Source organism: Anabrus simplex, chromosome 1, assembly GCF_040414725.1.
Source record: "Anabrus simplex isolate iqAnaSimp1 chromosome 1, ASM4041472v1, whole genome shotgun sequence".
Lineage (NCBI taxonomy): Eukaryota > Metazoa > Arthropoda > Insecta > Orthoptera > Tettigoniidae > Anabrus > Anabrus simplex.
Genome location: NC_090265.1, coordinates 1,792,290,308 through 1,792,434,486, shown reverse-complemented (window position 1 = coordinate 1,792,434,486; position 144,179 = coordinate 1,792,290,308).

Below are 144,179 nucleotides of genomic sequence, written 5' to 3'. Positions count from 1 at the left end.
TACCCTGCAAGACTGTTTTCACATAATTACATACATAAGTACCCTTTCTTCTACTGTGTACACGTGGAGGCATTCCCCTGCTGTCGCTGCACTGTGTGATGGGAAGTGATGAGACAACGGAAGGCAAATAAGCTGGACCAACCAATGAGAGAAACAGAACATGGCAAGTAATAAGCTTAAACAATTAGATTATGGTGAGATAATTTTTGTTTGCCAATTGCTGGCCAAAAAAGGTGGAGTAGGGATTTGTTTCTTAAACAACTTCCTTTCCGTCACACTGACACAGACAGATCTTATGTCAATGACAAAATAGGAAAGGTCTAGGAATAGGACGAAGGCACCTCTGGCCTTGACTAAGGCACAGCCACATCATTTGCCTTGTGTGAAAATAAAAACCAGGGAAAACCTTCTTCAGGGCTGCTGACAGTGGGGTTCAAACCCAAACTCACTGCTACTTGCTTGGTGAACTAACTGTCATTGAAACTTTTTTTTTTTTTGCTATTTGCTTTACGTCGCACCGACACAGATATGTCTTATGGCGACGATGGGATAGGAAAGGCCTAGGAGTTGGAAGGAAGCGGCCATGGCCTTAATTAAGGTACAGCCCCAACATTTGCCTGGTGTGAAGATGGGAAACCACGGAAAACCATCTTCAGGGCTGCCGACAGTGGGGCTCGGACCCACTATCTCTCAATTACTGGATACTGGCCGTACTTAAGCGACTGCAGCTATCGAGCTCGGTGTCATTGAAACAAAGACACTGAGATGGTCAGCTGGTATCACCAAACTGGATAGTGCTTCCAACATAGACATCTAGGGTTGAACCTATCCAAGAGATAATGGGTGAAAGTTTGGACATTTGCTGTGAACACAAGCAAATATAACTCTAAAAATGGGTTTCTTGCTGGAAGTCAATGGATACAGACTCAAGGGACAACTAATGAGCTGAAACAACATGAAGAGAGTAAGGCCCTTCATCCACCGGTGCAACGCAATGCAACCAAACTTAAACCCAACTTGTTTAGGACAATTGTACGAGAGTTGCATTGCATGTTCAACATCCACAGACGCAACTCTCCTCTGACGCCCAAATCAAAGGTTTGTCAGTTTGGTACAGGAGTCTACAGTCCTTCTCTCATACACAAATTCAGCGGCAGTTGGGATCTGTTGTTATTACTCTGATTGCTCTGGTTAAGACACAGCAGGTCGTTATGCTACTTTGGTTCCAAAATGGGTTTTAAAAAAAGTAAATAAATGTAATGTCAATTTTAATCTTATATCAGTTGCATAGTATTATTTAAGTAATAATAATAATAACTTAAATGTTTCCACCTTTTCAATACAATATATTCACAAGATTACAAAATTATACGGTACTAGTTTCGACCCATCTAGGGGTCATCATCAGCCGTATTGGAGCAAAGATCATTTGTGGCGAAATCCTAAGACAATATTATTTTAAAGAATAACAAGTGAAATGAGATGTTATGGTAATAGTTAATAATACAAGGAATATACATAATAAGAGGTTTTTAACAAAGAATAAAGTATAAATGGAGTGTTGTAAAAATTATAATCATGGAAATCAGTAAGTTCTTGTATTGAAATGAAATATGGCTTAGGAAGAGGGCTTAAGGTGGGGCTGAAGGGTGCGGGAGAAAGTGTAATTGTCTTGGAAAAGTACCTTTGATTAAATTTAGGATTGAGTTTAGGTTGGCTGCATTATTGTTTCTGAGGAAAGTGATAAATAGATCGAAGAGTGTGTTGGGTTTCTCTGAGATTTCATTGAGATTGTGACTGGCATTAAAGTATTGGTCTAGGTGTATGTAGTAATTTTCCATTATGTTCAGTAAAGGGCCCTTGTTTGCTAATACGAGGATGTCCATGTCTTGTTCAATATTGGTGAAATTATGGTTATAATCTTGCATGTGTTGGCCGATGGCTGAAAACTTGTTGTATTTTATTGCGTTAGTGTGCTCGTGGTATCTGATAATGAAGTTTCTCCCGGTTTGCCCGATGTAAGTTTTTTTACAGGTGGTACATTTGATCCTATAAACTCCTGATTTTAAAAAACTGCTGGTCTTGTTGATGTGTGAAGTATTGTATAAAACATTCATGTTCTTATTGTTGGTTTTGAAGGCTATTTTAACGCCTTGTTTCTTAAAGATGTTGGTTAACTTGTAGATATCATTGTTGAACGTGAAGGTGGAAAATGTTAGAGGTTTGGTTATTTCTTTTTTGAGGGTAGTTTTTGGGCGATGTTTGTGTTTATTGATTATCCTTTCTATAAAATGATTGCTGAAGCCGTTGAATTTTGCGATTCCGCGGATTGTGTTGAGTTCGTTTTTTAGATCTGTATTGGACATAGGTATGCTGAAGGCTCGGTGAACTAGGCTGTTGTATGTGGCTCGTTTGTGGGACTGGGGGTGCACTGAATCTTGGCGAATGGTGGAGGCTGTTTGAGTGGGTTTTCTGAAAATTTTATAACTGAAAGAATCTGAGTTTCTAGTGATGGTTAAATCTAGAAAGTTGATTTTTTGATTTGATTCAGATTCTAGTGTGAATTTGATATGAGGATCAATATTGTTGAGTCTTAAGAGGGTGGTGGGTGCATTAATTGATTTCTCATTCATGATTACAAAGACATCGTCGACATATCTGGCCCAAAAGAGAATGTTTTCGAATTCGTTGTCAATTTTGGTGTATTCGAGGAAGTCCAGGTATATTTCTGCTAAGATAATTAATGCACCCACCACCCTCTTAAGACTCAACAATATTGATCCTCATATCAAATTCACACTAGAATCTGAATCAAATCAAAAAATCAACTTTCTAGATTTAACCATCACTAGAAACTCAGATTCTTTCAGTTATAAAATTTTCAGAAAACCCACTCAAACAGCCTCCACCATTCGCCAAGATTCAGTGCACCCCCAGTCCCACAAACGAGCCACATACAACAGCCTAGTTCACCGAGCCTTCAGCATACCTATGTCCAATACAGATCTAAAAAACGAACTCAACACAATCCGCGGAATCGCAAAATTCAACGGCTTCAGCAATCATTTTATAGAAAAGATAATCAATAAACACAAACATCGCCCAAAAACTACCCTCAAAAAAGAAATAACCAAACCTCTAACATTTTCCACCTTCACGTTCAACAATGATATCTACAAGTTAACCAACATCTTTAAGAAACAAGGCGTTAAAATAGCCTTCAAAACCAACAATAAGAACATGAATGTTTTATACAATACTTCACACATCAACAAGACCAGCAGTTTTTTAAAATCAGGAGTTTATAGGATCAAATGTACCACCTGTAAAAAAACCTACATCGGGCAAACCGGGAGAAACTTCATTATCAGATACCACGAGCACACTAACGCAATAAAATACAACAAGTTTTCAGCCATCGGCCAACACATGCAAGATTATAACCATAATTTCACCAATATTGAACAAGACATGGACATCCTCGTATTAGCAAACAAGGGCCCTTTACTGAACATAATGGAAAATTACTACATACACCTAGACCAATACTTTAATGCCAGTCACAATCTCAATGAAATCTCAGAGAAACCCAACATACTCTTCGATCTATTTATCACTTTCCTCAGAAACAATAATGCAGCCAACCTAAACTCAATCCTAAATTTAATCAAAGGTACTTTTCCAAGACAATTACACTTTCTCCCGCACCCTTCAGCCCCACCTTAAGCCCTCTTCCTAAGCCATATTTCATTTCAATACAAGAACTTACTGATTTCCATGATTATAATTTTTACAACACTCCATTTATACTTTATTCTTTGTTAAAAACCTCTTATTATGTATATTCCTTGTATTATTAACTATTACCATAACATCTCATTTCACTTGTTATTCTTTAAAATAATATTGTCTTAGGATTTCGCCACAAATGATCTTTGCTCCAATACGGCTGATGATGACCCCTAGATGGGTCGAAACTAGTACCGTATAATTTTGTAATCTTGTGAATATATTGTATTGAAAAGGTGGAAACATTTAAGTTATTATTATTATTACTTATATATTGTTCAATACGGACCAAAAACATGAAATTCATAACCATCAATAGTATTATTTGACGTAATTCCACATACTGTATATGAGTTGACTATGTTTGTAAGTATAGGAGATATTATAAGTAGAATTTTGTAAACAATATAAATTTATTAAGGATGATCTGTTTGTTTAATATAAAAATTTGTAATTTTTGTAATTTTTTTTTCTTAATTTAAAATTTAGTGCTTGACAATAATGTATTTTAGTGTACCATTTGCCACCGAAGTAGACACCTCATTTGCAAATAAAGAGATTTTGATTTGATTTGATTTGATTTGATTTGATTTGATTTGATTTGATTTGATTTGATTTGATTTGATTTGATTTGATTTGATTTGATTTGATTTGATTTGATTTGATTTGATTTGATTTGATTTGTTTTGATTTGATTTGATTTGATTTGATTTGATTTGATTTGATTTGATTTGATTTGATTTGATTTGATTTGATTTGATTTGATTTGATTTGATTTGATTTGATTTGATTTGATTTGATTTGATTTGAAATTAGCTGGGAACTATGGCATAGATCACCTTTCTTTCTGATATAAACGACTTTAGTAAATTGATAAATTTTCATATGTTTCTTTTGTATACAGAGGAGATAAATCATATGGGCGGAAAGTGGATTATCTATAACTTTTATTATATTATATTTATCGATAGGGCCACTAATAATATAGATGTATGAGAAATAAATTTTTAGGCTCTCCCTTAAACTACCATTTCACCGATACTGGTACGCAAATACCAATCTTATTAAAATCTGAGCAGTGTTAAACACAAAATGCTTACTTTATATACACTGAGTGGCCAAAATTCATAGGAAGTGGTGTTCCCTCGGAAAATGTGCAGTGTATGACCCCTGAGCATTGCGGCTAGCTGCGGCGTACGTGAGCAGTCTGTCACGAACAACAGTGTCGTGAAGGTGGCAACACATCACAACTCTGAACATGGTATGATCATCGGCGCACGGTGCATGGGTCATAGCATTGACGAGATTACATGCAAATTTGGGTTTCCAAGATCAACAGTGTCGAGGGTGGATCTTCAATATCGCTGACCGAATGTTACCACCCGCATAAATTACTGCACGGGAAGACCACAGGTATTTAATGAACGGACATCATGTCACCTCCGCAGAACCATACTGGGCGCTCAGCCCGCCCAGTTGATTGTTGGGAATCAGGAACACATTTCTGCTGGAACTGTAAGGGGGCACCTGCACTGCACTGTCGTAATGGTCCACCTTTTCAATACTATAATATGCAATATTTTTTAATTACATAACTAAATGAGGGACTAGTTTCAGTCTTGGCTGGCCATCTTCAGTCTTAATGCAATACATCTAATAACTAAACAAATGTACAAACACACAATTGACATAAAAATCTGGGATGAACTATGTGTAAAATTTGAAAAATAAATATATTAGGCTCTAAATTCTTAGCCTCTGGAGTATGCTCATCATCCAGACTCTTTCTTGCATTAATATTCATAGAGTTGTTAGTTCCATCGCTGCTAATCATTACAATTTCAATTGCAAAATGGGAACTGGTAAATGTTGATTCTGTAGTAGATCAATCACCAAATATACTTGAGTGGTGTTAGTAGTATGCAAGCCACTGGATGCCACTGTAAATAATCACCAGCTGATGCAGAACTGCTAGATGGTGTTTCCACACCAACCAACATGAATAAAATGAAATGTTCATGTAGTGCTTGTTAAAATCATGCTGAAATGCTGTTGGACATTGTCAGGATGGCACGTGAAGATATCGTTAAACTGACATTTCTTAATTTGGGGCTGGTATAAATTCGCAATTCATTGCAGTGTCCACGAAGTTAACCTGAATAAATGATAGATAAAATTAGATAAAATTAATGAATTGAAAGAGAGAGCGTGTTAGTCAAATGGCATAGGTTATATGAGACTTACCTCTCGTTGCGGCTTGTGGTGCGTGGCCTATTGTTGTGTGTGTCATACTGATGGTTGTGAGATACAAAGGAAAAAGAAGGGGCAGGGCAAGGAGAGAAAGGCGGTTCAAGGGAAGAGGAGTGGGGCAAGGGGAGAGATCAGAGAAAGGTGGAGGGGAGGGGGAATTAAGGTGGGGCCAAAGGATGTGGGAAAAGAGATGGCTGCTGAGGAAAGATGCTGTGAATATTATGAAAAACTGAATTATGACTTGTTGGTTTGATGTTTCTAAAAATGGGAATTAGAAGATCAAATAGGATATTTGGCTTTTCTGAAATGTTATTAAGATTATGATTCAGGTTAAAATATTGATCTATGTGTATGAAGCAGCTTTCAGTAATATTAAAGAGGGGTCCTTTGTTTATGATTTTGAGAAATTTCATATCTTGTTTAATGTCTGTGGATTTGTGATTATAGTCATGCATCTGCTGTCCTACAGCTGAAAATTTATTGTACTTCAGGGCATTTTTCCGTATTGAACCAAGAATTACAATAAATAAACTTGATATTTCCACCTATTCAATACAATTTTAATGCTGTCATTCAATTACAACATATTAAATTTCACAGGACTAGTTTCGACACGGACTTGCGTCATCTTCAGCTTTACATGTAATAAAAATCATTTTTGGTCCGTATTGATGATATTAGATTGAAATAATAACATTATACTGTTATTATTTCAATCTTCAGCTTTTTCGGAAAATAGGCAATCACTTTATCATTTTGCTGATTAGAGCCACAACACATTTAGCACAGGACCGTTAACCATGTTTTAATATATTTACAGGTTCCGCATTGAACCAGGAAACATTGGTTTCACAAACATCACAAGAAACTACGTTAATGTTTCCACCTCATAGGCCTAAGACATAGAAGATTTTATGCAGAAAATTCCATATGACCAACCTTCATGTTTTTCGAGATGGTTCAGCAGTATACAAGTTGTAGTGAAATGGAACACAACATTTTATCTATCGCTCAATAAATTTAAGGACTCCACAACTGCTTGATCTTAAGAATATCATTTAACCAATGAACTTTTATCATACGACTGACTAGCAAGTCTTTTACTTGTCATAATAGTTTTTAATGAGTTAAGATTTTAATTATAGATTTAACTGGATTTCATGCCAAACATTTTAAGACATGTCATGAATTTTAAGGTTGCCTATTTTCCGAAAAAGCTGAAGATGACGCAAGTCTGCGTCGAAACTAGTCCTGTGAAATTTAATATGTTGTAATTGAATAACAGCATTAAAATTGTATTGAATAGGTTGAAATATCAAGTTTATTTATTGTACTTCAGGGCACTGACGTGTTCCGAGTACCTTATATTAAAATTCCTCCTGGTCTGTCCAACATAAGAAAAATTACAACTGTTGCAAATAATCCTGTATGAAAAACTATTGAACTTATTTATGGTTGTGGCATTATGTAAGACTTGTGCATTCCTATTGTTGGTTTTAAAAGCTACTTTTACATCATGCTTTTTAAAGATGTTGGTGACTTTGTAAATTTGTTCGTTGAATGTTAAGATAGAAAGGGAGGAGTTGTTTTGTTTATCTTTCTTCAAAGTGGTAGAGGGGCAATATTTATATTTATTATTTTTTCAGTAAAGAAACTGTTGTATCCATTAGATTTACCTATATTACGAATGGTGTTCAACTCATTTTTGAGGTCTCTTTTAGACATTGGAACATTAGAGGCTCAGTACACCATGTTGTTTTGCGTGCTCCTTTGTGAATTTGGGGATGTGAAGAATTGACGGATTGTAGTGACTGTTAGGGTGGATTTTCTGAAAATCTTATATCATGAAGTTTATATTCTAGGACTCACCAACCAATGACCAACTCATGTCCCTTTGCTGACACATCAACACAGAGCTCAACGACGTGCAAGGACCAATGAACAACGGCAATGGACCATGGAACAGTGACGGCGTGTGGTATGGTCCGATGAATCCCAGTTCCAGTTGTATCGAGCTGATGGGCGCTTGAAGTACCGTATATTTCATGAAACTATGGATCCTGCGTGTCAACAAGATTGTATCCAGGAGGGAGGCAGGCAGATCAGTTCTGGTCTGGCCGGTGTTCTCATGGTCGGAATTAAGCCCCATTGTCCGGCTGCAGGGAGCACTGACAGGTGCACATTATATGGACATTCTTTCAGACCATCTGCATCCCTTTCTGGCCCTAAAATACCCTGATGGGGATGCCATGTTTCAACAGGACAAAGCAGCATGTCACCACTCTGTGGTGGCACGCAGGTGGTTGGCAGTGAAGTGATGACCATGGATTGGTCCTCCAGAACATCCAATTTTAATTCAGTCAAGCATTTAAGGGATGGTGTCGATGCTGGTGTATGATCCATGAACCCTGCACCCAATTGTGGGTAGCAGTGCAAGATGCGTTGGTCCAGATCCCTCCAGAATGATTCCAACACCTTGTAGAGTCAATGCTGCACCATATTGCTGCCATCTTGAGGACTCAGTGTGTATAGATAAGCTATACGATGGTGAAGGATATTAAACACTTGCATTTGCACTGACCACTCACATCAGCTTCTTCGACTAGAGCTTCCCGTGCCTTTTCCTGAGCGTTCTTGTTCGAGTATTGAGGCAAACTATAGTTGAATATACAAGGGTGCTCTTCCACTGCCTGTATGAGTTGTACACTCAACTCCTGATCATGATCTGGCATAATACAATTGAATTATATGAGTGGCAAATTAAGAAAAGGAGCATGAGCGTCTGAGACGAGTCGGACCACGAACTGACAAGCCAGTGGTTCGTGAGTTGATCGACGAGTGTGTTGCAGTTGCGCAGGTGGACAAGAACCGTGCAATTAACAGGGGTCTGAACTGTCCAATGGTCATGCGACTTTCTTGAGTCGGATCGCGGTGAATGAAGGGCCTAAATCTACATCCCGACATGGCCCAGAACCAAATGGAATGGAGAAGCAGAGTGGCATAGCAGACCCTACCACTAGGGGGACGAACACTGAGGAACATAATGTTTTGAAAGTTAAATTTGACTTAATTTAATTAATTCTAGTGGTACTTACATCTTGAGGACCACACAGAACACCACCTGAAACAAAGGAGAATAGTACGGCATAAGGCATTCACGTATCATACATAATATCAAAGATAAAGCCGAGAAAAATTGAACATCTTTATTAAGGGGATGCTTGTACCAAGATGGGTACCTACCCATACAGGGCATATCATAACGATGCCGACAAAAATTTCAGGGATGCTTTTCATGTTATGTTAAGGACAATGGTGTAATCAGACTGACAAACTTGGCGTATTTGCTATGCCAGAGAGCCACCTGCTGCTGTTGTCATGCGTCAGAGGAGGGAAGAGAAGAGAGGGAGACAGAGGTAATGCTCGGTACGAATATACAAGTTTCTCGTTTATTTTGCATGGTCGCTTCTCAGCCGCAGTAGGAAGTTTGTTCAGCATGAATTGACTACTATGCAAATATTGTATCTTGACCAGGAGAGAAATATGTCTGGTCACCTGTTCGTAGCACCCAGGGGTCACATGGAGGCTCTCAAAATCCACCAGTAAGAACTGCGATAGAATTGAAGAATACCAGCTTCAGTATAACTAAAGAATGGCACAGAAGACAAGATAAGTTACTAGGCCTGCGTCAACTCTGCCACAAATTGGTTCGTCGCTGCCACTTGAATTTGAGCTTCCTCGTAAAACCGGGTCTACTCTTAAGTGGATACAATCGAGCCATGGTAACTGCGCAGATATCCACTACAAATGGAAAAGAATTCCTAAGCCTAACTCTGACTACGGTGCCTCTTAGCAGACCATCCAGCGTATTCTCACTGAATCTCCAAAAAGAAAGTATAGTGGTGGTGACTTCAGTGATTTTGCTTCTGCATTTCCAGAGACAATTAACTACCTAAACAACCTGGACATAAAGATATACTTTGCTTTCCATAATCATGTATGTATGTATTGAACCTGTAAAGCCATGCGCTAAATAAATAACTATGCGAATCCCCCAGAGAGAGAGAGAGAAGATGAACTTGTACCCAGAACAAGTCATTTTTCTAAGTCATTCATACGCGACACACCACACATCCTGAACAGAGTCCAAAGGTCACTACTGTACCGTTGTGAACTGTGCACCGAAGTACTGAACGCTTACTTTAATCAAACCATTGGGCGTATTGTTTCCTTTGTTCAGTATTTCATTCCATTTACAATATTGTGAGTGAAGGGGAGGCAGCGCTGCATCTTCGAGCATGCCAAATAACTGTGACCAACTGATGGGAGGAAAAATGATCTGGTGCATTCCTTGACTGACAAGTGTGTACTTGTACTGTGTGTGCAGTTTCATCTATTTAATAAATGAACTGTGGATATTGCCTGTAAGAGACAAGAGAAATCCTGTGTGAGTTGAGCGAGGAAACTTGTGCATACACGTGGAGCATTCATTAACTCTGTCTCCATCGTACACCCCACTTATCCTTTCCCTTCCCTTCCCTGAAGCATGGTAGCGGTTTGTGCTCTGACATAGCAAATACTGCAAGTTCGTCAATTTGAATCCTAATAATGTAAGCTCATTTTCTCCACTAATCCGACTGCACTGTCATTCTTAACATAACACGAAGAGCATCACTGATTTTTTTGTTGGGATAATTCTGATACACCCAGTGTAAAGAGCCATAATATATGAAACTAAAACAGTGAGCTAATTAAATTTGAATAATCTTAAAAACCAAGCAAAACCCCATGGCACAACAGCCCTGAAGGGCCATGGTCTACCATAGCCTGCTCAGCTCGAAGGCCTGCAGATTATGAGGTGTCACGTGGTCAGCACAACGAATCCTCTCGGCCCTTATTTTTGGCTTTGTAGACCGGGGCTGCCATCCCACCATCAGATAGCTCCTCAATTGTAATCACATAGGCTGAGTGGACCTCAAACCAGCCCTCATGTCCAGGTAAAAATCGCTGACTTGGTCAATAATCAAACCCAGGGTGTTGGGGTAAGAGGCAGGCAGGCTATACCTACACTGTGAGGCCTGCATAAGCTAAAGATGGAACAAATAAATGAATTAATTTTTATCTTAAAGGGCATCTACACCTTTAAAGGTTAAGAAATCATTTTTTATTTTATCTTATTTTCTTGAAGGAAACATTTTCTCTACAAATGATTCCAAATACGTTTTTGATTACAATGGTATTTTCAGTATCATGATACAAACTTACAGGAAAATTTTATAACATTTTAAATACAATCGAACCTGCACCTTTATTCAGCAGACACCTCCCTATATGGACATTTTTCCATGGAACTGCTTTTATTCCACATAAGACATATGTTAAATAAGCCTCTTTTATGTGGGCACCTCGAATTCTGGACAGCGGATATCGGGATATTGCCATGAGTCTCGTCCACTGGTTTTGAGCGGACACTTACACTTTCTTTATACAGGGCTATGTCATTCTTTCTCTTATCGTTCTGCAGATATACAGGAATTCTTTTTTAATATTTGCTTGCAGCAAGGAAGAACCCTGTTCCGTAATCCATTTTTTATAGTCTGAGGGTGTACCAGGTGCAGAATTCACAAAAGACTTACAGCACAATACGGGGACAATGTTTTGCCACAGCAAAGTGTTTACCAGTGGATTGAACAGTTCACACGAGCGTAAACGATGAGGAAAGATCTGGGTGTCCATCTGCAACCGTAACTGATGCCAATATTGAACAAGTGTGTGATATGATCTTAATAACAGACGAGTGACTGTTGATGACATGGCAAACTATATGCACATTAGCCATGGTTCTGCATATGAAATCATGCATAACAGGCTTCACTTTCACAAAGTCTGTTAGAGATGGGTTCCAAAACAACTCAATGAAGAGCAGAAGCTCAATCGTGTGAGAACCAGTTAGCACATACTGGACCCTCATGCTAACAAAGTTGAAACGGTTCATCACTGGAGATGAAACACCGGTTCACCACTTTGAACCAGAGAGCAAACGTCAGAGCATGGAACGGAAGCATCCTCGTATTTCGTGTCCAAGAAAAACAGAAAGCTCCCTCAAGGTCATCCACACGTTCCCTCTTGTCCATTCCCATTCACCACAGTAACTCGTACAACAACTCATTCATACCTGCTACCATACGTTCCTGGAACTCAATCCCAGCTGAAATTAGAGGCATAGGCAATCGGAAGTTATTTAAAAGGAAATGTTTAATGTGGTACACAAATATGTAAAAAGTAGATTTTACTAAGGTAAGAATTTAATAATTAGCTCTTAATTATCAATAAGGATACAAAATTATAGAGGTTAAGTAAATTAATATTAGTGATTTTTAGAAAAATATGTAAAAATGATTTTATGTACATTATTCTGTAAATTGTATAAAGCTGTTGTATAATATGGTTTGGCATAATAGCAGGCTTCATAGCCTGAGCCCCGCCATGTAAGAAAGGCAATAAACTAAACTAAACTAGGAATGCTGAAGTAGCCAATTGTTCTGTACAGGGCTCTTTCCAAGCCTTTTGTTAGGTTGTCTTGTTTTCTAATTAGTGTAGGCCTACATTCTGATAATTCTTGTTGCCTGGGAGTCCTGCCAGTGACTGTTCACTCACAAACTACCGAGGGATTTTTCACCATATCTTGCATCATTTTATTCATAACTAACATTGTAGCTGATAAGTTCAAGGTCGGCTAGTTTAGTTAAACTTGACAAGGAAGAGACTTTCATGTGCTGATTGCTGAGGAAGAAATACTATAGCATTTCAATCACCGAGCTCGATAGCTGCAGTCGCTTAAGTACAGCCAGTATCCAGTTCGGGAGATAGTGGATTTGAACCCCACTGTCGGCAGCCCTGAAGATGGTTTTCCACTGTTTCCCACTTTTACACCTTGCAAATGCTGGGGCTGTACCTGAATTAAGGCCACGGCCACTTCCTTCCCACTCCTAGCCCTTCCCTATCCCATCATCACCATAAGATCTATCTGTGTCGCTGCAACGTAAAGCAACTCGTAAAAAAAAAAAAGGAAAAAATTTCAATCGCCCAGTAACATGAGTACGAGGAAAGAGCATGTTTAGACCTCAAAACAAGAAAAAATGTAGTGGGAAAGGACTTTCAGTGAGAAAAAAAACCTGAAAATTAAACTGCGGGAAAACACAATTTTGAAGAATAAAAATGACAATTTAAGTGAGTGGGAGGAAAAATAGGAATCGAAGAATGAAAATATAGTGGGAGTCAGTTTTTGTAAAAGTGGAAATTGCGGTCTATGAGTGGTTCAAATGTGTTTGAGGAAAGAAACTTTGAGTGAGTGAGTCAATGTTACAAGAAAAAGCATGAGAAATCACAAAAGACCTGAAAGTTAAGGTTAATTAAGTAAAGAATTTGTGTCATGCTGGGCCATTATTACCTTTCTGAGACTATCACAGTAAAGAAAAATGTGCTAAATTTGTACACCCAGCTGAATGATTGCATCCCGAGGCTGTAATGAATGTAATGGCTGTACAGTCACTTGTAATATCTCCCAGGTAAATATTTAGTTATTTAGATTAAAGGTGTATGTTTATATTTAAGGTGGAAGTTCTTTGCCGTTAAGGTGTTTGATTACATTTTTCAACCTTGTTTCAGTGGACTCATCTCATAATGGATATTCTTCCACGGAACCGAAGGTGTCCGCTGAAGAGAGGTTCGAATGTATATCAGAAAGTTTATCATGTATTTATTTATCTTGCAAAGCTTTTTCTGTGATTACTCCCCAGATTTTCAAATATTGAAGTAAAGTTGCTGAAGAAAATGAATTCCAGTTCTTACTGGAGGACCCGTACTGCCCTGCAGATAACTCGTCTGGATATGTCTGTCGTAGTCATATTGCTTTGCCTGCTCTTTTCAATTGTTTTATGAACATTTAATGAGAAGAGTGTTATTGCAGGTCACAGTTCGTTAGTCCATTCTGACGTTGCTATGCCATCTGTTTGGTGAAAATCTATCCATATATTCGCTTCTTTATCCTCCACTTCTTGATGTAAAGCTCGGTATTGTGTCGTAGAAGGTAATGGTATTTTTATCGCAGTTCTTCTATACAGAACGGTTGTCTTATGAGTTCATAAGTTAGTCTCAAAGGAGTGTTTTTTTCCAGGCAGAGAACTTTTTTAAGGTACATGGCCTTCACTCTTTCTAGTGTAGCTATGTTATCCTTCGATAAGTGTTCCCGGGTAATGTCTCGGGCATATGTCATGACGAGGTCTGTTCGTACGTACATTTTTCTCTTAGTAGCATCTAAGTTATTAGGAACGCTCTGCCATCTTTTGAATATATTTGAGAGCTGGGAAAGGTTACAGAATCAAAGAGTATCTAGCAAGGAATTGTATTATTCCATGCAGTGGCGGCTCATGAAAAAAACTCCTACGTGCTACAAAAAACAAGCTAAATACACTGTTTTAAATCTGCATATTGCCACTTAACGTGGTCCTTGATGGCCCCAGTGAATTATATATAATAATAATAATAATAATAATAATAATAATAATAATAATAATAATAATAATAATAATAATAACAATAATAATAATAATAATAATAATAATAATAATAATAATAATAATAATACAACTTTTGTCACAATTTATAACTCAGAACAAACATAAAGAACATTAATTTGGAAGCAGATGAATTCTTCGACAACTGTCCACGAGATAAATAATTCATCGAGAAATATTGTTTTCCTAACCTAATTGCGCAACTTACATCAGTGCAAATAGATTCGTGGGAATATAGATCCCCACTAAGAACACTAATTTAATTTCACTTTATATACACTGCAGTGGATAAATAATTTGATAAATCTCCATATAAACTTTAGCACTAACATAATGACAGAAAAAACACGCACCAGTAATATAACCGCGAGATTAAAAACCGCACAAAGCAACTGAAAGAGCTGCCAACTGATTCATTGAGACCTCCCCTATTACCAGAGTAAATGTCCGGCTCCATGGCTAAATGGTTAGCACGCTGGCCTTTGGTCACAGGGATCCCGGGTTCGATTCCCGGCAGGGTCTGGAATTTAAACCATCATTGGGTGTATATGCTGTCTTCATCATCATTTCATCCTCATCACGACTTGCAGGTCGCCTACGGGAGTCAAATCAAAAGACCTGCATCTGGCGAGTCGAACATGTCCTCGGATACTTCGGCACTAAAAGCCATACGCTATTTCATTTCACCAGAGTAAATTACATTGTAATGCGGGATAACATTTAGGGTCAGTCAAAGATTCTTTGACTCACCTACGAATTCCTTATTTTTGACACAAAAGGAAGATGGATATTTTAATAAGCATGTGTGAGATAGATTGCCTCCACTTACGCTTTACTTTCGAGCCCAGACGATGCTACTCTCTAGTGGCAGACTCGCTTACCACATTCAACATCAAGGTAGCAGGAGACATCGAGTACTTCTACCACCTTGCGGGAGAGGAAGTAACTATAGACGGGATCAGTGAAAGTTGATCCCGGTTAATGGTATACTCCGCCGGCTAGGGGGAGTGGTGCAAGCTTGGCTGCGCCTGCGTATTGCTTCCTTCAGGCTACAGACAAGGGCTCATTTCACATGAGCACGAGCCTTGTTCCCCGGGAGAACGGCGCTAGGTGTTCGACAGATCTCGTCTTGATTTTCACAAAACACAAATTCATATCGTACTCAAAACAACGAAAAGGCACCAGGATAATTGTACTGTACATAAATAATATTCCTTACAGTTCCAAGCTACGTGCTGGAGCCCGGTAGCACGTACTGACCGGCCGCCACTGATTCCATGATCAGGTAATAATCAAACACGGCTGCATGCAATGATATTATTAACAATGAAAATCACATATATCAGAACATTAACGAAAGTGTTAGTCACTTAGCAACCTGCAAAGGAGAGAATGTATCGTGGGTTAGGGTAAGCCTCGCCTGTGATTATTGGAGTGATCATTTAATGATTTGATTTAATGATTAGTCAATGTTGGCTGAACTTTGAGACCTATCAATGTCTCATGATTCACTGCCATATAATTACAGAGAGAATGACACAGAAATGAAGCAGATCAGTTAAGAGGAATGGACGGATGGATTTGCCAAAGCTGTTATTAGGAAAATCTTCTAATGTATAGATGTTGGTCTGAAGTGGATGGTGTTGATGACAACTTCACTTACCATGAGTATGATGAAAGTGGAGACTGCGAACACCTCGATCGTGCTAGTTCGGCATTCCAGAGCATTTATCCTCTGAAAACACAAAAATACCGTATCAGTAAAAATATAACAAGAATTTACGTGCAGGCGGGTCATTTTCAACCCATCAAATTTTTCTGCATTATAAAAAATTGTTGCTTTGTAAACTCTAAACAGATTGTTTCAGTGATGAGGAAGATGATGCTTGTTGTTTAACCTCTTAACCGGGGAGTTTCCACTCAGAAACGAACATTAGTAGTGGAGAATATATTTTGACTGAAAGCGAGTTAATTTGTCACGCCCATTATCGTGATGTGGGTAACGAGTTACCTCATCACGCCCATTATGCTTGCGCAAATGGTAAAAGAACTCATTCCGCACATTACGTGTGCATTTCCTTGCGGAAGACGAGATATCGAGACGGCCCGTTTTGACATAAAGACGACTTGTGGCTGGTGGTCACCTGAAAATTTTCATTTGTTTCTGGTATTGCGCTTTTTACCATTTTTCTCTTCACAGTTGTTTTTTACGTCAACTGTTCTAAATAATCTACAAGATCCTAGTTACATACTTCAATTATATTAAATTGTATTTTATATATATAGATATATACATTTTCACAACCGAAACAGTTACGGACTGGATCACTAAACTATTCACCGAGTTCTGTCGGCATTTGAAAGCACAGCGCCGGACATTGAATATGTTGCGCTGATCTTCAGGAGCTAGCAATTTGCTTCAATCAAGCGACTCGTCCTCGACTCCTACACAATTCTGAGACTTCATATTTACTAAATTGTATTGTGACTTTGCGCCTGATAGTATGTGCAGACTGGCTCACTTAACTGTTCTCCGCTTCTCGTAAACATTTTGAGGCACATTGCCGAACTTTGCGTGTGTTGTGCTACTCTTCAGAAGATTGCGCCTTAAGTGACTGACCTTCTACTTCTTCTAGATTTTATGATTTAAAATTGCGCAGTGCTAATCCCCATTATCTTATATTGCTACTTCAACTGTTTTTGTTAAAGACTCATCCTTTAATTTTTTATTTACCTATGCATTGTTTTTGCATTTTATTCGGCTGATGATAACCCAGATTGGGGTCGAAACCGGTACCACTCCTGCTTATAATTAAATAGGAATGTAACACCACATTTCTTATTTGCTTGTACTGAATAGGTTGAACTTCGTTATTTGTTATTTCAATTTAATTGTGACCTGTCTAAGGCATTTGATAGGGGGGATCATGGGAGACTTTGCCCAAAAATTAGTGCAAATGGACTTGACAAAAGAGTGACTGAATGGGGGGCTATGTTTCTAGAAAATAGAACTCAGAGAATTAGAGTAGGCGAAGTCCTATGTGTCCCTGTAATAATTAAGAGGGTAAATCCTCAAGGAAGTATTATTGGACCTTCATGTTTTCTTACATATATATAAACTTATATGTTATGTGTAAAGAAATGGAATCAGAGATAAGACTTTTTTTGGATGATGTTATTCTGTATGGAGTAATATATAAGTTATAAGACTGTGAGCAACTGCAAAATGACCTCGATAATGCTGTGAGTTGGACAGTAGGCAATGGTATGGTGATATACAGGATTAAAGATTAGGCTGTGAGTGTCACATATAGGAAGAGTCCTCTCAGTTTTAATTACTGTGTTGATGGGGTGAAAGTTGCTTTTGGGGATCATTGTAAGTATCTAGGTATTAATATAAGGAAAGATCTTCATTGGGGTAATCACATAAATGGGATTGTAAATAAAGAGTACAGATCTCTGCACATGGTTATGAGGGTGTTTAGGTGTTGTAGTCAGGATGTAAGGGGGAGGGCATATAAGTCTCTGGTAAGACCCCAATTAGAGTATGGTTCCAGTGTATGTGACCCTCATCAGGATTACTTGATTCATGAACTGGAAAAAATCAAATAAAAGCAGCTCGATTTGTTCTGGGTGATTTTCAACAAAAGAGTAGCGTTACAAAAATGTTGCAAAGTTTGGGCTGGGAAGAATTGGGAGAAAGAAGACTAGCATGGAATAATATTAGCAGACGATTAAGTTTGAGTGGCATCTTTGAAAGTAGGAAAGATCACAATATGAAGATAAAGTTGGAATTTGAGAGGAGAAATCGGGGCAAATATTCATTTATAGGAAGGGGAGTTAGGGATTGGAATAACTTACCAAGGGAGATGTTCAATAAATTTCCAGTTTCTTTGAAATCATTTAGGAAAAGGCTAGGAAAACAACAGATAGGGAATCTGCCACTTGGGTGACTGCCCTAAATGCAGATCAGTAGTGATTGAACTAAATACATGGTGACCCAAAAGTCCGTTAACAATACTTCACGGAATAATAGAGAAAGAGAGGTAATAATGGACACGCATGACATGGGGTTTTATTGACACCTACTATGTGAGCTCCATTCAGTTTTAAGAATTCTAGTTCCAAATGACAAAGATTCAGTCTATCCTTGTGATGTAGCTGGTAATGATTTACAGCTGAGAAGAATGTGTCACTATGGCAAATATGCCAATAAAAATTGCAGATCAATATTTATACAAGTTAACCTGGATTTAGGGTGCCTGATCCCCTCATCACAGCTCCCTGTGGTGCCTCTTCCTATTGTATCATACCTGAAGCCTACAAGTTTGTAATAAAACTCTACATTTAGGAATTAACCCGCGAGTGGTCGCTATATGAGATTTTCTCTTACATTATTTCGTATTGAGAGTTTACTTCTCAGCGATGCAAGGGGGGTGACTGTTCCCTCTTCTAGCTGAGTTTATAACTGTTATGTGTAAGGCGATTCACATTTAAAGGGTAAGCATCCGCTCCTCGAGTAGGAACAAAGATTCCTATAGGATAGTGCTCCCTGCATGAGAGGTTCTCTCATTGCGTGACCAGTGGCATTGGTGTTATGTTGAAGTCGAGAGGGAAACTTTCTCCTGTTCTAGGTGTCAGTATTTGATTTAAGTCGTGCGCATAACGTTCTCCACTTGCAATTACTGATAAACGAGTCTTCATAAATTATGATTCAAGGAAGAATGCTGGGTAATAAGTGCTTTTACAAACTCAAATGTTAGAGAGAAGACCTATTGTACTTTATTCTTGCTTTTGTATTGCGAATGTCAGAAAGTTCTGTGTTAATGACAATGTTATTGTTTTACATCCCAATAACTACTTTTTATGGTTTTCGCAGATGCTGAGGTGCCAAAATTCTGTCCTGCAAGAGGTCCTTTATATGCCAGTAAAGCAACGGCTGATGTATCTGAGCACCTTCGAATACCACAGGACTGAACCAGGTTCGAACCTGCCACCTAGGACTCAGAGAGCCAGCCCCTTAACCGTCTGAGCCATTCAGCCGGGCATCTTGTGAATATTACGTACTTACACGTGAATGAACTAATGATTAATTTCCATTAAGGAGTAATTTGTTTCTGTTTATTTATATAAACTGTATAACGCAGTCTTTACGTCTCATTTCTGTAATTCGTTTCGCTCTAATGCACGCACAATTATAGAGGATATATTTATTTTAAATGAAGTTTAATGTGGGAGAAAGTTGCACGTGCGACCACTCACGGGTTAAGAGAAGTTCATTAATGATATACAAAATTAGTCGTTGTGAACTGGTTTTCTCCTTTTTAAATATGTCTTTGGTTTAATAATAAATGATCTTTCCTTGTAAAATTATTAATTATAACTTGAATATTGGAAAAATCCTCTGGGATCTGCATGTGAGGATCATGGGACAGTCTGCAAGAAAATAAGTATTGCCATTTGAAAAGCACTGATGGGCGTCATCACATCGTTTGTCAAATTGGTGAACTATGATGGGGATATACAATCCAAGTCAATGAGTTAGTTCAACAGCAACACTACGGTAAAGAGAAATACGAAAGCAGACTTTAAATACACATACTTAATTTGGCCTTAATGAGACAGCTGCTCGAAAAGAACTGGGAATATGGAAAGGATCTGGTCATGACTTTCATAGATATAGAAAAGGCATGTGATAGTGTACCTAGAGAGAAGATTTGCAAAACTATGGCTAATAATGTCAATAAAAACTGATTGAATTGTTCATTACACTCTTGATCACAAATCGTAATGATTGTTGTTGAGAATAAAAACCTTTGATTTCAAATAATTCATGATAAAAGATCCTTAAGATCTTTGATAGACATTCCTTAATTTGTATTTAAGATTGAACGCTTCAAAATTTCAAGTCAACATGGGGCCAAAACAGTTAAGTTATTTGTAGAACTGAATAATGTTCTGTCTGATATTAAAGTAAAAACTTAAGTATAAGTAAAGATAGATGGAAGATGAAATAATATGATATATGATTTAAATTGTGTTACTTACTTCCTTGACAGAACATTATTCAGTTCTACAAATAACTTTACTGCTTCAGAACCGTGTTGACTTGAAGTACTGAAGCGTTCAATAAGTGCGTTACCGTGTAAACGAAGGACAGATCTCGGACGGAACTGTGAGTTAGTGTGGGTGGAGCTACTCTTACCTCGACGCCCTGTACTTGTGGGATGTTACTACAGACCACCAAACAGCCCATTCTGTGACCTTGAACAGTGCCTGGACTCAGTCATTGCAGCTCTGCCTCATGGTGAAGTAATTTTAATGGGTGACTTTAACCTGTCTATAAAGTGGTCTTCTCCAACTACCGGACTGTCAGCTAACAACTGTGACACATACTTTACAGACAGTTTTATTAATGGTCTCGAACTGAAAAGTTTAATATGTACCCAACCCATGGACCCAACACCCCGGACCTCATGCTCTCCTCATTAGAACTTAAAACAATAACGCCAGGCAGAAACCTTTTCCTCTGCGACCATCAGTCTCTCGACGCTACATTCCTCCTATCCCACCCCTCCTCAAAGCCTCACAGCAGGACATCCTACCGCCCTACCTTGAGAAGGATCACGAAAAAAGAATTGGAATTTCTCCACCTACAGATAGCTCTACAACTTATTCCTCCTCAGTTGAAGCTATAGGTGACAGCAAGGAAGTTCTTGACACACCTATATCCCCCGCTCCTTCACCTCCTCAGGTGCAAGAGCAAGGAAGAACGCATCATCAATATTACACCCGGCGCAAAACTGTGAAAGAATGACAGAAGTTACTGTTCCAAATGAAAGCAGGCTTAATAAGATTTGACAACTAGGAATTAGTTATATTTTCATCTACATTAATATTAAGAGCCACACTGTGATATCAGGATTTCTTCATTTCGATGATTACTTATAAATTGTATAATTTTTAATTTATAAATTGATCTTTTTTCATGAATTATTAAGAAAAGAATATTTATTAGGATAATTTCTCTATGGAATATTGTACAAGTGTTTCCTTGATGACTGCTTTCTATTGTAGAAATAATTTATATATTTTCTCTTGAGTTATTTGTTTGTTTTAATCTTGTCAATCTTATGTTAATTTTAAGGACACTTCCTCTAAAGCATTACTTTTGTCAATTTTATATAGTTTTCATCTAAACAGTGTTATGTGGCTGAAGATGTTGATAATATACGAAACATGTACCACTTTTGACCATTAAAAATTGCCTTAAGCAATCATTGTATCGACTAGGTGGAAAATAAATAAATACTTAATTGTGAATCTGGCCTGCACTGTGTCGTGCCCTGGAATGCATTCCCTGGACTCTGCTCGAAATAGCTGATATCGAATCGGCTCTTGACCTGCCGTACGACTGGCTGCAAGCTGCAATTAAAGACTTTGTACTTGCACAACAGGCTACTACCAGCTAATATCAACACTGGATACCAAAAGAGACCAGACTGATACTATTTAATAAGAAGAGAGCTTGGCGCCTGTGGAAAGACTTTCCTAACCCACACACTCACAACACCTTCGTTAAAATCCACCACCAAGCAAGATTTACGGTCAGAAGAGACTACAAAACACACGTAGACACTGTCTTTGAAAATGTCCACAGCAATCCCAAGTGCTTCTGGAGTCTCACCAACACACGGAGAAGGACGGAGCAGATTCCTGTCAGCGTGAACTACAACGATGCAACACCAGACGGCGCCAATTGCAATGAACTGTTTAACAGGTATTCCTTCTCCAACTTCTCCCCTCCCTTACAAAAGCAACTGCTCCCTCCTGTAGGTACAGTTTCAAATAGAACCGTATCAAGCATAACTACCACACCTAGTGAAGTTCACAATCTTCTTCAAACTCTCCGTACCAACAAAGCTACCGGTGCCGACACTATAGGTCCTCTTTTCCTAAAAAATACTGCCAGCACCCTTTGCGTCCCTCCCTCTAAATGTTTAACAGATGTTTTGCTGTGGACTATTTTCCTACTACCTGGAAACAGGCAAATATTGTTCCACTTCTCAAATTAGGCAACAAATTTAATGTTTCATCTTACCTACCAATTTCTATTCTCCCCACACTATCCATTACCTTTGAAAAAATTATACATCAGGTGGCTCTTGTCTAACAAACCTGGCCACTCTGCATAGCTTTGCATCACATGCCACTGCAGCTAAATCACAGCTGGATATCTGCTACGTAGACATTTTGAAAGCTTTCGATTCTGTAGACCATACTCTGCTGCTCCATAAAATCTCTGAACGATTTAATATACATGGCAGTCTTCTGACCCTTCTTGCTGGCTTCCTACATAACCGTTCGCAGAGAGTGATAATATCAGGCACTTCATCCTCATGGTTACCAGTCACCTCCGGTGTCCCACAAGGCAGTGCTCTTGGCTCCTTGCTGTTTTCCTTGTTTCTGGAAGATCTGCCAGCAAATACCCTACTTTTTTTCTGGTGACTGCAAGATATTTAGGAAAATCAGAAATCCAGCAGATGCAGCTCTGCTACAGTCCTCACTTAACGCTCTTTCGAACTGGTGCCTTACTTGGAAACTTATCCCCAATCCACACAAATGCAGCCACATGACCATAACACTACGTAAATCTCTTCTACCGACATCATACTACCTAGTTTAAGATATTACCAAAATTTATTAGGATCAACCTATTCAATACAATTGAGTTTCCAAAGTTAGGATTTACATCTTATTACACTAAAATTTGAAGGGACATGTTTTGCCCTTTATAAGGGCATCATCAGCCTTTTTACACTCATACCTCAAAGATAAAAATCAGGATCCTGATTGTCATGGTAAAAAAACACAAAAATGAGAATATAAGATTGGAAATGAGTATTATACAATGTGAGAAATTGTTATGAGTTCTTAAATAATAATTTACAATTGAAACTTCATTTAAAATGTTTACGAAGAAAAGGTTGAAGTTGGTATGATATTACACTAGTAATTTAACATATTTTATAAAATAGACAAACTAGTCCTTTCCACATAATAACAAGAAGGTCTATGGCTAAAGTTGCTGTATCAAAGTTTGAGTGAAATTCGGCTAAAAGCAACTTGATTTACATGTCGAAGAGAAGGTTAACTGGACCTTAGTAGCTACTTAAGATGACATTGAAACTTTCTTGTTGAGAACTTGTGATATTAAACTGTAGTATGGCGCTGTGTAGATAATAAAGTTGTTGGATCCATTAATCCATTAATCTTGTTATTTACGAAGTGGTCGACAAGCCCATCACCGTAGTCACGCAACAGTGTGACTTAAGTGTAATATTCGATACAAAATTACAATTTAAGAACCACATAGAAACATATACAACCGAGGCTATAAAATGACTAGGTATTATCTACCGCTTCACAGAAATTTCTGATCCCACTGCTCATCACTTCTTCCTCACGATCATTCAACCTCTCTTGAACTACTGCTCTTCAATTTGGACAACAACCTCCCCCTCCAATATTAACCAGTTAGACAGAGCAGTGTCCTTCTTTGCTGCAATTGTAAGGAACAGAAACCGCAAGCTTAGAAATCTGTCTACACAGCAGGTATTAATGGCAATAAATGTGTCACCACTGCAGATCAGGCAACAGGTAGCTGACCTGAGTTTCCTCCATGGGATCTTAAATGGGCATTACTCTTCAGAACATCTTGCCTCACTCTTCTCTCTCCGTGTTCCTTCCCTCTCCACCAAAACCGAAGACCTTCTCCACATCCCCCACACTCAGCACTCAATACTTCAACAATCTTTGCTAATCTGCCTTCCAACTCTCTGTGACAATATTAATAGCATACAAGAGCTTGATATAGCATCAAGTAAAAGTATATTCGGGAGAGGTGTAAACAGCCTCCTAAGGATAAGCTGATGTGAAGAGGTTATACCGCCATTTTGACCCACGACGACTTGGCTATGAACATGGACGTTCTCATGGTTTTTGATCTGGACAGTTGTTATTAGTAGGCTGTGTACCTGATCTTGTTATCTTTTGTTATGTTTGTTATATTTTATCATGAAAGTTTAGATTGACAGTACAAGTGAAATTCGCACAGAGTAGCTGTATCTTGTATAGCTGTATCTTGTACTTTGTGAATAAATAAATAAATTAATTAATTAATTAAATACAAGTTAAGGAGTGTCTATGAAGGATCCCAAGGATCCTTTATGAAAATAATTTTAAATCAAAGGTTTTTATTCCCAACAAAAATCATTACGATTTTATGAATACAACTGTTAATTCCCACGAACTCTATCATCAAGAGTTTAATGAACAATTCAACCAGTTTTTATTGACATATGACTTGCAAATTTAACAAAGTTACTAATAATTTTTTAAATGTCCTTGCATATAAAAGTGTTTTTAATTTGTCTTTCCAAATGAATAATGTAATTGTTGTATGTTGATATACTCATCATTATCATCATTTTCCCATTTCCAGCTGACACCGGGTGGGAGCAAATATGATTCCTCTCCATTTTGTTCTGTCCTTTCAACATTCTTCTTCCAACACAATGTTCCACCCACTGCATTCTTGGTCTTCCTTGTCCTCTCTTCCCTGGCATCCGTCCTTCCAGTGCTCGTCTTGGTAGTCTTACTTCATTCATCCGTTTGACATGACCGAACCATTTCAATCTGTTTTGCTTCAGCTTGTCCTTTAATTTCTGTACTTCCAGTTCTTTCCGTTTATCTTTGTTTCTTTGTCTCTCTTTGTTTTTTTACCATATTTCTGAGGAATTTAATTTCAGCTGCTTGTACTCTGTTCTCATCCCTCTGAGTCATTGTTCAAGTTTCTGCTGCATACGTCATAATAGGATCATAATAAGCTTTATACATAACTTCTTTAGCCTTCATTGGTATATCCTTGTTCCATACTAGTCCTCTCACCTGTTGATAGAAAGCACACCCCAGTTGTATTCTCCAGTTCATTTCCAAATCTATTCTTCCATCTTCAGACAATACACTTCCCAAGTATTTGAAGTGTTGTACTACTTCCAATTTCTTATCTCCCACTTTGATCATTCCTTTTCCTTCTTTTTTGCCTCTACTCATCACCACTGTTTTACTCTTCTCCACATTTATCTTCAATCTCCATTTTTCAATATTTTTATTTATTGCGTCTAACTGTTCTTCATCCTCACCACATCATCTGCAAACAACATCACCTTCATCTTCTTCCTACTGTAATCTTTCATTGCTGCCTTCATAATGTCATCCATCACCATTAAGAACAGTACGGGTGACAACACACTTCCTTGTTTTAGTCCATCCTCAATTCTAAACCATTCTGATGCCCCAACTGTGCTGTAGCAATCTTTGTGCATTGCATTTATCATGTTTCTCAATTCCTTGTCAATCGCTTTTGTTCTAGGGATGCTATCATAAGCCTTCTCCAAATCGATAAGGTCATTATCATATCCTTCCCATATTCCCAACTTTTTTCCACATTTTGTCTCAGGATGAAAATGGGTTACACTGTTGACCTGGCTCCTCTAAATCCAAATTGTTCTTCTTCTATTTGGCTTTCCACCTTTACTCTAATTCTTTTTTGGTAGTATTCATTCCTTTAGTTTGGCAATGGGTGGAATGATTGTGATTCCTCGGTAGTTACCATATATCTCCCTATCTCCTTTCTTGAACATTGGTAATATTATTCCCTTTTTCCAGTCTTCAGGAACTTTTTTCCCTCTCAACACACATCTGAGAAGTCTGTATCTCCATTGCAGTCCCACTGGTCTAGCTGCTTTGATCATTTCTATTGACACTTCATCTATTCCCACATCTTTTCCCATCTTCATTTTACTAACTGCCCATTCCACTTCAGCCATAGTAATGTCTGATTCTTCTTTTATTTTTTCCTCCTCAATTTTGTTTGCTTATGTAATTTCTCCACTTCTCTGATGTCTCACCTTTCATAACTCTCTGAAATATTCTTTCCATCTGTCCGTTATCTCTGCTGGTTTAGTCAATATTCCTCCTTCTTTGTTTTTTTACGAATCCAGTATTCACTTTGTCATTCCTTCTATTTTTTACAACTCCAAATAATAATTTTTTCCCATAATTTAAATCCTGCCTGATTTCCTGAGTGAATTCTTCCCAGCTTTTCTTCTTTTCCTCTGCAAATACCTTGTTGCAATCTCTTTTTGCTTCTATATATTTTGTTTTACTTTCTTCAGTCTTTTTTGTTTTCCATTCCTTCCAAGTTTTCTTCTTCTCTTTTACCTTTTCCTTCACTCTATCATTCCACCATTTTGTCACCTTTTTCCTTACTTTTCCTGATGGTCCTCCACATGTTTTCTCTGCACTACTTACAAATGCCCTCTTAAAATTTTCCAATTCTTGTTCCACCTCACTGATATCTCTCCTTCCTATCTGTACTCTCAAATCTTTCTTAAACTCTTCTCCAACCTCCTTTTCCTTTAATCTCCAGACCTTAATGTTTCTTTCTTTCTTTCTCTTTTCTCTGGCAGTTTAATGACCTTTCCCACTCTTAATTTTGCCACCGCTGCTTCTCTTTCCGATGTCCTAGTATATAGTCGATCAGAGATTTCGTTCTGCTATGTCCCCATCCATACCTCATTATTTCTGACTATCTTTCTTCCTAAACCAAGTATTCCCTATAATTAATTGGTTCCGCTGACAGAAGTCCATTAAAACATCCCCTTCCAGGTTCTTACTTCCATAACCGTATGATCCCAAGATCTCCTCTCTTCCTTGTCTGTCTCTTCCTACTTGAGCATTTAGGTCTCCCATTATTCCTTATCCTCTATATATTTTTCCACGTCTTCAAGGAATTCTTATTCTAGCTGATGGTGTTGCTTAGGGGATAAAACATGTACTAGATGTAATAAATTATGTATATACTGAATAGGCTGACCACTGAAATGTAATATTTGAGTTATTCTTGAATATTCGCTACTTGATTTTATAGCCAATATGGGTTTTTATCTAAAATGAAGCTGTTAAAGCTTGTTACATGTAATTGATAAATGGTCAAGTGGATTTGAATAAAAAACTAGTAGGTCACAAGATTAATGACACATAAAATGATTTCTAAACTGTACTTTTATCGACGAAAAGATGATGTAAAAAGCCCCTGTCTATTAGTAGTCCCTTCATGGATCATATTTAAATCACCATTACAAGAAAATATCACAATATTGATGAAAATAAAATTGATTAACTGTTGATGTGCCTGTCAACGTCACGTCGCTGAAGGTACTATCTTCTTTTGTTACAATAAATGAAGAATATCCTGGTTTTATGAAAGTAACTCCATCCACCCATAAGGCCGTTAATAGGGGGTAACCTTCGAGGTTGCAGTGGTGCACCCAGCACAACTATCAGTGTCAGTTTCACAAATAGGAAAAGTCCTCTCAGTTTTAATTACTGCGTTGATGGGGTGAAAGTTTATAACATCGAAAATAAGATTGTATGCAGATGACATAATTGTTTATAGGGAAATAAATAACATTGAGGATTGTTCAGAATTACAAAGGGACCTTGACAGTATCCAGGAATGGGTTGAAGAAAATAATATGAAGATTAATGGAGCCAAATCAACTGTTACAACTTTTACAAACAGGAGCTTTAAAACTGAATTTGAATATACTTTGGATGAAGTAGTTATCCCAAAAGATGGCAAGTGCAAATACTTAGGTGTGAGATTTGAAAGTAATTTGCACTGGAAGGGTCATGTTGATGACGTTGTTGGGAAAGCATACAGATCGTTACATGTCATAATGAGGCTACTTAAAGGATGCAACAAAGAATTAAAAGAAAAATGTTACTTAAGTATGGTTCGTCCATTATTGGAATATGCAAACAGTGTTTGGGATCCTCACCAAGAATACCTAATAAAAGAACTAGATGGTGTGCAGAGGAAAGCAGCAAGGTTTGTAACAGGGGATTTCAGGAGAAAGAGTAGTGTATCAGAAATGTTAAAGGAACTTGGGTGGGAAACTTTAAGTAAGAGAAGGGAGAAAAGTAGACTTATAGGATTATATAGAGCCTATACAGGAGAAGAAGCATGGGTAGATATCCGTGAGAGGCTTCGGTTGGAAAATAATTATATTGGTAGAACTGACCACAAGTACAAAATTAGAAGGAATTTTAGCAGAAGCGATTGGGGTAAATTTTCTTTCATTGGGAAGGGTGTGAAGGAGTGGAACAGTTTACCAGGGGTAGTGTTTGATCCTTTTCCAAAATCTGTACAGATATTCAAGAAGAGAATAAACAACAACAGAGATAATAAATTAAATGTTAGAGGGCATTCGACCAGTGCAGGATATTGTAAATAATAAATGTGTGTGATTAAATTAATTCCATCCCCTGGTCTAAGGAGTTTGGACAGCCCAAGTAGGGGACTGCCTGTAGGGGTGAAGTACAGTGGGGACTTCGAGGGCCCTGGGACCGCTACGGTAGCTGTGAAGGCCCTTCAGGAACTCTGAAAAGTGGTGGCAAAAGGGGCTCTGGTTAAGACGCAGCAGGTCGTTATGCTACTTAGGTTCCAAAATGGGTAAAATATAAATATGTAAATAAATGCTATGTAAATTTTAATCTTATACCAGTTGTATAGTATTATTAGAAGTAATTTCACATACCGTACTGTATATGAGTTGACTATGTTTGTAAGATATTATAAGTAGAATTTTGTAAACAATATAAATTTATTAAGGATGATGTGTGTGTTTAATAGAAAAAATTATTAGCGTAAATTGTATAATATTGTATTCTAGGAAAATTTTATTCGTCTCATGTTAATTTAAAATTTAGTGCTTGACAATAATGTATTTTAGTGTACCATTTGCCACCGAGGTAGACACCTCATTTGCAAATAAAGAGATTTTGATTTGATTTGATTTGATTTGATTTGATTTGATTTGATTTGATTTGATTTGAAGTTCCTTTTGGGGATCATTGTAAGTGTCTAGGTATTAATATAAGGAAAGATCTTCATTGGGGTAATCACATAAATGGGATTGTAAATAAAGGGTACAGTTCTCTGCACATGTTATGAGGGTATTTAGGTGTTGAAGTACGGATGTAACCATGGTGTAGGGGTAGCGTGCCTGCATCTCGCCCGGAGGCCCCGGGTTCGATTCCCGGCCAGGTCAAGAATTTTTCTCTCAACCTCAGGGCTGGTCGAGGTCCACTCAGCTTACGTGATTAGAATTGAGGAGCTATCTGACGGTGAGATGGCGGTCCCGGTCTCGGAAGCCCAGAATAACGCCGGAGAGGCTGCGTCGTGCTGACCACACGACCCCTCGTAATATGCAGGCCTTCGGGCTCAACAGCGGTCGCTGGGCAGGCCAAGGCCCTTTCAAGGGCGTGAAGTGCAGTGTTTTTTTTTTTAGTAAGGATGTAAAGGAGAGGGCATATAAGTCTCTGGTAAGACCCCAACTAGAGCATGGTTCCAGTGTACAAGTTATGTGACCCTCACCAGGATTACTTGATTCAAGAACTGGAAAAAATCCAAAGAAAAGCAGCTCAATTTGTTCTGGGTGATTTCCGACAAAAGAGTAGCGTTACAGAAATGTTGCAAAGTTTGTGCTGGGAAGAATTGGGAGAAAGGAGACGAGCTGCTCGACTAAGTGGTATGTTCCGAGCTGTCAGTGGAGAGATGGCGTGGGAGGACATCAGTAGACGAACAAGTTTGAGCGATGTCTTTAAAAGTAAGAAAGATCACAATATGAAGATAATGTTGGAATTCAAGAGGACAAACTGGGGCAAATATTAATTTATAGGAAGGGGAGTTAGGGTTTGGAATAACTTACAAAGGGAGATGTTCAATAAATAAGAAGTGTCAATATTCTTTCACTGCCGGCTTGGTGAGAGAATTGACCTCGGAGTCTGGGCACGAAAGGCTATAGTCAGAAGTTTGCGGCAAACTAAGGACGGAACTCACCACTGGTCGTAAGTGAACGTACAAGCCGCTAAAATAAGAAATGTAGGTACATGGGCCTATTCATCCATTAATTAATTAGTTGATTCATTCATTTGAAACATAGTACTTACTTGGTTTTCTCGGTCTCGAGTGTCATCCAATCGACGTAGCATCCGGAAGTAGAAAGTCCTTGCCAAACTAAGACTCATGAGCGGAGAGCGATCTTGTGGTTCGGAGACGATCACCACAGGTATTTCTTCTATGGTTGTAACTGGGTCGTCCACGTTCTGAGTTTCACCACCGTCAGATGTCGATGTAGGCGAATCGTCAGAAATAGGGGCAGCCGGAACCTCGGCTTTGCCAGCATCTTCCTGAACAGCAGAGGTATTCTTATCTTGATCAGCATCGGTCTGCTCCTGCTTTGGAAGCTGCGCATCAGATCGGAGAGTGGGTGCGTCGTGGTAATCGAACTCAACATCCTCGCGCTCGGGGGCTTCCTTGCTGCGCATGATGAGCTAGACAACAACAAGAAAAAATACAAGAGTAGGGTTGAGCATTAGTTCTGTGTATGGTCAACCCCCCCCACCCGCCACAAGTTAATCAGGTTCTCATTTCTGTTGCAGGCTGACGTGAGTGAACCCCTTCTTCCCCGGCATTGTCCTCTTCAATCAATATTGATCTGCATTTAGGGCAGTCGCCCAGGTGGCAGATTCCCTATCTGTTGCTTTCCTAGCCTTTTCCGAAATGATTTCAAAGAAATTGGAAATTTATTGAACATCTCCCTTGGTAAGTTATTCCAATCCCTAACTCCCCTTCCTATAAATGAATATTTGCCCCAGTTTGTCCTCTTGAATTCCAACTTTATCTTCATATTGTGATCTTTCCTACTTTTATAAACGCCACTCAAACTTATTCGTCTACTAATGTCATTCCACGCCATCTCTCCGCTGACAGCTCGAAACATACCACTTAGTCGAGCAGCTTTTCTTCTTTCTCTCAATTCCTCCCAGCCCAAACTTTGAAACATTTTTGTAACGCTACTCTTTTGTCGGAAATCACCCAGAACAAATCGAGCTGCTTTTCTTTGGATATTTTCCAGTTCTTGAATCAGGTAATCCTGGTGAGGGTCCCATACACTGCAACCATACTCTAGTTGGGGTCTTACCAGAGACTTATATGCCCTCTCCTTTACATCCTTACTACAACCCCTAAACACCCTCATAACCATGTGCAGAGATCTGTACTCTTTATTTACAATCCCATTTATGTGATTACCCCAATGAAGATCCTTCCTTATATTAACACCTAGATATTTACAATGATCCCCAAAAGAATCTTTCACCCCATCAACGCAATAATTAAAACTGAGAGGACTTTACCTATTTGTGAAACTCACAACCTGACTTTTAACCCCGTTAATATCATTGCCTGCTGTCCATCTCACAACATTTTCGAGGTCACGTTGCAGTTGCAGTTGCAGTTGTAACTTATTTATCACTCTATAGAGAATAACATCAGCCGCAAAAAGCCTTACCTCCGATTCCACTCCTTTTTGATCTATTTCCCAACAATGATGGGTGTACCGGAAACCGTTATCATATATTTAAATGGCAAATACTGTTCTGTGACAATTTTTTAAATTCAAATGTGATTTTGTGAATTAATTCTATGATGGCTGTTAGCATATAGCCGCATTATTATCATCCAAAAGTTTTAATTTTTTGCAAGTTGTTTTTCGTCGCACTGACACAGATAGGTCTTATGGCGACGATGGGATAGCAAAGGCCTAGGAATGCGAAGGAAGTGGCCGTGAGCTTAAATAAGGTACAGCCCTAGGACTGCCGATAGTGGGGTTCGAACCCACTATCTCCAGAACGCAAGCTCACAACCGTACAGACAACTCGCCCGCTAAGACTATTATTCTGCAAAGTATAGACGCTATGTGTCCGCCTCTGTGGTGTAGTGGTTAGTGTGATTATCTACCATGCCAGGTAGAAGTGGTAGAAGTCCTGGAACGGGGTCCACTCAGCCAGGGAAGTCAAATGAGTCGAGAGGGGTTCAATTCCCACCTCAGCCATCCTCGAAGTGGTTTTCTGTGGTTTGCCGGTTCTCCTCTAGGCAAATGCCGGGATGGTACCTAACTTAAGGCCACGGCCGCTTCCTTCCCTGTTCCTTGTCTATCCCTTGCAATTTTCCCATCCCCGCACAAGGCTCCTGTTCATCATAGCAGATGAGGCCGCTGGGTGAGTTACTGGCTCTCCTTCCCAGTTGTATTCCCCGACCCAAAGTCTCACGCTCCAGCACTCTGTCCTTGAGGTGGTACAGGTGGGATCCCTCGCTGAGTCCGAGGAAAAATCAACCCTGAATAGTAAACGGATTATGCAAAGAATAAATAAAATTATGTCCATTCAAACAAAGTCCAGTTCGATCCCCTAATTACATCACGATATAGGGAAATAATAATAGCAATGATAATGACTTGGTTTACGGGAGTGAAAGCTGGGTGGGCTCAGAATATATTACTCATAAGTTAGAAGTAACAGACATGACAGTATAAACAGATGGAAACCATGGCAGGAGGGTACTCGGAATGAGGAGATAAAGGCTAAGTTAGGAATGAACTCGATGGATGAAGCTGTACGCATAAACTGGCTTCGGTGATGGGTCATGTGAGGCGAATGGAAGAGGATAGGTTACGCAGGAGAATAATGAACTATATTATGGAGGGTAAGAGAAGTAGAGGTAGACCAAGACGACGTTGGTTACACTCTGTTTCCAACGATTTAAAGATAAGAGGTATAGAACTAAATGAGGCCACAGCACTAGTTGCAAATAGAGGATTGTGGCGACGTTTAGTAAATTCACAGATGCTTGCAGACTGAACGCTGAAAGGCATAACGGTCTATAATGATGATGACGATGAATATACCATTAAGAGAGATGTTCTATCACGGTGAGAGAGAAGGCAGAATGTTCTAATGTCTTTTAGAGGAGATAGGTGCTGAGATATACTTGATAACGTGTTTAGTAATTGCGGTCTTTATATGGCTATATAAAGCGAAAGAGTTACAAATTATGGCCTCTCGAGGTTCGAACACAAATGATATGCTAGGAGGAAGAATCTATTATCTACGATGGGAATCTAAAATGTAAGTCAAATATTGATGGTTGGCTAATGAGTAACTTATTTGTAAATAAATAGGTGTATTTCCTTCTGTTAGTGCAGCGTTGAACCAATAGCCGAAGAGTTAAATGTCTTGGGGAGATATAGAAGGAATCATCAAATATCTCGACAGCTAAAGGGAATTAAAATTGCTGACATACTCCCGTTTCACTTTTGTAATTTAATAAAGATTTGGGTAATTATGAAAGGAAGCGAAATGAATTAGCTAATTTCAATCAGTCACCTACTGCTCCCCCACACTTCGAGTTTCTCAGAATTAGTCTCCTTTTTCTCCCTATTTCCAGCCACAATTGAATTACTGACTGTGTCTTTGTTTGCTATATGTGCAGTAACTAATAGGAGAAACAAGTTGAATATTAAACATTTGGAAAATCTCGCGAGAGTGCCCAATACGCTACATCAGCTGCGTTCATTCTGTACGAGAATCAAACAAAAATCCTCAGTCGTACCCTTCAGACAAGCAACATCCTAGGGACATGAGCTACGAATTTTAGCTAAATAAAATATATTAAAGTATGATAATATACTTTATTTATTCCTAAACATTACAATCATCGTTATCCAGTCGATTTAATTAGTAGTTTGCCTTTTTCTACCACTACAATGCAGGGGCAGAGTTTCACTGAAGCCCTATGACTACATACGGTGTAGAATTTTTCAAAAATAAAAGAAAGCCGTCTGAAGGTATTGAACCAAGGAACACGTTACAGAAAGAATTATGTCAATAAGTGAATTTGGCTAGGATTTGAATCAAAACGAAAGCGAGTAAAAAAACAAGCGATTTAGGCCGGAAGTGATTTTTCTAAATTTATTACTTAGTTGCTAGGACTATCCGAGAAGCACAATTTGAAACGTTTAGCGCTTCAACTTTCGGCAAAATTTAGGAAATTGCTTAATTTTATGTTTTTCGCAGTATTGGGACCCCCACTTTGTCTGCTGAGAAATGTATTCAACAGTAAAATAAGAAAGGATTGGCTTCTTCTGGAAAATATTCGTGATTCATTAAGGAGATGGTGGTGAAGTGCTGTAAGGGGAGACAGGCCATTAACGTACTGCAACCTGATATTTATCACCATTAAAGCATAATTATTTGTTTTAAAGTAGCCTAACATTTTAGAATAACGTGATGTAGACGAACACCTTGTTTGTTTGTCACATTTTAGTTAGTAAATATGATTTACTTTTGTCAATCGAAAGTGTCCTATTTCATTTTTCCAGAATGTATGTATCCTGTTGTAACCCTACTAGGAGTTCGACTGTTCAATTCTAAGCCTGGAGGTCCGTTGTGTCCTCAACAGCTGCACAATAAGCTGTCTTAGATAGCTTAGACATCAGTGAAGAGGTGTACTACTGAGATAATTTCCCATTGCTTTCCTCATCAAGCTAGAAAGTGCTGTTGAATATAAGGTAACCAAGTCCGCTGAAATGCCCTTAATTCTGCACTAATCACCACAGGTAAAGGTGTTACTACTAATACTACACCTTAGTCATTTTCATTTCGTCAAAGCCAAAGACGAGACTGCGAGAGATAAAAATGTGAGAAACGGTAAACTTGATGTAGCCCACACCAGACGACACAGTACACTCTGCATCCCACCAGAGATGGATCTGTGTAGCTACCAGAAGCAAAAAGCAAAGTAATCTCCCTACAGGCCATGAAGGCCCTTGGAACGATGGAAGGTAAAGGCTTCCACTATCCGTAAGCTCGGCACTTTTTGAGGTAGAGTGGTTAGCTCTACGCCCGGCCGCCTCTCCTCCAGGAATTAACCTGCTGTAGACTGAGTGAACATAAGGGCCATATACACCTTCGGAAGTAGAAATCTCATTTCATAAATTTTTCGATATCCTGACGGGGAACGGAACCCACATCCTCCCGGGTGAATTGCCTTGGCCAGACAGCCACTAGCCACAACTAGTAGATCTGAGAGGTTATCAAACCTGAGTTCTTCCTAGTAAACTAAACACGCTGTACCGCCAAAGTCGTGACGCCTGGACTTTAGTGAGTATTTCTTCAGCTAATCCCAGTTATCTCTGGAGTCATCCAGAATCATTTTGGTTTCAGCCGGGGTTTAAGACCGGATGCCCTTCCTAATGCTACGTGATTAATGAGGTGAAACCCTTAACCCAGGATTGATCGGCTTCCGGGCAGGAAGCCAGCAGTTAAGCCACTGAGCTAATCTCGCCCGCTCCGCATCGAACTCAATGCTTTTAATAAAATATCATTTGATGCTGTATCAATAGTGTGCAAGTAGCGACTGCAGTGAGCGACAGATACTCACCTCGCTGTACAAAGTGAGAAGGTGACTAGTCCGCCTCTGTGGTGTAGCAATTAGTGTGATTAGCTGTCACTGCCGGAGTCACGAAATTTTAAAAGTGGTAGGAGGGCTGGAACGGGATCCAGTCTGCCTCGGGAGGTCAACTGAGTAGAGATGGGTTTGATTCTCACCTCAGCCATCCTGGAAGTGGTTTTCCGTGGTTTCCCACTTCTCCAGGCAAATGCAGGGATGGTACCTAACGTAAGGCCACGGCCGCTTCCTTTCCTCTTCCATGTCTACCCCTTCCAATCTTCACATCTCCCCACCAGGCCTCTGTTCAGCATAGCGGCTGAGGACGCCAGGGCGAGGCGTTGGTCCTCCTGCAAAGTTGTATCCCCCGACACAAAGTCTCACGCTCCAGGACACTGCCCTTGAGGTGATAGACGTGGGATCCCTCGCTGATTCTGAGGGAAAAACCAACCCTGAAGGGTAAGCGTCTTTTTGTGATGATAGGATAGGAAAGGGCTAGGGGTGGGAAGACAGCAGCCATGGCCTTATTTGCTTGGTATGAAAATGGGAAACCACGGAAAACCATCCTCAAGGCTGCCGACAGTGGGTTTCGAACACACTATCTCCAGAAAGCAAGCTTACAGCTTCGCGCCCTAAGAGCACGGCCAACTCAGTTGGTACAATGTTATTATAATTTTACGTTTCCCGAACTACCTTTACGGTTTCCAGGGATGTCAAGGTGCCGGAATTTTTTCCTGCAGGAGTTCTTTTATGTACCAGTAAATTAACAGATACGAGGTTGTTCCATATAAGAACTTTCAAATACCAAGGTGCTAAAATACGTCGGCCTTGTGTCGCTAGATTTACTGGCACGTAAAAGAACTTCTGCGGGGAAAAATTCCGGCATATTGGCGTCTCCGAAAACCATCAAAAATAGTTAGTGGGTCGTAAAACACAATGACATTATCAGTAATGACGTCGTGCATTGACCTTAGAGATTACAGTCCTCGCGTTGACATGAAATGGCGTATGGCTTTTAGTGCTGGGTGTGTCCGAGGACACGTTCAGCTTGCCAGATGCAGATCTTTCGATTTGACGCTTTTGGGCGACCTGCGCGCGAGGATGAGGATAAAATGATGATGAAGACGACACATAGGCCTACACCCAGCCCCCGTACCAGCGAAATTAACCAATTATGGTTAAAAGTCTTGACCCTGCCGAGAATCGAACCCGGGACCCCTGTGACCAAAGGCCAGCACGCTGACCATTTAGCCATGGAGCCGGACAATGCTCGCGTTAAAGAAAAATACCGGGTGAGTTGGCCGTGCGGTTAGGAGTGCTCAGCTGTGAGCTCGCATCCGGGAGATAGTGGGTTCGAACCCCACTGTCGGCAGCCCTGAAGGTCGTTTTCCGTGGTTTACCATGTTCACACGAGGCAAATGCTGGGGCTGTGACTTAATTAAGGCCACGGCCGCTTCCTTCCCATTCCTAGGCCTTTCCCATGCCATCGTCCCCATAAGACCTACCTGTGTCGGTAGTTCGTAAAGCAAAAGAAATTAAAGAAACATGATGAAATGAAATGGCGTATGGCTTTTACTGCCGGGAGTATCCGAGGGCATATTCGGCTCTCCAGTTGCAGGTCTTTCGATTTAATGCGCGTCGTGATGAGGATGAAATGATGATGAAGACGACACATGCACCCAGCCCCCGTACCAGCGAAATTAACCAATTTTGGTTAAAATTCTTGACCCTGCCGGGAATCGAACCGGGATCCCTGTGACCAAAGGCCAGCACGCTAACCATTTAGCCATGGAGCCGGACAAGAAGCATGATGAGATACTGTGACGCGTGTGTGAGAAGCGGGCCCGCTAGTGTGTTCCGAGGGAGTGTCTCACGGGCTTGCATAGCACACAGGGGCACAACACGGCAATCAGACTCCAACTGGGGAATATAATCGCTCCTAATTTATCTTAACGGGTAGAATTGAGGTACATTATGTCAATAGCCTATATTCTTTGAAAAATACTTAAAAGGAAGGATAAAGTAAGCGTTTCTCGAGAGGTAAATATATGAACTGCGAGTGGTTGGATTGAGAGTGCTGTAGTTAGAAGGAAACGTGCGTCGAGGTGGTGGTGGTGATTATTGCTTTAAGAGGAAGTATAATTGGACAACCGTACTCTATTAACACTAATCATAGGGAAAATGGAAGGAGTCCTACACTTTGAAAAATGAAGATAACGGCCAAAGAAAGGCAGGCCCACGAAGGGCGTGAAAATGAAAGAGGCGACTACAAGGGGCACAAGTGGCTCTTAATTTGCGAGCGTGGGTTGGTGACCACGGGGCCCTTAGCTGAGTCCTGACATTGCTACCTCTTACTTGTGCGAGGCTCCTCACTATCATCTGTTCTATCCGACATCCCTTGGTCAACTCTTGGCTCTTTCTGACCCCGGCGCTATTAGAACACTCTCTGATTAGTATTATATAGAGGATGATTGCCCAGTTGTACTTCCCCTTAAGACAATAATCACTGCGGCACCTAATACCGTCGTGGTCGGAAAAGAGCAAGAGTTGACCAAGAGAGGTCGGATAGGATAGATGAAAGTGAGGAGCCTGCCACAAGTAAGTGGAAGCGATGCCAGGACTTAAGTAAGGGCTCCGTAGTCGCGAACCCATGTTCCCAAGCTGAGAGCCCCGGGGGGCCCTTTTAGTCGCCTCTTGCCACACGCAGGGGATACCGTGGGTATTATTCTACCGTCCCACACACAGGGATTGGGATAGGCATCGAGGAAGGACTGAGTGGTCTTAGAAGATTGACTGGGGTAGTTAGAATAAGAAGGTAGGTATTACATGTGAGAAGCCCTGGAAGAGGGATGACCGAGCTCGATAGCGGCAGTCGCTTGTGTGCGGCCAGTATCCAGTAATCGGGAGATCATGGGTTCTAACCCCACTCTCGGCAGCCCTGAAGATGGTTTTCCGTGGTTTCCCATTTTCACACCTTAATTAAGGCCACGGCCGCTTCCTTCCAATTCCTAGGCCTTTCCTGTCCCATCGTCGCCATAAGACATATCTGTGTCGGTGCGACGTAAAGCAAATAGCAAATAAATAATAAAAGAAGAGGGATGTTGTGTGGGTAGAATAACAAGGGTACGAGGATACAGCAACAACCAACTGCGGTGCCAAAATGAGGCGCGCTAGGCAAGATAAGGATTGACGTAGTTTGCCATTGCTTTCCTCACTGCGCCAGAAATTGCTATTGCAGCACGAATGAACCTGAACAACACCTTTCATAACAATGAGATGCACTTGTCGTGCTCTGAACGTCATTACCCTACAGCCTCCATATTTTGACAGCCTTGGATGAGACTGAGACTTCGGTGGAAGCTCGACTTTGCTCTCGCGAAGGGCGTCAAAGTGAAACACGCCCTGGGCCTCGCGAACAACATTCAATCAGGATCGGAAGAAAACAAGAGTTGACCAAGACAATTCGAATATGAAATTGAGGAGCCAGCACAAGCAAGTAAATGCAATTAATTAATTAATTAATCAATCACTACTGATCTGCATTTAGGGCGGCCCCCAGGTGGCAGATTCCCAATCTGTTGTTTACCTAGCCTTTTCTCAAAATACTGCAAAGAAATTGGAAATTTATTGAACATCTGCCTTGGAAAGTTATTCCAATCCCTAACTCCCCTTGCTATAAACGAATATTTCCCCCAATTTGTCCTCTTGAATTCCAACTTCATCTTCATTTTGTGATCTTTCCTACTTTTAAAGACACCACTCAAACATATTTCACACCATCTCTCCACTGACAGCTCGAAACCTATCACTCAGTCGAGCAGCTCCTCTCCTTTCTCCCAAGTCTTCCCAGCCCAAACTTTGCAACATTTTTGTAACGCTACTCTTTTGTCGGAAATCACCCAGAACAAATCGAGCTGCTTTTCTTTGGATTTTCTCCAGTTCTCGAATCAAGTAAACCTGTTGAGGGTCCCATACACTGGAACCATACTCTAGTTGGGGCCTTGCCAGAGACTTATATGCCCTCTCCTTTACATCCTTATTACAACCCCTAAACACACTCATAACCATGTGCAGAGATCTGTACCCTTTATTTACAATCCCATTTATGTGATTACCCCAATGAAGATCTTTCCTCATATTAACACCTAGATACTTACAATGATGCCCAAAATGAAGTTTCACCCCCATTAACACAGTAATTAAAAATGAGAGGACTTTTCCTATTTGTGAAACTCACAACCTGACTTTTAACCCCGTTTATCAACATGCCATTGCCTGCTGTCCATCTCACAACATTATCGAGGTCAATTTGCAGTTGCTCACAATCTTGTAACTTATTTATCACTATATAGAGAATGACATCATCCGCAAAAAGCCTTACCTCTGGTTCCACTTCTTTACTCATATCATTCATATATATAAGAAAACATAAAAGTCCAACAATACTGCCTTGAGGATTTTCCCTCTTAATTATTACAGGGTTAGATGAAGCTTGGCCTACTCTAATTCTCTGAGATGTACTTTCTAGAAATATAGCAACCCATTCAGTCACTCTTTCGTCTAGTCCAATTGCCAGTAGTCTCCCATTATCTAACCTGCCCAATGCCTTGGATAAGTCATGCTAAACTCAGCACTGCCAAGTTGAAACACTTGGGGGAGGTAACACTTATCCCTCAGGGGCTAGAGCGTACCTCTATAAGTTTACATATTCTCCACCAAATGTTGTGGAACATTTCGTATTTAACCCGTAGTAGAGCAAACAACTGAGAGCAAGTAAGTAAGAAGGAAGAAATAAAGAAACGAAGAAAGAATTGAATAGAGAAATAAAGAATGGAAGAAGGTGTTTGCAGCCTAGGATCATATTACGTTACGCTTGGTATCATCTTCAGAAACTATGAATATTCAACTTAAACCAAAACGAAATATTACAATTTAACGTGCAACTCTTTGAACAAATGACATTCAAAACTGCCGTCCAGTTTTCTTAAAAGAAGAACCGAAGGGAACACCGAATCCCGAACGACCACTTCTCAACACAAAAACATAACAAGGATCTATTTTCAAGATTCAGAATGCATCAGATTCAGCAGTAATGAAACTGTTTATAAGGTTGATGACAATTCATCCACATCATCAAAAAGAAAACATACACGTTAAAAAACTCCAGCGCTATCAGAGAGTTTTGTAAACAGAAGTTGCGCAATAGGAAATAATTCTTACACAACAGCATACAGAACAATTCATATTCGTATTAACAGAAAATTTTAATGCAAACTAATCGGAAAGAGTTTAAGAGTCTAAAAACTCACCTTCAGCAATCTTTTCATCGAATAATCAGCAGAAATGATTCCCAGATCCAGAAAGCAGCTTCGGTCTGAACACGTCTTTATCTTGACAAGACTACTAGCCGAATGGATCGTCCAGATCCGAGCCCTTCTTATTGGTTCATCCCCACCACCAGGACTGCCGCAGTCCACTATGTCCTGCTAGCAGTGAGTCGCGCGAATTTGAATTCTAATTCATATCTCTTAGTCTTACGATTAAATCTTGCCCGGATCAACAACATTGTTCCTTTCATAGTATTTGTATGGACGGCAGAGAGATAATGGAAACGTATGATTCATAATATTAAAGTATAACAACAATCATTGTTCAGTTTAGGATCTCCAGCAAACATTGTAGCGTACCCGTTGCCTTAGTAACGATATGAAGAACGCCACCTTATAAGTATAATAGCCAACTTTGAAACACAAAAGTATCTCGAACCGACAGTAAATTACCAAATAGATCTCGGTAATAGTAAATTATATCATAAATACGGTGCATATATACACACATGCATACATTGATCCGTATTACGGACTGTTATGGAACGTGTTAGCTGCGCGGTTAAGGCCGTATTAGTTCACATGCTGAAGATGATGGGTTCAAATCCTGCTATCGACAACTCTAAAGTTCTAGGGCTGTACCTTAATTAGGTCACGGTTGCCTCCGTACAGGGTTGGGGCAGTACAATAACATACATGCCTGCCTGTCGTAAGTGGTCACTAAAAGGACCCTCACGAACTCTTAATTTGGGAGTGAGGGTTGGCGACCATGGGGCCGTTAGCTGACTCCAGGCATAGCTGACAGTTACTTGTACCAGGTTCCTCACTTTCATCTATCCTTTCCGACCTCCCTTGGTCAACACGTGTTGTTTGCCGACCCCGACGCTATTACAGCATTGGGCGCCTAGGAAAACTTTCATTTTCACGCCCTTCGTGGCCCTTGTCTTTCTTTGGCCGATACCTTCATTTTTCGAAGTGTCGCATCTTTTCCATTTTACCTTCTGATTAGAGGATGGTTGCCCAGTTGCACTTCCTCTTAAAACAACCACCAAGACCAACACGAAATTCCCAGTGCTAGCCTCCTCCTATCCCAATCCCTGTAAGTGCGGGTGGTAGAATAACACCCACAGTATCCCCTGCCTGTCGTAAGAGGCGACTACAAGGGGCCCCATGGGCTCTTAATTTGGGAATGTGGGGTGGTGACCAGCGGTCCCTTAGCTGAATTCTGGCATGGCTTCCACTTACTTGTGCCAGGCTCCTCATTTCCATCTATCCTATTCGACCTCTCTTGGTCAACTCTTCTTCTTTTCCGACCCCGGCGGTATTAGAGCACTCGAGGCCTAGGGAGTCCTTCATTTTAACGCCCTTCGTGGCGCTTGTCTTTCTTTGGCCGATACCTTCATTTTCCTAGGTGTCGGAACCCTTCAATTTTTTCTCTCTGGTGTTGTATAAAGGATGGTTGCCTAGTTGTACCTCCTCCTAAAGCAATAATCAACAACACCACCACCTTCCTAATACTAGCCTTCTCCTATCCCATTGTTACCAAATAAACAAAGGAAAAAGGACAGATTTGGTGTGAAGTTAAACCAATAGCAAAAACTGTATACAGACTGTTATGCTTTTCAACGTTCATTCCACCGAGCTAGTTAGCCGTGTGCTTAAGGGCGTGCAGCTGAGAGCTTGCATTCGGAAGGTGGTGGGTTGGAACCCCACTGTCGGCAGCCTTAAAGATGGCTTTCATTTTTCCCCATTTTCACACCAGGCAAATGCTGGGGCTGTACCTTAATTAAATCCACGGTCGCTTCCTTCCCACTCCTAGCCCTTTCCTATCCTATCGACGCCGTCAGACCTATTATTATTGTTGTTATAAATCATTCCTCATTTCAAACAGAAAGTTTCTAGAATGGAAGTGTGTGTTGATAATCTTTAGTAGTTGTTGATGAAACATGTGACAAAACTGATAGAATTGTGTATGCTTACAATGGTATTCTGTAACTCAAGTAATTCTACCTGCTTGATACACGTATTTGCGATCAGTTCAGTTGTTGAAAGTGGAATGCGACATATTTTCACATCATTTAATTTCAATATTTATCCTATTTTCCATTAGTTCGTCGTGTATTCAACTATCCGTTGAGCATACGTTGTCATTGAGGGGAACGGTGATGCATTTTTCTTATTATTATTCTACCGGTTTTTCCACACCTGTGGGGTCGCGGGTTCGAACTGTATCACACATGTAGATTTATCCCCGTTTTACAGCCTGATGCCCTTCCTTACACTAACCCTTTGTGTAGTAATGTAATCACTAGTGCGTGTATCTGTGGTGTGCAGTCTGAAAATGAATAGGAAAGTGTTGGGACAAACACAAATATCCAGTCCCCGAGCCAGCAGAATTAATCAGATGCGATTAAAATTCCCGAACCGGCCCGGAATCGAACCAAGGTCCCTCCGAACCAAAGACCTAAAGGTAAATTTGAAATATTTTTAAAAATTGAGCGGAAACAGACAACTGTGAATAAAATTTGATCTCGCTTTGAATGGAAACATCTTCGTAAGTTGTCTGTCTGATGATGGCATATTTTCCTGAGGTTGAGTATTCTGCTTCCTCCACTTAGAGGTGGCAAGTTCATTCGCTCAATTGCAGAATTAGGATGAAGAATTTTGTTTGTTGTCAGACACGTCCTCACTTTTATCTGCAAGTTTACCAAATTTAGTGACACAAAATGAGTAAATGAGAACAGGGATTGTGAAAGAGTATATTACCTTTAATTTGTTTCCTCGGTTTGGGAATGATTTCGGAACGGCTGTGGCTCTTTCAGGAAGAGCAGACATTAGCCTTTCTTTGATGGTTGAGTGCTTTTTCCCTTTAAGTTCATGGAATCCCACGTACTTGTAAAATTCTCCTGGTAGAAGATCTTGCATGACTTCGTTTACAAAGATCCCGACCTTTGATCTGAGATGGACAGCAGGCAATGTTATGGTGATAAACGGGATTAAAAGTCAGGTTGTGAGTTTCACAAATGGGAAAAGTCCTCTCAGTTTTCATTACCGCGTTGATGGGGTGAAAGTTCCTTTTAGGGATCATTGTAAGTATCTAGGTGTTAATGGTATTGTATTGTATTGTATTTTATTTCGTCCAACTGATCATACAGTGATATGGGACACGTCAATAATCATATTTACAGTAACAAAGGATAAAACAGTAATATACATGCCATGATAAATAAAGAGAAATATACAATGTGGTAAAGAGGCACAGATTTTAAAAATAAAGTGATACATAAGTTAATTTTCAAGAGCTAAGTATTCTTCAATAGAATAAAAACAATGGTTAGAAACAAATTTGAATAATTCTTTCTTAAATTTTGAACATGGTTTTATCTGCTTAATGTAGTCTGGTAATTTATTAAATAAATGTACTCCTGCATAACTCAAACTTGATTCATATAGCTTAGTTTTGTGTGGTTCTATGTGCAGACTGTGTTTATTTCTAGTATTATACCTATGTACATCAGAGTTTATGGTGTAGCTGTTTACATTCTCCTTCATATATACAAGTGTATGGAAGATATAAAGGCTAGCCAATGGTAAAATAAAATAAAGTTTAAAGTATTTCTTGCAGCTTGTCCTCCTGCCGACACCGGCCATTCCTCTAATTATTTTCTTTTGTAACTTAAAGATGACTTCGCTATATCGTGAATTCCCCCAGTAAATGATTCCATAGGTCGTATGGGATGGACATATGCAAAATACATAATTTGGCAAGCCTTTAAATTAAAACTATTTTTCAAAGATATTATCATGAAATAAATTCTACTAAGCTTTTTCCCTATAAACTCTGTATGTTTATCCCAGGTTAATGATTCATCCATCCACAAGCCAAGAAACTTTGTTGATGATGAGTACTCAATTATGGTCTCTTCAAATGATATTGGACTAACTTCCATATTGAAATTAATCTTATGGTGAAATCTAATCACAGAAGTTTTCTGTTTACTTAAAATTAATTTATTATCTTCAAGCCAGCTCAGGATATTACTCACTATATTGCCTGCCTTCAATTCTAACCCTTCAGAACTTTCATCAGCTACAAAAACAGTAATATCATCTGCAAACAAAGTTAATTGCACTCCTTGAATATCATCAACAATTTGGACGATATCATTAATAAATACTAAAAATAATAATGGTCCTAAAACTGACCCCTGTGGAACACCATGATCTATGTTTCTGGCACAGGAATACACATTCTTAATTACATTTTTGCTCAAATCAGTACCGGTATATGATATTTCAACAATCTGTCTTCTATCCCCTAAAAATGATTTGCACCAGTCATAAGCCATTCCCCGAACTCCATACATGTATAACTTTTCTAAAAGCAAGCTGTGGTCAATTATATCAAAAGCTTTTGTTAAGTCCAAGAAAATACCTAAACATGCACCCTTCCCATCTAGTGTGTCATATATCCGTTCAATAAAGTTAATGAATGCTGTGGTAGTTGATCTATTTTTACGAAAGCCATTCTGGCAACCAGCTAATATATTATGCTTCTCTAAGAATGATAACAGTCTATCGTACATAATTCTTTCCAGTATTTTGGAGAATACAGAGGGGAGGCAGACAGGCCTATAGTTACCAGCATCTTCTTCACTACCCTTTTTATGTATCGGAACAACTTTGGTTACCTTGAATTTGTCTGGAAATTTACCAGTGGTTAGTGACAAATTTATCAAGTAACAGAGAGGCTTGATTATGTATTGGTAACAGCATTTAATAAGGTAGTTTGAATAACCATCTAATCCAGAAGACTTCTTTGGGGTAATCACATAAATGTGACTGTAAATGAAGGATGCAGATCTCGGCACATGGTTATGAGGGTTTAGTAGTAAGGATAAAAAGTAAGGGCATATGAGTCTCTGGTAAGACCCCAACTAGAGTATGGTTCCAGTGTATGGGACCCTCACCAGGACATTAGTAGACGAGTAAGTTTGAGTGGTGTTTTTAAAAGTAGGAGAGATAACAATATGCAGATAAAGTTGGAATTCAAGAGGACAAATTGGGGAAAATATTCGTTTATAGGAAGGGGAGTTAGGGATTTGGAATAACTTACTAAGGGAGATGTTAAATAAACTTCCAAATTCTTTGCAATGATTGGAGTAAAGTCAACAGATAGAGAATCTGCCACCTGGGCGACTGACCTAAAAACAGATCAGGATTGATTGATTGATTGATTGATTGATTGATTGATTGATTGATTGATTGATTGATTGATTGATTGATTGATTGATTGATTGATTGATTGATTGATTGATTGATTGATTGATTGATTGATTGATATTACATTCTATTACCACAACAGTCCAATATTATTCGTTTATTTCCTCGAGACTTTGCAAGTACATTCGTGGGGACATAAATGAACAACGTGATATGTCGCGGGCGGAGCCCTGAGGGAATTCATGGGCTGGTGGTACCACTATAAGTAAACTCGTGTGCTCATCCGGAGGTGCTGCAGATCTTTGCAGGCACACCCCGTATAGTGTTGAGCTGCATGTACCATTTTAATCACATACCAGCTTCTCTGCCATTCTTAAATTTCTGGCACTACGGGGAATCGAACCCGGGACCCAGAGGATGGCAGCTAATAATGATATGGAGGCGGACACTATTAGCTATGCTGTTCTGAAAAAAGCTTTGTGCGAAATCCGAATTCATAAGAACCTGTGTTACTAGGAAGAGTGCGTCTCTTTTGCTCTGCATTCAAAGAATGGTATTGAAAAACGAAACTAGGAAAAAAGAAAAAACAATAGGAGAAATATTCTCGGAAGGATGAACCTGAGACGGTAACGAAAGTACCCACATTCCAGAGATATCGCCAGTCCTTGGAGCCAGGTCTAGAATTACGGTATGTGTCATATCCTTCAAATGAGACATTCCAGACGTATCGCGCTGACCTGCAATTTTAAACTATTGTTACCAATGTCAAGGTTTCACGGAATGGAAAAATACAAGGAATTTCAGGTTTATACTCTCATCATGTCTTTGTTGCTTCATCTATATGTAAGTATGTTGTATGTATGTATGTATGTATGTACCCTTTTTAGGCAGAGATTAAAGTGAGTGAACCGTACTTGGGCTGGTGACTGTTACAAAAATATGAACAAAATCAAACCAAACCCCATGGTGCAAGAAGCCGAAGTCCTGCAGATTATAAGGTGTCGTGTGGTCAGCACGACGGATCCTCTCGGCCGTTATTCTTGTCTTTCTAGACCGGTGCCGCCATCTCACCGTCAGACAACTCCTCAATTGTAATCACGTAGGCTGAGTGGACCTCGAACCAGTACTCAGATGCAGGTAAAAATCCCTGATCTGGACCCCTATGGGTGGGGGTGGTAGAATAACCCCCACGGTACCCGCTCTCTGTCGTAAGAGTGTACTAAAAGGGGCGCTAGGTGCTGTTAACTTTGGAGCGTGTGGTGGCGATCATGGCCCCCGAGCTGAGTCGTGGCATTGCTATCAGGCCCGTCACTTTCATCTATCCTATCCGACCTCCTTTGGTAACTCTTGTTCTTTTCCGACCCCAACGGTATTAGAGCACTCGAGGCCTAGCGAGTCTTTGATTTTCACACCCTTCGTGGCCCTTCTCTACCTTTGGCGATACCTTCATTTTTCTAAGTGTCGGATCCCTTCCAATTTTTCGCTCTGAGTAGTAAAGGATGGTTGCCTAGTTGTACTTCTTCTTAAAACAGTAATCACCACCACCAGCTGATCTGGCGAACCTCAAGGTAAGAGGCAGGCACGCTACACCATGGGACCGACAATAAAAATATGAACGTTTTAATATCGCAATAGTTTCTGGACAACCTACGTCACGACAAGGGCGTGACGTCATCATGACGTCATCTTGAGGTACAAAAATCGCCGTGCCACGCGGCTACCTCTGGGCTTTAGCGTGGTGTTTCGTCTCAGTGAGGTCTATAAGTATACGTCAGAAAGAAACATACAGCGAATATTTGAGAAAACCGTCAGAGAAGAAGGGAGAGAAACTTCTTTGTTTCGCAATACGTTGCGACTTATGGATGGCTTTGAAATGACCGAAATCTCATTCGAGATGATAGAGCGGCTGGTAAAATTCTAGAACATCCAAAATCCACCTATGACGAGCAATTCGGGACTGGAGAGCAACTGCCCGCGTACTGCGGGCTTGCATTCGGGAGATAGTCGGTTCAAATCCCACTGTCAATTCTTTCCCGTGGTTCCCCATGTTCACACCATGCACATGCTGGGTCTGTAACTTAATTAAGGCCACGATCGCTTCCTAGCTCTTTCCTCTGCCATCATCGCCGTAAGATCTATCTGCGTCGGTGTGACATATCGGGAGCAAGTTGGTCGAGCGTCGCAAAGACACGGCGGAGTGCTGGAACTCGCCCTGCGGCTCTCTGTTCTACAAAATATAGATTCCAATTTAGCCCATGCTTGGAAACACGCAAATTGCGAGCTTCGACACGTAATAACGCGATATGCAACACAAGTTCTGCCAAAATAAGAGATTTCATCACCCAAATGAAAATGGTGTGTATGAATTGTGCAGTGGACACTGTAAAAGATATCATGCAGTAAAAAAACTGGGACTAGAGTAATGTAATGTAGTGTTTGTATTTTGCTCATTGTGCGCATTTTCGTTAATAATAAATTTTGACCATAATTCTGACGTCTATCATGCGACAAATTCCTTGAGGCTTATATCGACTACGACTTAAGATATTCACTTATTTTATATTTTTTTACTTATTAATTTAGTTTCCCTCGGACTCAGCGAGGGATCCCACTTCTACCGCCTCAAGGGCAGTGTCCTGAAGCTTCAGACTCTGGGTCTGGGGATACAACTGGGGAGGATGACAAGTACCTCGCCCAGGCGGACTCACCTGCTATGCTCAACAAGGAGATGGGAAGATCGGAAGGGATAGACAAAGAAGAGGGAAGGAAGCGGCCGTGGCCTAAAGTTTGGTCCCATCCCAGCATTTGGCTGGAGGAGAAGTGGGAGACCACGGAAAAACACTTCCAGAATGACTGAGGTGGGAATCGAACCCACCTCTACTCAGTTGACATCCCGAAGCTGAGTGGACCCCGTTCCAACGCTCATACCACTTTTCAAATTTCGTGGCAGGGCCAGGAATCGAACTCGGGCCTCCGAGGGTGGCAGCTAATCACACTAACCACTACACCACAGAGGCGGACGGCAAGTCATTTTTCTTCAGAAAAAAAAGGCTTCAAGTACTTCACCAACACTCACAATGGTGTAAAATACCCACGAAGTACTTTGAACGTCGTTCAGTGATTCTTTTAAGTAAGGAACAATACGAACAATCTCCGAAATTCGAATCCAACTTCACGTGCATAACAATAATAATTTTTATTTTTTATTTACTTGAGTCAGAAGCGTACAATAGAATTTTTTTGTGTTTTAACATTACAATTTAGTAACAATGAAACAGAAGAAATGTATACACATATATACCAAAAGTGTATTAAATCGAGCAACTACGATTGCATTTTCCTGTGCCATGAGCAAATCCTCCTCACTGCAAGAATCACGGCTACAAGAGCACTGGCACATATGCTTGATAGTCTGCACCTCTCCATATTCACATAGTGGTGACACATCCAAATATCCCCATTTCAGTAAGTTGTCCTTAGACTTTCCAACACCTGTTCTTAACCTGTTCAGTGATCTCCATGTGATCCACTCCAAGTTGTGTCCGATTGGTAAGCATTCAGCTGGTTTTGTCCATGTTTGAAGATGACTTGTTCTGGCTGCCCACAATTTTTCTCTGGCTTTCTTCGGAGATGTATTTAGTGGAGATGTTGACTGTAGTAAGCTCCTACTTGATTACAATATAGGCTTTGTTGGAGTGCGTCTGTGTAGTGGATGTAGCTCATTTTCTTCAACTTTTTTTCCTTTCGGCATTTGCGGCTACTTCCCGGCATATATCAGGAGGAGCAATTCCTGCCATACAATACAGTTTGTCAACTGGAGTTGGCTTCAAACATCCAGTAATAGTCTCGCAGTTTCATTAAAGGCCTCATCTACTTGCTTTGCATGGGCGGATTTATACCACACTGGGCAGGCATGTTTACCTGAGTTTCAGCACCCCATTTACTTCCAACAAGTTTCCGAATGATGTTCATGCGGGCTGATACTTTGTGTTAGGTGTTTAGGCAACGCCGTCGATAGGTGTGTGACCTGTCTAACGTATTTCCAAGGTATTCGGGTGTAAAACTGTGCTCCAATTAGGTGTCTTCCCAAGTTACATTCAGTTTTCTTCCTGCCTGTCTGTTTCAACGGTGGAAAGCACTGACCTGAGTCTTTTGTGGGTTTGGCTTCAGGTGGTTCTTGTTGTAGTAGTCAGGAAAGGTTTCTAGAGCTCCTGTAAGCATCTGTTCTGCTTCTTCAAAATCACGTGTTTTTACCGTTAAAGCAAGGTATTTGTATTAATGATGAAGAGTATTGGTGACAAGCCATTCCTTTGGGTCCTCCAACGGCTCTGACTTTCTTGGAATTCAACCTAGAATCTTCAGTTGTGCAAGAAGGTGGCAATTATTCTAATGAAACCAAAGTCCAGGTCAAGCTGTAGATCATGTGAAGCATTATGCGGTGTTGGACTGCATCAGAAGCTGATGAGAGATCAATAAATGCCACTCCAGTGATCTGGCCCTTCTCAAACCCATCCTCTATGTGTTGTGTTAAGCGAGTCATTTGTGCTGTATAATTTATCTGGGGTCTGAAGCCGGCCTGTTCAAGTATGAGTAAACTGTCAATCTGTGGAGATAGGCGGTTCAATAGCAGCCTTTGAAATATCTTATAAAGATGGCATAATAATGAGATGGGCCGATAACTCTTTCCCAGGTTTCAAGGTATCAATTATCTTAGTTTTCCTCCATATTTTCGGAATCTTTTTCTACCTTAAGCAGTTATTAAAGAGTTTCACAAGCCATTTCAGTGCTGTTGCCCCAAATTTCTTTATATACTCCATTCTTATATCATATAATCCAGCTGTCTTGTCGTTCTTACACTGATGTATGGCCTTTTGCAACTCATTTTGTGAAAATGGCTTTGAGACCTCATTAGTTTCCACATGTTCTTGCCTTTGAATCTTGGGTTCTTTACCTCGTTTGTCTGTTTTACCATTTTTCAAAAGCTGTTGAGCTATTTGATTTGGAGCAATGTTTACATGGGTTTTCCTTTGCGTTGGATCATCACTTAGTCGACGTAGTAACCTACATGCCACAAGGCTGCTTTTGCTCATGTCTAGTCCTCCTATCGTTTCTATCCATCGAGTTTTCTTACCTTCTGCCACAGACTGAGTAAGTTTTATAGCAGCATCTGATGTTTGCTCGCTGAAAGGGTTTCCTTCGAAGAGTTTAATGTCCTCTTATAATAAATGGATGTTTTCTTTACTGAGTCCCGGATTGTAGTTGGTATCCACGTGGGATAGATTTACGAGATGACTCCTGAACGGCTGCTATAAAATCATCATATGCTTCAGGACAAGTCTGTCTAGTGCCTCAGAAAACATTGCTTTCTTGAAACTGTATCGTCTTCTGAATGGAACTGTTTGTGGTCTTACGGCTGCAGGAATCTGACATACAATAGGTCTGTGTTCGGTATTTGGAATTGGGGAACCAATACTCATGTGGCATTGTGAAGCTGTTTCTTCACTGGTAAAATCAGATCAGGATTGTGTCCTCGTTTCCAGCGCCAACTGTTGAAAGATGTTGTAACTTACTGTCATGAATTAAGTGTAAGTTGTTCGATTCAGCCCGCTGCAGTACAGCATCATCCTGGTCATATCACCAAACATTACTATTACTATTGAAATCTCCTAAGATGAACTTAGTTTTCAGATTGCGGATGTTATTTGGCTCATTAGAGATGAATTTTGCATTAGGTGGTTGGTATTCCGAGGTGACTACGCAGTTGTTCAGTTCAACGCAGAGGATTTCAATATTGTCCTTCTCAGTACATTCTATAGAAAGCACCGATAAGCCATGTTTAACAAATACTGCACTATCACATTGCCGATGGGGTCTTTCAATTACAAGGTTCATACCATGTACCTTAGGTCTTCTATGATATGTGTCCCTATGGGTCTCCTGGACACACAATATATCACACTGATATTCTTGACACAGATTATGGAGGAGTTCCTCTTTTGGTCCAGATATTCCTTCTATATTTACTGGTATAATGTTCAAAGTTGGTTTTAAAAAATACCTTTTGTACGAGAATTGATAATCTCTACAAGTGCTTCTCGATTTGAAAGGATCTGCCGTCAGCATATTTCGTGATATAGTCTGACGTTGTCCAGGGTACGCCCGATTGCTATACTCATGGTATTGCAATTGTATAATAGCAGGCCCCTGTCGTGGAATAATAATAATAATAATAATAATAATAATAATGTTATTGATTTTTACGTCCCACTAACTACCTTTGATATTTTTTCGGAGACGCCGAGGAGCAGGAATTTTGTCCCGCGGGAGTTATTTTACGTGCTAGTAAATCTACCGACGCGAGGCTGACGTAGGGCATATTTGAACTTCTCAAATTCCGCCGGACTGAGTCAGGACCGAACCTGCCAAGTAGCGCTCAGGAGGCCAGCGCCTCAACCGTCTGAGCAACTCAGCCTGGCCTTCATGTATGTATGTATGACAACATATGTAGGAAATGCAATGAAGCAGGGAATCAGCAAAACACATACTTGTCGAATGTGAGGCGCTGGGTAGAATCAGACTCTCCACTCTAGGACTACCAGGTGAAGAGAGAGAAAAATTCCAACAAGACCCAATAAGAACAACCTGCAGCTTTGTGAAGGGAGGTGGGAATGAAGGAAAAGCTGGTAGCAAAAGATCTTAGAGGTCGACGCTAATTAGGAACTAATATTTAGAGGCCCCGTGAAAAAATAAGAAGAAAAGATGTATGTATGTATGTATGTATGTATGTATGTATGTATGTATGTATGTATGTATGTATGTATGTATGTATGTATGTATGTATGTATGTATGTATGTATGTATGTATGTATGTATGTATGTATGTATGTATGTATGTATGTATGTATGTATGTATGTATGTATGTATATATGTATGCACACTATGTCGCTGTAAGCTTGCATTCGAGAAATGGAGCATTCGAACCCCACTGTCATCAGCCCTGAAGATGGTTTTCTGTGGTCCCCCCAATTCACACCAGGCAAATGCTGGGGCTGTATTTTAATTAAGTCCACGATCCTTTCCAATCCTAGCCGTGCTCCACCCCATCCTCGCGGTGAGACATTTTTATGTCGGTGGGACGTAAAACGAATATAAACAAACGTAAGTATGTATTATGTATAAATCTGCGTGTGTACGAAAGATAATTAATTATGTGTGTAACATCGCACTCATTATCTTATTGAACAAGAACTTACACGCTTTCGATGACGATGGGTTAGAAAGAATAAGAGCCGTGACCTTAATATCGATCAATCAAAAATTAAATAAATAAATAAATAAATAAATAAATAAATAAATCACCACTGATCTGCATTTAGAGCAGTCACCCAGATGGCAGATTCCCTACCTGTTGTTTACGTATTCTTTTCTTAAATAACTGCGAGAACTTAAAAAAATTTATTGAACATCTCCCTTGGTAAAATATTCCAATCTGTAACTCCTCTTTCTACAAATGCATATTTGCCACAATTTGTCCTCTTGAATTCCAACTTTATCTTCATATTGTGATCTTCCTACTTTTAAAAACACCACTTAAATTTATTGGTCTACTATGTCATTCCACGACAGCTCGGAACATACCACTTAGTCGAGCAGCTCGTCTCCTTTCTCCCCAGTCTTTCCAGCCCAAACTTGGCAACATTTTTGTAACGCTACTCTTTTGTCGGAAATCACCCAGAACAAATCGAGCTGCTTTTCTTTGGATTTTTCCAGTTCTTGAATCAAGTAATCCTGGTGAGGGTCCCATACTCTCGAACCATACTCTAGTTGGGGTCTTACCAGAGACTTATACACCCTCTACTTTACGTCCTTACTACAACCGCTAAATACCCTCACAACCATGTGCAGAGATCTGTACCCTTTATTTACAATACCGTTTATGTGATTACCCCAATGAAGATCTTTCCTTATATTAACACCCACATGCTTACAATGATCCTCACCCCCTGCGGGTGGGGGACGCTCATGCAGAATACATCCGCGGTATCCCCTGCCTGTCGTAAGAGGCGACTAAAAGGGGCCCAAGGGGCTCTCAACTTGGGAGTGTGGATTGGCGACCACGGGGTGCTTAGCTGAGTCTTGACATTGCTTCCACATACTTGTGCCAGGCTCCTCGCTTTCGTCTATCCTGTCCGACCTCCCTTGGTCAACTCTTGTTCTTTTCCGACCCCGACGGTATTAGAGCATTCGAGGCCTCGGGAGTCTTTCATTTTCACGCCCTTCGTGGCCCTTGCCTTTCTTCGTCCGTTACTTCATCTTTCGAAGTGACGGATCCCTTCTTTCTTCTTCTTTTCTCTCTCTCTTTACCCCCTGTGGGTGGGGGACGCAGACGAATAATACACCCACGGTATCCCCTGCCTGTCGTGAGCGGCGACTAAAAGGGGCGACCAAAGGATGCTGGTATTAGAACAATGAAACTACTATTGATTAGTACCATCTCGCGGGGAACACCATGGGTCGCCTCTACTTACGAGTAGTACCACTATATTTGGTACACAATAGGTTTGTGATTAGTAGCAGCAGAGAGTTGGTTCCCCTGGTGGTTTCCAGTATCCGTGCGTCGTACCCATGTGAGCAACACCGCGGGTCTGGGCGTAGCCTGTGAGTTGTACCACTCTATGAGCGACACCGTGGGTCTGCGTTGCCTGTGATTAGTACCCCCTATGTGAGGAACACCACGGGGCCCGTGGGACCGGCACCCGTGACTAGTACACCTAGGTGGGGAAACTCATCGGTTTGCGTTGGCTATGAATGGCGCCATTGTGTGACAAACACCATAGGTCTGCGTTACCTGTACGAAGTACAATACTTGTGATTAGTACCATCTTGTGTGGAACACCGTGAGTCTTCGCTACTTTTAATTAGTACCCCAAAATGACAAATAGCATGGTTCTACTTTACTCGCGACATGTACCATTCTGTGGGGCCTTAGAAGTGGATTTTGCACCCCTTTCGACATCAAGCATCCTCGATTCAGGATTGTGCTTTATGAGTGGTCCCTTGGTCAGTAATAGCGTTATTTATGACCTTTTTTTTGAGTCGGATCCACTATTTTTTGTTTGGTTGTTTCTTGTTTTTTGGGGGGTTCATGTCCATCCATTCATTTTTTAACGAAATTTTTTTACTTTGGTCAGTAGATTTTTGAACTTTTTGTTGTCATTTCATTTCGTACCATTAGGGGCCGATGACCTCGATGTTAGGCCCCTTTAAACAGCAATCATCATCATCATCACAATGATCCCCATAAGTAACTTCATCCCACCAACGCAGTAATTAAATCTGACAGTTTCCTATCATTGAAATTCACAGCCTGAGTTTTAAGGTAGTTCATTATTATACTGTTGCCTGCATTGCGTTGTTGAGCCACTTTGCAGTTGCTCACAATCTTGTAACTTATTTATTACTCAACCATCATCCGCAAAATTCCTTATCTCTGATTCTATTTCTTTACTCATTTCATTTATATACCGCTATATAAGAAAATAATGGTCCAATAATACTGCCTTGAGGAATTCCCCTCTTAATGATTACACGATCATTACCTTTGCAAATTCTTTTAGTTCTATTTTCTAGAAATATAGTCACCCATTGAGTTACTCTTTTGTCTAGTAAATTGCACTTATTTTTGCCAGTAGTCTCCAGTGATCTAACCCGTCAAATGCCGTAGATATTTCAATCGCGATACAGTTCATTTGACTTCCTGAATCCAAGATATCTGCTATGTCTTGCTGGAATCCTAGAAGTTGAGCTTCAGTAGAAGTGCCTTCTATCAAACCACCATTTATCTTTGTCTGATATGAAACGTGAAACTATCTTAACCATCTTCGGAATTGCCGATGGTAGGGTTCGGACATACTATATCTCCTATAGAAGTTTACAATTACACAAACTGATCCGCGTACTCAAATTGCTCGTGCAATAGAGATAGTATATTGTTTATCACATAATATAAGGCGTCTCATACAGAGAATTTGGGAAAAATACACTTTAAGGAGTTCCATACATTAACGAACGTACTTTAGCAGATGACTTCAATGCCTCATCCCGTATAATATTATCAGGAAGTTGACCAGTCAACAGCTGTCCTATTGTCGTTTCCTTGTTATCTCTTTAATTTTATCGCACCTGCGTACACTAGTTTTATCCACCGTCATCAGAGACACATGTTCACCTCAGACCGCACAGTAAACAGCAAGTATCTGCGATGAAGCCGTCAGCGGACACACTGAAAGACTGCGGTACAAAGTGTTTGAATGCAAAAATAAAACAGCAATTTCCACCCTGGAAATGTTGCTCTATTTCTCGTATTATGAATACGTACGCATTTTATTTAGCCTGCCTGGTGGTCATAATCGTTAAGGCGCTGAAGTCTAAACGGTCCATCATCGTGGTTAGCCGGTTCGAGTTCCGTTGGTCGAAAAATTTTCACCATCAGAATGTTGGCCGGCAGGCAGGCAATCACTAGATTGCGTGCCAAAAGCCTGGATTAAATTCCAAACCTCTCCGCAGTGCTCATATGGAATGAAGGCATATGACGCTGTTGATGGTGATTCGTCCGTCGGATGGGGACGTTAAGCCTTGAGCAGACCCCTTGGTGCTATTCGACAGGAGTAGGCTTTGTGCCGGCACCGGGTTTCACCCTCTCCCTACTATCATAAATCACGTCATTCATTTCATCTCATTAACTCCTCTGATGAGGTTGACGTCAGGAAGGGCATCCGGTCATAACAACCCGCCACGACAGATTCATCTCACCTCATACCCGACCCCGTAGGAAAACGGGACAAGGGTTGGACAAGCAACAACACATACGCGTTCTTTCTTAATCTGTTTCCCCTTCAGGGTTGATTTTTCCCTCGGATCCCACCTCTACCGCCTCAAGGGCAGTGTCCTGGAGCGTGAGACATTGGGTCGAGGGATACATGTAGGGAGTGCCTAGCCCAGGTGGCCTCACCTGCTATGCTAAACAGGGGCCTTGGTGGGGGATGGGAAGATTGGAAGGTATAAGGCCTTAAGTTAGGTACCATCCCGGCATTTGCCAGGAAACCACGGAAACCACTTCCAGGATTGCTCAGTTGACCTACCGAGGCTGAGTGGACCCCGTTCCAGCCCTTGTACCACTTTTCAAATTTCGTGGCAGAGCCGGGAATCGAACCCGGACCTTCAGGGGTGGCAGCTAATCACACCAACCACTATACCACAGAGGCGGACGTCATGTTTTCTGAAGTTTATATTAATTAGTGTAGGGTCCCTATTGTTCGTCTTGCATATTCTCCACACTTCAGTATTGTAACCATCACTGATGTTCTGAAGATATACAAACACACCGTTATACACAGTAATGCTATTGGCTTTACGTCCCTCTAACTACAGTTGAGTAAAGTGCTTTATTTTACGTCCTTCGTAGTATGGGGAGCCCCACACTGTCTGCTAAGAGATGTTTTTAACATTAAAATATGAGGAATGACTGCTACATCCAAATGACATTCCTGTCTGGAAATTCGTCAATATTCTCTCAAAAACCTCAGCTTTGAGGTAGTTGCCATGTTTCCATCAGTCTTAAATTTTTCTGTCAGGAGGATATGATTGTTAAAAAGTTCCCAACAATAGACAGTAATCAGGTGGCATACAGGGATGCTGCAGTAGAAAGAGCAATGGAATGCCTAGGAGGGACTGTGTGTAAATATGGGTAACAGTGAAATTTGTTTGAGATGATGAAGTGAGGAGAGCTTGTAAACTTAAAAGGAAGACGTATCAGAAATGGCTCCAAACAAGGGCTGATTCAGACAGGGAATTGTACGTAGATGAAAGAGACAGAGCGAAACAAGAATGCGTGGAAAGATGTCGGTAATAACCTTTCTGGACAGTAATAAGGGATCTTAGAAAGGGAGGGAAGAAGGAAATGAATAGTGTTTTGGGTGGATCAGGTGAACTCATCATAGATCGCAGGGAATCACTGGACAGGTGGAAGGAAAATTTTTGAAAATCTTCTCAACTAAAAGGAAATCTTTCGCGAACATCCGAGCTTATGGGGAGGAAGAAACTGATATTGGAGAAATTACGTAGGAGGAAGTGAAAAGGATGGTAAATAAACTCCATTATCATAAAGCGGCAGAAATAGATGAAATAAGACTGGAAATGGTGAAGTATAGTTGGAAGGCAGGGATGAAATGGGTTCATAGAATAATAATATTAACATGGAGTGTTGGTAAGGTACCTTCTGATTGGACGAAAGCTGTAACTGCTATGGAACAGGAAGGATTGCAACAACTATCGAGGTATATCACTGAACGAGGCAAGGTGTTCACTGGCATCTTGGAAGGGAGGGTGCGATCAGTCGTTGAGAGGAAGTTGGGTAAAAACCAGTGTGGTTTCAGACCATAGAGGGGCTTCAGAATCAGTTTTTTTTGTGTGTGCGCTAGGTAATTTAAAAAATGCTACGAGGGGAAGAGACAGTTATATTTATGTTTCGTAAATCTAGAGAAAGCATATTACAAGATACCGAGGGAAAAGATGTTAGCCGTACTGGGGAACTATGAGATTGAGGGCAGATGTTTAAAGGAATCAAAGGCATTTATTTTGGCAATTAAGCTGCAGTAACAATTGATGGTAGAATGAGTTCTTGGTTCATGGTACTTATAGGGGTTCATGTTCATATTCGTAGTTTACATGGATCAACTGCTGAAAGGTATAAAATGGCAGGGAGGGATTCAGTTAGGTGGAAATGTAGTAAGCAGTCTGGCCTATGTTGACGACTTGGTCTTAATGGCAGATTGTGCCGAAAGCCTGCAGTCTAATATCTTGGAACATGAAAATAGGTGCAATGAGTATGGTATGAAAATTAGCCTCTCGAAGACTAAATTGATGTCAGTAGGTAAGAAATCCAAGAGAATTGAATATCAGATTGGGAATACAAGGCTGGAGCAGGTAGATCACTTCAAGTATTTAGGATGAGAATTCTCCCACGATGGTAATGTAGTAAGTGAGATTGAGTCAAGGTGTAGTAAAGCTAATGCAGTGAGCTCGCAGTTGCGATCAACAGTATTCTGTAAGAAGGAAGTCAGCTGCCAGACGAAACTATCTTTACATCGGTCTGTTTTCAGACCAACTTTGCTTTACGGTAGCGAAAGCTGGGTGGACTCAGGATATCTTATTCATAAGTTAGAAGTAACAGACATGAAAGTAGCAAGAATGATTGCTGGTACAAACAGGTGGGAACAATGGCAGGAGGGTACTCGAAATGTGACGATAAAGGCTAAGTTAGGAATGAGCTTCATGGATGAAGCTGTACGCATAAGCCGGCTTCGGTGGTGGGGTCATGTGAGGCGAATGGAGGAGGATAGGTTACCTAGGAGAATAATGGACTCTGTTATGGAGGGTAAGAGAAGTAGAGGGAGGACAACACGACGATGTTTAGACTCAGTTTCTAACGATTTAATTATTAGAGTTAAACGTAGAGGATTGTGGCGACATTTAGTAAATTCCCTGAGGCTTCCAGACTGAACGCTGAAAATCATGACGGTCTATGCATTTTACGAGTTGTTTTTCGTCACCGAACTGAGTGTCTCAGAAGGTTGAGGTGCTGGCCTTCTTACCCCAACTTGGCAGGTTCGATCCTGGCTCAGTCCGGTGTTATTTGAAGGTGTTCAAATACGTCAGCCTCGTGCAGGTAGATTTGCTGGCACGTAATAGAACTCCCACTGGACTAAATTCCGGCACGTCGGCATCTCCGAAGACCGTAAAAGTAGTTAGTGGTACTTAAAGCCAGTAACATTGTTATTATTATTATTATTATTATTATTATTATTATTATTATTTCACGTCGCACCGACACAGATAGGCCTTATGGCGACGATGCGGTAAGAAAGGACTTGGAGTAGGAAGGAAGCGGCAGTGGCCTTAATTGAGGTACGGCCACAGCATTTGACTGGTGTGAAAACGGTAAACCACGGTAAGCCATCTTCAGGGCTGCCGGGATTCGAACCCACTATATCAAAACTGCAAGTTCACATCTGCGCGCCCCTAACCGCACGGTCAAATGAAGATGGATGTGTGTGCGTGCAATAGGAATGTGTATGGGGAAAATACCTCAAGGTTGTGAACGAAGTAGCACCGTCTTATTTCAATGATACGATCCACACAACTGCCATTTTAACTTGTGTATGACCTGCTGACTTAATTTTTGACCCCATTCATTACGTGCGACAGCAGACTAATAATTATGTTTTATGGCTGTTGATGTTCGCAGCACGAGGAAATGCTGACGGGGCAATGCGGTACAAGAAGGTGCACGCCTGGCGACATGGCACTGCGGGTTAGTATAAACTACAGGGGCTCCGCCGGACAGAAACAGAGACGATTACACGTGAACAGGCAAAATTCTTTCCTCTTTGGCGCATTCCAGTTATGATTATTACTTTATTATTATCCTTTCTTTATTTTCTTTCTTAATCCATTTACCCTCCAGCGTTGGTTCCCCCTCGGACTCAGTGCGAGATCCCACCTCTACCGCCTCGAGGACAGTGTCCTGGAGCGAGATATATTTGGTCGCGGATACAACTGGGGAGGATGACCAGCACCTCTCCCAGATGGCCCCACCTGCTATGCTGAACAGGGGCCTTGAGGGTGGGGGATGGGAAGATTAGAAGGGATGACGAGGAAGAGGGAAGCAAGCGGCCATGGAATTAAGTGAGGTACCATCCCGGCATTTACGTGGAAAGGAAGTGAGAAACCACGGCAAAACCACTTAGAGGACTGCTGAGGAGGAAGTCAACCCCTTCTCTACTCGGTTGACCTCCCGAGGCTGAGTGGACCTCGTTTCAGCCATCGAACCACTTTTCAAATTTCGTGGCGGAGCCGGGAATCAAACCCGGGCCTCCGGAGGTGGCAGCTAATCACACTGACAACTACAGCACAGAGGCGGATATTATTATTACTATTAAGCCTAAGTGGCTCAGACGGCAGCGCGTCGGCCTCTTACCACTGGATGCCGTGGTTCAAATCCCGGTCACTCCATGTGAAATTTGTGCTGGACATAGCTGAGTCAGAACAGGTTTTTCTCCGGGTACTCCGGTTTCCACTGTCATATTTCATTCCAGCTACACTCTCCATTAACATTTCATCTGTCAGTCATTAATCATTGCCCCAGAGGAGTGCGACAGGCCTCGGCAGCCGGCACAATTCCTATCCTCCCTGTCCCGTTCGAATGACTGGAAACAGGCTGTAGATTTTCATCATTATTATTATTATTATTATTATTATTATTATTATTATTATTATTATTATTATTCTCAATTCACATGTCCACCCAAACCAAACCCCATGGCACAACAGCCTCGAAGAGCCTTGGCTTACCAAGCGCCCGCTGCTCAGCCCAATTCCTTTCGGTCGTTATTCTTGGCTTCCTAGACTGGGGCCGCTATCTCACCGTCGGGTACCTCCTTATTTGTAACCGCGCAGGCCGAGTGGACCTTGAAGCAGCCCTCAGATGCAGGTACAAATCCCTGACTTGATCGGGATTCGAACTCGGGGCCTCCGGATAAGAGGCAGGCACACTACCCCTAACCCACCGGGCCAGGTCAACTGCCATTTTAATTTGGCAGCTCCATACAGGTCGTGTGTCGATCGTGATCATGTCCCTGAGTTTAACACCCAGCAATTTGAACAGTACACAGTCTTCTTCGCTTCTTCCCCGATATAAGATATAACAAAATGAATATTCAGTGTTGTCAACCCATAAATCTTTTATCCGCTAAATTTTAGTTGAAAATCCGCTAAAATTCCTCTAAATTTCGAACTGAAATAGCATATGCCAGCTGTTTCAATAAAAGAGACACTCACCAGTTTCAGAGCAGGAGTTCATCATCTTCTCCTCCCCGCACTACATGCTCTGAAGCAGATTTGCTGGGTTGAGGTCCTGTGGTTTCATATCAAGCCACACGGTACTACTCTTTTTCAAAGAATATGCTGGCAGTTCACGGCAGCAAAGCACGTACGGAAATTTTCAAATCTATTTCGAAAGTTATTTCCACTTTCTTTACTGTTTTCATTGTTTTTGATAAGTGAGGAAAGAAATAATGTCAAACAATTTCGCTGCACTGCCAACAGACGCACCTCACTGGGTAGCTCAAACAACTAGTCTTTTAACCACTCTTTACGAAATATCTGACTACTTTTTAACATTTTCTTTCGACATATTGACGTACCAAAAAGAACCCGATGTGAAAAGAAACACGTTATCAAACACGACACCACCCGGCTCATCCAGAGTACAGTAACAGAGGCTGTGGGTCAGAGCGGTAGTAAGGAGCATAAGTTCAATACAACGGGAATAAGTAGACTATTATGCCGTACTAAGTTCTATATTCTTTTTTTTCTCCTGGTGATGAAAGGTGATATTGTAACCACTGAAAATCGCTAAAAAAAGTTCGAAAATCCGTCAAAAATCCGCTATCCGCTAAATGGAAAATTTACCCACTGTTCTATTTAAAAATCAGCCAAATTTGGCGAAAAATCCACTGAGTTGACAACACTGTGAATATTAGAATATTTAAACAGACAGTGGTTTAGTTTACACAGATTTTAGAAAATCATAATAATTGCTAAGAGTACGATATAGAAATGATTATTTCCAAGATTGAAGTGATAACAGTTGGACGATGTGGTGGATATGATTATTGTTTGAAGAGGAACTACAACTGGGCAACCATCCTCTATTAAGACTAATTAGAAGAGTCATGGAAGAAGTGCAATGCTTCGAAAAATGAAGGAAGAAGGGCGGGAAAGTGAGAGACACCCTTCGACTGTACCTGTGCGGTTCGGGAAGCAACAAGAGTTGACCAAGAAAGGTCAGCTCATCTACCGTGGTCGCCCCTGGTTCCCCTTCTAGTCGCCTCTTACGACAGGCAAGAAACCTAAGAGAACTGAGAGAATACGAAACAGGACTCTTCTAGGTTCATGGTACTTACACGAGTTATGTTCGTACTTTACATGGATCATCTGCTGAAAGGTATAAAGTGGCAGGTAGGTGGAAATGTAGTAAGCAGTCTGGCCTATGCTGACGACTTGGTCTTAATGGCAGATCGTGCCGAAAGCCTGCAGTCTAATATCTTGGAATTTGCCTGTTTTCAGACCAACTTTGCTATACGGGAGCGAAAGCTGGGTGGGCTCAGGATATATTATTCATAAGTTAGAAGTAACAGACATGGAAGTAGTGAGAATGATTGCTGGTACAAGCAAGTGGAAACAATGGGAGTAGGATACTCGGAATGAGGAGATAAAGGCTATGTTAGGAATGACCTCGATGGATGGAGATGTACGCATAAACCGGCTTTGGTGGTGGGGTCATGTGAGGCGAATGGAGGACGATAGGTTACCTAGCAGAATAATGGACTCTGTTGAGGAGGACAAGATAAGTAGAGAGAGACCAAGACGACGATAGACTCTGTACCGAGCTCGATAGCTGCAGTCGCTTAGGTGCGGCCAGTATCCAATATTCGGGAGATAGCGGGTTCGAACCCTATTGTCGGCAGCCCTGAAGGTGGTTTCCGGTGGTTTCCCATTTTCACACCAGGCAAATGCTGGGGCTGTACCTTAATTAAGGACAGGGCCAATTCCTTCCCACTCCTAGCCCTTTCGTGTCCCATAGTCGCCATAAGACCTATCAGAGTCGGTGCGACGTAATGCAACTTTTTAAAAATGTTAAAGTCTGTTTCTAACGATTTAAAGATAAGAGGTATAAAACTAAATGAGGCTACAGCAGTAGTTGTGTATAGAGGATTGTGGCGACGTTTAGTAAGTTCACAGAGGCTTGCAGACTGAACGCCCAACGGCATATGGACGCTCCCAGGATTGTAGTATAGAAGGTGAAACACGGTCAAGCAGTCACTTCCACTATGGGGCTGGCGGCAGGAAGAGCATCCGGCCGTAAATTAGTACCACACTCACATGTACGACGCAGTTCGCACTCACTACCCTACAGGTGTGGGAAGAAGAAGAATGTGTATTTCAGTTAAATGTTTGAGAACACTGGAAGTATCGTAAGAGGCAGTTCTTCGATTTGGGAAAGTAAACATATTCTCCACATAATAAAAGAACCGGCACTTCAGAGAAAAGTGTTTCTTGGGATTAGAATGCTGAAAGCGCTCAGCACACTTTGTTCCGAGAATGTCGCAACTTCGAGCGAGTTACGTATTTTTCATCAGTCAGCTATTCGACTTTCATTCTTTTTTCGTTTCTTACAATTCGTGTTACCATGCGTCGCCCATGAGGGGGGAGAGGGGGGAAGTGTCGCTTGAAAGACGACTGTGCTTTAAAAAATCAAATATCTATCGCCTTCACTCACCACAATATTGCCAACCTCGTCGATATGTTACGGGTACCACGACTCCCTGCAGCAGGTGTTGGTGCTGATTACTGTTCAACTGGGCAACCATTCTCTACATATTACTTATCAGAGAGCATTCGATACTTCGAAAAAAGAAGGTATTGGTCAAAGAAAGAAAGGGTCAGTGAAAGACTTCCTAGGCCTCGAAAACCTAATACTGTCGAGCTCGGAAAAGAACAAGAGTTGACCAAGGGAGGTCGGATAGGACAGAGGAAAGTGAGTAGCCTGGCACAAGTAAGTGAAAATAATGCCAGGACTCAGCTAATGGCCCCGTGAGAACCCCTTCTACATCAATACTGATCTGCATTTAGGGCAGCCACCCAGGTGGCAGATTCCCTATCTGTTATTTTCCTAGCCTTTTCTTAAATGACTGCAAAGAAATTTGAAATTTACTGAACATCACCCTTGGTAAGATATTCCAATCCCTAACTCCCCTTCCTATAAACGAAATTATTCCCCAATTTATCCTCTTGAATTCCAACATTACATTTATATTGTGATTATTTCTTTTTTTAAAGAAAACAGCACTCAAACTTAATCGTCTACTGATGTCCTCCCACGCCATCTCTCCTACTCTTTTGTAGGAAATCACCCAGAACAAATCGAGCTGCTTTTCTTTGGATTTTTCCAGTTCTTGAATCAATTAATCCTGGTGAGGGTCCCATACACTGGAACCATACTCTAGTTGGGGTCTTACCAGAGACTTATACACCCTCTCCTTTACGTCCTTACTAAAACCGCTAAACACCCTCACAACCATGTGTAGAGATCTGTACCCATTATTTACAATACCGTTTATGTGATTAGTCGGCTCTTACGACAGACAGGGAATATTCAGACAGTTATTCTACAGCCCCCACCAAGGGGGTTGCCTGCAACAAAGAGCAAAGTGTATTCCTAAAATTTTTGGAACAATACGACTGCATACATGTCTATCATTGCAAAAATCGTTGTTATGTTTTACGTTAAAGAGGAACTAATTTGGGATTATTTTTCGTCTCGTTTCAGTAAGATGTTTCACCTTTTTGCTATTTGAATGTATTCATCAAATGAGAAGTCCTACTTCATGCCTGATGGGTCCTCTAGGTCTCGGGTACAAATCTCAGCTGGAATGGGGGATTTTAATCTCTATTTCCTGGGGGACTGGATGTTTGTGGCGTCCCCAACGTTCCTGCAATTCACATAATATACTCAAAACTATCCTCTAGCCCAATGACACGCAGCTTCTCTTCTTCAGGAGATCCACTTTATAAGGACTACATCAGACTTTTATCACCCATACTAAATTGTATTATTATTACCAAATTATGGAGTTAAGGTGAATACACAACAGTAAATTACTGTCATAAAGGAGAGAGAAAGGATGGCTGTTATTTGACATACCGTAGTTTGCACCCTCTTCTTATCATGTGTCACGTTATCCTGCATTATCAGCTCTCTCCGAAAGGAGTATTTTATTTTGCCCGAAATTATTCTGAAATAAAAATGTTGGTTTGAGAAATGTAAAAAATGTATTAAATATTCTAAACATATCAGTTTAGGAACGGTAGCAAGTTCAGAACAAAATGAATAAAACGAAATGTTGAAACACTTCGTCGTGCGAGAAACAGCAATCCATTCTCCTCGCAGTTATTCACAGGTTCGTAATATTTGCCCTCTAAGTATCTGAAACATGGTTCATGAAGTTTCTTTCTTTTCAGTTTGTACCTCTTTGGACTGTGTATCATCTTTATAAAACCCCACTGTAGGGTATATCTGTCTTACTTTTAACTTGAAATGACCGCTATTGGACGGAAATTACTCTAGAATTTTAGAGACTTTTTTTTACAACGTACTTAATTTATCCTTAAGCGATAGTTCCACCTTCCGTGCAGCCGATTCATTTCATCCATTTTTTAACAAGGTTCATTATTCGGACCCGTCATTCAAGCTAAACTAAATATACTCTAACTTCTACACCTTACATTATAAAATAACTTCATATTCCCGTCATCAAGACTACAAGATGTCTCATTATTATGATTGATACTGAAGCTGCCATCCAGACGAACAATATTTGGAAATACTGTTAGGGAAAAAAAGGAACACAATTTTGTATTTTATGGGAACTGCATGGAGCCTAGACAGTAGGCTGCGTCACTCACACAGTCACAATAACTTATTTTTTTGCTATTTGGTTCACGTCGCACCGACACAGGTAGGTCTTATGGCGACGATGGGACAGAAAAGGCTTAGGAATGGGAAGAAAGCCGCCGTGGCCTTAATTAAGGTACAGCCCAAGCATTTGCCTGGTGTGAAAAGGGGAAACCACGGAAAACCATCTTCAGGACTGCCGACAGTGGGGTTCGAACCCACTATCTCCCGGATGCGAGCTCACAGCTGCGCGCCCTCCCAACGCGCTAGGTGTCACAACAACTGCTAGCCTCTCAAAATGCACGTTTGCTATGATCATTAATGTTTAACTCAAATTATAAGTTAGATTACAAACTAAACTACACTTTCGACAAACTAAGCGATTTGGGTAGTCCGCTACACGGAGTCAGCACATCTATATCGCATACGTTGATACCTAAATGAACAAAATTCATAACTTAACCTCCCATCGTAAGTAGACTTCAAATTCTAACCGAATTTCGTTATTGCAACAACTTTTCTAGCCTGCACCCCTAACTTACCGACAGTCGGAATTATTAACGTTTATCACGCGAGAAGTGAACTCCTCAGACAAACAACTTGAAGATAGACATACTGTTAGCTCTAGCACATATGAAAAGGGTTCATTGTCTTCGTTATTAATGCCTTTCTGCCTGTCTTTAGCAGACTCATATTTCCTTTGATCAACGAATTTCATCCACCGAGAGCATGAATATTATTTCTGTCTTAATCTTTTTACCCTCCAGGGTTGGTTTTCCCTCGGACTCAGCGAGAGATCCAACCTCTACCGCCTCAAGGGCAGTATCCCCGAGCGTGAGAATTTGAGTTGAGGGATACAAGTGGGAGGAGGAGCAGTACCTCACCGAAGGTGCCTCATCTGCTATGCTGAACAGGGGCCTTACGGGAGGATGGGAAGATTGGAAGGGATAGACAAGGAAGAGGGCAGGGATCGGCCGTGGCCTTAAGTTAGGTACCATCCCGGCACTTGACTGGAGAAGTGGGAAACTAAGAAAGAACATTTCGTGGATGGCTAAGGTGGGAATCGAACCCTCGTCTACTCATTTGACCTGCATAGGCTGAGTGGACCTCCTTCAAGCTCCCGTATCACTTTTAAAATTTCTTGGCAGAGTAGAGAATCGAACTCGCGCCTGCGGGAGTGGCAGATAATCACACTAACCACTACACCACAGAAGCGGGTACGTATATTATTATTACTGAACATAATAGACGGCATTACTAATACATATGATTCAGTCTCATAACATTCAACACAACATTACAAGTCGACCATTATATTTTCATTACAGTTCGCTGGAATATGCAGACGATATCGTATTACTTGCCAAAGAGGAGAGAGAGATGAAACAGATGCTAGAAGCATTCACTCTTTATACTGACAAAGAGAACCTTAAACTGAACACCGAAAAATAAAATACACTTGTCTTGAAAGGACGAAGAAGCAGTGCCCAAAATTTGAACAAAACTGCACAGGCAAGCAAGTCAATGTTGAAAACATCCTGGGGATATGAGCTGCGAATTTGGGGAAATAAAATATAATAAAGTAAGAGAATATCTTCTTTATTTATTTCTAAAAATTGCAATCCTTTACTTAATCATCGTTATCCGTTCGATTAGATTAGCAGTTTCTCTTTTGCTACCACCACGAGCGCTAATGTGAGTCAATGCAGAGTTTCACTTAAGCCCTTATAACTAAATTCGGTGTGGACTTTTGCCAAAATGTCCAAAAGTGCCTGAGGGTATTGAACCAAGGAACACATTATATAAATAAGCTAATTTGGCTAGGATTTAAAGAAAACGAGTAAAAAACAAATGAACTGCATTTAGGCCAGGAGTGATTTTCGGAATTTGTTCTCTTAGTTTGATAGAGCTATCTAAGAATCACAATCTGAAAACTTTTCAGGCCCTTTAGCCCGTCAATTGAGGAAATCGCTTAATTTTATGTTTTTCGTAGTGTGGGGACCCTTACTTTGTCTGCTAAGAAATGTTTTGAACATTAAAATATCGGGTAGAAACCAATAGTTTCCTGCCCTTTCCTATCACATCTGTGTGAGTTGGATGTAAAGCCAGTTGTAAAAGTGAAACCACTTTTCGCTTTCCGAAAATCAAATGATCATAAATACGTCTCTCGGTCATGACCATCCGTCAACGGCTGCTAATTTCAGATGGAAACCAGCCATAAGACACAGCCTGCACGGTTGCTAGGTGACAATACCGTACATCACTGGCTGCACGGTTGCTAGGTTACTCTTCCGTCACATATTTTGTGATTCCGTAACGCCAATTTTCAGATGATCCTAGTCATAAGGTATATTTAAATAAAATAAAAAGATCCCCTAGTATCAGAAATATAAGCTGAAATGTACTGATTTTTCAAGAAGAGATTTCTTTTGACAGATTTCGAGAGGGAAGTATTTCGCACCTTTAACATACGATAATGGCGACGGGCATGATAGTAAAGTAGATTTTATCCAATAATTTTCGCACACATACGAGGCTGAGCCCACGCGCTTAAAACAAAAACAAAAGAATAGTCTCAGGAACTCTATGATCAGTTCATTTCTCAGAGGTCGCCACAACTCGCGGTTTAAAGCGCGCTCCGGCGTCATTGGCAGTGCGACTGTGGTCGAGAGAAGACGTTGTGCTTGCTTCGCCACGCCGAGGAACAAATACGGTGAGTTCTCACAAGACTTGCTTCCTTACTGTAGACTGTATTAGATACGATCTCTCTCCTAATCAAAGACTGGGGGAGCAGATCACAGTAACGTTTCACTCCTCATTTGTGTTTAAGAAAAGCGAACTCTTCACTGTGTTAAGCGATGATGAAAAGATCATTTTTACAGGAAATCAAAGCATCCTACCGATAGATAAGCCTGTTCCTTGGCTGAATTATTAGTATACCGCCCTTCGGTTTAGAATGTCACGAGTTGGATTAGCGATTGGAATGGGCCACGTTTGGTTAATTCCTTTGCTTCGCGGACTGCGCGTTTATGTTACTCAACTCTTCACTTACGCACCACACCACCAACAAGTAGTGAATACATTCCTCCATATTATTGAGCTAGCGTCAGAAAAGTTATTCAGTCGGAAACACTGGACTCAATCCGTACAAAGTGCCGACCCAAGATAAGCCTGATAATTGACTGCGGAGCTCCGTACGAATGTAACTGGGATGAAAAGTTAACGTGTACGTTTCAGCGAGACGGATAATAGTACCTCGTGTAAGGCATGGTCTTCATTGGGGTGGTCATACAGACCTCTTCACATGGTTACGAGAGTGTTTAGGGGTTGTAGTAAGGATGTGAAGGAGAGGGTGGATAAGAATGGTAGAGTGTACTTCCAGTGTACGGAACCCTCCCCAAGACTACTCGATACGAGAAAGCAGCTCGATTTCTTCTGCGTGATTTCCGACAAAGTTACGAAAATGTTGGAAACTTGGTGCTGGGAAGACTTGGCATTAAGGAGACGAGATCAAATACTGTAGAAATAGTACACGAAAGTCTGCTATTAGAGCTCTGCCTAGCGGAGTGACCTAGAGTTACTAATTCTGTCACAAGAGCACGTGTACTTGCTTTTTTGGTGTTATTTATGCTTTTGCATTAAGATAAGTAAATAGTAGCGCGTGTCACTACTTTATATCTTCCCTTAACATGAGTAGATATGTGCTGTGTTTGTATGAAGTGAAGAAGGATTCACGGTCTTTCTTCCGTTTACCTCCTAAACGTCTGACCTGCGCTACCCATATTTTAACTGGCAATATAATAAGGTTATTTTATTGCATAGTGCAGCAGTTAACCTTCAAAACCGATGTGCTGTTGTAGGTGTGAACTGTGGGTTTTGAAATGTCAGAGAATTGATTTGGATAAGGTGTACAAGAGAGAAGGGACGATACGCTTGAATAAAAACTATTAGATCTGTTTACATCATTTTCAAGTCAGCGACTTTAGAAATCCCAGACTATAAAGCGAAGGATATGTTAAATTCTTACTCTAATTGTACTAAATATTCTCCAAAACATAATTATTGACGGCATTTGCATGCTTTTCTTTACTTTATCCCTCTCCTCAGATTAAAGCCGTGATCTGTATCAACACAGAATGAAACATCACATGTTACCGACCTTTTAAAGAGGTATTCCTTTCAGTGCCGATCTGTTCATTGACAAGTGTGTTTAAATGAGGGAATAGACAAATCTAACCGTAAACGTTCAGGCAGGAATACTAAATTAAAAGAAGTAATGCATAAAGAAACGATCAAGTCCTTTAACACTTGTTGATCATGTGTCTAATTTCTTTAAATAATTCTTCTTTCATTTATCTAGAATTGCTTTAGCAGCTTTGAAGTTAATATCTTAATAATACATTCTTTATAGACGTAATTTATTTATCCATTTCCGTATATGAATTTACATCGATATTTGAATTTACGTAAATTTCGTGTCACCCCACTAAGCGCGCTAATTGCAAATTGTCTCCCATTTTAAGAAGGCTAAATCCGGAAGTGTCCTGTATTGTCCAAACCGTATTTGACGAGATGCTTCGAGCTGTCAGTGGAGAGTTGGCGAATGGCATAAGTAGAAGTGGAGCTTTTAAAAATAGGAAAGAAGATAAAGTCTGAATTCAGGAGGACAAACATTCATTTATAGGACGAGGAGTAAGAGACTGAATAAATTATCAAGGGAAATGTTCGATAAATATCCAAGTTCTTTGAAAATATTTAAGAAAAATGTAGGCAAAGAACTGATAGGGAATCGTCCAGCTGGGACAGCCCTAAATGCAGATCATTAATTGATTGATAGGAAACCTATGCCACTGCCATGCCCATTACTGTATTCGAATCTAGGTGTAACAGTAATCCTAGTATTTCAAATAAGCTCCTCTTTTATAATAATAATAATAATAATAATAATAATAATAATAATAGACAAAAAGGTTATGATTACAGGACAATCAGCTTGACATGGGTTGCATGTAAGCTCTGAGAAAGGATTATTTCTGATTATATTAGACATATTTGCAAAATTACTAACCGGACTCATCAAAGGCAAAGTAATTCCACTGAAGTTCAAATTGTATGATTCCAGCAGATATCCTAAATTCAGGAGGTCAATTGGACTGCATCGCGATTGACTTACCTAAGGTCTTTAATAGCGTAGATCATGGGAGACTACTGATAAAAATTAGTGCAGTTGCACTACACATAAGAATGACTGAATGTGTGGCTATATTTCTGGAAAAAATAACCCAGAAAATTGGAGTAGGTGAAGCTTTATCTGATCCTGTAACCGTTTAACTCATCTGGACCTTTATGTTTTCTTAATTACTGACAAAATGATATGAGTAAAGAAGTGGAACCATAGATAAGGCTGTTTGCAGTTGATGTTATTCTGTACAGAGTAATAAATAAGTTACAAGATTGTGAGCAACTGCGAAATGACCTTGATAATGTTGTGAGATGGACAGCAGGCAATGGTATGATGATAAACGGGGATAAAAGTCAGGTTGTGAGTTTTACAAATAGAAAAAGTCCTCTCAGTTTTAATTACTGCGTTGATGAGGTGAAAGTTCCTTTTGGGGTTCATTGTAAGTATCTGGGTGTTAATATAAGGAAAGTTCTTCATTGAAGTAATCACATCAATGGGATTGTAAATAAAGGGTGCAGATCTCTTCAGGGTACTTCATTAAACACTGACCTGCATTTCAGCGACTTTACAAATCCCCGACTATACGGCGAGAAAGGTTGCTACCCTTCGCCACAGTCATAAGAAGGACAGGTCTTCCATAACAATTTGATCGGTTCTGGTACGATTTAATATTCTCTATTTCCACGTGAGCACGTGATTCAGATGATGATATGATAGTCACTGTCGTGTACGCTGCGATGTGTTCTGGCTTTACGTCGCACCGACACAGATAGGTCTTATGGCGACGAAGGGATAGGAAAGGGCTAGGACCGTGGCCTTAATTAAGGTACGGCTCCAGCATTTACCTGCTGTGAAAATGGGAAACCACGGAAAAATATCTTCAGGGTTATCAAAGGTGCGGTTCGAACCCACTATCACCCGAATGCAAGCTCACAGCTGAGCGCCCCTAACCGCCCGGCCAACTCGCTCGCTTTTAATCATTCGGTTGAGTCTGTTGGGATGTCTGAATGAATTTCTAGCAAGAAGTTGTTTTATAACCTCTTTATTATCTTGTCTCGTCTTTCTTTCTTTCTTTCTTTTTTCCTTAATCCACTTTCCCACCTCGGGCTCAGAGATGGATCGCACCTCTACCCCCTCAAGGGCAGTGTCCTGGAGCCTGAGACTTTGGGTCGGGTTAAAAATGGGTAGGAGGACCAGTACCTCGCCAAGGCGGTCCCAACTGCTGTGCTGAACAGGGGCCTTGTGGGAAATTGGGAAGATTGGCAGGGATGAACAAGGAAGAGGGAAGAAGCGACCGTGGCCTTAAGTTAGGTGCCAACCCGGCATTTGCCTGGAGGAAAAGAAGTGGGCAACCACGGAAAATCACTTCCGGGATGGCTGAGGTGGGAAACGAACCCCCTTCTACTCAGGTCAGGTACTGAGGCTGAGTGGACCCCATTCCAGCTCTCATACCACTTATCAATTTTTTGTGGTAGAGCCGGGAATCCAACGCGGGCCTCCGGGGGTGGTAGCTAATCACACTAACGACTACTCCACAGGGGTGAACCTATTTGATACCTTCAGTAGTTGAAATCTTCTTAAGGTTGGTGCTGGAATACTACATCAGGTAGTTAAAAGATCTGATGCATTCGGTAGGCTCATCGCCTAGTTGAATTGTGTGCGTACATTGTTCTGTACTAGGCACTGTCTATTCTGGTTAAACAGCAGTATTCAACGACTGAGAAAGTCAGAGCTGTAAATGAGATAGACAAAAATAGGTGCCTTTCGACTTCTAAAGTGTGTTATTTTCGGTTTTGATCTTGTTTTCAATGTTCTTAAGATGGATCTTAGAGATCAGTGTTACTAAAGAACTTGTCCTCTAAATTATCTGATAATCCGCGTATTTTTCAAAAGATAATACGCACTAAATTATACACAGGGTGACCCGAAAATCCATTAACATTTGACGAGGCAATACTTGCCGGAATGTTGGAGGTACAGAGGTAATAATTGGCATGACATGGGGTTTCATTGACACCAAAATAAAGTATACAAAATGGCCAACAGATGACGCTTTATACGATACACAAGCAATAATTAGCATTACAATTGAATCGTTTGTTGTAGAAACAGCACTTCTCCACTTTTTGACACTATATGAATTATTAATACTGCCATGATTAATGCACGAAGGGCTACCATATTGTGCAGAGAAAACACTTCTACCATATATCTCTGCCTGTCAGTCGCGAATGAAAGTTTCCGTTTTGTGCAGAAAGAACACTTGTCCCGGGGAGGTGTTGTTTTTACTTCACTTGAATCGCTAGGAAGAGGTGTAAAAAAAATGCAAAAGTCGTGTTTCATATAAATCAATTTATGGAGTTTCAGTATGAGGCAATTCATGTCTTAGGAAAGTACTGTATTGATGGACTGTGCGTTCATACTTTCAAGTTTCTTATTTCTGCAACCCGTCTCCCTGTGTTACCAACTAGACTTGCTTATCCACAAGGCTGTGTTCCATTGAATGAAAAGAAATTAGCAGATATAAAGAAGTTGGAATCTTACATGCCAGACGAACACTAGGTTATGAGTTTTATAATGAACTGTTTGCATGAACAACATCAGCGCAATAGAAGTGAGAAGTATTGTTCAAAGATAAGAGACTTACATGTTACTTGTATTATATTGTGTTGTTTTGTTTTATGAACTTTGGAAAGGGACATAAAAGGAGTATTCTTCTGTTTATTTTTCTATACAATGTGGTCTAATCATAATATGTGCAAATAAGTAAGTCTTACAAATGACTATTAAATAATGGCTTTAAACACTGTATTTCCTCAGTACAAAATTTGTGCTTTATTTAATAAAGTTCCTTTTGAAATTGAAATAATGTTAAAATCAATGTTACACTTCCTTATATTCTCAATAATGGTGTTTGTTGCAGAAACAGCACGTCTCCACCATTTTTAACAAAGTCTGTAAAGGAACGTATTGGACTAATTCATACAAACAACCTATCTGTCATAGTCATTTCAACAGTAGAATAAGCATAATAAATATCGGAAGGATAGATATGACATTACACACCACAGACAGTTTTTCCTGTTTTCTGAACGATTTGGTACGTTGGAGAAGTGTCGTTTCTGAAACAAACGATTCAATTGCAAATATGATGTTCTTTATAATACGTGCTCAACGTGTCAATACTCAGCATAGGTATGGTGATAAATTACCGTCGGATGTTGTCTTTTAGCGTCCCTAATGAGGTCGGACGGTAGCGGTAGGCTTGGGACTTTGGGTAATCCCACAACCAATAATCACACGGATTGAGGTCGAGGGACCGGTGAGGCCAAGCATGACATGCCTCGATTGCAGGCTCATTTGATGTCTTTTCTCACGATAGCTCCATTTATACCGTCTCATGCGGCATCACAGACGTGTTGCTGTCCAGCGCCATCTGTTGGCCTGTTTGTGCTCTCGCTGTTGGTGTTATGTCAAGCACGTGCGGCCATTTGTGCCTGACGTGTTGCTGTCCAGCGCCATCTGTTGGCCTGTTTGTGCTCTCGCTGTTGGTGTTATGTCAAGCACGTGCGGCCATTTGTACCTGACGTGTTGCTGTCCAGCGCCATCTGTTGGCCTGTTTGTGCACTCGTTGTTGGTGTTACGTCAAGCACGTGCGGCCATTTGTGCCTGACGTGTTGCTGTCCAGCGCCATCTGTTGGTCATTTTGTGTACTTTATTCTGGTATCAATAAAACCCCGTGTCATGCCAATTATTACCTCTCTACCTCCAATATTCCGTGAACTATTGCCTTGTCAAATGTTAATGGGCTTTATGGTCACCCTGTACAGTAATGCCCCCAAAGTGTAACCGTGCTTTATCTGGTAATTCCTGAATTAGTCAAAATGTGAACTGCATTAAGCAACAACAACTACAACAAAACCCTTAAGAAATCTGACCATTGTGATGTGCTCTAATCTGTTCTGGTCGTGTTACAGATGGTTCTGCCTACAGAAGTTGATTGCCCGGAAGCGACCCCAGCTCCGAACATAGACACACCGATGATCGAGGAAGCAGAACAGAACCCGACCGATGACCAGGCTATCGTCCTTTTGATCTTCAACTTCTTATTTGCCGAGGACGCAGGGGTAAATATTTTATAGTCTTCCAGTAGACGACAGTTTACACACGATCCTGTTACCTACCTGAAAGTCACAAGAGAAACTTCTTACTTCGTCCTACAGAAAATCGTTCAAATTTTGTTCTCCGAAGTCATCATCATTCTCCTCTCAATACTCCAGTTCTCTTCAATTCCTCGTAGTTTTTACATCCCATTAATTTTCTCACATCCTCGAAGTATGTCTTCCTTGGTCTTCCTCTTCACTTCTTTCCTAGTGTTTTTCCTTCAAAGTCGTTTACTACGAAGTCATGTCTCAGGATATGGCCTACAAGTTTCAACTCCCTTCTTTCCATATCCTTTATCAGTCTCCGTTGTTCATTGTTTTACTTTTAGAACATCCCGATTGGTCTCTTTTTCAGTCCAGCATGTCCTCCAAATCCACATTCCAGTTGCTTCCAATGAATCTCTTTCCTTTTCCTCCAATAGTCCAGCTCTCACAACCGTAACGTAGTACACTCAGACAAAGGATTTTACAAAAGCCTTTCTTGTTTTTAAACTTATATGGCTTTTCCTGTTTAGCAAGAGCTATTATTCTTTTGATTTCCTTGGTGCATTTATTGTCCTCACCTATAATGCTTCCTAAGTAAGAGAAATGTTGCACGTGTTGTATTTTGGAATTTCCTATTCTTATGTTTGTATTAGCTCCCCTGCCGTCTTTGCTCACAAGTAACATTTTGGTTTTCTTACTGTTGATTTTAAGATTGTAATGTTTCAATGCATCACACAGAACTGTCAACATTCTATTTAATTCCATCTCAGAGTCTGCTACTATGGAAATGTCATCAACAAATCTAATACCGTAGATTCTTTTCCCACTTATCTTTATTCATTCAGTCCTTTCTTTTTAAAACACATACATCTTCTTCAACAAACAAATTGAGAAGATATGGTGAAGGTGGACAACCCTGCCTCACTCCTTTCTTAAATCTTGTCGTTCTTGTACATCCAATCACTGCTACATTTGTACACTAGTTCTTGTAAATTTTCCAGATGAGCCTCCTTTCTTCCCAGTCAATTCTTACTTTCCTCATACATTTAAACAATAGTTCCCAGTTTATGATATCAAAAGCATTTTCGAAGTCAATGAACGGTATAGGCTAAACACCTTTCTGTTCCTTCTTTCCAGTATCATTCTTAATGCAAGGATTGTTTTTCTCGTTCCTTTGCCTTGTCTAAAAGCAAATTGATCATCATCTATGTACTGTTCCATCTTAAATTTTATCCTGTTCTTTATTATATTTAAGAGTACTTTTGAGATACCATTGAGATCGCTCTATAATTACTACATTCCAAAGCATTTCCTCTTCTTGGGACAGTGATTGTTCTGCTTTTACTAAAGTCTTCTGGGATATCTCCTGTTTCGTAATACAATGTAATTTAATTAAAAAGTCTGAACCAGCATTTTTCAAAAGCTCTTCAGTTATATTACCAGTACCTGCTACCTTTCCCTCTTTTAATCTTGACAGGCCTTTCTCAAATTCCTGCCTGGTTACTGCAGGACCTATTTTATCACCGTCCTCATTTGTTATCTCTTTCAGTACTTCATTTATGTCTATGACTTCTTTATCACTGTACAATTCTTCTATATATTCTCCTCAAGGTTCACATACTTCTTCATTATCCACTAGTAGGTTTCCAACCTTGTCCTTCAGCAGAGTGGATATTGATTTAAGTTTGTACTGCATGGAATTAATTTTGTGATATGTCTGATCTTGTCTTTCATTTTTCGTATCATTTTCAACTTATTCGGCTATTTGTTTTGCTCATTTTCTTTCTTCTCTCTACATTTACTAGTGATCCGAACTAGGAATGATAAGTACACACATATACACACACTTTCTCTAAGGTAGAGAAGAATGCGAGAGAAAGAAAGATACACATAAGTAAGAACTATAAATGAGGAATATGTAAAGTGTTGATTATTATTAAAGACGGATGTATAATAATTATGTATCTCTGTGGTGAAATGGTTAGTGTGATTAGTTGCTTGGGTTCGATTCCCGCCTCTGAAAACTGGTGCGAGGACTGGAAAGGGATTGACTCAGCTTGGGAAAGTCAACTGAGTGGAAGGGGGTTTGATTCCCACCTCAGCCATCCTCGAAGTGGTTTTCCGTGGTTTGCCACTTCTTCTCCAGGGAAATCTCGGGATGGTTCCCAACTTAAGGCCTCGGCCGCTTCCTTCCCTCTTCCTTGTCTATCCCTTCCGATCTTCCCATGCCCCCACTAGGCCCCTGTTTAACATAGCAGGTGAGGTCACGTCGGCGAGGTACTGGTCCTCTTCCCCTGTATCCCTGGCCAAAAGTCTAACGCTGGATACTGCCCTTGAGGCGGTAGAGATTGGATTTCTCGCTGAGTCCGAGGGAAAACCAACCCAGGAAGGTTAAAGGGATTAAGAAAGAAACAAAGATTATCACTTGCTTAATACAAACATTAGATAAAGATTTGACACTGAACACTGGACCTAACAGATTAAAGGTAAAATTATAAAGTAGTTGTCCGTCCAGTTATTGCTGTATGCTCGGAATTGAGATTCCGTTTCAGTTAAATGATAATATTAACAAGATAGGCATGTGATGGATACAATCAAAAATGAAGGCAGGCACCTACTAACCTGATAGCTCCTTTGACTCGTCTGATTGATCCCACCCCTTTCAGCAAGAATAGGCCTATCATCTGGAGAAAACTAATTTTACACATTTCGACGCCGCAATAACACAAGGTACATTACAACATAATCGGCCTACATTATAAATAATTGGTAACAAGATTAGCTGAAGATACACGACAACAAAATAAGTGTGATTGTTACTTAAGTATCTATCATGTTAACGTCTCAAAACTTCGAGGAAAGTATATTCTATTCTTTCTTTTCCAGAACTGAGCTGTCGACGCCAGGATGGTTGTGGTGATTCAGAAGAAAAGTTACTCAAAATAAGTTTGAATTAAGCCGATGGCAAATTTTCTAAAATTTTCTAAAATTATAATTAATGAATAAACAATGCGAGCGAATAATGTTAATGCCTTCCCCTCACTTCCTTCATCTTGCAGGCAGTGATCGTGATGAAACGTGGTAAGTATTTTAACTTCACCTGAACCACTGAACTATGCGATGTTAACATTTTAACAAATAATGCGCTGTACTTGGTCAGAATCGAAACCCGGACACAGTTATCAACAGCTATATGGTGCATGCGCGCAGGTAAGTAAAACTACATCATGTGAAAAATAAGCCTACTTATCTATCATGTTTCTATTTGTGACAGTTAACACTGTTGGGGGGAAAATATTTGTCTATTAAAATTAAACTGTGTTGAATGCAAAGAAGGTAGTTGGGGTGCGGGGAGGGGGGGGGGGGGGGCGCTGAGATAAAATACCCCAGCAAAAATTATTGTACTCCTACCAAGATTTTCAAATTTTCAAACAGGATTTGGGTCGAAAATAGCCAAGTGAGGCATCTCTGATTTAGTATGTAATAACAGCAAAAGCAAGTGATCCCCTACAGGCCATGAGGGCCCTTGGAGTTGTGGCAGATAAAGGGTTCCACAATCCGTAACCTCAGCCCTTGACGGGCTAGAGAGCCCGGCCACCTTTGGTCCGAGGAATTAACCTGGTACTCTTTTTTTATGTAGGCTGAGTGAACCTCTAGACCATGTGCACCTCCGAAAGTAGAAATCTCGTTTCTTTGATTTTTCGACTTCCTGACGTGGAATCGAACCTACGTTCTTCCGAGTGGCACGCCTTTACCGCCTCCGCTAGACATTCTCTTTAGTATATAATGGTAAGTGAAAATTGTACTGTAAAATATTAGTATTGTTTAATTTGTAGTACAATTTGTGTCTATGACATTTGCATTTCCTCTTCTCCCCATAAGCTTGATACTCAACACCGGAATATTGACCGCCTCTGTGCTGTGATTAGCTGCCACTCCCGGAGGCCCGGGTTCGATTCCCAGCTCTGCTACGAAATTTCAAAAGTGGTAGGCCTTCGTAGGCTGAAACGGCGTTCACTCAGCCTCAAGGGGGAAGGGGTTCGATTCCCACCTCAGCCATCCTTGAAGTCGTTTCCCGTGTATTCTCCCTTCTCTTCCAGGCAAATGCCGAGATGGTACCTAACTTAAGGCCTCGGCCGCTTCCTTCCCTCTTCCTTGTCTACCCCTTTCGATCTTCCCATTCCCCACCAAGGCCCCTGTTCAGCATAGCAGGTGAGGCCGCCTGGGCGAGGTACTGGTCCTCCTCCCCAGTTTTATCCCCCAACCCAAAAGTTTCACGCTCCACGACACTGCCCTTGAGGCGGTAGAGGTGGGATCCCTCGCAGAGTCTGAGGGGGAAATCAACCCTGGAGGGCAAACCGACTAAGAAATTAACATAATTTCTTTTAAAACTGCCTTCCAAATAAGGTACCCCGGTAGAACTCAGCTTCTTCTTCTTTTCCTACAGTTTTTCTCACACGTGTGGGGTCGGGGATGCGAACTGCATCGCACATATGGATTTGGCCCTGTTTTACGACCGGATGCCCTTCCTGCCGCCAACTCTTTATGGAGGGATGTAATCACTATTGCGTGTTTCTGTGGTGGTTGCTAGTGCAGTGTGTTGTGTTGTGTGAATATGAAGAGGAGAGTTTTGGGACGAGTACAAACACCCAGTCCCTAAGCCAGAAGAATTAATCAGAAGCGATTAAAATCCCCGACCCGGCCAGGATCGAAGCCGGGACTCTCTGAACCGAAGGCCAGTACGCTGACCTTCCAGCCAAGGAGTCGGACCCCCATAGGACTCAGCATACTAAAACAAATGTTATAGCAAATCGTGCTCAAATATTTGGATTGAGATGGTCAATAAGATTTGACAGGAATGGCTACTTACACAATAACGTCAGAACCTAATACCTTGGTAGTTGATACTTGGGTTAAATGAAAGTTCCTATTGAAAGGCGTGAATTAAGTCTTATGATAAAATATTATAAGGAGTAACCTTCATTCTTTAGGTTGGTAGAATTGCTGTAACCAATGTGGAGATATTTGTAGACGAATAAGTTTGAGAAGTGTCTTTGTAAGTAGGAAAGATCACAATGAAGATAAAACTGGGATTCAAGAGGATAAATTGGGGCAAATGTTCGTTTATAGGAAGGAGAGTTAGGGATTGGAATAAATTACCAAGGGAGATGTTCAATAATCCAATTTCTTAGCAATCATTTAAGAAAAGACTAGGAAAACAACAGATAGGGAATCTGCCACCTGGGCGACTGCCGTGAATACAAATGAGTATTGATTGATTGATTGATTGATTGATTGATTGATTGATTGATTGATTGATTGATTGATTGATCGCTGTTTGCGGATGATTTTGTACTGTTCAAAGTAGTAAGTAAGTTACAGGATTGTGAACAACTGCACGAAGACCTCGACAATGTCGTGAGCTGCTTTACGTCCCACTGACACAGATAGGTCTTATGGCGACGCTGGGACAGGAAAGGGCAAGAAGTGGGAAGGAAGCGACCGTGTCTTTATTTAAGGTACAGTCCCTTTACTTGCCATTACCACGGCAAAACATCCTCAGGGCTGCCAACAGTGGGATTCGAACCCACCATCTGCCGAATGCAAACTGACAGTTAGCTTACGTAACTCACACCGCGCAGCCTCTTACTCGGTTCAGAGTTTGAATTATTGTAAAGTGTAAAGGAGCGTCACACATCTCCTCATTGTACTAAGATTATCAAGGAGAGGGCGAATGGTATGGGACCCACACCAGGACTACGAGAACTGGAAAAGGAAAGCCGCACGATTTGTTCTGGGTGATATCCGACAAAATAATTGTGTTAAAGAAATTGTGGGCCCGCCTCTGTGGTGTAGTGGTTAGTGTAAATAGCTACCACCCCCGGAGGCCCGGGTTCGATTCCCAGTTTCTGCCACGAAATTTGAAAAGTAGTACGAGGGCTGGAACGCGGTCCACTCAGCCTCGGGAGGTCAACTGAGTAGAGGTGGTTTCGATTCCCACCTCAGCCATCCTGGAAGTGGTTTTTCGTGGTTTTCCACTTCTCCTCCAGGCAAATGCCGGGATGGTACCTAACTTAAGGCTACGGCCTCTTCCTTTCCTCTTCCTTGTCTATCCCTTCCAGCCTTCCCATCCCCAACAAGGCCCCTGTTCAGCATAGTAGGGGCGGCCGCCTGGGTGAGGTACTCGTCATCCTCCCCAATTGTATCTCCGACCCGATGTCTCACGCTCCAGGACACTGCCCTTGAGGCAGTAGATGTGGGATCCCTCGCTGAGTCCGACGGAAAACCAACCTTGGAGGGTAAACAGATTAGGAAAGAAAAAAAGAAAAGAAAATAAAAGAAATTATGGAAACGTTGGGCTTGGAAGACTTGGGAGAAAGGAGACGAGCTGCTCGACTAAGTGGTACGTTCCGAGCTGTCAGTGGAGAGATGGCGTGGAATAACATTGTTCTCGTCAGCACGTTATATCAATATGATTGTCATGCATTCTGTAACAGTGGATATCTATATGATCGTCCTGAAAGATGTATTACTCCCGAGGTGTTCGCCTTTGATCCTCCTTGCCCTAAATTCCGTGATCACTGTGAAGCGTCATATTTCATTGGGTGCACTTGGCGATCGTCGATGATAGCGTGTGGCCTCGTGCAGGTCTTTCGCGTTGACACTCTTTAGGCGACCTGCGCGTCTATGAGGACGAGGTGCTATGTATAATGAAGAAAGCACGCACACCCAGCCTCCGAGCCATCGGATTTAACCAATGAAGGTTAAAATCTCAAATCGTGCGGGAATCAAACCCCTGGACCAAAGGCCAGCACGTTCATTTAGCCATGGAGCCGGACAAAGTACAGTCGTGTTCTCATCCCCAGGTGGCGGGGCACTTTTCATTCCCCCCCCCCCCGCTCCCCCCCGCAATGGAGGTGTGCTGCATGTAGCCTACCACTTTAACCACATATCAGACCTCCTTTTTAGTTTCTTTCTTTCTTTCTTTCTTTCTTTCTTTCTTTCTTTCATTGTTACCTGGCAAGTTAACCGCGTGGTTAGGGACGCGCAGCTGTATACTTGCATTCGGGAGATAGTGGGTTCGAACCCCACTGTCGGCACCCCCGAAGATAGTTTCCCGTGGTTTCCCATTTTCACACCAAGGAATACTGGACTGTACCTTAATTAAGACCACGGCCGCTTCCTTCCAACTCCTAGGCCTTTCCTATCGCATCATCACCGTAAGACCTATCTGTGTCGGCGCGACGTAAAACAAATAGCAAATCGCTTTCTTTCTTTCTTTCTTTCTTTCATTCTTCCTTTCTTAATCCGTTTATCCTCCAGGGTTGTTTTTTTCCCTCAGACTCAGCGAGGATCCCAGCTCTACAGTCTCAAGGGCAGTGTCCTGGAACGTGGCACTTTGGGTCGGGGAATACAGCTCGGGAAGAGGACCAGTACCTCGCCCAGGCTGCCTCACCTGCTATGCTGAACAAGACGCTTGCGTGGGGGATGGGAAGATCGAAAGGGATAGACAAGGAAGTGGCCGTGCTCTTAAGTTAGGTACTATCTCGGCATTTCACTGGGGGAGAAGTGGGAAACCACAGAGAACCCCTTCAAGAATGGCTGAGGTGGGAGTCGAACCCCCACCTCTACTCAGTTGACCTCCCGAGCCCTAGTACCTCGTTTCAAATTTCGTGGTAGAGCCAGGATTCAAACCTGGGCCTCCGGGAGTGGCAGCTTATCATCCGGTCATTTTATGTTCAATATTGGGAGGAAAAGTCGAGGAATTCTCGCATGTGCTGCGGGTCAGTATTTCTCCCATAATGTTATCACATAGCGCTTTTCGCAGGCGCAACGACGAAATGAAATATAGTTGGGTGAAGAACACGACAGAGATATGTCGCACTCTGAACTCATCACTAAGTGGAGTTTCCTTCACATTACTTTGTAGTTGAACTCTTATGGTTGCTCTACGTCACACCTTCATGCTGACAAATCAAGGGACGAAACTGACGAAAGAAGTCGATAAAAGTAACACACTTGTTACAGCCCCACAGTCCACCAAATGTCTCGTGTATAATTTAACAACCGGTACCGCAAATTATCAAGATTAAGCTTATTTAGCTTATGTTCTTTGAAAGAAATAGTACCCCGGTCTTTAATTGTTGTGGCAACGTTTCCGTTAATATTCTACCCGCATGGTGGTCATGATCGCAGTTTGCCGGTTCGCGTCCTGTTGCTGGAGAAAATGTCACCATTATGAAGTCAAGGAAATGTGGTGCTAACATATAATTTCTAATAACTCAAAAGTCTGGATTTTATTCTAAACCTCTCTGCGGTGTCCCTAAGGAGTGAGAGCATACCACGCTGTTGACGGTGATTCGTCCGTCGGATGGAGATGTTAAGCCTTGAGCAGACCCCTTCGTGTTATTCGCGAGAAGTAGTCTATGTGCCAACACCGGGTTACAAATTCCTCCTACCTCATTATCATAATTACCATCTAACGCCCAGACGTGCAGGTTGCCCAAGGCTCTCAAATAGAAAGATCTGCACTAGGCGAACCGGGCATTTAACCATAAGCTAAACAATAAATAGTGCAATACTTTTCAATTTATCTAATGAAAAACTTCGAAATGTGCAATCAAATTATATCAGAAAGGGAATGAAAATAAAAATGAAAATCCACAGCCTGTTTCCAGCCATTGACCGGGTCAGAAATAGAATGAATTAAGCCCCCGTCTAGCGGCGAGGATAGGAATCGTGCCGGCTGCCGAAGTCTATAGCACTCCTCTGGAGCAATGATTAATTAATGACAGATGAAATGAAGTGATATTGGTAAGTGTTGCTGGAATGAAATATGACAGGGAAAACCGGAGTACCCAGAGAAAAACCTGTCCCGCCCCAACTTTGTCCAGCACAAACATCACATGGAGTGACCGGGATTCGAACCACGGAGCCCAGCGGTGATATGCCGACCGCCTGAGCCACGGAGGCTTCTCAGAAAGGTAATATGGAGTACTAATACATTTTCTATCTTATAACTCGTATAAAACAAATGTCCTGACTGATTCATCATCGCCGAGCAGAACTACTGGACATAAAGAAATGAAAGTTTAGAAATACATTTATATTACAGGGTAGGTGCTCACTAAGGAAGAATTTTTAACATTCCAGCGCTAAGGGGGTGAATTTTTAAATGTGGGCAAAGAGTTCGGATTGAAGATCAACATTGAGATGACTAAGATCATGAGAATAGGATTGTTGTTAATACAACACTAGAGGGAACAAGCAGAGTCATTCAGATATTTAGGAAGTTTGTTGACACGGAATGGAAGCTGTACAGAAGAAATAAGAAGCAGAATATCTATGGGAAATGAAGCTTTCGGAAAGGTGAGAGGGCTTTTGACATCTCAGGCAATCCCTATTGATTTAAGAAAGAGGTTCGCAAAGTGTTTTGTGAGGAGTGTGGTGTCATATGGAGCTGAAACATGGACATTGAGAAAGAAAGAAAGTTCGCTATTTGGAAAGTTTTGAAATATGGTTGTGGAGAAGAATGGAGAAAGTGAAGTGTCCAGATAAAATGAGAAATGAAGTGCTGAGAGATGTAGCAGAGAAGAGACATCTGATGACAAGGAAGAGGAAAATATCCTGGTTGGTTCACATTGGCACACTACGTAGGTATTGTCTTCACTAGAGGGATGATGGAGGGGAAAATAGAAGGAAGAAAAGGAAGAGAAAGAAGAAGCTTTGGAATGTTAACAGATGTCAAGCAAGGGAGAAGCTATGAACAACTGAAACGAGATGCTGAGGACAGAGAATCATGGAGGGTGTCCAGTTGATACCTGTCTCAAGACAGAAGAAGAAGAAGAAGATTAGGTGCAAAAGTAAGAAATCTCTTTAACCCTTACAGTGCTAAATGGAGTAAAGTCCCTCCCAAAAGGAGTTGTAATGTTACTTCTTTGTATGTCCTAGGTGTAAAATATCGTATACTTCAAAATATTTCTCCCCTAAGTAGTTTAGACGGTGATTGTCTCTCGAAAACCCAGTATCGATTCTTCCGGAACAGTTCCAGGCACGAACTTTGTATGAAGGGCGGCCTTTTATATCCTAGATGTTAACAAATAACATTCACTCCCGAAAAGTGCAGCAATTCCTCTATTAGTCTACTGTTCGGTGTATGTCACAGACTGGGAACTTTTACGTATTAAATAAGATAGGGTTTTAAACATTCCAACTCTTCTCTACGGGGTTCAAATGAGTGATAGACCAGAAAACCGTTTGGCGTAGAAACTGAGGGTGTATTTTACAGGCTCAACCGACAGTGGACTAGCCTAGAATACCATTATTTTGAATAATAACTTTCAGTTTAAAACCGCTGCGAAGCACGGGTATTTTGCTTGTAGCTTTTATAAAACCTAATTTTAATTGTTTAGGGTAGGAGTGGGATAAAACAAAGTTATTGACGTGTCGTCTATTGTGAGTTCCATATGTCTACAGCGAGTGTGTTCGTCCTCCATTTTGTAATCGAGGCTAAGTTAGTGAAGGTGCGACGCGAGGGTGTGGCTCGGTTAGCAAGAGCGAGCGACATGCGCGATGCCGCCAACGAAACGGGGGAATATCGCTTCTGGGAATGGCGGTTTACCGCATGTATCAGCAGTTCTCCAAAGAGCTCGGACTGCTGAATAATAGAAAAGCTCTTAGGTCATTTTTCTTACTTGCCTGGTATTATACATATGGCATATTGTTCTCATTACCAATTTATTTAATTTTTTTATCTGGAAGATGTGCAAAACTGTTACCGTTACGTGCTACTTATAAATATAGTTGAGTTTGTAACTGAAAACCGAAAAAATATTATTATTATTATTATTATTATTATTATTATTATTATTATTATTATTATTATTATTATTATTATTATTATTATGTGCGTATGGATCCAATGGATCACGCAAAGCTCTAACGATTCTGTTTTCTGAGTTGCCAAACAGCTCTCATCCTTTCTCCGTGGATCCTTTTTCGTTCTTCTGTCCACTTTGCTCCAGTCTTCTTTTTCACTTCGTTCTTTGCTTGTACTTTCCATCCGTTTTTGTTTCCTATAGAAGTTTCTGCCCGCGGTGTCAGTTGAGATCATCTGGGTTTTTCCAGATCCTTCTTCACTTCCAGTAGGCCCTACCCAGGTGAGAATCTTGTGTGTCAGTCTACTTGCCGGCAGTCTGCGAACGTGCCCTTAAAATCACAGACGTATTTTGCGGATGTCCGCTGCAATGTTAGAAAGCTCTTCTGTCACTTTGCGTGACCTCAGTCTATAACCATCTTCTATTTTTCGGGGGCCGAGAATTTTCCTCAGGATTCTTCTTTCTTCTTTTAAAATGTTTTCTAGGTCACCTTTCCCACTTAGTGTAAGGGTCTCGCTGGCATATAAGACTTCGGGCTTCATTACTGTATTATAGTTTCTGACCTTTGCATGGCGGGACAAGCACTTTTTATTGTATATGTTGTGAACCCTACCGTAGGCTTTCCGAAGTTTTTGTAGGCGAATTTTCTGGCCAGCCTTCTCGCCTCCCGTTGGTTCAAGTATTTCTCCCAAGTACTTGAAGTGTGGTACTCGGCTGATTTGCCCTCATGTCGTCTTCAAAGTTTTGGATGTCAAGTTTCGAGCAGAAGAACTTGGTCTTTTCAAAGGAAATTTCTAGCCCAACCTTTCCAGCACATTCGCTAAGGGTTTCAATTTGTTTGACGGCTGTGACTACATCATCTGTCAGTATCCAGATAATCTGCAAAAGCGAGGCAGGATACCTCAGTACCGTCTTTGGGTCGTCCTAGTCGTATGCGGCGTCAGTATCCCATGTCTTTCAATGCCTTCTCCCACTCGCGGATGACTTTGCCTAGGACGAGACTGAAAAGGAGCGGACATAGGCTGTCACCTTGCCGGACGCCAGTTTTAATCGGGAATAGTTCAGAGATCTCCGCCATGAATTTAACTTTGGAGATAGTGTCAGTGAGTGTTGCATTGATGAGGTTGAGGGTCTTGCAGTCAAGCCCCAGTTCCTCTAGAATTATTATTATTATTACTGTCATTATTATCATTATTATTAGCAAATACGTTGCAATTCGGAAATATCCCGGTGGCAAACCCTCTGTATTCTGCTTTTGGAGGACGGTGCGAATAGGCCTACGAAAACTTACAGTAGTGTGATAATCAATCAATCATTCATTCAATCAATCAATCAATCAATCAATCAATCAATCAATCAAACGAACAATCAGTCACTACTGATCTCCAATTGGGGCAGTCGCCCGGGTAGAAGATAACCTATCTGTTGTTTTCCTAGCCTTTTCTTAAACGATTGCAAATATATTGGAAATTTATTGAACATCTCTTTTGGTAAATTAATTCAATCATTAAATCCCCCTCCTATAAGTGAATATTTGCACAAATTTGTCCTCTTGAATTCCAGCTTTAGCAACATTGTGATCGTTCCTACTTTTAAAGACGCCACTCAAACTTATTCGTCTACTGATGACATTCCACGCCATCTCTCCACTGACAGCTCGGAACATACCACTTAGTCGAGCAGCTCGTTTCCTTTCTCCCAAGTCTTCCCAGCCCAAGCATTGCAACATTTTTATAACGGTACTCTTTTGTCGGAAATCACCCAGAACAAATTGAGCTGCTTTTCTTTGGATTTTTTCCAGTTCTTGAATCAGGTAATCCTGGTGAGGGTCCAATACACTGGAACCATACTCTAGTTGGGGTCTTACCAGAGACTTATATGCATTCTCCTTTACATCCTTACTACAACCCCTAAACACCCTCATAAACATGTGCAGAGATCGGTACCCTTTATTTACAATCCCATTTATGTGATTACCCCAATGAAGATCTTTCCTTATATTAACACCTAGATACTTACAATGATCCCCAAAAGGAACTTTCACCCCATCAACGCAGTAATTAAAACCGAGAGGACTTTTCCTATTTGTGAAACTCACAACCTGACTTTTAGCCCCGTTTATCAACATACCATTGCCTGCTGTCCATCTCACAATATTTTCGAGGTCACGTTGCAGTTGCTCACAATCTTGTAACTTATTTATTACTCTATAGAGAATAACATCATCCGAAAAAAGCCTTAACTTATCTCTGATTCCACTTATTTACACATATCATAGATATATATAAGAAAACATAAAGGTCCGATAATACTGCTTTGAGGAATTCCCCTCTTAATTATTACAGTGACAGATAAAGCTTCACCTACTCTAATTCTCTGAGTTCTATTTTCTAGAAACTTAGCCACCCATTCAATCAGTCTTTTGTCAAGTCCAATTGCAATAATTTTTGCCAGTAGTCTCCCATGATCTACCCTATCAAGTGCCTTAGGTATGTCAATCGCGATAGTGTCCATTTGACCTCCAGAATCCAAGATATCTGCTATATCTTGCTGGAATCCTACAAGTTGAGCTTCAGTGGAATAACCTTCCCTGAACCCAAACTGCCTTCTATCGAACGAGTTATTAATTTCGCAATCATGTCTAATATAATCAGAAAGAATGCTTTCCCTTATGTTTATATGCAGTGCATATCAAATTGACTCATCTGTAATTTTCAGCTTTATGTCTATCACCATTTCTTTTATATATACAGGGGCTACTATAGCAACTCTCCATTCATTTGGTATAGCTCCTTCACGCAAACAATAATTAGTTAAGTACCTCATACATGGTACTATATCCCAACTCATTGTATTTAGTATATCCACAGAAATCTAATCAATTCCAGCTGTTTATCTAGTTTTCAATTTTTGTATCTTATTTTAAATGTATTATCACAGCAAAATTTTAATACTTTTAAAATTATAGTCACCTTCTCTATCTCGATATTATTCTTGTAACCAATAATATTTCTATACCGCTGACTGAATGCTTCGACCTTTTGAAGATCCTCACAAACGCACTCACCTTGTTCATTAATTATTCCTGGAATGTCCTTCTTGGAACCTGTTTCTGCCTTAAAGTACCTATACATACTCTTCCATTTTTCACTAAAATTTGTATAACCGCCCATTATGCTCGCCATCACGTTATCCTTAGCTGACTTCTTTGCTAGATTCAGTTTCTAAGTAAGTTCCTTCAATTTCTCCTCACTTCCACAGCCATTTCTAACTCTATTTCTTTCCAATCCGCACCTCCTTCTTAGTCTCTTTATGTCTCTATTATAATAAGGTGGGTCTTTACCATTCCTTACCACCTTTAAATCTACAAACCAATTTTCACATTCCTCAACAATTGCTTTAAACCCGTCCCAGAGTCTGTTTACATTTTTATTTAGATAGTGTTTGGTGACAACGGAATTCGCACCCGCAGTCTAGAGAAGTACAGAAGTTTTCCTTATATTAATTACCTGTAAATTTATTTTGTGTCATTACTTGTTAATATTATCACTGAACTCTCAATCAACGACAAGTTTACGCAATGTAAACAATACTGTACTTATATACGCTTGTATAAAGTGATTTGGTAGAATCTGAGGATGTTCTTTTAGAACGAAACATGACATTCTTTGTATAATAATGTGTATTGTGCAGATATGTTTATAGTGTTATAATTGCAATGTGTTGACAGACTGGAAAGTTTTTGTTACATTTAACTAAGTCGACACTGAAAAGTATGGCTTCATTCCTAAAAAAATCACTACGAATATTCATCTCACTTCATAAAGAAACGGGGCAAGTGTTGGACATAGAGTAGAGAGATGCCGTAGGCATTTTGAGGTTAGAAAAAAGAAGAAGTTCTCCGGGACCCCTGAACTCTGAGTAATCACCGATAAGAAGCCATTGTTCACGATATCTGCCAGTCAGGCGTGGGAACGTGTTCTTTCCCGTCGAAAGCAAGACCTAGACCGTAGATCCTTGTAAGTCACGTTCGGATCTTAAGGAAAAGCCATGGCGTCTGAGAAATAACTGTCAATGATGGGTTCCTGACCCCCATTTAAAGCAGTTCCATGTTTCATATAAATGTTTCAACCATTTTTATTGTTTTGGCCATATGATGGTGTTTTTGTTTTTTGAGTCATCAGTCCATAGACTGGTTTGATGCAGCTCTCCATAACACCCTATCATGTGCTAACCTTTTCATTTCCACGTAACTACTGCATGCTACATCTACTTGTCATATTCATACCCTGGTCTACTCCTACAGTTCTTACCGCCTGCACGTCCGTGAAAAACCAACTGAGCAAGTCCTGGCTGCCTTAAGGTCATTCTATCTCTTCTTCTCGTCAAATTTAGCCCAATCGATCTCCTCTCACCTATTGGATCTAGTATCTCTTCATTCGTGATTCGATCTATCCCTCACACATTCAGCATTTTTCTGTAACACCACATTTCAAAAGCTGCTATTATCTTTCTTTCTGAGCTAGTTATCGGTCATGTTTCATTTCCATGCAATGCACACTGCAGTAAAGTCTAGAGAAACATGCTTCTAATGTTCATATCAATGTTTGAAGTGAGCAAATGTATTTCCTTAAGAAAGCTCTTCCTTGCTTGTGCTAGTCTGCATTTTATGTCCTCCTTACTTCTGGCATCGTTAGGTATTTTACTACCCAAGTATCAATATTCGTCTAATTCCTTTAAGACTTCACTTCCTAACCTAATATTTCCTGCATAGTGTGACTTCGTTCAATACACTCCACTGCCTTTGTTTTGGACACATTGGTTCTCATCCTGTACTCCTTACGCAAGACTCTGTCCATAGCATTCAGCAATTTCTCCAGATCGTTTGCAGACTCAGAGAAAATAACGATATCATCAGCAAATCTCAGGGTTTTGATTTCCTCTCCTTGGATTGAGATTCCCTTCCCAAATTCCTCTTTCATTTCCCTCTTCTATACAAACAATGTAAAGAAGGGAGAACAAACTCCAAGCTTGCCTCAGTCCTTTCTGAACTGCCGCTTGTTTTTCAAATCCCTCAATTCTTATATATTTTCTTATATTTTGAGAACTTTTGTTCCAAGTGAGGCGTCGTATTTAACAAGGTAAATGTTACCTGCGTCGAGTTTCAAACACAGGATTGTAAAATACCATAGTAAAGGTATTTTTCTTCCTTTCCCAACCTGACATGATTCCGATGATTCCGAGAAAGAGATGTTGTACGGACGTACGCCGACAGATGCCGCTAATATTTCATATCTTGTTATATTTAGAGAAACAGACTGAGAACTGTGCCTCAGAGATAAAGTTTAAATTTATCTGCTTGAGCTCTGTCATTTTGCATGTCTGCTGTATTATCGCTTATCGCACCTTTAATGTTAGTAATACCCTAGTAATTGCCACCTATGCCTACAATGCCTAAGCCATATTTTACCTTTTTTGTACTCCTTTATGTTATAATCTTGCGTATCCTACTCAATGCAGTATTATTGGACCTTTATTGGTTCTTATATACATAAATGATATGAGTAAAGAAATGGAAGCAGAGGTAAGGTTTTATGCAGATGATATATATCGTTCATGGTATGGGTTACTGTAGTCACGTCCTAGTTCGTGAACCATGGGCAACGGCTGAGTGGCCTAGTAAGTGGTCTTGAGAGTCGGGATACCAGTTGTTATGGAATGGGAGTCGGCATCTCGGACATATTCTGAGTTGTAGCCCTCCTTGTGCTCAGGCGGCTAGGACTATACAATTCACCGGTGGTCCATGACCTGTTAGAGGAGAGATCCTCACTTGGACTATGTGCAAGTAGGGCAGCATCCTGCTTCATGAATTTACCGAGCTCAGAACACTTTAAGCAAGCCTCGGACCTATGAGAGTAATGGAGTCCCACTCCCATTTGACAGGCGAGGGACTCCTTGGAAACAACTTGGCGAACGAAATGGAATTCGATGGGCAGCTATCAATATTAATGGGGCTTATGGAAGAAAGAAAGTAGAACTGGCTGAGTCAGCAAAGATGATGCATCTGGATGTGCTAGGAGTAAGTGATATTCGGGGAAGGGGAGATAACGAGGAAGAGATAGGAGATTATAAAGTGTACTTGACGGGTGTTAGAAAGGGAAGGGCAGAGTCTGGGTTAGGGCTCTTTATCAGGAATACCATTGCACGCAACATAGTTTCTGTTAGGCACGTAAATGAGCGAATGAGGTGGGTAGATTTGGCAGTTGGAGGAATTAGGACTAGAACTGTCTCCGTGTATTCACCATGTGAGGGTGCAGATGAGGATGAAGTTGACAAGTTTTATGAAGCATAGAGTGACATCGTGGTTAGGGTCAACAGAAAGGATAGAATAGTGCTAATGGGCTATTTCAATACGAGAGTTGGAAATAGAACTGAAAGATACGAAAGGGTGATTGGTAAATGTGAGGAAGATATGGAACCTAATACGAATGGGAAGCGTTTGCTGGACTTCTGTGCTAGTATGGCTTTAGCAGTTACGAATCCTTTCTTCAAGCATCAGGCTATTCACCGCTACACATGGGAGGCTAGAGGTACCAGATCCATAATAGACTATATCTTAACAGACTTTGAATTCAGGAAATCTGTTAGGATTGTACGAGTTTTCCGGGGATTATTCGATGATACAGACCACTATCTGATCTGTAGTGAACTAAGTATCTCTAGGCCTTGGGTAGAGAAAGTGAAATCTGGCTGCAAACGAATAAGGGTAGAAAATCTCCAGGACGAGGAAATTAGACAGAAGTACATGGATATGATCAGTGAGAAGTTTCGAACAGTAGACAGTAAGCAGGTTCAGAATATAGAAAGTGAATGGGTGGCATACAGGGATGCTGTAGTAGAAACAGCAAGGGAATGCCTAGGAACAACTGCGTGTAAAGATGGGAAAAGGCGAACATCTTGGTGGAATGATGAAGTGAGAGCAGCTTGTAAACGTAAAAAGAAGGCTTATCAGAAATGGCTCCAAACAAGGGCCGAGGCAGACAGGGATTTGTACGTAGATGAAAGAAATAGAGCGAAACAAATAGTTGTTGAATCCAAAAAGAAGTCGTGGGAAGATTTTGGTAATAACCTGGAAAGGCTAGGTCAAGCAGCAGGGAAACCTTCTGGACAGTAATAAAGAATCTTAGGAAGGGAGGGAAAAAGGAAATGAACAGTGTTTTGAGTAATTCAGGTGAACTCATAATAGATCCCAGGGAATCACAGGAGAGGTGGAGGGAATAGTTTGAACATCTTCTCAATGTAAAAGGAAATCATCCTGGTGGTGTTGTGAACAGCCAAGCTCACGGGGAGGAGGAAAATGATGATGGGGAAATTATGCTTGAGGAAGTGGAAAGGATAGTAAATAAACTCCATTGTCATAAAGCAGCAGGAATAGACGAAATTAGACCTGAAATGGTGAAGTATAGTGGGAATGCAGGGATGAAATGGCTTCATAGATCAGTAAAATTAGCGTGGAGTGTTGGTAAGGTACCTTCAGATTGGACAAAAGCAGTAATTGCACCTATCTATAAGCAAGGAAACAGGAAGGATTGCAACAACTATCGAGGTATCTCATTGATTAGTATACCAGGCAAAGTATTCACTGGCGTCTTGGAAGGGAGGGTGCGATCAGTCGTTGAGAGGAAGTTGGATGAAAACCAGTGTGGTTTCAGACCACAGAGAGGCTGTCAGGATCAGATTTTCAGTATGCGCCAGGTAATTGAAAAATGCTACGAGAGGAATAGGCAGTTGTGTTTATGTTTCGTAGATCTAGAGAAAGCATATGACAGGGTACCGAGGAAAAAGATGTTAGCCATACTGGGGGACTATGGAATTAAAGGTAGATTATTAAAATCAATCAAAGGCATTTATGTTGACAATTGGGCTTCAGTGAGAATTGATGGTAGAATGAGCTCTTGGTTCAGGGTACTTAAAGGGGTTAGACAAGGCTATAATCTTTCACCTTTGCTGTTTGTAGTTTACATGGATCATCTGCTGAAAGGTATAAAATGGCAGGGAGGGATTCAGTTAGGTGGAAATGTAGTAAGCAGTTTGGCCTATTCTGACGACTTGGTCTTAATGGCAGATTGTGCCGAAAGCCTGCAGTCTAATATCTTGCAACTTGAAAAGAGGTGCAATGAGTATGGTATGAAAATTAGCCTCTCGAAGACTAAATTGATGTCAGTAGGTAAGAAATTCAACAGAATTGAATGTCAGATTGGTGATACAAAGCTAGAACAGGTCGATAATTTCAAGTATTTGGGTTGTGTGTTCTCCCAGGATGGTAATATAGTAAGTGAGATTGAATCAAGGTGTAGTAAAGCTAATGCAGTGAGCTCGCAGCTGCGATCAACAGTATTCTGTAAGAAGGAAGTCAGCGCCCAGACGAAACTATCTTTACATCGGTCTGTTTTCAGACCAACTTTGCTTTACGGGAGCGAAAGCTGGGTGGACTCAGGATATCTTATTCATAAGTTAGAAGTAACAGACATGAAAGTAGCAAGAATGATTGCTGGTACAAACAGGTGGGAACAATAGCAGGAGGGTACGCGGAATGTGGAGATAAAGGCTAATTTAGGAATGAACTCGATGGATGAAGCTGTACGCATAAACCGGCTTCGGTGGTGGGGTCATGTGAGGCGAATGGTGGAGGATAGGTTACCTAGGATAATAATGGACTCTGTTATGGAGGGTAAGAGAAGTAGAGGTATACCAAGACGACGATGATTAGACTCGGTTTCTAACGATTTAAGGATAAGAGGTATAGAACTAAATGAGGCCACAACACTAGTTGCAAATCGAGGATTGTGGCGACGTTTGGTAAATTCACAGAGGGTTGCAGACTGAACGCTGAAAGGCATAACAGTCTATAATGATAATTAATGTATGTATGTATCATATTCTGTATATAGTAATTAATAAGTTACAAGATTGTGGACAACTGCAAAATGACCTCGATAATGTTGTGAGGTGGACAGCAGGCAATGTATGATGATAAACGGGGTTTAGAGTCAAGTTGTGAGTTTCACAAAAAGGAGAAGTCCTCTCAGTTTTAATTACTGCGTAGATGCGGTGAAAGTTCCTTTTGGGGGTCATTGTAAGTATGTAGGTGTTAATATAAGGAAAGATCTTCATTGGGGTAATCACATAAATGGGATTGTAAATAAAGGGTACAGATCTCTGCACATGGTTATGAGGGTGTTTAGGGGTTGTAGTAAGGATGTAAAGGAGAGGGCATACAAGTCTCTGGTAATACCCCAACTAGAGTATGGTTCCAGTGTATGGGACCCTCACCAGGATTACTTGATTCAAGAACTGGAAGAATCTAAAGAAAAGCAGGTCGATTTGTTCTGGGTGATTTCCGACAAAAGAGTAGCGTTACAAAAATGTTGCAATGTTTGGGTTGGGAAGATTTGGGAGAAAGGAGGCGAGCTGCTCGACTAAGTGGTATGTTCCGAGCTGTCAGCGGAGAGATGGCGTGGGAGGACATCAGTAGACGAATAAGTTTGAGTGGTGTCTTTAAAAGTAGGAAAGATCACAATATGAAGATAAAGTTGGAATTCAAGAGGACAAACTGAGGCAAATATTCATCTATAGGAATGGGAGTTAGGGATGGGAATAACTTAACCAAGGGAAATGTTCAATAAATTTCCAATTTCTTTGCAATCATTTAAGAAAGGGCCCAGAAATCAAAAGATGGCGAATCTGCAACCTCGCTGACTGCGCTAAATGTAAATCAGTGGCGACTGACTGATATGAGTAACTTCGTCTTGCAGACGACAGCAGCAACATTTCAAATTATAAGGGAAGTTGATATTTCAATTCTTTCTCATAAGAGCTGGTAGGAAATTGAAATGGTGGAACTGAAAATAGTCAGATTGCATCAATTTGCATTCTACTGATGATACAATCGCACAGTTCGGTGGAATTCATCCAAAGTCTGACTCAGAAAGAGATAGGTGGGAGTGAGTTGAGCATATGGTCACAGTTCGGTCGTTGAAGAATTTCTGCATTACGCTATAATGTCATGGGAGGGAGAAACGGGAGGAGGAAGTAGCTTCTGCAGCAGTGAGAGAAGATAGGGCTGACCAGGAGGGGAGGGGATCAAATGAGGTGGGTAGGGTTGAGGCTCTGGTCATGGGGGATTCCATCGTTAGGCATGTAGGGAAGGTGTGTGGAGGAAAGGGAACCAGGGTAGAGTGTTATCCAGGAATTAGGTTGAGGCAGATATTGAGGAAAGTAGAAGAGAAGGAAGAGGGAAAGGAGAAGGTGGTAGTGTTTCACGTTGGTACTAACAATGTAAGGCAAGCAGGTATAAGTACCACCATAGATGGGGATATGTGGGATCTGGTAAATACAGCACGGATGAAGTTTAAGGAAGCGGAGATTGTTATCAGTGGAATACTGTGTAGGAGGGATACTGACTGGAGGGTGAAAGGGGATTTAAATGAGACTATGGAGTGGGTATGTGGGGAACTGGGAGTGAGATTTCTAGATCCTAATGGGAGGGTAGGAGACAGGGATCTGCGCTCAGATGGCCTTCACTTAAACCCCAGTGGTACATGTAAGTTAGAAAACTTGTTTAGAAGGGTTATAGGCAGGTACATTCAGGGAAACGGGGTGGGCTAGGGAGCGGTGTTAAGCAAACAGGGAACTGGAAATCGAGTAGGGATGAGATAAAAAATGTTAGTGCTCAACTGTAGAAGCATTGTAAATACAGGAATCGAATTAAGTAATTTAATATATATATATTTACCAGATATTGTAATAGGAGTTGAATCATGGCTGAGAAATGATATAATGGATGCAGAAATATTCTCACGGAACTGGAGTGTGTATCGTATAGCTAGGATAGAAATGGTATGAGGGGGAGTATTCATTCTGGTGAAAGAAGAATTTGTAAGCTACGAAAAAGTTAAGGATGAAAAACATGAAATTCTGGGTGTAAGGCTCATCTCTAATGATAATAGGCAACTTGATGTCTTTGGAGTGCACAGACCGGGAAAGGGTAGCACTGATGCTGATTCAAAATTATTTGATAACATAATCAGCTATGTTGGAAATGATATGGAAAGGAATGTGATAGTAGCAGGTGATCTCAATTTACCAAATGTCAATTGGGAAGGTAATGCAAACGACAGCAAGCATGAACAACAAATGGCGAATAAGTTAATATTGGAAGGACAGCTGATTCAGAAAGTGATGGAACCAACTAGAGGGAAATATATCCTGGACATGGTGCGGTAAAACCAGATGAGCTCTATAGAGAAACTGAGGTAATAGATGGTATTAGTGATCACGAAGCTGTTTTTGTCATAGTTAAAAATAAATATGAAAGAAAGGAAGGTATTAAAATTAGGACTATTAGGCAGTAGCATATCGCTTATAAAACAGGTATGAGGGAGTTTGTAAAAAGTAACTATGATCACTGGAAAATGGTAAATAAAAATGTAAACAGATTCTGGGATGGGTTTAAAGCAATAGTTGAGGAATGTGAAAATAGGTTTGTACCTTTAAAGGTGGTAAGGGATGGTAAAGATCCACTATATTATAACAAAAGTAAAGAGACTAAAAAGGAGCCACAGGTTGGAATGAAATAGAGTTAGAAATGGTTATGGAAGTAAGGAGAAATTGAAGGAACTAACTAGGAAATTGAATCCAGCAAAGAAGTCAGCTAAGGATAACATTTAGGAAAAGGCTAGGAAAACAACAGATAGGGAATCTGCCACCCGGGCAACTGCCCTAAATGCAGATCAGGATTGATTGATTGATTGATTGATTGATTGATTGATTGATTGATTGATTGATTGATTGATTGATTGATTGATTGATTGATTGATTGATTGATTGATTGATTGATTGATTGATTGATTGATTGATTGAATACAAATTTTAGTGAAAAATAGAAGGGTATGTATAGGTACTTTAAGGCAGAAACAGGTTCCAAGAAGGACATTCCAGGAATTATTAATGAACAAGAGGAGTGTGTATGCAAGGATCTTCAAAAGGCAGAAGTATTCAGTCAACAGTATGTAAACATTGTTGGTTACAAGGATAATGTCCAGATAGGGGAGGTGACTAATACTAATGAAGTATTAAAATTTACCTATTATAACAATGACATTTACAGTAAGGTACAAAAGTTAAAAACTAGAAAAGCAGCTGGAATTGATACGAGTTCTGGGAATATACTGAAGGCAATGGGTTGGGATATAGTACCATATCTGAAATACGTATTTGGTTATTGTTTGGTTGAAGGAGCTATTTCAAATGAATGGAGAGTTGCTATAGTAGCCCTGTGTATAAAGGAAAGGGTGATAGACATAAAGCTGAAAATTACAGGCCAGTCAGTTTGACATGCATTGCGTGTAACTTTGGGAAAGCATTCTTTCTTATTATATTAGACATGTTTGTGGAATTAATAACTGGTTTGACAGAAGTCAGTTTGGGTTTAGGAAAGGTTATTCCACTGAAGCTCAACTTGTAGGATTTCAGCAAGATAAAGCAGATATCCTGGATTCAGGAGGCCAAATGGACTGCATTGCGATTGACCTATCTAAGGCATTTGATAGGGTAGATCATGGAAGACTACTGGCAAAAATGAGTGCTATTGGACTAGAAAAAAGAGTGACTGAATGGGTGGCTATATTTCTAGAAAATAGAACTCAGAGAATTAGAGTAGGCACAGCTTTATCTGACCCTGTAATAATTAAGAGGGGAATTCCTCAAGGCAGTATTATTGGACCTTTATGTTTTCTTATATGAATCAATGATATGTGTAAAGAAGTGGAATCAGAGATAACGCTGTTTGCAGATGATGTTATTTTGTACAGAGTAATAAATGAGTTACAAGATTGTGAGCGGCTGCAGGGTGACCTCAATAGTGTTGTGAGATGGACGATGGACGGGGTTAAAAGTCAGGTTGTGAGTTTCACAAATAGGAAAAGTCCTCTCAGTTTTAATTACTGCGTTGAGGGAGTGAAAGTTCATTTTGGGGATCATTGTAAGTACCTAGGTGTTAATATAAGAAAAGACCTTCATTGGGGTAATCACATAAATATGATTGTTAATAAAGGGTATAGATCTCTGCACATGGTTGTGAGGGTATTTAGGGTTTGTAGTAAGGATGTAAAGGAGAGGGCGTATAAGTCTCTGGTAAGACCCCAACTGGAGTATGATTCCAGTGTATGCGACCCTCACCAGGATTACTTGATTGAAGAACTGGGAAAAAAAATCCAAAGAAAGGCAGCTCGATTTGTTCTGGGTGATTTCCGACAAAAGAGTAGCATTACAAAAATGTTGCAAAGTTTGGGCTGGGAAGACTTGGGAGAAAGGAGACGAGCTACTTGATTAAGTGGTATGTTCCGAGCTGTCAGTGGAGATATGGCGTGGGAGGACATCAGTAGACGAATTTTGAGTGGTGTCTTTAAAAGTAGGGAAGATCACAATATGAAGATAAAGTTGGAATTCAAGAGGACAAATTTGGGCAAATATTCGTTTATAGGAAGGGAAGTTAGGGATTGGGATAACTTACCGAGGGAGATGTTCAATAATTTTCCAGTTTCTTTGCGATCATTTAAGAAAAGGCTAGGAAAACAACAGATAGGGAATCTGCCACCTGGGCGACTGCCCTAAATGCAGATCAGTAGTGATTGATAGTGATTGATTGAATGTTATTGTTTTAAGAGGAAGTCTGACAGGGCAGTCACCGCTTTTTAACATTAATCAAACGACCTAACCTCTAAAGAATCAGAGAATCTGAAGGACGTGAAAATAGATGGCAACCTAGGCCTCGGAAACCTGATACCGCCAGAGTCGGAAGATGGTGATAGTGGTGGTACTGATTATTGTTTCAAGAGGGAGAACAACCAATCAACCATTTCTATGTAAATAAAACATAGAGGAAAAAAATGGAAGGGATCCTTAGGGTAGGAATAGAAACCAGTTGACCAAGGGCGGTCGAATAGGATAAATGAATCTGCGGGGCCTAGCGCAAGTAAGTGGAAGCAATTCCAGGACTCAGCTAAGGGCCCTATGGTCGTCAATTCACGCTCCAAAATTCAGAGCCCCTGGGGCTCCTGTCAGTCTCCTCTTACAACAGGCAGGGGATACCGTGGGCGTTATTCTACCGCCCCCACCCACACCGGGACTGGGTCGGAAGTGACAAAGACTTCACCAAAGGAGGTCGTATAAGGAACATATACGTGAGGGGCGGAAACTATTCCACACTCACTGCTAACCCATGCTCTCAAGTTGAGAGCCTCCTGCAACCCCTTTTAGTAGCCTCTTACGACAATCAGGGGATAATGTGAAAGTATTCTATCGACCCCTCCCACAGGGAGGTTGGGGAGGATAACGACACACGGATTCTTAAAGATAATTAAGCATAAATATGCATTTAATAGACGAGAATCCAGCAACGGAAGCCGATACAACACCTACACACTTTATGACGTTGTTTAAGCACTGGAAATACTAAAATTGGGTGTGAATTTGTATATGACTATGCTGAACATAGAACGTTAAACTAATAGTATTTCTTGTATTCTATCCATGGACTTTCTTGTTGTACTCTTGTAGTAGTACTTGTGGTTGTTTTTCCTGTTGTTTTTGTTGTTGTTTTGGGGTAATTATGTTTTAATTTTAATTTATTATCACTCTACTGTAAGTGATCATTACCACCCGGATATTTCCCAATTGCGATGTATTTGTTAATAATAATAATAATAATAATAATAATAATAATAATAATAATAATAATAATAATAATAAAAACTCACAGCATACGTGGAGAAATGCAATCAGGCTGATTTGTATTTACATTTATGAACAGAAAGAAGCTCGACTCTTTTGCAATACTAAAGTCAGCAATTTAAATATATATCCTTTCTTTTCTTATGTAACACCAGATATCAAATTTCACGGTGTAAGGGAATAATAAATTACTTGAGACTCAACCTTCCTGGCGCCACACCCACCGCGCTGACCAGCCAACGTCTGGGCTGGCAGTAGGTCAATTAAATGGAACAATACTGGTCGACTTCCACAAAAAAAACAAGCTACATTATAAATAATGTTTACTTTTTCTCTTCCGTTTCCTTTCGCGTGAATTAATAACTCGCATGACACGTTCCATAACGTATATTATTATACGTAGTACCGGTGCCTTAGTTCATCTGCTTGTAGACAGGCTTATTGGGCCCATTTCGGCTCAATCCGTTAGTATTTAAGGTAAACTAAGGGTTATTCTGCCCGAAGGCAGGTCCGAACCTCCGCAGAGGTGTTCCTGAGCCGGAGTTTACGTGCGGTAGGGTGGCCAGTTCCTTTCCGCTCCTCCATTCCCTTACCCCCCACCAACAGCGCGTGGCAACCCATCCAGCTCCTGACCACGCCCAATGTTGCTTAACTTCGGAGATCTCACGGGATCCGGTGTTTCAACACGGCTACGGCCGTTGGCTCCGTTAGTAAATGAAGGTGCTTAAATGTACCAACATTTTGACGGTAGATTCATCGGCACAAATAACTCTTGGCTAACCCAGTTTCCGGAACCCCAGGTTTGCGGAAGACATAAAAGTATTTTAGCGGGACGTAAAACCAATAACATTATTATTGTTATTATTATTATTATTATTATTATTATTATTATTATTATTATTATTATTATTATTATTACAAGTTGTTTTACGTCGCACGGACACAGATAAGTCTTATGGCGACGATGGGGCAGGAATGGGCTAGAGTGGGAAGGAAGCGGCCGTGGCATTAAGTTACAGCCGCAGCATTTGCCACGTGTGAAAATGGAAAACCATGGAAAATAATCTTCAGGGCTGCCGACAGTGGGGTTCGAACACACTATCTCCCGAATACTGGATACTGGCCGCTCTTAAGCGACTGCAGCTATCGAGCTACGTTTTATTACTAAACTTATTATTATTATTATTATTATTATTATTATTATTATCATTATTCAATCAATCAATCAATCAATCAATCAATCAATCAGTACTGATCTGCATTTAGGGCAGTCGCCCAGGTGGCAGATTCCCTATTTGTTGTTTTCCTAACCTTTTCTTAAAAGATTTCAAAGAAATTTGAAATTTATTGATCATCTCTCTTGGTAAGTTATTCCAATCCCTAACTCCCCTTCCTATAAAAGAATATTTGCCCCAGTTTGTCCTCTTGAATTCCAGCTTTATCTTCATATTGTGATCTTTCCTACTTTTAAAGACACCACTCAAACTTATTCGTCTACTGATGTCATTCCACGCCATTTCTCCACTGACAGGAACATACCACTTAGTCGAGCAGCCCGTCTCCTTTCTCCCAATTCTTCCCAGCCCAAACTTTGCAACATTTTTGTAACGCTACTCTTGACGGAAATCACTCAGAACAAATCGAGCTGCGTTTCTTTTGATTTTTCCAGTTCTTGAATCAGGTAATCCTGGTGAGGGTCCCATACACTGGAACCATACTCTAGTTGGGGTCTTACCAGAGACTTATATGCCCTCTCCTTTACATCCTTTTTACAACACCTAAACACCCTCATAACCATGTGCAGAGATCTGTATCTTTTATTTACAATCATATTTATGTGATTACCCCAATGAAGAATGAAGATCTTTCCTGATAATAACACCCAGATATTTACAATGATCCTCCAAAGGAACTTTCACCCCATCAACGCAGTAATTTAAACTGAGAGGACTTTTCATATTTGTTAAACTCAAAACCTGAGTTTTAACCTCGTTTATCATCATACTATTGCCTACTGTCCATCTCACAACATTACCGTGGTCACGTTGCAGTTCTTCATAATCTTGTAACTTATTTATTACTCTGTACAGAATAACATTATCTGCAAAAAGCCTTATCTCTGATTCCACTTCTTTACTCATATCATTTATCTATATATATATATATATATATATATATATATATATATATATAATATAAAATTATTATTATTATTATCATTATTCAATCAATCAATCAGTACTGATCTGCATTTATGGCAGTCGCCCAGGTGGCAGATTCCTTATTTGTTGTTTTCCTAACCTTTTCTTAAAATATTTCAAATTTCAAATATATATATATATAATAAGAGTTCTGTCTGTACACTGCTCAGAATTTAAAAAGGATGATATTTCTGTATCAGTTATGTCCACAGTAATAAGGAAATTCACCTTTTAATTTTCCGTAATGTCTGTCTGTCTGTCTGTCTGTCTGTCTGTCTGTCTGTCTGTCTGTCTGTCTGTCTGTCTGTCTGTCTGTCTGTCTGTCTGTCTGTCTGTCTGTCTGTCTAAGCATCACGAGAAAACGGCTGAAGAGAATTTAATGAAAATCGGTATGCAAAGACGGAGATTAAGTTGCTACAATCTAGGTTATAAATAATTGCATTCACGCTGAGAATAATGGTAGTTTAGGGGAAGACCTAAAATTTAATTCTCAAATATTTATGTTATTAGTGGTCGTATCTTAATGAAAATCGGTGTGCAAAGTCGGAATAAGTCGCTATAATATATGACATTAATAGTTTTATTCACGCTGAGCGAAATGGTATTTTAGGGAAAGGCCTAAAATTTAATTCACCGAGCTCGATAGCTGCAGTCGCTTAAGTGCGGCCAGTGCCCAGTAATCGGGAGATAGTAGATTCTAACCCCACTGTCGGCAGCCCTGAAGATTGTTTTCCGTGGTTTCGCATTTTCACGCCAGGCAAATGCTGGGGCTGTACCTTAATTAAGGCCACGGCCGCTTCCTTCCCATTCCTAGGCCTTCCCTATCCCATCGTCGTCATAAGACCTATCTGTGTCGGTGCGACGTAAAGCAAAGAGCAAAAAAAAGTAATTCTCAAATATTTGTTATTAGATGTGTAATTGATAAATACTACATACCTAAGGTTATATAATATTAAATTTCCTATATTTTTATTATTAATTAGCGCATGGCTTGTACAGATAATATCAGTAATATACACTGACTGATAGAGCAAATGCAACACCAAGAAGGAGTGGTCAGAACTTCATGCCAATTGCAGGGTAGACTGACGTCACTGAGGTATGCTCATGATGTGAAATGCGCCGCTGTGCTGCGCACGTAGCGAACGATAAATGGGACACGGCGTTGGCGAATGGCCCACTTCGTACCGTGATTTCTCAGCCGACAGTCATTGTAGAACGTGTTGTCCTGTGCCACAGGACACGTGTATAGCTAAGAATGCCAGGCCGCCGTCAACGGAGGCATTTCCAGCAGACAGACGACTTTACGAAGGGTATGGTGATCGGGCTGAGAAGGGCAGGTTGGTCGCTTCGTCAAATCGCAGCCGATACCCATAGGGATGTGTCCACAGTGCAGCGCCTGTGGCGAAGATGGTTGGCGCAGGGACATGTGGCACGTGCGAGGGGTCCAGGCGCAGCCCGAGTGACGTCAGCACGCGAGGATCGGCGCATCCGCCGCCAAGCGGTGGCAGCCCCGCACGCCACGTCAACCGCCATTCTTCAGCATGTGCAAGACACCCTGGCTGTTCCAATATCGACCAGAACAATTTCCCGTCGATTGGTTGAAGGAGGCCTGCACTCCCGGCGTCCGCTCAGAAGACTACCATTGACTCCACAGCATAGACGTGCACGCCTGGCATGGTGCCGGGCTAGAGCGACTTGGATGAGGGAATGGCGGAACGTCGTGTTCTCCGATGAGTCACGCTTCTGTTCTGTCAGTGATAGTCACCGCAGACGAGTGTGGCGTCGGCGTGGAGAAAGGTCAAATCCGGCAGTAACTGTGGAGCGCCCTACCGCTAGACAACGCGGCATCATGGTTTGGGGCGCTATTGCGTATGATTCCACGTCACCTCTAGTGCGTATTCAAGGCACGTTAAATGCCCACCGCTACGTGCAGCATGTGCTGCGGCCGGTGGCACTCCCGTACCTTCAGGGGCTGCCCAATGCTCTGTTTCAGCAGGATAATGCCCGCCCACACACTGCTCGCATCTCCCAACAGGCTCTACGAGGTGTACAGATGCTTCCGTGGCCAGCGTACTCTCCGGATCTCTCACCAATCGAACACGTGTGGGATCTCATTGGACGCCGTTTGCAAAATTTGCCCCAACCTCGTACGGACGACCAACTGTGGCAAATGGTTGACAGAGAATGGAAAACCATCCCTCAGGACACCATCCGCACTCTTATTGACTCTGTACCTCGACGTGTTTCTGCGTGCATCGCCGCTCGCGGTGGCCCTACATCCTACTGAGTCGATGCCGTGCGCATTGTGTAACCTGCATATCGGTTTGAAATAAACATCAATTATTCGTCCGTGCCGTCTCTGTTTTTTCCCCAACTTTCATCCCTTTCGAACCACTCCTTCTTGGTGTTGCATTTGCTCTGTCAGTCAGTGTATATGCATATTTACAGCTGACAAAACAAAGTAATTTGTGCTTCACAATTGAATATCAAGTTCTTCAATCCAGCGTGCAGCATCTGGAGTTAGCAGCAGAAAGACATCCTCATCACCGTGATGGGCTCGAATCCTACATTCCTTGACGATATGACGAACAGCTCTGCAGTCACAGTCTTGATTAGGTACCTTTTTCCACTTATGGAGAGTGGCTGTGCACCGACCATGTCCTGTTCTGACTCTATTCATGGCAGTCCAGGTCTTGCGTGGTAGGTGGGATCCACTTGGAAGTCTGGGACCTGAGAAGAAGGTATGAAGGCGCACATCCGTTGCTGCTTCCCATCTACTTTTCCACTCATCAAGAGATTTAAAATCCTTAGCATCCATGTTAGAGGCATCACGCAGAGTTGGATGGCGTGATTTAAGTCTGTTAAGATTCAGAAGTGGCAGGTCACTATTCACGGGTAGACTAGGATTTCTTGAGATCTTGTGGAATTCCTTCATAAGGGCATTAGATTGGCGTAGATCAGGTGGCATTATACAAGTTAGCAGTGGAAGTCAATAAACTGGAGTAGATGTGATTGCGCCAGATATGATGCGCATTGTGGTATTAAGCTGGGTGTCAACAAGCCTTGTATGATGACTGCTCATCCAAACAGGTGCACAATAGTCAGCACTTGAATACACCAAACCCAGGGCTAAAAATCGCAAAGTGGTTGCTGAAGATCCCCAGGTAGTTTCACACAGTTTATGAAGGATGTTATTTCGAGACTTCAACTTTTGTGCTAAGTTCAGGAGGTGTTGTTTGAAGGATAGTGTACGGTCCAAGATGACACCAAGGTATTTTGGGTTCCAGTTATGACGAAGAATTCTCCCTCTGAAACCAACATTCAGTTTCACGTTCGCCAAACGATTATTTAAATGAAAGCAAGACACTTCTGTTTTACTCACACTGGGTTGAAGTCTCATGTTTTACACATTGTTACAGTACCGGCTGTGATCACAAAGATATTCATGAATTTGGATTTTTGTTACTAAGTCCATATCAGCGCCGAGTCACGAGAAAATGGGTAAACAGGATTTAATGAAAATCGGTATGTGAAGTCGGAGAATAAGAAACTACAGTCTACGCTATAAAAAATTTTACAAATCCCAGAGTCGAAAGAAAACTAAATGTGAAGGCCTACAATATAAAAAGCTCATAACATTGAGCAATAATAACATTACATTGACCATTGTTTGTTGTGATGTGCTTTGAGTCTTCTGTTGCCACTTATATCCGTACCCAGTATTTATTTATTTGCTTTACGTCGCACCGACACAGATACGTCTTATGGCGACGATGGGAGAGGAAAGGGCTAGGAGTGTGAAGGAAGCGGCCTTGGCCTTAATTAAGGTACAGCCCCATCATTTGACTGGTGTGAAAGTAGGAAACCACGGAATAGTATCTTCAGCGCTGCCGATAGTGGGGTTAGAATCCACTATATCCCGGATGCAAGCTCACAGCTGCGTACCCCTAACCACACGGCCAACTCGCCCAGTCGTACAGAGTATAACAGCCTGCCTGAATATTGACGGGAAGTAAGTAGCTGGGGAGTTAGATAACTTTAAGCTATTGAAATGTGGTGTTACAGAAGAATGCTGAAGGTGAGATGGATAAATCGAATCACGAATGAAGATATACTGAATCGAATCGGTGAGAGGAGATCGATTTGGCTAAATTTGACAAGAAGAAGAGATAGAATGATAGGACAGATCTTAAGACACTCAGGTCTTGTGCAGTTGGTTTTGAGGGAAGTGTAGGTGGTAAGAACGGTAGAGGTAGACCAAGGTAAGAATATGACAAGCAGATTAGAGCAGATGTAGGATGCAGCAGTTATGTAGAAATGAAGAGGTTAGCACAGGATAGGGTAGCATAGAGAGCTGCATCAAACCAGTCTATGGACTGATGACTCAAAAAACAACAGTATTATTATTATATCGGTGTGTCGAGGGCGGCGTTCCTCCGACCACTATGCACCAGTTATCCATTTCCCATCCCGGAAAGTCCTAAAAGTCCCGATGCATGTTCTGATAAGATATCTACTTGCGCGTCTTCTGCTGTAGTCGCTGGCCAATTTATTTGAGACCTTTCTTGACGTTAACGTACTAAGTTTTTGAGTCAAATGCGTTTTGTGCATCGAGAGTCGTCGATGCGTTGTAGGTGATCGCACGATCGAACACTACGTGTGCACTTAAGTGTTCGTGACCTTTTCTATCTTAGAGTAGATTTCTCGCCTGGACTTCCTCAGGCAGGTACCGTCAAGTATATGGCGGAGAACCTTTCTCTTCCTTTACTCTAACTTTGCGAGCGCGCATTTCTGGGAGAGGATGAGGCATTCTCACACATACTGGCATGACGAGACTGCTGTAAAGATGAATTTTGGTATTTATAGAAAAACACCTTTTGTTATATACAGTCGAACCTGCCCTAACGGACACCCTTATTCAGCGGACACCTCCCTATACGGACAATTTTCCTCGGAACCGATTTTATTTTACATAAGACAAGTGTTAAATTAGCCTCATTAAAGCGGGCACCTCTAACTCCGGACAGCGGACATCGTAATTTGTCCCGTCCACTTGACTTAAGCGGACGCTTTGCATGTTGCAGGACAATTTATTACGCAGGCTTACATGTCATCCTTTCTCTTAAAACCATTCTTCAGACATAAGGAAATCCCTTTTGAATGTTTGTACTATTTCGAGAGCAAGGGGAGAGAAGGTACATGGGAATGCAGTTCTACCTAGTGGTGTACAGACCTATTCCGGGAATTCTAATTGTCCAGAAATGCTGCCAGGGACTGTTGACTCACAAGTTACCTGGGGATTTTCTTCCGTCCTTGCATCATTCTATTCATAACTCGGATTGTCGCTGATAAGGTCGAACTCAGGTAGTCAACTTGAGAAGGAAAAGACAGTATAGGCGCTAATTAGTGAGACAGAAATACCGTAGCATTTCAGTTGTCTGTTAAACATGAGTAACAATGGATTACTTCACAAAGCTGTAATGTTTGTAAATGATGTAAAATCACTTACAATAACTCTCTATAAAATACTAACATAGAAATGACTTAGAATAATAAAGATATGTATGCTAATATTTAAGGTTGATGTTCTTTGCCGTTAAAATGTCCGATTTTTAGAAACTTGTTTTAGCGGACACCTCTCGTACGGACATTTTTCCTCGGAACCGACGGTGTCTGCAGAAGGGAGGTTCAACTTATGTTTCGGATGGTTTGGAAAGCTACATCCAGTTTTTTGCATTTGCTCAGCCTCTAAGGACTCTGTATGTAGTGCGCTTATTATTGTTATTAATTTTATTTATTTCAATGATCTGTCTCAGGTTTTATTACAATTGGTTTTACGTCGCACCGACAAGAATAGGTCTTATGGCGACGATGGGACAGGAAAGGGTAAGGAGTGGGAAGGAAGCGGCGTGGCCTTAATTAAGGTAAGCCCCAGCATTTGCCTGGTGTAAAAATGGGAAACAACGGAAAATCGTCTTCACGGTTGCCGACAGTGGGGTTCGAATAAAATCTTTCTCGAATGCAAGCTCACAGCACGCGTTTGTTACCAACTTTCCCGGTGATATCAGAAACAAGAGACACAATTTAAGAGTTCGGGTATGAGGCGGGTTTTATGACCGGATGCCCTTCCTGGCGTCAACCTCTTCGGAGGAGTTCATGAGATGAAATTCATGACGCGATATATGATAGTAATGAGAGGGTGAAACCCCGTGCCAGCACGTAGCCTACTCCTGTCCAGTAGCACCAAGGGGTCTGCTCAAAGCTTAACGTCCCCATGCCCTCACTCCATATGAGCACTGCGAAGAGGTTTGGAATTTAATCCTGGCTTTTGGCAAGGAATCTAGTGATTAGAAATTGTATACCACCACCTCCCCTACCCTGCCGACCAACATTCTGATGGTGAAACTTTTTTCGACCAATGGGACTCGAACCGTCTAACCTAGGTGTCAGACCGTTTAGACTTCAGCGCCTTAACGATCATGGCCACCAGGCGGGCTACACGTGTGAGATCATATATTTAGTACAAATGTCGCCTTAATTTGAAGCGCTATTTCATGAAAAAAATACGTTTCAGATTTTTTTTTTTCAACAGGTAGTCTCCTCTGTTATCTGTCAATCGAGAGAAGCATAATCGTACGTTAAATACTCTACGCGTTCTATCCAAACATTACAAGTGTCAAAGTTGTTCTTTCCAGGTATGCGTCCTTGAGGAGCGTAGCTCTACGTAAACAGGAAGAGCTCTGACCTTTCACACAATGGAGGTATCGTTAAAAGAAGGATTAGAGCCATGGATGTCGTGAAAATGGAAGGCTCCCTAGCTCTCACAAACCTAACACCGTAGAGGCCGCAAGAGGGTGAGAGAGTTGACCACAGGAGGTCTGGAGGGTCCAGGACATTACAGCTATCTGTTTGACGTCGCACCGACACCGTAAGACCTTATGACGACGATGGGATGGCACAGGACTAAGACCGGAGAGGAAGCAAGATACTCGGCAACTGCAAAATGGGCTCGATAATGTTGTGAGATGGACGGTGGGCAATGCTATAGTAGCCCCTGTGTATAAAGGAAAGGGTGATAGACATAAAGCTGAAAATTACAGGCCAGTAAGTTTGACATGCATTGCATGTAAGCTTTGGGAAGGCATTCTTTCTGATTATATTAGACATGTTTGTGAAATTAATAACTGGTTCGATAGAAGGCAGTTCGGTTTTAGGAAAGGTTATTCCACTGAAGCTCAACTTGTAGGATTCCAGCAAGATATAGCAGATATCTTGGATTCTGGAGGTCAAATGGACTGTATCGCGATTGACCAGTCTAAAACAATTGATAGGGTGGATCATGGGAGACTACTGGCAAAAATGAGTGCAATTGGACTAGACAAAAGAGTGACTGAATGGGTTGCTATATTTCTAGAAAATAGATCTCAGAGAATTAGAGTAGGTGAAGTTTCGTCTGGCACTGTAATAGTTGAGAGGGGAGTTCATCAGGGCAGCGTTATCGGACCTTTATGTTTTCTTATATATATATAAATGATATGAGTAAAGGAGTGGAATCGGAGGTAAGGCTTTTTGCGGATGATGTTATTCTCTATAGAGTGATAAATAAGTTACAAGATTGTGAGCAACTGCAACGTGACCTCGAAAATGTTGTGAGATGGACAGCAGGCAATGGTATGTTGATAAACGGGGTTAAAAGTCAGGTTGTGAGTTTCACAAATAGGAAAAGTCCTCTGAGTTTTAATTACTGATGGGGTGAAAGTTCCTTTTGGGGATCATTGTAAGTATCTAGGTGTTAATATAAGGAAAGATCTTCATTGGGGTAATCACATAAATGGGATTGTAAATAAAGGGTACCGATCTCTGCACATGGTTATGAGGGTGTTTATGGGTTGTAGTAAGGATGTAAAGGAGAGGGCATATACGTCTCTGGTAAGACCCCAACTAGAGTATGGTTCCAGTGTATGGGACCCTCACCAGGATTACCTGATTCAAGAACTGGAAAAAATCCAAAGAAAAGCAGCTCGATTTGTTCTGAGTGATTTCCGACAAAAGAGTAGCGTTACAAAAATTTTGCAATGTTTGTGTTGGGAAGAATTGAGAGAAAGAAGAAGAGCTGCTCGACTAAGTGGTATGTTCCCAGCTGTCAGCGGAGAGATGGCGTGGAATGACATTAGTAGACGAATAAGTTTGGGTGGCGTTTATAAAAGTAGGAAAGATCACAATATGAAGATAAAGTTGGAATTCAAGAGGACAAACTGGGGCAAATATTTATTTATAGGAAGGGGAGTTAGGGATTGGAATAACTTACCCAGGGAGATGTTCAATAAATTTCCAATTTCTTTGAAATCATTTCGGAAAAGGCTAGGAAAGCAACAGATAGGGAATCTGCCACCTGGGCGACTGCCCTAAATGTAGATCAGTATTGATTGATTGATTGAATGGTATGTTGATAAATGGGGCTAAAAGTCAGGTTGTGAGTTTCACAAATAGGAAAAGTCCTCTCAGTTTTAATTACTGCGTTGATGGGGTGAAAGTTCCTTATGGAAATCACTGTAACTACCTAGGTGTTAATATAAGAAAATATCTTCATTGGGGTAATCACATAGATATGATTGTAAATAAAGGGTGAAGATCTCTGCATATGGTTATGAGGGTATTTAGAGGTTGTAGTAATGATGTAAAGGAGAGTGCATATAAGTCTCTGGTAAGACCCCAACTATAGTATGGTTCCAGTGTATGGGACGCTCAGCAGAATTTCTTGATTCAAGAAATGGAAAAAAATCCAAAGAAAAGCAGTTAAATTTGTTCTGGATGATTTCCGACAAAAGAGTAGCGTTCCAAAAATGTTGCAAAGTTTGGTGTGGGAAGATTTGAGAGAAAGGAGACGAGCTGCTCGACTAAGTGGTATTACATTAGTAGACGAATAAGTTTGAGTGAGGTCTTTAAAAGTAGGAAATATGACAATATGAAGATAAACTAGGAATTCAGGAGGACAAATTCGGACAAATATTCATTTATAGAAAGGGCAGTTAGGGATTGGAATAACTTACCAAGGGAGATGTTCAATAAATTTCAAGAATCTTTGCAATCATTTAAGATAAGGCTATGAAAACAACAGACAGGGAATCTGTCACCTCGGTGACTGCTTCAAATACAGATGAATATTCACTGTTGTTGTTGTTGTTGTTGTTGTTGTTGTTGTTGTTGTTGTTGTTGTTGTTGTTGTTGTTGTTGTTGTTGTTGTTGTTGTTGTTGTTGTTGTTGTTGTTGTTGTTGTTGTTGTTGTTGTTGTTGTTGTTGTTGTTGTTGTTGTTGTTGTTGTTGTTGTTGTTGTTGTTGTTGTTGTTGTTGTTGTTGTTGTTGTTGTTGTTGTTGTTGTTGTTGTTGTTGTTGTTGTTGTTGTTGTTGTTGTTGTTGTTGTTGTTGTTGAAGCGACCACGGCTTTAATTAAGGTACAGGCCAAACATTTGCCTTGAATGAAAATGGAAGACGACAGAAAACCATCTTCAGGGCTACCGACAATAGGGTTCGAACTGAACTACGTCACTCAGACTGCTCAGCGAATTCGTTTGGTGGAACACTGGAAGTATGCCTGTTGTAGTCGCTGCTCGAAAACTGGTTCATTTACTTGCAGGTAAAGGTATAAGTGGAGCCATTGGACAGCCTCGCTGAGTGGATCAGCCGCTCGCCTTCTAGATCAGGCTCGTATCGGTAGATTTACTAGCGGCCTGCGGGCCTAAATTCCAGCACCTCGGCGTCTCCAAAATCCGTAACAGTATTTAATGGGACGTAAAACCCATAACAGTTTGTGTCCAACTAATGAGCGCGACTGAACTTATTGAGCAGATTAATTTGCTTTCTTTCCTTCCAAGAAACTCTTCACCCTCTCGTTGTGTTTTTTCTTCCTTTCCTCCGGCCATGGAGTGGCGGTTCTCATCTAGAGTATTTCAGCAAAACTATGTTTGTTCACTAATGTTCTAAAGCTAGGCCTTTCTCATATAATTTCAACTGTCATGCTGATTTCTTCAAGATGTTTCTAAATTTCGATTACCCACTTATTCCTAATAAAATTAATTAATATTAAACACAACGTGTACATTGTTGTTTGACTAATCAGTCCATAGACTGGTTGGATACAGCTCTCCATGCCAACCTACATCCTACCTCTGCTCTAATATGTTTGTCATATTCGTATCTTGGTACGCCACTATCGTTCCTACCGGCTACATTTCCCTCAAAAACCGTCTGCACAAGTCGTGGGTGTCTTAAGATGTGTCCTATCATTCTATCCGTCTTTTGGTCAAATTTAGCCAAATCAATCTCCTCTCACCAACTCGATGCATTATTCTGTCTACCCTTCAGCATTCTTCTGTAACACCACATTTCAAAATCTTCTATTCTCTTTCTTTGCGACTTAGTTATCGTCCATGTTTCACTTCCATACAATGCCACGCTCCAGAAGAAAATCTTCAAAAACATCTTTCTAATTCTTATATCAATACTCGAGGTGGACAAATTTCTTTTCTTAAGAAAGCTCTTCCTTACTTGTGCTAGTCTGCATTTTATGTCCTCCTTACTTCTGCCATCGTTAGTTATTTTACTACCCAAGTAACAATATTCATCTACTTCCTTTAAGACTTCATTTTCGAATCTAACATTTCCAGCATCACCTAACTTTCATCGACTGCACTCCATTACTTTTGTTTTAGACTTATTTATTTTCATCTTGTATTCCTTCCCCAAGACTCTGTCCATACATTCAGCAGTTTCTCCAGATCTTTTGCAGAGTTAGATAAAATAACAATATAATCGGCAAATCTCAGGGTTTTGATTTCCTCTCCTTGGACTTTGATTCCCTTTCAAAATTCCTCCTTGATTTTCTTTATCGCTTGTTCTAACACTGAAATGGAGAGGGGACAAACTGCATCCTTGCCTCACTCCTTTCTGGACTGAAGCCCTCGATTATAATCACTGCAGACTGACTTTGTATAGATTGTAGATAATTCTTCTTTCTCGGTATCTGATCTCGATCACCTTCAGAATCTCGAACAGTTTGTTCCAATCGACATTATCGAATGCTTTTTCTAGATCTATGAATGCCATGTACGTGGGCTTGTCCTTCTTAATTCGATCCTCTAAGATAAGACGTAAAGACGGGATTGCTTCACGTGTTGCCACACTTCTTCTGAAGCCAAATTGATCTTCTCCCAGCTCAGCTTCAACTTGTCTTTCCATTCTTCTGTAAATAATACGTGTTAAAATTTTACAGGCGTGAGATACTGAACTAATGGTGCGGTAGTTTTCACACCTGTCAGCGCCGGCTTTCTTGGGAATAGGTATAACAACATTCTGTTGGAAATCAAATTTTATTTCTTCTGTATCATACATATTACACACTAAACCGAATAAGCACTCCATGCAATGTGTACATATGATTTTTTAAACAGAGAAATGCAGTGTCAGTACAAGGTTTACCTTTTGCGTAGTGAGAAAGAGAAAGTGTTCTTTGTGTGCTGCCGAACAGGTGCTATAGTGAACAATGAGAGCCGATGATTTCACAAACACAGTCGCCGGACACCTGGCAAACACATTTTTGTATTACAAATGCGGCGATGAAAGCCCTGAATTGCTCCTCTCGTGTAGAGGTTACGTAGCTCGAAATTGGCTGTTTTCCATTCATCATTGTTTATAACAGGAGTATTGAAGATTTCTGGGTCTATTTATGCATTTTTCTGGAGTCGTTCGTTTAGGGACCTTACGATAGCTGGGGTCGGTGTCAGATTATAAGTTGTCATCAGGTATTCTGTGAAGGAAGATGTTCCTGCTAGCAGGTATACAAGTCTATTTGGTGAGAACTTTAAGGTGCAGAATGGTCTTTTTATGTATCTTGCTTTAGTTCTGTCCAAGCTTTCAAATTTCTGAATGAAAGGTACGGCCAATTGCACACGATGCTACCGGCGCTGCTACGGGACACTGCCGTTCTTAGTGAAAGGGATTTGAGATTTGTGAGATTTGTGAAAGTGTATCCCGTGACTTGTAGAGTCACACCTAAATATTTGAAACATTTCAATTGTTCGGTTTCCGCAGGTAAATACATACGTTGATGGAAGTTTCCCGAACTTCATGACCTTCGTCTTCCTCTGGCTTATATGCACGTCATTCTTTTGACATCATTCTACTAGTCTATTAAGCTCTTGCTGTTGCTCAATATAACCATATCTTTTTTTTTTTTTTTTTTGTTATTTGCTTTACGTCACACTGACACAGATATGTTTTATGGCAACGATGGGACAGGAAAGGCCTAGGAATGGAAAGGAAGCGACCGTGGCCTTAATTAAGGTACAGACCCAGCATTTGCCTGGTCTGATAATGGGAAACCATGGAAAACCAATTTCAAGGCTGCCGACAGTAGGATTCGAACCCACTATGCGCCGGATGCGAGCTCACAGCTGCGCACCGCTAAACGCACAGAAACTCGCCCCGTTATAAGCATATCGTCTCCATATAAGTACATATTCACATCTCCAGTTACTACGTCAATTGTAATGATATTCTTGACTTTTAGTGAGGAAGCACAGTTAAACATATCTTTAGTAAGTGTATCATTGTCCATTCTTTGAATATGGCCATAATGTTTCAGTCGTCTCTCTCTAATAGTATCTGATATTTTCTCAGAATGCTGGTATAAGACCTCCTCTTCATCCACATTCCTTCTATGCATACCCGGCCAAAAATTTTCCTCAGGATTTTTCTCTTTCGTTTTTCTTAAGTTTCAGTTAGTGATCTGCCCCAATGATCAAGATCTGATTCGTTTAATGCTTCAGGCTTAATTACAGTGGTATAGTGTTTTAATTTAGCGTTCTGAGATATTGATGTTTGTTGTACCTGTTCCATGTGATTCTATAGACTTTCTGTAATCTAGAAATTCCCCCTCTGATTCACGACTTAATTCGGATGGTTGTATGATTTCCCCTTTGTATCTGAAATTACCTGAGGGATTTTGCCAAACTGAGTTACCAGAGGTTGTTTGTCGAAGTATCGACGAGAACCTTCCACTTATCGGGTTTTCCCATATGAAATTTGGAGTCCTGTTTTAGATGCAATTTCATGCAGATTTTCCAGGGACTGAATTGCTTTTTCCCTATTGGTTGTTAGAATTACCAAGATCATCTTTAACTAGGTTAGCAGTTCCCAGGTTCGGACTACTTTCTCTATTATTATTATTATTATTATTATTATTATTATTATTATTATTATTATTATTATTATTATTCCATTCGACAAAGTACCATAGTCCAATAATTCTCATTTTAACAATTTCTAAATTGAAATAAAAAACTGTAACCTCATAGACTCTTGTCCGTAGATATCAATCGCTTCACGCAAAAAACGGTTTTCCGTAGGCCTACATATAATTTAGATATCAGGTTCTAGCATTTGCTGAGAAATAAGTGAGAGACGCGGGGTGTGGAATTTTTTCCCGCTGGAGATTTTTTATGGGCTGGTCAATCAATCAATCAATCAATCAATCAATCAATCAATCAATCAATCAATCAATCAATCAATCAATCAATCAATCAATCAATCAATTAATTAATTAATCAATCAATGAATCAATCAATAGTCAACGATCTGCATGTAGACCTGCCGCCCAGGAAGAAGATTCCTTGTCAATTGTTTGCGCAGCCTTTTCTTAAATATTTTCAAAGAGCTGGAGGGCGCGTTCACTTGACCTCCTACCAACGAACTTCTTTGCGTGGGGATTTATCAATGGACGTGTCTTCAACCAACATTTTGCCACACTGGAGGAATTCCGGGACCGGATTCGACAAGCTGCTGCAGTCATAACACGACGAATGCTACAGAACACTTTCGTTGCACAGTCGACAGGTTGGATGTGAATCGTGTTCATTTTGAACGTAACTCTGTAATTCGGCTTCTCGCTGTTTTGATTTCCCAAATAAATAAATTATATGTGATATACCTGTAACATTGTGAACAACAAATTTCCGTCTCTATTTTCACAAATTCCATACGGAATTTTTGGACACCCTGTATTTCTTCCAGATCGTATTCTGAAGAAGATTTCGAACTACACTTTGTGGTTCCTTGTATGGCTATCCCATTTACAACTTCATGAGTAATATAGCCAACTTTCGCAGTTCTTCAGCTATCATATGACAGATTGTGTGGTGGACATCATGGGGGCAGAAGGGCAAGGGTTCTACGTCACTGTGGCAAGGCCGACGACAGCGGTTACTGTTCAGACTTCTGCCACTTTGCAAAGTACTGATAGGGTTTGAGGTCATTAGGGACTTCACTACCGCTACAGTTTCAGTTCCGCAACCCGCGCATCAGCTGCCCCTGTTGGTTAGCTTTACCCGCATAACAGAACGCAACTACCTACTAATGAGGCCTAAGACCATCTTAATGCTGCTATCGATATTCGCTAAAATGGCGCCACGTTCAGTTTGTTCAAATGTAAACATGAGCATATGCGAAGCGTCAGTTTAGTTCTTTCCGTTGGTTCCGTTTTATTAGGAAACGTTAATGTAGTGATATTTATTATTGAACTTTGCTTTTAAAACTAATACGTATATATTATGTCCGTCTCATTCTTGTTGTGTGCCTAGATTTAAATCATATCATAGCGGGTGCACTCATATTCATCGTGATGATTATTTAGTTACCAATAATTAATTAAGGTGCATTAAAACACTCGAAGAATAACTTGTCATTGCAGAGAATGTTTGCCGTATACTTGAGCTTTTTTTTTTTTTTTTTTTTTGATAAGGCAAAAGCTCTGAGTTGGTGCGTGTCCTAGTACAAATCAGGATATAAAGCTATTTATTTTATCTGTGAATGAAGATTATTTGTTAGATTAGAGGGACAAGTTATCAACTGATATATTGCCACAGTAAGTATTTACTGATCAAAGATTTGGGTGAGTTTTATAAGAACATTCACGTGCCACCGGAGAACTCCAAAGCGATTCTACTATTGAGAGACAAAGATTATCTGAAGTATAACGAATCATTATCAGGATAATTTTTATGAGAGAATTTAAATTCTTGACAGAGTTATGTTTCTAATAAATTTCTTGAACGAGGTAAGCTATCATATTTAAAAGCGTGTGGTAACAGAAAGTTCATAAAATAATTGTATTTCTAAAGCAAGTATTCATTTATAGGAAGAAGAATTATGGACTGAAGTAATTTACCAAGGGTGCCTTCTACGATATCTACACCAATTCGATAATTTTCCAACTTTTTAAAATCATTTGAAAAGACTATATACACAACTGATAGGCAATCTGCCACCTGAATGGCAGCCCGAAATGTAGTCCATTGGTAATTGATTTGAACCTGCTGCTCTTCAAAACACATCAGATATTCCCCAGCCCATTTCCTGTTTTTATTTTTTTATTTTATGAAATACTTCCTCTCATGCAGAGGCTGCCTTGCGACAAAGTATACTTTTACATTTATTTTTAGAAGATAAATACATATACTGTACTTGATAAATGTTGAAGGTAATCCAATTGTAACAGTGATTTCTTAGAATTATCAGTGAGCCCCTTAAGGCTATGATGGCAATCTCCCGTAACGCTGTAACTGGCAGAGACATCTGTTTCCAGAAATTAGCGGCAAAAGCGGGAATCGTTCCCCTTGCTCCAATCAGCAGACCTACTATGTCGATTTCCTCTATCTGGTATTTCTCCCTGTAGTAAGGAATTGTTGGTAAGTAAATATTCCTTTTCTCTAGGTTAACATCTGAGGGCTGCGACATGGCTTTCAAAGCGAATTGTGGGATCGATAGAATTTGAATTTTCCACATATTGCTTATGTCAATATATGTTTAGATAGCATTTTCTATTATCCCAAGTAAAACATTCTTGAAAGAAAATAGTAAATTGCTTCAAGAATCAGGAATGCAGTATAATATGACGCAGAGAAGATGAAAAGTATTGCGCATGGCAGAAAATAGAGCAGATGTGGATTTTTTTATTTCTTCAATATCATGTCCACGAAAGAAAGGAAGCCATTAACCTTTCCTACTAAAATATAAGCTCATAATTTATGTCATCCATGTAATGCATGAACTTGGGAGAATTCTAGTGACACAATCGTGTTCAATGTCGCTGATGTATTAGGTGCATAAATATGTTTGTTACAAATACGCCTCTGCGTTACATGTGTCTGCTGTCGTCACTTAGTTTAAAATGCACAATACTTTCGGATCTCCTTATTTTGTTGTTTTACGTTAATATGATATACAGAGTATTTCAGGAGGAATGTTCAATATTCAGCGATATGACAGGAATAATCATTTGAAGCAAGAAACTTCATATGGACATGTGCCCTATTCCGGATGGTTTCCCAGATAGAAGGCATTTAATGTATATTTGTTTTAGGCTAGCGGCGCGCTCGTGTGTGTCTTACCCACGCAAAATCTTTGAAATTTTACTCTACGCCAACCTACCTTGTTGCTCGAGATATCTCTCTAGCCATAAACTATACCGTTCAAGACGCAGTTGTGGATGTTGTGTTGAGGGAAGTAATGTGAAGGATTGAGAGTCTATCAGAGAGAAGCGCTGGCTAAAACGCTACACATCTACGGTAATGAAGAATTTGCAGATATGTTGTATATTTACGATTTCTGCGACGGTGGTGCTACTGCTGCTGTCGAGGAATACCGTCCGCGCTTTCCGACACGTGGTATTCCTGATCGTAGAGTGTTTCCAAGTTCCCATTTTTCTTCTGAAGGTGTAGTTCAACAACCTGTCTAGCTGGTCTCACTACCAGCACACGGCGACTCTCTGGAGAACATTACATGCGGAGAACTTGTACCCATTTCAAAACGTCAACGAGGTTGGGTGGTAAGATACATACAAGCGCGCCACTAGCCCAGCATTCGGAACAGGGCATAAGTCCATATGAAGTTATTTTAGCTTCAAATGATAGCTCCTGTCAAACCCCTGAATACTGACCATTCCCCCCGGGACACCGTGTATTTAAATGTGTGCGATATTAGTGATAACTTAGCAATTCTATACGATAATCAGAAGTTTATGTTTATGTATCACAGCCTTGTTTACATTCAACCGATGCGTCGGTCATGTCTATTCTTAGGTCTGATACTGTTGCGAGGTCCGATTCCTATCGATAATGGTAGTGGAAGAACAACTCGTCAAACTGATAAGAGAGCAAACAGATGCGGTTCGAAAATGAAAGTATGGATGAAAGAAAGGCAAGGGACACGAATAGCGTGCGAATGAAAGACTTCCTAGATTTCCATCGGGTTGGCAAGAGAAAACAGAGTTGACCAACAGAGGTCGGATATGAGAGTGAGGAACATGACAAGTAATTGTAAGCAATGTCACACTCAGCTAGAGGTCCCGTGTTCGCCGACGCACGCACCTCAAGATGAGAACTCCTGGGGATTGACCTCTGACGACAGACAGTGGATACCATGGGTGTATTCTACAGGAAGGTCTCATGCAGTCGGAATCGGACAGAGTTGAGTAATGAAAGTCAATCACAAATAGCATTAGTTGCAGTATAGCACAAGTAAGAATGGTGAGCCTCTGTGGTGTAGTGGTTAGTGTGATTAGCTGCCACACCCGGAGGCCCGGGTTCGATTCTGGGTTCTGACACGAAATGTGAAAAGTGCTACCATGGCCGGAACGGGGTCCACTCAGCCTCGAGAGGTCAAATGTGTGGAGGGGATGGAGATCGATTCCCACCTCAGCCATCCTCGAACTGGTTTTCTGTGGTCTCCCACTTCTCCTAACTTAAGGCCACTCTTCCTTTTCTATCCCTTCCAATCTTCCCATCCTGGCTCAGCCCGGCCATACGTCAGCCTCGTATGGATAGATTTACTGGTGCGTAAAATAACTGCGGGACTAAATTCCGGAATCTTGGCGTCTCCGAAAACCGTAAAGGCAGTTAGTAACATTATTATCCACCGGGCGAGTTGGTCGTGCGCGTAAAGGCGCGCGGCTGAGAGCTTCCATCCGGGAGATCGTGGGTTCGAGCCCCACTGTCCGCAGCCCTGAAGATAGTTTTCCGTGGTTTCCCATTTTCATACCAGGCAAATGCTGGGGCTGTACCTTAACTAAGGCCACGGCCGCTTCCTTCCAACTCCTAGACCTTTCCTCTCCCATCGTCGCCATAAGACCTATCTGTGTCGGTGCGACGTAAAACAACTAGCAAAAAAAAAAAATTATTTATTTATTTATTTATTTATTTATTTATTTATTGTCTTGTTTTATATGGCGGGACTCAGGCTATGAAGCCTGCTATTCTGTCCGACCATACATACACCTACATGAAAAGTTAAATACACACTAAATTATCTACTGTTTAATATCTTAAGGTAGCAATTAAATGATTTAATTATTATTATTACTAATCTTCCCATTCCCCACAAGGCCCCTGTTCAGCATAGCAGGTGAGGCCGCCTGGGCGAAGTACTGGTCATCTTCCCCAGTTGTATCCCGACCCAAAGTCTCACGCTCCAGGACACTGTCCTTGAGGCGGTAGAGGTGGGATCCCTTGATGATTCCGAGGGAAAAACAACACTGGAGGGTAAACAGATTAAGAAGAAGGAGAAGAAGAAATGGAAGAGTGTCTCATGATCGATGACACGAAGGTACCGGCAAACTGTCTCCTAATGCATTTAAACTTGATTCATAGTAGAAATTAATTATATAATAGTTATTACATAAGCCTAACTTCTACAGTCGAAATTTCTACAATAATTCTGTTTTTGGCTTTTCGTCCCACTAACTACTTTTTCGGTTTTCGGCGACGCCGAGGTGCCGGAATTTCGTTCCGCAGGAGTTCTGTAACGTGCCAGTAAATTTACCGACAGGAAGCTGATGTTGGGACAGTCTATAGCAGAATACAAATCGGCACTTTTATGATCGTTTGCATGCGCGATCGCATTGTCGTCAGAGGAAGGGTGCACTGTGTATTGATGCGACTGTTTGGGCACCGTATACTCTCGCAATGATTAACTAATTGTCACATCGCTTGTGAATAAAAGTTTGGATCCTTTCCTTCATTTGAGTTTGTCGTGTGTTCCTAATATTTTACTATCTGTATTGATCTTTGTGTATGTTTCTTCCATTTTCCTGTAATTATCCCACCTGAAGACTTAAGATCTGCCCGGATCCATGGCTAAATGGTTAGCGTACTAGCCTTTGGTCGCAGAGGTCCCCGATTCGATTTCCGGCAGGGTCATTGGTTAATTCCGCTGGAACGGAGACTGGGTGTACGTGCCGTCTTCATCACTATTCAATCCTCATCACGACGCGCAGGTCGTCTGCGGGAGTCAAATCAAAAGACCTGCATGTGGCAAGCCGAATTTGTCCTCGGACACTACTGGCGCTAAAAGCCTACGCCATTTCACTTTTTTTTTTTTTTTGCTAGGGGCTTTACGTCCCACCGACACAGATAGGTCTTATGGCGACGATGGGATAGGAAAGGCCTAGGAGTTGGAAGGAAGCGGCCGTGGCCTTAGTTAAGGTACAGCCCCAGCATTTGCCTGGTGTGAAAATGGGAAACCACGGAAAACCATCTTCAGGGCTGCCGATAGTGGGATTCGAACGTACTATCTCCCGGATGCAAGCTCACAGCCGCGTGCCTCTACGCGCACGGCCAACTCGCCCGGTGATTTCACTTTTACTGAAGATCTGTAAAAGTGACTCCTCAATTAATTTTGATGGCCGCCCTCCTAATGAGGTTGGGAAGCACCAACAGGCTCATAAGCTGCTGACAACAAATGCATGTAGAAGAACAGGGATTGATGACGAGAAGGATTATCCTCGTCCTTCTCTGCTCTTTCTGATGCTCCGTCTGACCTACCACTTTTTTCCCTTCGTGTTGCTACCTTTCTATGAACGGGTACTGTTTTACCAACGCCGAAGATCTTGTATACGTTAGTGCAACGTTAAACAACAAACAAGAAGTTTTATTGCTAATATTTGAGTACAGTAGTTCTTTCAAACTTCAAACCTGCAATTTTCATTTCTGTTTGTGCTTAGTAGTGACATACGGTACAGGTATTGTAATAAGGATACGTCAAAACGTAGTTTAAAATTATTGTAGTGTATTGTACAGTAGTATACGAGTAATATCTTAAGGAATTTAGCGTGCTTATTTTATTATTGTAAAATATTTCTGTAGTATAGTAGAGGTATCTGTAGAAACTCTCTTACTAAAATTCTGCTTTTGTAGTTAGGATAGGCTTAATTGCAGTTTAGAATTGTGTAATTATTGTGTACTCCTTTCGGTATTCAGTAATTAACAGCAGTTTTTATCCTGTTAGGGTGTTGTAGGATAAAAGTAGAGTTTGACTAAGTAGTATTGTAGATTAGTCGTATATTAATTACCTTATTGTCGTGTGATCTTTGAGTACTATCCCAGGCAATATACCCCTCCGTTCATTTTTTTTTTTTGCACATAAATTGTTTTATTTTTCCTTTTCTTTTCACTTTCTCCATAAAGGATGGCTAAGGAATGCAAGTGTAGGAACTGTGGGTGTGGCGAGGCATTGAGGGGTATGAGGGAAGAGTTGGAGAGTTTGAGGGTGATAATTAGGATTCTCACAGAAGGCAGGAAGGAAGATCGGCCTCCCTCAAACAATTTACAGGTTACAGTAGGTGTACAAGAGGGAGAGGAAGGAAAGGGGGACTTGTAGAAGACAGCTGGTCTAATGTTCTGAAGGGAAGGAAATTGCTGGCTAAGAGCGCTATTCAGGATCAGAATTTAGGACAGGTGTCTGTGCGAAATCGGTACGAGTCACTCCAGGTAGAACAACAGAAGGAAGATGAGGGACAGGGAACTGTTGCTGAGATGTGTGAAAGTAGGAAAAAGGGAAAAGGTAGGAAAGGGAAATGTAGAGTAAAGGATAGGAAAAGACAGATGAACAGGTCATGGGAAGGAGAAAAGAGAGGAGGAAGTAGCTTCTGCAGCTATCAGGAAAGATAGGGCTGACAACGAGGGGAGGGGATCAGATGAGGTGGTTAGGGTTGAGGCTCTGGTCATGGGGGATTCCATCGTTAGACACGTGGGGAAAGTGTGTGGAGGAAAGGGAACCAGGGTAGAATGTTATCCAGGAATTAGGTTGAGGCAGATGTTGAGGAAAGTAGAAGAGAAGGAGGAGGGGAAGGAGAAGGTGGTAGTGTTTCACGTTGGTACCAACAACGTAAGGCAAGCTGATATAAGTACCAACATAGTTGGAGATGTGTGGGATCTGGTAAATGCAGCACGGGTGAAGTTTAAGAAAGCGGAGATTGTTATTAGTGGAATACTGTGTAGGAGGGATACTGACTGGAGGGTGATTGGGGATTTAAATGAGACTATGGAGTGGGTATGTGGGAAACTGGGAGTGAAATTTCTAGATCCTAATGGGTAGGTAGGAGATAGGGATCTGCGCTCAGATGGCCTTCACTTAAACAGCAGTGGTACGTATAAGTTAGGAGATTTGTTTCGAGGGGTAATAGGGAGGTACATTCAGGGAAACGGGATGGCATAGGGAGCGGTGATAAGGGAACAGGGAACTGGAAATCAAGTAGGGATGACATAAAATTGTTAGTGTTGAGCTGTACAAGTATTGTAAAGAAAGGAATAGAATTAAGTAATTTAATAGATATATATTTACCAGATATTGTAATAGGAGTTGAATCATGGCTGAGAAATGATATAATGGATGCAGAAATTTTCTCACGGCACTGGAGTGTGTATCGTAGAGATAGTATAGGAAGGGTGGGAGGGGGGTATTAATTCTGGTGAAAGAAGAATTTGTAAGCTACGAAAAGTAAAGATGAGAAACAAGAAATTCTAGGTGTAAGGCTCATTTCTAAAGATAATGGGCAACTTGATGTCTTTGGAGTGTACAGACCGGGAAAGGGTAGCACTGATGCGGATTCATAATTATTTGATAAGATAATCAACTATGTGGGAAACGACATGGAAAGAAATGTGATTGTAGCGGGAGATCTGATTTTACCAAATGTCAATTGGGAAGGAAATGCGAACGATAGGAAGCATGACCAACAAATGGCAAATAAGTTAATATGGGAAGGACAGCTGATTCAGAAAGTGATGGAACCAACCAGAGGGAAAAAAATTCTGTATGTGGTGCTGGTAAAACCAGATGAGCTCTATAGAAAAACCAAAGTAATAGATCATGAAGCTGTTTTTGTCATAGTTAAAAATAAATTTGATAGAAAGGAAGCTTAAAGGTAGGACTATTAGGCAGTACCATATGGCTGATAAAACAAGCATGAGGCAGTTTCTAAAACGTAACGGTGATTGGTGGAAAATGATAAATAAAAATGTAAACCGACTCTGGGATGGGTTTAGGAATTGTTGAGGAATGTGAAAATAGGTTTTTAACTTTAAAGATGGTAAGGAATGGTAAAGACCCACCTCATAATAATAGAGAAATAAAGAGACTAAGAAGGAGGTGCAGACTGGAAAGAAATAGAGTAAGAAATGGCTGTGGAAGTAAGGAGAAATTGAAGGAACTTACTAGAAAATTGAATCTAGCAAAGAAGGCAGCTAAGGATAACATGACGGCAAGCATAATTGGCAGCATACAACTATTAGTGAAAAATGGAAGGGTATGTATAGGTATTTTAAGGCAGAAACAGGTTCCAAGAAGGACATTCCAGGAATAATTAATGAACAAGGGGAGTGCGTATGTGAGGATCTTCAAAAGGCAGAAGTATTCAGTCAGCAGTATGTAAAGATTGTTGGTTAGAAGGATAATGTCCAGATGGAGGAGGAGAGTAATGCTAAAGAAATATTAAAATTTGCATATGATACCAATGACATTTACAATAAGATGCACAAGTTGAAAATTAGAAAAGCGGCCAGAATTGATAAGATTTCTGGGGATGTACTAAAGACAATGGGTTGGGATATAGTACCATATCTGAAGTACTTATTTGATTATTGTTTGGTTGAAGGAGCTATACCAGATGAATGGAGAGTTGCTACAGTAGCCCCTGTGTATAAAGGAAAGGGTGATACACATAAAGCTGAAAATTACAGGCCAGTCAATTTGACATGCATAGCATGTAAGGTTTGGGAAGGCATTCTTTCTGATTATATTAGACATGTTTGCGAAGTTAATAACTAGTTTGATAGAAGGCAGTTCGGTTTTAAGAAAGGTTATTCCACTGAAGCTCAACTTGTAGGATTCCAGCAAGATATATCAGATATCTTGGATTCAGGAGGTCAAATGGACTGCATCACGATTGACCTGTCTAAAACATTGGATAGGGTGGATCATGGGAGACTACTGGCAAAAATGAGTGCAATTGGACTAGACAAAAGAATGACTCAGTAGGTTGCTATATTTCTAGAAAATAGATCTCAGAGAATTAGAGTAGGCGAAGCTTTATCTGACCCTGTAATAATTAAGAGGGGAATTCCTCAAGGCAGTATTATTGGACCTTTATGTTTTCTTATATATATAAATGATATGAGTAAAGGAGCTGAATCAGAGGTAAGGCTTTTTGCGGATGATGATGTTCTGTATAGAGTAATAAATAAGTTACAAGATTGTGAGCAACTGCAGCGTGACCTCGATATTGTTGTGAGATGGACAGCAGGCAATGGTATGTTGATGTACGGGGTTAAAAGTCAGGTTGTGAGTTTCATAAATAGGGAAAGTACTCTGAGTTTTAATTACTGCGTTGATGGGGTGAAAGTTCCTTTTGGGGATCATTGTAAGTATCTAGGTGTTAATATAAGGAAAGATCTTCATTGGGGTAATCACATAAATGGGATTGTAAATAAAAGGTACAGATCTCTGTACATGGTTATGAGGGTGTTTAGGGGCTGTAGTAAGGATGTAAAGAAGAGGGCATATAAATCTCTGGTAAGACCCCAACTAGAGTATGGTTCCAGTGTATGGGACCCTTGCCAGGATTACCTGATTCAAGAAACGGAAAAAATCCAAAGAAAAGCAGCTCAATTTGTTCTGGGTGATTTCCGACAAAAAGTAGTGTTACAAATATGTTGCAAAGTTTGGGCTGGGGAGAATTGGGAGAAAGAAGACGAGCTGCTCGACTAAGTGGTATGTGATTGAAATAATAACAGTAAGTTATTTATTAGACCACCTAATCAATACAAAGTCTTTGTATTGAGTCTGATGGATGAACCTCCTATCGGCGAACCTCGTGTAGCGTCCATTCTGAAGGAAGTGGTTGGACACGACATTCTTGCATGAAGCCCGCAGAATCTTGAAGAATCTTGCCCTGGTCTGGCTTCTTGATCAGCTTGAGGCAGTAGTGCTCCGTCAGGCAATTTCGAAGAATCAATACAAAGTCTTTGTATTGGTTAGGTGGTCTAATAAATAACTTACTGTTATTATTTCAATCAAATATCATCAATACAGACCAAAAATGATATTTATTACATGTAAGTGGTATGTTCCGAGCTCTCAGTGGAGAGATGGTGTGGAATAACATTAGTAGACGAATAAGTTTGAATGGCGTTTATAAAAGTAGGAAAGATCACAATATGAAGATAAAGTTGGAATTCAAGAGGACAAACTGGGACAAATGTTCATTTTTAGGAAGGGGAGTTAAGGATTGGAATAACTTACCAAGGGTGATGTTCAATAAATTTCCAATGGCATTGAAATCATTTAAGAAAAGGCTAGGAAAACAACAGATAGGGAATCTGCCACCTGGGCGACTGCCCTAAATGTAGATCAGTAGTGACTGATACATCCTTGATTGATATTATGCTCACAGGTGTGGCGTGTGAGCTCGGGAGAGGTCTCGTGCAGGTCTTTTGATTTGATGCCCATAGGTGTCTCGTGCGTAGTGATGAGGATGAAATGATGATGATGATGACACATACACCCAGTCATCATGCCAGAGAATCGAACCCAGGACCCCTGTGACCAAAGGCCAGCATGCTAACCATCTAGCCATGGAGCCGGACATTTTTCTCACTTATCAGCTACAGTCAATAACAAGATTTACATGAATTGAAGGGCCCGCTTCCAAGGCAGGGTAGTTCCATTTTTGTAATGTTGTAAAAAACCATTTTAAAAACTCCTCAAAACTCCAAATGTCACAATCGTGATCGAGACAGGGAAGTGAGCAGATGTACTGGGTGAGAGTGCTGAATCACTAGATCAGAACAGGGCAGCTATAGGAGGATGGAATGGAGGAGTAAAACGCAAAAGAGTGATAGGAGAGGTGAAAAATGGTCAGCAACTTGGAGTATTAGCAACCTTGATGGTAGCAGCAGTGATAGTAGTTTGGTGGCATTGAAATAAATCTGGGGCCTGGACCAGTGGGTGTAATTGGCTGGGAAAAATTCGAAATGATAAAGGAAATGATCAAAGAAGGATGCCAGGAAGAGCAAACAAGGGATTTAATTAGGGAGCAATCTAAGAAAATAAGTACGGAAATAAAAGAGCTAAAACAATGTCCCAAAGAAGAGTTTATTGTGATAAAAGAATAAGTGGCTCAAAACACGGATGAAGTTGAACGACTAAAGACCAAAGTCAGGGAGTTGGAGCAGGAACTCCCAATGTTGACTAAATGCATTTTCTTTTCTACAGCACATAGTACATTTTATTTCAGCAAATACTTATTTATCACAATATAAATGTAATTGCTGATGATGCTCACGAAACGAAACATGTACCATATCAACATCTTAATAAATGTCTAAGTTTGTACTACATTTTTATTGTATTGAATAGGTGGTAATTAACAAAATTATAAGAATTAGCATCACATACCACTTAGTCGAGGAGCACGTCTCCTTTCTTCTAAATCTTCCCAACCCAAACTTTGCAACAAATTTATAACCCTACTCTTTTGTCGGAAATCACTCAAAACAAATCGAGCTGCTTTTCTTCAGATTTTTCCAGTTCTTGAATCAAGTAATCCTGGTGAGCGTCCAATCCACTGGAAGCATATTCTAGTTGGGGTCTTACCAGAGACTTATATGCCCTCTCCTTTACATCCTTACTACAACCCCTAAGTACCCTCATAACCATGTACAGAGACCTGTACCCTTTATTTACAATCCCATTTATGTGATTGCCCCTATGAGGATCTTTCCTTATATTAACACCTAGCTACTTACAATGATCCCCAAAAGGAACTTTCACCCCCATCAACGCAGTAATTAAAACTGAGAGGACTTTTCCTATTTGCAAAACTCACAACCTGACTTTTAACCCCGTTTATCATCATACCATTGCCTGCTGTCCATCTCACAACAATATCGAGGTCACGCTGCAGTTGCTCACAATCTTGTAACTTATTTATTACTCTATACAGAACAACATCATCCGCAAAAAGCCTTACCTCTGATTCAGCTCCTTTACTCATATCATTTATATATATATAAGAAAACATAAAGGTCCAATAATACTGCCTTGAGGAATTCCCCTCTTAATCTCACAACACTATCGAGGTCATTTTGCAGTTGCTCACAATCTTGTAACTTATTTATTACTCTGTACAGAATAACATCATCTGCATAATCTGATCCCACTCCTTTACACATATCATTTCTATATATAAGGAAACGTAAAGCGTCAAACACAAAAGCACCATTGGTTTCAGCCATTGCCACCGTAGCGTGGCGCGATCCTGTCGCCTCATGGGTCTGTATTGAAACCCCTCACCCGGCGAAGTTGCTCTCGTTCCGGTCATAAGCCACCTGCAGGTTTAGCAACACCGCCTCGCAAGCTCACGAAGTGATCTGATAAAATGACACTGGTGTGAGATATTGTATTATTTCTTTGACCAAAAACATTGCTGAAGAGATAGAAGAAGATATAAAGAAAGGAAAACAGGATCAAGTTTATAAGAAAATCAGTGCTCTTATGTACAAAAATAGAACCAAATCTGCAGTAGTAAAAAACAAAGAAGGAATATTACTGGTAGACAACGATAAGATATGTGCTCGATGGAAAGAATACACGGAAGAACTATACGATGATAAGGACTTCAAGAATGACAATAAGCTAATTGAAGACATCAATGAGTGTGGAAGAGAAATGCAAGGCCCTCCAATCATGAGACAGGAATTTGAACATGCCCTTCAGAGTCTGAAAGAAGGAAAAGCAACCGGTGTAGATGGCATCCCAGCAGAATTACTGAAAAATTTAGGTATCAACATGAAAGACCAATTATTCAGAGTAATAAATGAATGTTACAAAAGAGGAATCATGCCAGAAGACTTTACACAATGCAGAACCATTACCATAACTAAAATAGAAAGGGCAGTTGACTGCACCAATTATAGAACACTATCAATATTAACATATGCCTCCAAGAGACTCATTAACATAGTTAAGAACAGAATAAAAGGAAAAGTAGATAAGTATGTCGGAGAAGACCAATTTGGATTTAGAGAAGGCAGAGGAGCAAGAGAAGCAATTCTGGCCTTACGCATGTTATTGGAGAGAAGGATGGAAATGAATAGAATGACTTATCTTACCTTCATTGACTTATAAAAAGCTTTTGACAATGTGAACTGGGAACTACTGTTTAGAACTATGAGGAAAATAGGACTGGACTGGAAGGATAGAAGAATGATTAATCAACTGTATCTGAATCAAAAATAATCATCAATCAGGCAGAAGAAAAGGCCAGGATTAGGAAAGGAGTTAGGCAAGGTTGTCCCCTATCACTGTATCTATTTAATATGTTCATTGAGGAAGCTATTCAGATCATGAAGGAGAAGACAAAGGGAATAAAAGTCAATGGTGAAAGGATACACTGTATCAGATTTGCAGATTACATCGTATTAATTGCAGACTCAGAACAAGAAATGAATAGAATGCTGAAAGTCCTCTCAGGCACTCTTAAACTATGGAAATTAAAAGTAAACAAATGGAAAACGAAAGTAATGGTGGTACGGAAAAATATAGAGAAAATTAAAACCAATATAAAAATTAATGAGATCAGAATTGATCAGGTGAAACAATTCTGTTATCTTGGTAGTATGATAACAGAGGATAATAGATGCTTCCTGGAAGTAAAGAGAAGAATAGCATTGGCAAAACAGGCATTTATGACTAAGAAAAACATTTTAACCAGCACGCACATGAATATAGATATCAGAAAATCCTTTGCAAAATCATTTTTATAGAGTACACTTCATTATGGAAGTGAGAGTTGGACTCTGGGTAAATTAGAAAGGAATCGACTTGAAGCTGCTGAAATGTGGATATGGCGGAAAATGACCAGAACGAGCTGCGCGGAAAGAAAAACCAACCTGGAAGTCTTAAGGGAAGTTAAAGAAGAGAGAAGATTCTTAAAGGAAATGGAAAAGAGGAAAATAAAATTTATTGGACATGTCATCAGACACAATACTTTTATCACTAACATACTTGAAGAGAAAGTGATGGGAAAGAAAGGGAGAGGAAGACCTAGGATGAAGTATTTGGACGACATCAAGAAGAGGTTAGATTGTAACAATTACATGGAACTGAAACGAACAGCCAATGAAAGATGAGAGTGGTTGCATCGACAAGGCATTAGCCTTTAGAATATTGATTGATTGATTATTCATCAGCATGACGAATGCTCTAATGATGAAGTACCAGGTCCACGCTGTTTCCCACCTCGCTGTATAGGGTTAAATGTACTGTCACCTACCAGGCCTGCATTCTACTTACATCTCTTTGTCCGGCTCCATGGTTAGCGTGCTGGTCTTTGGTGATAGGGGTCCCGAATTCGATTCCTGATGGGGTCAGAAATTGTAACCATCACTGATTAATTCCGCTGGCAAGGGCGCTGGATATATGTGTCGTCTCGATCATAATTCCATCATCACGACACGCAGGTCACCTAAGGGCGTCAATTCAAGCCGAACTTGGTGGACACTCTTGACACTAACAGCCGTACGCCATTTCATTACAACCCATAATTTGACATGTTCATTGACGCTAGTTTAGCCTATAAGTCTTGCGTGTTGTGGTACGGGCGCCAAAAAACGTGAATTACAGGTTTTCCGAATGGTAAGAAAGACTCTCCTTGTCATCCTGCACATCATGTAAGTCCAGTTCAACTGTAACCTGTTTTACGCATGTGTATTCAGTTTCCTGCGTATTTCCTCTTCGCAGTTTTCGTCATATGCCATCATTCATTTTGAGATCTTTGAGCAGCCAGACGTCAGTGCGAGGTAAGAAACTTTATTTTCTGTTTCTTATTACTTTTTTTTGCTATTTGGCTTTACGTCGCACTGACACAGATAGGTCTCATGGTGACGGTTTTCTTATTACTTAAAGAGAATTACGAGTGATTCCACTTTCGAAATAAATTCCACTACTATACCGTACTGCAATAAGTTCAGTGAAAGGACTGAACTTGTAATTGTCGGTTATTCTGGCATCATATTTATGAGTAACATGAAAGAACTTGTAATCATTTTTGACTGAGTCATGATGCTTATGTTATCATTTTATTTATATTTTGTTCAGAAGGCCAACAATGCAGTTTCTTCAACATCACGAGGTCCACCCAATAAATGGCACGCTTCAACAGAAGAAATAACACCTCAGCAGTTGGTAATTTTGCAATGATAAACAGATTGTGACATAAAATTGTATAATAGAGAAGTGTAAATATGAATATATTTATGTTTGTAGTCATACTTATGCATCTGTTTGTTTCCCACAATAAAAAAATACACAGTAATCTACCCATTATTACCTCTTGATTTCAACCACCGTGCGAATCACGCACCACGCGCGTGAGTGGGATAAGTCCAAGAGTCTGATATAACTGTTGTACCAACGTTCAAAACTTTATTACAACTTTTAAAGAGCTCCACGCAAATACCTTGCACTACAAAAATGCAGTTAACTTGTTAAATGTTTATTTTTATACCATAACTAGCGACACCCGGCAGATGTTGTCCTGCCTCCCTGTTCATATTTATTTACAGATAAGAAGTAGATAGTAATCTGAGATGGATTCCCCTGAAGGCAGAAAAAACAACAAGAGGTTTCTAGGCTTTGTCATCGGTGCGGCCAAGCGAAACATCCCCCGGGGATTCAGGAAGCAGTATATTCCATGCTGGGATAAAACTACCCAAAAAATGTATGAAAGTTATTAGAAAACCAGTGATCCTGAAAGGGGAAAAAGTATATTAGAAGATGTGAGTAAAGGAGGAAAAGAGAAATGGAGAGATCCAACTTCTCAGCTGAGCTTTATTCACTCCAGCAGAAAAGCATGGACCCTCCTCAGGAAACTTGGCGCTGTTTCAAACATACGCAAAGAGGAGCCAGGAATAACACCAAATGAAATGGCACTACATATCAAATCAAGAGCTGACAACATTCCAATAGACCCCACTACGAAGAAACACATTGAGAGAGAGATGAAGAAATTGAACAACAGCCTCCAAAATGACTGTCTCCTGCTAATTCATTCAGCCAAGAAGAAATTGAGAAATCCATCAACATGCTAAAAATGAGGAAGGCTGCGGGTTCAGATGGTATTTTCCCTGAATTCATAAGATATCTTGGGAAGCATAGGAAAACATGGCTCAAGAATTTCTTCAGTGACGTATTAGAGACTGGAATCATTCCCCCGAAGTTCAAGATGGCTCACACCATGGCAATCCTCAAACCAGGAAAACCAGCAGATGACCCCTAAAGCTACCGTACTATTGCACTACTGAGGGTCTGCTACAAATTGCTGGAACGCCTCATCCTCAACCGAATTCAGGAAATAATAAATGACATAATACCAACATACCAGGAGGGTTTCAGAACCAAACGAAGCTGCTGTAAACAAGTATTAGCATTAACATCATATATTGAGGCAGGATTTGAGAAGAAGCTAAAGACATCCGTCGGTTTTGTTGACCTGACGGCGGCATATGATACAGTTTGGCTGGATGGACTACTATTCAAAATTGAAAAGCACACAGGCTACCGAAAACTTACAGCTCTTCTGAAGAACATGCTGACAAATCAGTACTTCAAGGTCACCATAGGGCAAAAGACAAGCAAGTCTTTTACAGTAAAAAATGGACTACTTCAAAGGTCTGTATTATCCCCACTACTTTTCAACTTGTACACCAGTGACATGTCTGACACAATCAGCAAGAAATTCTGCTATGCTGACGACTTAGCCATTGCCATCCAAACTGTCAAATTAGAAGAGGGGGAAAGCATTATCTCCAATGACTTGGAAACCTTGAATGCATACTAAATGAAGTGGAGACTTTGTCCAAATCCGGCTAAGACAGAAGTATGCTCATTTCATCTGTGTAACCAAATAGCTCACCAAAAGCTCAACGTTGTGTTCTGCCAACAAAGAATTAAACATAATTTCAACCCCAAGTACCTTGGCACCACCTTAGACCATTCTTTAACATGCAAAAATCACCTTGAAAATACAAGTCAGAAACTTAAGTCAAGAAACAACATCATGAAGAAACTAGCTGGTACGACATGGGGAGGTGATGCACCCACACTACGCACTACTGCCCACACCATGGTTTATCCAGTGGCTGAATACTGTGCCCCAGTGGTAACGTAGCACTCATACTAGGAAGATCAACGTCCATTTGAACGAATGTATGAGAACCGTAACAGGCACACTAAAATCCACCCCAATCCCGTGGCTACATACTATCAGTAACATACCATCTCCGGAACTGAGATGACAGGAAGCAACTATACGAGAGTGGAAAAAATTACACCATCCTGATCATCCACAGAATCTCCCAATCCATGAGGTCCTTACTGACCTACCCTCTTCTCGTCTTAAATCAAAGAACCCAATATGGCATGCCTTAACTGGCTTCAATATCCAGGAAAAATGGCATCAAAGCTGGAGCTTTGAATGTGTGAAACACCAAGGCATCCAAGAGCCCACAACTGGACTCTCAGGATTTCACCTGAAGAGACATCAATGGTCTAAACTCAACCGTTTTAGAACAGGCCACGCTAGACGTAATGCCATGCTACATAAGTGAATCCCCTGCCTGTGACCTTTCCAGTCAGTGCAGCACATTAACGAGGAGTGCCCTCTGAGGAAGTATGGACCAGCCCGAGATGTCATCAGTTCTACATCCCCCTTCTTAGAATGGCCTCAACAACTAGGCATTAATTTGTAAATGGGAACGCTACCAACATTCTTGTCCTTGTATATATTGTAAATTTTCTTTTGTATTCTTGCCATATCATAAATAAATACCTCTGCATATATAAAAATGGATGATCTATATGCATCAACTTAAGCAATATAGCCAATCAATCAATCAATCAATCAATCAATCAATCAATCAATCAATCAATCAATCAATCAATCAATCAATCAATACTGATCTGCATTTAGGGCAGTCGCCCAGGTGGCAGATTCCCTATCTGTTGCTTTCCTAGCCTTTTCCGAAATGATTTCAAAGAAATTGGAAATTTATTGAACATCTCCCTTGGTAAGTTATTCCAATCCCTAACTCCCCTTCCTATAAATGAATATTTGCCCCAGTTTGTCCTCTTGAATTCCAAATTTATCTTCATATCGTGATCTTTCCTACTTTTATAAACGCCATTCAAACCTATTCGTCTACTAATGTCATTCCACGCCATCTCTCCGCTGACAGCTCGGAACATACCACTTAGTCGAGCAGCTCTTCTTCTTTCTCTCAATTCTTCCCAACCCAAACATTGCAACATTTTTGTAACGCTACTCTTTTGTCGGAAATCACCCAGAACAAATCGAGCTGCTTTTCTTTGGATTTTTTCCAGTTCTTGAATCAGGTAATCCTGGTGAGGGTCCAATACACTGGAACCATACTCTAGTTGGGGTCTTACCAGAGACTTATATGCCCTCTCCTTTACATCCTTACTACAACCCCTAAACACCCTCATAACCATGTGTAGAGATCGGTACCCTTTATTTACAATCCCATTTATGTGATTACCCCAGTGAAGTTCTTTCCTTATATTAACACCTAGATACTTACAATGATCCCCAAAAGGAACTTTCACCCCATCACGCAGTAATTAAAACTGAGAGGACTTTTCCTATTTGTGAAACTCACAACCTGACTTTTAGCCCCGTTTATCAACATACCATTGCCTGCTGTCCATCTCACAACATTTTCGAGGTCACGTTGCAGTTGCTCACAATCTTGTAACTTATTTATCACTCTATAGAGAATAACATCATCCGCAAAAAGCCTTACCTCCGATTCCACTCCTTTACTCATATCATTTATATATATAAGAAAACATAAAGGTCCGATAATACTGCCCTGAGGAACTCCCCTCTCAACTATTACAGGGTCAGACAAAGCTTCACCTACTCTAACTCTCTGAGATCTATTTTCTAGAAATATAGCAACCCATTCAGTCACTCTTTTGTCTAGTCCAATTGCACTCATTTTTGCCAGTAGTCTCCCATGATCCACCCTATCAAATGCTTTAGACGTGTCAATCGCGATACAGTCCATTTGACCTCCAGAATCCAAGATATCTGCTATATCTTGCTGGAATCCTACAAGTTGAGCTTCAGTGGAATAACCTTTCCTAAAACCGAATTGCCTTCTATCGAACCAGTTATTAATTTCACAAACATGTCTAATATAATCAGAAAGAATGCCTTCCCAAAGCTTACATACTTACTGGCCTGTAATTTTCAGCTTTATGTCTATCACCCTTTCCTTTATACACAGGGGCTACTATAGCAACTCTCCATTCATCTGGTATAGCTCCTTTGACCAAACAATAATCAAATAAGTACTTCAGATATGGTACTACATTCCAACCCATTGTCTTTAGTATATCTCCAGAAATCTGATCAATTCCAGCCGCTTTTCTAGTTTTCAACTTTTGTATCTTATGTAAATGTCATTGTTATCATATGTAAATTTTATTACTTCTTTGGCCTTAGTCTCTTCCTCTATCTCGACATTATCCTTGTAACCAACAATCTTTACATACTGCTGACTGAATACTTCTGCCTTTTGAAGATCCTCACATACACACTCCCCTTGTTCATTAATTATTCCTGGAATGTCCTTCTTGGAACCTGTTTCTGCCTTAAAATACCTATACATACCCTTCCATTTTTCACTAAAATTTGTATGACTGCCAATTATGCTTGCCATCATGTTATCCTTAGCTGCCTTCTTTGCTAGATTCAATTTTCTAGTAAGTTCCTTCAATTTCTCCTTACTTCCACAGCCTTTTCTAACTCTATTTCTTTCCAGTCTGCACCTCCTTCTTAGTCTCTTTATTTCTCTATTATAATAAGGTGGGTCTTTACCATTCCTTACCACCCTTAAAGGTACAAACCTGTTTTCGCATTCCTCAACAATTTCTTTAAACCCATCCCAGAGTCTGTTTACATTTTTATTTACCATTTTCCACCGATCATAGTTACTTTTTAGAAACTGCCTCATACCTGCTTTTCAGCCATATGGTACTGCCTAACAGTCCTACTTTTAAGACCTTCCTTTCTATCGCATTTATTTTTAACTACCACAAAAACAGCTTCATGATCACTAATACCATCTATTACTTCAGTTTCCCTATAGAGCTCATCTGGTTTTATCAGCACCACATCCAGGATATTTTTCCCTCTGGTTGGTTCCATCACTTTCTGAATCAACTGTCCTTCCCATATTAACTTATTTGCCATTTGTTGGTCATGCTTCCTGTCGTTCGCATTTCCTTCCCAATTGACATCTGGCAAATTCAGATCTCCCGCTACAATCACATTTCTTTCCATGTCGTTTCCCACATAGCTGACTATCCTATCAAATAATTCCGAATCCGCATCAGTGCTACCCTTTCCCGGTAGGGTAGGACTGAGGATCGCCTACAACAAGACAAAGACATTGAATACCACTGAGGATTGGACAACACCTGAAGGCACCGTGCAAAAGGTGGACAAATTCAAGTACCTAGGAGAATTTATAACAGGAAGGAATAGGAGCAATGAGGGAATAACAGAGAGGATAAAGAAGATGCGATCAGCCTTCTGTATGACCAGAGATATATACAATAAAAAGAATATATCTACAGACGCAAAGATTAGACATTACAAGGCAACGGTGAGAAATGCTGTATTATATGCTGCTGAGACAATAGCACTAGGAAGAAATGGTGCGGAACAACTAGAGAAAGAGGAGAGAAAAATATTGAGGAAAATACTAGGCCCTAAGAGAGGAGGTGAGAGATGGATGAGGAGACCCAGGGAAGAACTATACCGGAACATGAGGACAATCTCAGAAGAAATCAGACTGGAAAGAGGAAGGTTTGCGGGACATGTAATCAGGATGAATATGGATAGAATGACGAAAAGAGTATGGGAAACAACAGCGAGGACACGAGGAAAGACAGGAACCAAGTGGGTAGTTGAACTCCGGAAAGATTGGTCGGAATTGGGGATCAAGGTGGAAGAAAAGGAAAATTGGAGAAGCAAGTACATACCAACTAATATGCCAGAGATCAATGATAGGGATGGATACAGAAAAAGGATTGAGAGTCACCAATGGAGTAGACAAGAGAAGAGGATACTGAATATCTCGAAAGAAGAGCGGGAGAGAAGAAGAGAAAGGATGAAGAGGTTCTGGGAGGAGAAGAAGAAAATGCAATCCATGAAGGAGCTGTCCGTGGTCCTACAGAGGTCGCAACGCAAGAAGAAGAAGAAGAATCTATAATTGAATAAAAATGTGGAGAAATGAAAGATAACTCATACTGATGAGATACCATTATTTTTATTGATAGAAATTCATGATGAACTATATACATTTTAGTTAACAATTCACATGCATGAAAAATATTTTTGACTACCTACTCCATTCGCCATATAATAAAATAAAGAATTTAATGCAACCGAATGGCCATAATAGTACACAAATTCTCTATATAACTGAACCAACTTAAAATATTTCAAACTAATGCAAACATTTTCCATTTTCCTTCTGATTAGTTATTAGAGGATGGTTGCCTAGTTGTACTTCCTATTAAAGCAATAATCACCACCACCACCACCACCATCTCTCACCCCCACGCCCACGCCAATGGGGCTGAACTTGAAGTTACAACATCTGGAGTGGACTTATTAATCTTAGCAACCCTGAAAACTTTGGATTCTATGTTAATATTGGTAATTTTATATTACTTTCATATTTCACCCCCTTGCAACCCCCGCCCCTAGGAGAGCTATTTGGGATGAATTTTGACTTAAAAGGCATATTTAGTGCTATAGTTCATCTCAGTGACCCCGAAAACTATGGATACGACAATATCAGTCGTTTTCGATTACCTTTACATTTCACCTCCTCCCTAGGGGTGGTAGGGGGGAGGGGTGTTTTGCCCCCACTCTATTTATTCCACGTAGCAAGTCATATTTGCAACAAGTTTGGCTCATAAAACATGGCGGCATGTTCCCATCCTCCTATATGCAACATTTCTTGCCGGGCTATAATGATTTAGCATAAGCTGCTGTCGGCTAGCAACAATCTGTCCATGGAGTTGATTCAGTCTTGGTGCGGCCTTTTAATTTGAATTAATTACATAAAATAACTACCCATTGGATTTCATTCAAACCACTTCTTAAACTCTCCCCAGGAGTAATAAGAACAAGTTGTGCAATTTTCAGCGAAATTGGTCCAGTAGTTTTTGAGTCTATTCATCTCAAATATACCAACATCCACTTTTATAGATACAAAGGCCGTTTAATATATAATGTAACACATCTAAAAGCAGGTTGGTTTCATTGAGAATTCAAGTACACCATGTTATTCCCCAATTCTTTTGCTACAACACCGTATTTTTTAACATAATCTCCGTTCGCTGCTACGGTCTTACGCCACCGTAAAGTGAGGGCCTGTATGCCTGCATGGTACCACTCGACTGGTCGTGCTGCATCGATAACTTCGCCATCATCCACGTAGTGCATCTTTCATTGGCTCAAACAGATGAAAGTCAGCAGGCGCGAGATCCGGGCTGTAGGGTGGACGAGGACGAACAATCCAGATCAGACAGGTTTGTTTGACCTTGTTGGAATGATGAAACCGTGCTTTCGTCCACTGCCAGGTCTTGGTAGACATTCTGCAGTGCCTATCAATATCTGTGATGCCCTGGTTTTTCGCCAAAAGAAACTCAATAACTGCTCTCTGTCTGGTATGCACCACCCTTACAGACACCATTTAGAAGGCTAGTTGTAGCGCTGCCACCAATCGGAAGTGAATGAAACTCTACAAGACGAAGCGACAATATTCAAAGATGTCCCAAACAAAATTCCAATTTTTAAAAACCAAAACTGAAGAGCCTGGCGCAAGAACCAGACAGCTCCAAAATATAAAATTTTTCAGGAGACACAAAGAAGTTCATAAAATAATTATATGTTGAAAAAATTAAGGGTTATCTATGTACACTAGCTAGAAGCTGTAGTAGCATACATATTGAAGTGGATATGATACTGTTACTGGTCTCAGTTTAATCAAAGAACAGCTTGTTTCATGCCCCGGTAAACCGAGTTTACTACGGGGAATGCAATAACCTGTACTATTTACCTGAGTTATCAACTTTAATATACAGTAGACTTATTGTAAGAGTATCATTACAATGCAACAAGATTCATATATAACAAGGAAATGAGGTCACAGAAAGTTTTGAAGAAGGGTTTGTGTCACATCATGAACAAGGAACTTGCTACTCGCATTCTGTGCCAGGGCATGACAATTTTGTGGCAAATATATTCTCTCTCACTTTCTCCATTACACCAAAGGTCCGGTCACAGGGGAGGAAGCTGTGTCCGGGGTCTGGATACCGATGAATCATTTTCTCAAATCTCTCAAGTCCTTTGACAAGTGTATACAGAAAATGAAAAATACCGAGGTTCTTATTCTGTGCCGAGAACAGATACAAGACTGTGATATCATCACTTTGTCGTGACCTACCTGTCCTGAGAGACGTTCTTGTAGGTTGGTCACCTGGCTGTTTGATGTTGAAATATTACCTGTCCTGCCGAGCGGAAAGTAGGGAGGTAATTGTAGGTATGACTCTGTCCCGCAACTCACGAAATGAAAGAATTGATAATCTCCACTGACTTTTATTTCCTAAGACGACTAAGTCTACTATTTACAAATATATACAAGTTGGATATGTCGTTCTGAAAAAGAAGAAAGCTTGCTCCACGTGCCTACTCTACGACTACGCGAATATCTGAATACTGCCCTGCAGCACGTATAACTTCCTGACAAGAACAACTGTTCGAAAGAGCCTCATTCTCCAAGTACGAATTACTGGTTGGGAGAGAGCCCCGCGCCATCTTGGCCTAGGGTTATATCTGCTCTCCTGAGGCAAAGGTCGATCCCTTCCCACCATCCTAGGGGTTGGGTCTTATGGGTGTTACTTAGCTATTCACCTTGTCGGTGGTGCCCTCAACTATTATTTTCAAATAATTATCCCAATACGTGCTACCCTCTGGGCACTACTGTCTCTGTCTCACTTCATACTTTTCTTTCCTCGTCTCTCTAAAATGCAACTGTACTGGGGCTTGTTCCCTGCCTTGTCCCTTTTGTCGGACATCGGCAAGCCTCTTAGCTCGCATACCAACTCTGACCACATCAAACAAACAAGTAAATATCCTTTCTTGTCAACAGGCTTTCGTAAGTGCATTTCACAAGCTGCTCTCCACTACATGTAACTTCTTGAAAAGTTCCTTCTTCCTTCTAAATATTAATTCTGACTATAATTATTATACAATTACTCTGATACTACAAGGTGTCTCATATCGATGATTATTATTCTAATACTAGTTTGTTTCCCTGGACAACTTGAGTTCGAGTCTTGGCTGCGAATCCAGGCTGCCGTCCATCTGGCAGTCCGCCGGTTCGAGTCCCTGGGGAGGTCGGTACACGACATCTCCCCCCTTAAGGAAAAAATGGATGCAACCATACGCTGCGTCCATTTCTGTCCTACACTATTTACACTCTGATGTCGCCTGTGCGTGAGGATCGGCGACCCTGTGGTGAAGGGGAAGATTGTTCTCAACTCTGATTAACACTTGTATCTATTTCTACTGCTTCGATAGATCTCACAGGCATACTAGGGCATCCCGCAGCAGGCCTGGAGTGTAATTCCATGATCTCCTCGGACATCTCCGAGCGTCCCCGGATCCACCTGAGATGTTGGAATATAGTTAAATCTTTGTAATAACCATTTGTTTTATACGTATATTTGGGCAACGAGCCCGTGCATCTTGGAACCATCTCTTTGCTGGAAACCCTAGTTTCGGACAGCAACAATTACAACAATAACATCCTAAAATTAAACTTATGATACTAATAACTATCCACACAATATATTTGTACACATTAATATGCTGATAGATCGATTGTCTTTGCATTTCTTCTTCCTTTTGTTTCACCATATCTTCCACTTCCTGTGTCTCATGGGTAGCCCATTTTAAATCGTCAATGTGATTCAACAGGTTATTTAATGACAACTTATTTATTTCAGGTATCTGTTCAAACTTGATTTCACTACCTATCTTCTCGCAACAGTCATAATCAAGTGTAACTTCTGGTACAAAGTCTTTACTTTGTGTAGTGTTCATTTCACCTACACCTTGTATTTTACTATGCGGTCCATATACTGTGCAACCTGCACTCAAAACAAGAATACCAGTGCCTGCTAACTTAATATCACTGGTGGTATCTTTACACATACATGTTACCTTGGTTTCTTCTGGGATGCATATATATATATATATATTAGCTCTAATAGATATCCACATGATCTGTTGAACTGGAAGTACTCTCTTATCACAATTATCTG